Source organism: Mustela nigripes, chromosome 7, assembly GCF_022355385.1.
Source record: "Mustela nigripes isolate SB6536 chromosome 7, MUSNIG.SB6536, whole genome shotgun sequence".
Lineage (NCBI taxonomy): Eukaryota > Metazoa > Chordata > Mammalia > Carnivora > Mustelidae > Mustela > Mustela nigripes.
In genome coordinates this window covers 106,800-248,010 of record NC_081563.1, presented here as the reverse complement: position 1 = coordinate 248,010, position 141,211 = coordinate 106,800, and the positions used below count along the sequence as shown (strand labels likewise).

The window sequence follows — 141,211 nt, the reverse complement described above, 5'->3', positions numbered from 1 at the left end:
ACGGACTGAGGCAGATATGCAGCAGGCACGGCCTCTGGCTGGAGATGGGCACTGGACAGTTTGTGGCTTGGAAAACGTCCACGTTTTCTCTGCTCAGGCGTGACTGCCAAGGGCTCTTACCTCTGTCTCGATCCATGACTGAGGCCTGATGCTGCATGTCTACAGTTGCTTCTGGACGCAGGACAGTGCCTGCCCCGTGCAAGACCGGGTCCTGGATGCTGGGGTTCCTTCTTCCTTTCTCAAGACTCACACGCACAAATTCTAACCCATGTGTTTGCTAACGGTAAAGTCATTCTGGTCAAGACAGGCGACATGACCTGTGGAAGGTCAGACACTCAGCTGAGCCTGGGATCCAGAGGCCTCGGCAGCCTGCCTTCTCCCCACACCGTCCTCGCTGATGTCGGGGTCACCTCTTCTGTGACGAAGCCTCCAGGGCCTCTGGTTCACTGGGCTCATGGTTGTCATGGTGTCTTCGTGGCTTTGTCCCCCAACACTGGCTCGGGGACAACCTAGATCAGGCTGTCTGGCTTTGCCCCAGTTGCTGGCCAAGCCCCTGAACTAGGAGGACCCTCAGATCAAGGACCAGCTCTGCTAACCAAGCGTTTCTCCATGAACAGTAGCTCGCTCTAAGCTGCCAGGGCTCGGGGGTCTGCCTTTGGGCGCCTTCCAGCAGGTGGTGGCAGCACTTGAGAGGGGTCGAGAGGCGTCTCATTGGTCCTGCTACCACACTGCTGGGACTCTGGCTCAGGGTCGACTTTGGGGCTCTCCCCACCACACCGGGCTCCCGGGAAAGGCGGACTTCGGCAGAACCAGCGGGAGAAGCGCCCGTGCTTGGAGGCCTCACCAAGCCACTGGAAGAGTAGGGCGAGTGTCCAGAGGCAGGGCGTCTCCCCGCAGCACCCCCTTCCGGACCCAGGGAGGCTGGCTTGTCCCTGGAGCCCCTGCCGCCCCCCGCCCCCCGGGTGCCGCCCCAGGCTGCGATGGAGCTGCGGTGGGTCCAGAAGGCTCCCGAGGGGATGTGCTCGCATGTCCTCGTGTTTCGCTGGTTCCCCAAACTTGTTCTTTCCTCCCTCCAGACTCAAAACCAGCCGGGTGACACCCACACTTCTGATCCCCAGTCTGACCGGCACCGGTCAACCGCACTCTGGCCAGAGGCATGTTTCTCTCTCCTCCTCCTCTGGGCTGGGAGCTTCCCCCCTCGCGTTCGATGGAGGCTTACACGGCGCCCACGTCCAGGCCACAGATGCTCAGGAAGTGCCGACGGCCGTGAGGCCCTGCCCGGGCACGACCCTGCGGGGGGCACGCGCCGCTGTTGGGAAGGTGGAGGAAGGGCCCCCGGAAGGTGCAGCAGAGGCCTTGGGCTCCCCGCAATGCAGCGCTGGCCGCCCACCTCCACCACCCCCACGCTGTTCCCAGGCCCGGGACGGGCTCCCGGCGCGGCCTTCCTGCGGGGACAGCGGGGCGTTTCCCCCGTCCCCGCGTCCTCATGTCTGGAGCTCCGAGCGCATTGGCAGGACGACCCCTCCAAGCGCGGGCACCGGGGAACACCTACGTGCTCCCCCTCGGCCGGTCCCCGTGCCACGACCGCTCTCCGCTCACCTCCTGTGGTCCAGAGTGAGTCCCTTTGCCTGTCGGTCCCCCCATTCCACAGACTGAGGCCCAGAGGGTTGCAGAGTTTGCCCACAGCGGACCCGGCAGGCGGCGACGTGGTGGGAACAGGGTCCACAGCCCAGGAAACCACGGTTCGGTTGTTCACGGGAGAACCCACCTTCCTGGCTGCGGGGTTTGTGTGACCATCGCTAGTGACGGTGAAAACATCCCTGTGTCGCCGTCTGCGTGGCTTCCTTCGGAGCAGGGTCATGCGGGGCGGTGCCTACGACGAGGGCGTTTTCCACCCTCTCGACACCCTGCGGGCGGGTCTTGTCAGCCCCATCATGCGGGAAGAGACTGGATGGCGGAGCTCAGGGAACAGCCCTGGTCTCAGAGCCAGCGGGCGCAGAAGACCGAAGCCCAGCCGAGCTCCCAGGGACTCGCTCGCACCTTCCACTCGCCACGTAGACACACGGGTCAGAAACACGGGTTTGAAATCCGAGCACCATCTCTGCACGTGCGTATGCGTGTGCGTGCGTGTGTGATCTGTGGTCCCCCGTTCGCCTGTGGCGTCCCTGAGGCCCTGGCGCTGTGCTCAGTGCCGAGGGCACAGCTGGGCCGAGACGGCCGGTCCCTGGGCGACTCCCAGTGTCCAGAAGAGACTTTGTCCTCCCTCTGCTCTCACCTGGTGAGTCCCGGGGCCCAGGCTCCAGACCTCTGCAAGATGTAGGAATGGCAGGTGATGGCCGTGGAGCTGGGGACACGCAGGCACATCGGCAGGACCGCGAGGAGCTGAGCCGACCTGCAGGGTCCCAGGGGCTAACCCTCCTGTCCTCAGAGCCTCCCTCCTGGCAGGGTGCTGTCTGCGGCTCCTTCCAGGACAGAGCAAGCGGCTCTCCGGGCTTCTAGTCCCCAACGTTGTTTCACAGGAAGGCTCTCCCGTGTCTGCGCGCCCCGAAGGCCCAGTCTCCGGGCCGTGACGAGCGTCTCCTCCAAACCCCGCGCTTAGCTCAGCGCCTGGGACACTGTGTCACTCGAGTCCTATTTGTGGGATGAATCAATAAGGAATACACTCACCCCTTCCATTCGGCCTTTGGCCAACTGAAGGTATCATGGCTTGAGTGTGGAGTGCAAGTTTCGCTGGTCGCGCAGCAAACACCCGAACGCTGGGAGACACGGGCCGGCGGACGTCCAGGACACTCAGGAAGCTTGTCCCCCGCCCGTGTGTTCAACAGTGTCTGATTCACTGACTGAAGGGCAGTCCAAGGACACATGCTGTCACCTTGAATCAAGTGTAAATGTCTGAGCATAAAAATATCTGAGCAGAGCTGTGCGTTTTTTAAACATTTGGCAGAGCGATTTGTCTCTTTAATTGCACTACTTCCCCCCAAATTTAAAAAAACAAAAAGCAAACAAAAAAACCCAACTCATAGCAAAAGTCTGGCGTTACAGAAGTGAAGAAAGTATCTCTGGCTTTCTTTGTCACCCTGAGAAACCCCCTGCAATCTGAGTGCAGTGCCCGTCCCTCCCCCGCAGGACGAGCAGGAGGCCGGGCAGGGGCTGACCGCAGGGGCGCGCCGACTCTGCAGAGAACACACCAAGCCCATCGACTTACGACACTGCAGACCCCGATAGAGCTGGCTTCTCAGTTCGCTCTCGTGGATAACACGGAATCTAGCAGAGAAAGTCACTTGACCACAGAATTCCTTCCTCTGCCAAGGGAACAAGTCTGTCCCGAAATCAGTGACGAACCCTCCGCGTACCCTACTGACCAAGGAGCCCAGAAACACTCTAGAACGCCCCGTTTTTAAATGTTTATGCCATTCACATTGGAAACCTGTTTCTCATTTATTCCTTGAAACAAACCTTGTGATTCAGCGGTTACTCCCCATAGTTCGGGTCGGGAACAGACACGGCAGAGTGTCGGGATTCTCGCGGTCCTGACATCCAGGTCCTGCCCTCCTCCTCCTCGCTTCCGGCTGAGCTGAAGTGACAGGAAGGCCGTCATGCTGATTTATGTAGAATAAATCTGTGATTAAAATCGTATTTACTCCAGGGCACGTCATCAAAGAAGTTCCTGTCTTCACTGGCTCAGTGATGACCGTTGTCTCTACAGAACACAATGAGGGATTTGGAAATACTACAATTCCTTATAAATTCACAGATAAAATATACCTGTAGCAAAAGATTAAAGTGTAGGAATTACCTGAAATGAACCTCATCAGAAGAGAAAGAAGTGTGTGAGACGTAAGGCCTTCACAAGTCTTATCTGTATCCCAAGGCAATGTGACGGTCTGGGATGGTTTACACGGGTACGTTAATTCTTTTCCTCAGAGAGAAGGGGAGAGAAAAAGAACTAGACCCGAGCTGTGCCTGTCCGTCAGCTCTTTTCTCGTTCTCTCCATGAGGAGACCAGAGAGCCTGTGAGACACTGGGTACCGCGCGGGCCAGGGAAGGCCACCTCTTCCCCCAGGGCCAAGACGACTTCTGGGTCAGCGAGGGTTCCACAGGCCCAACGTTCTGCTGTGACAAATCTTTAGACAAGTTTTGCCAATATTTTTTCATCATTTAGCACAAAATTTGGAGTCTGTGACCTGCCATGGATGACGGGCCCTGCTAGATTCCCAGGCTGTCGAGAAGATGTGCACAATCTCCCCCAAAGATGGAGGTGATTGTTACGTGAAGGCCAACATTCCTGCGTGATAAGCAACAGACGGAGCAAGCACACCACGTGCTAAGGACGTCGTCAGGAGAGACGGAACATCACGAGCGCTCCTCCGGCCGCAAGGAGCGGGGAGCTCAAATGTCGGGACGCCCACGTCCTCTCAATGCCAGCGGCGTCCTGGAAATCCCAGGTAACTCAGAACGGGACTCAGATAGGATGATGGGACAGAAAACACACGTGGTCATTGTTTGAAGGAGACAGACTCCACGTGGGGATCCAAACAGGGTTTAGAACTCATGTTATTTCTATACTAACGTTAACACTTTAAAACTAATGTTACTTCTAGAAGGCAGAAACAAACAGAAAATAGAAAAACAAATCCCCAAATCCCACAAAATATTAAATGCCTGGAAGAAATCTACAAAATGTGTGCATGGCCACTCACCAGAAAATTAACAAAATCTTGTATTGAGTTAAGCGCTCGGTGGGGGCCGATCTGTCTGGTGGCACCTTGTGACCGTGGTGTCCCGGCCTGCCGAGCCCTGGCCTGTCCTCAGCCGCGGCTTGGGGTCTGAACCCCGCTCTGGGAAGCGCCGCGAAGCTGGTGAAGCCGGGGCCTTGGGGCGAGCCGGAGGGAAGACAGCCCAGCCTGTGCCCCACGTCAGCCCTGGCTCTGATGGGCCCAGGGACGCCAGCACCACCGTGTGTGACAGCGAGGGTGGCGGGGCCTGGCGTGGTGCTCCTTCAGCCAGGTGGACCCGACCCTCCAGCCACCACCAGGAGGCCATGGACCACCTGGCGGCTGACGACGACACCAACATCCGTGTGTGGCCTGTGGCCGAAGCCAGCTGGCCCATGGCCCCCAGTGAAGGCGGCTGCATCTGCCCCCCGGGAAATAATGCCAGACGGAGGGAGACTCAAGGCTGTGAGGGCGTCACACACACTGACCCTAGAGGAAGTGACTTCTTAGTCAAACTGTCTTGAAATTAAGAACTGTGTTCACGGAGACACAACAGCAAGCGGGAAAAGGATGCACACGAGCGTGGGAGAAGGTATCTGGAGCAGGTCGGACCGGCGAGGGGCTGCGCTCAGGAAGCACCAAGAGCTCCTGCCGGCTCCGGGCAGAAGCGCACAGCAGCTCCGGAAACCGCTTCGCACTCCCAACAACACGGGCGCCGCCGAGCAAGGACACACATGCAACTATTTGGACAGGAGGGTTCACAGCAGTGTAACTCATCCCAGCCTGAAACTGGAGATGATCCAAACGCCCAGCGGTGGCACAGCGGACAAACAAATTGCAGTAGAAGCACGCGACCCAGTATTGCGCAGGGATAAGAAGGAGCGGCTCGTGGCTACACGTGCCGGCAAAGATAACCCTCACAGGGGACGGAAGAGACGCCCAACGCAGCAGTGTGTCTTAGTGATCATTTGACACAAAGTTAAAAACCAACCTCGGTGCCAGGAAGCGAGAGAGGGGGAGCTTGGGGAGAGGCTGGGTGGCTGGGACAGGGAGGGGCACGAGGTCCCTGGGGACTGAGAAGCCCTGGTCCCCGCACTCGACCGGGGTGCTGGCGTGCACTGACTCTGAGATCCTCCCACGAGCTGTTCCCGGGGTTGATACGGTCGTATCTGTTCATCTTGTACTTCAACACCAAGTTGAAAGGGAGAGACAACGGCCGCTCTTACTGTGTGAGGATCGAGGTCAAAGTGCTCAGATCCCAGATGCACGGGCCTCAGCGAGGGGCTTCCTGCCCGGAGGCGGGCGTGGGGGAGAAGAACCCCCAGTCACAGCCAGCATCTGTCTTCAGCTCGCGAAAGCTGCAGGTGCCTTCAGCCAAGATGTGGTAAGTTCAGGTGAGCAGGTTTGTGGGGGGAGGGGAGGGACCTGCCACCTCGGAACTGCCCCTCAGTCAGTCAGGAGCCACTGCTGAGCGGACGCCTGCTGACGTGGCCCTGGGGACATCTGCCCGGACACGCACATACCGAGGCGCTTCAATAGGAAGGAGGCATCTGAAGCAGCAGCAGATGTGATTAATGCAGGAAAGCTTGTCCGAGGAACAGAGGCGGTGGGCAGCCTCCCTCGGAACCGGTACTCAGAGGCCAGGAAGAAAGGGAGCGCGGGGGGCGGCTGGAAGAGCAGACCCTGACGGAGGAGGCGTCCGAGAGTCGGTTCCGGACCTGCCCGTGTGCAAACTGAGGGCTGCGGCGAACTGGTCCTGGGACGAACCCGGCTTGGCGATGACAGCCACCGAGGTAGCATTGATCGGAGGTGAACATGGCAGAACATTCCAGGAACCGCTCTAGGGGGTGAATTAATTCACGGCCAGATTTCTTTCCTACTTTTCTCTATTTTCTTCTTCTTCTCTTTTAATACATTCTGAATTTTCCAAGTTTCACACAGTGAGATGAATTATTTCATAATTCAAAAGTTATGTTTAATCAAGAGTACTCACAACTGAAGTGTAACTTCTCCATAGAAAAGATACAGAACTAAGCAAATGGGACACACGTGCAAACGCACACCGCACACGCGTTTCCCAGAAGAGAAAGGTGCAGGGCAGAAAGCATGTGACGGACGACCCTCTACCTTGTTATCAAGAATGATCTGAAACACGCCGTTCATCTCTCTGTGTCAACCTAATGTCTGCACGGACGTAATTCAGTCAAGTGGGCTCTCCTTCAGCGGCCCGGAGCGAGGCTGTCCCAGCGGTGGCTCCGGCCCGGTGCCTGGGCTCCAGCGAGCAGGAAGCCGGCCGACTGTGAACGAGGAGATGTGGGCTCCCAGCCCCCGCCAGCCCGAGGAGCTTTGGGCAGGTCGCCGACTCTGCCGTCCTCAGTCTGTTCATGTAAAAAAGCAGAGACAAAATGATCTGCCTGTTTTACCCCAAACTCATGAAAGAATCAAGATAATCAAGTTCTGGTACTCTGTCTGCAAATGCCTTGTTACACGGAGTAAGTAACACACGTGTCGTTTTATGGAGATCATTTTAATTTTCGTTGTTACTCTTTTCATTCAGAATTTTAACGAGTAACTTTCCGAGTTATCTGTCACAGAGACGTCGGGCTGACAGAATCAAATTCTATAGACTGGGCAGCTTAAACAACTAGAAATTTTTCTCCCACATTCAGTTCTGGATGCTGGAAGTCTGCCGTCCAGTCCCGAAAGGCGGGCGTCCTTCTGAGGCTGCCCCTTTGCCGTGTGCTCCCAGACCGCTTCCTCGTTCAGGCAGAGGGGCGGCGCTCACTCGCAAGGACGCTGATCCCACCACAAGGGCCCCAGCCTCGAGACCCCAACATCATGACCAAATGCCACCAGTCTGGGGTTAGAGCCCCAGCTTATGGCCTGGGGGACACAAACGTTCAGTCCATACAGACGTGTCCACTAAAGGACAGAGTTCCCTTCCAGTCATTCCCTGGAAAGAAAAAAAGGTTTTTTGTGTTTTTTTTTAATAGTGAGAGGATAAAAATCTCTGTTGTCCCAACTGACCCAAGGTCTTCAAAAGAACAATTCTATTAAAACAAAGACTTAAAAGCTCAGTTTTAATTTTCCATAGTTCCTTACCAAACTCAGCTTCAACCCACGGGGCTCTGTGCTGGTGTTCACTCCTTTTTTAATTAGTTCTTTACTCTCTTAGGACAACTAAGATATTGGCATTAACACCTTTCAGACGCCGCTCACCGGCATCCAAAAATGCACAACTTGCAGAGTTACCTGATGGCAAGGCCAGAAGAACATGTCGTTAATGGCCCAAGGAAAAGAAAACACGTCAATTAAAGCAAGTTCTTTTATACAAAGACAAGAATTAACTGAATGCCTGCGTGTTGGCAGATACCATTATTTCACAGCAGATCTAATTTGGTGGCAACACAACTGGTCTTGGAAGCAAAGCTGCTCGCTGCTTCAGACAGACGCGGGACTGGAAATAGGTTCTCGGGTGTCGGAGGCTGCGACGCGCTGTTGACTAAAAACATTCGTTTCTGTAACCGGCAGCCCCGCAGGCGCTCTTCGCAGGGACCACCAGGGACGCCCGTCTCCACGGCAGCCCCGTCCGAGCGTCTGCTCCGTCAGATGCTGCGTGCTGCTCAGCTGAGAGGCGTAGCTCTGCCACCAGGACGGCCGCGACAGGCTCAATCCTCTGCTTGGCAGTCGGGCATCTAGAACGTAGCCGTGCAGACGAAGGGTTCTCCTAATGCAGCAGAGACCAGAGTAAGAGAAACGGCCCCTCGGCGCAGCTCACGGGGCCAGGAGTGGGGACCCCGGCACGACGCCGCAGAGACGGGCTCCCACGTGCCACGCGAGCGAGACGGGAAGTGCCGGCTGACGTGGGACAGAGCCGGTGAGGGCTCCGTGGGGAAGGCCTTGGAGGAACCGATGGAACAGTCCCGAGGAGGGCCGGGGGGCGGGCATGCAGCTGTGTCTGTTGAACGAGGGGCACGATCGTCTGAGGGAAGGAGAGAAACACAAGCTAAAAAGGCGGCTGGAACCCCGAGAACGACACTGGGGTCGGGTCACACTGATGTTCAAGAGGGAGCGGGAGTCAGTGACGTTCTGAGGAGGGACGACGTGATCGCGACCGTCCTGTGTGTCTTACCAGGTAAGCCCGAGAGCGCAGAGCCGTGGGAAGACGTGGTTGCCAGACGTGGGACAGTCCGGAGGGAGTCTGGGGCAGCAGCCACCCCTCGGAGCTTGACTTAACAGGACTCGGAGTGCCCCACACGGGGCTCCCGGGGGTAAGGGGCCCAGACCCACAGCCTGGCCGCAGCCAGACCAGCATCCGCACCAAGGACAGGAAAGGTCTGGAAGCCAGCTGAGCAGGCACGTAAGGACACGAACTGTCCGGCGGTCTCTTGACGACACTGGGCTTCGGAGACACGGTTCTCCCGCAGGGGAGGCCACATGCTGACCAGGAAGAGGCCCGGAGCCACCTGTCCACGCTGGGCGGGGGTCCAGCCCCTCGTGCTCTTCTGAGACAGGCCTTGGAGACCCCGGTTCAGCCCTTTCAGGGCAACGAGAAAGGCATCGGCCGAGCCCAGACTTCAGGACAAGAGAAGTGAGGGCAGGTGCACCTGTGCGGGCGGTCAGTGCGCGTGCTTGGAACGTGAGTGTGGCCGCGTGAGTCGCGAGTGGAAGGTCAGGCTGACACGCCCAGGGGCCCACGCCTGCCAGGTGCTACGTCCTCTCCGACCGTGCGGGGGTGAGCAGGAGAGGGACCGTGTGTGTGACGCAGGGGGATGTGAAGGGAGTGGAGATGGACACGGGCCACGGGGCTGGGCTGGAAGCCCGTTTCTGAAAGCTTTTTGAGGAACCGCAGAAACTCGCTTTATGTGGACACACGCATGGTTGGTGCCTGCAGCCAGGACGTTCCCAGACAGTCCCTGAGGCCCGAAGTCTTGGTCAATGAATTTCCTTCCAATGGAGCCTGGAAGGCTTGGGGTGTGTGATCTACGGACTTGCCCAGTCCACAGTGCTGACCGGAGTTCAGGCCTATGTGCGATCCCCAAGCCCCGACCCCTGAGCCCTGGACATCCACCCTCTGCACCCCCAGAGTTGGGGCTGGGTTGCCTGGAGCGCCCACCACAGACCCTGCCTCAGGGGCTCCTCCGCACGTGCCTGGTGTCGCGGGATAGTGGGCGGGTGGAGGCCCACGGCGGGTGGTCCGTGGCAGCCGGCAGTGGCCGCAGTCGGTGGAGAAAGCATGTGGGGCAGCGCGTGAGCGAGAGAGGGGAGCCCGGCCTTCACCTTCCAAGCCAGGTGTGGGCAGAGCTGAGTCCAGCATTTCCGAGCTGTGGGGCTCAGTGGAGGGAGCCGTGCACATAGGAGCCTTGGCAATACTGACTTAGTCCCCGTCCCCGCACATCTGCAGGACGCTCTGCCCCGAGGGTCACCCCACGCCCCTGCCCCACCGTCCGCGGAGAGTGCCCCAGCTATCGGCCGTTTTCCCCCTGGTGGAAGGGACCTGCCGACCGTCCTCTCCCTCCGTCTGTCCTCATGGGAAGAATCCACTGACTTCCGCCACCTGCTGCTGAAGACACCGGTCCATGGGGCCCCTCCCCCACAGAGGACAAGCCGCCGGAGACAGCTCGGCACCTGGCCCTGAGCCCCGGCGGGACAGTGACGGGGCAGCAGAGACTCTCCCGAAGCGGGGTTACAGGAAGCACCCCCCGCCCGCCCTGGCCATCACCAGTCATCGGGCAGATGTCGCCCTGAGCCTTGGGGACAGGGAGCTGCTGCAGCAGAGACAGAGTCATGAGATGCACGGTGTATAAGGTCAGGTAAATATGTAAGTGTGCGAGCGGGTGTGCACACACATACACACACGTACACACACGTGTGCACACACACAGACATGCACATATTGGTTTTCAGATCCCTCAAGTTTTTCTTAACTTACCAAAACGTGCGACCTGGCGGAGCTTCTGCATGCGAGGGGCTCAGGGTACAGCGAAGCAGCCGCACCGGCCAGGAGCGGCCTCGGAAGCAGGAGTCAAGGAGACCCCAGTGCGGGGTCAAAGGTCCTCCTTCCTCCTCCTGAGTCTGCAGCCTGGGCTCCCTGGGGTCCCGGTGGCCTGAGGGAGCCCAGCAGCGCAGTGGCCACCCCTCAGGGAGGCCCGGGGACACAGTCAGAGGCCCCTGATGTCTGGAGGTCCCCGGGGACGCATGCGGCCGAGCAGAGGCCTAGGAGGTGGAAGAGAGGCGGGGAGGGAGGCAGGCCCCGGAAGGCCTTCACAGGCGCCAGGACAGACCTGCACGGTGCCCGGGGGCGGGGGTGCCCAAGCATTAGCTGCCTCCCCCTGAGAGCCTGGGTGGGCCGGACGCTCAAGCTCCCTGAAGCCGTCCGGTGCTCCGTGCGGGTGTTGGTCCCCCCACGGCGCAGCAGGGGCGGGTGTGTAAAAGCAAAGCCAAATGCCCTTGTAGGGCAGACGAGGAGCTCTTCCTCCCGCCCTCAGCGAAGGGGCCCCGTGACGTGACGACACGCAGGCGAGCTTCCCGCGGAGCCCAGGAGCAGCCGCGCGCGCCCGACGCCCCCACGGCCGGTGGGACGCGAGACACGTGGCGCGGAGAGCAGTCGGAGACTTCGCACCCGGGCACCCGTGCGGCGCTGAGAAGGGCTGTGCTGCTCGAGGCGGCGTCTGTCTCCTCCCTGACACACTGGGCCGCGCTCGCAGGGCTCTGGCAGGAGGAAGGTCCGTCGTAGCAGTACACGCTCTGAGCTCGCATTTTCTCCCAGAGACCGGTTCTGTGCACTCACAGCTTGCTTCCCCTCCAGAAGTTCAAACCAGCTATCGGCCGTTTTCTCTCCTCACTCAGAAACATGCCCAGAGTGAGAGATTCAGAAATTCCGTTTCATTTCGGTATGTGGAGTAAGCCCTGTTTTACTATCATGACACGGTGTGTTTTTATTCAATTGTTGGTGATGATTTACCCAGAATTATGTCCTTTTTTATGTTTTACACTTTCCCAAACGCCTGAGGAACACGTAAGCAGTTACTTGGAGGTCAAGTAGGCGATGTACAAAACTAACAGCGAACTAAATCTTCTGGTTATAAATTCAAATACTAAATACTTGCAGGGATCTCCCGCTCCCGGGGCTGCGGCCCACGCACCTGTCAGGCCAAGTGTGGAGAAAGCCATCGTCAGATGTTCACATACAATGAAAACCCGGTTTCTCATAACTTTATAACTCCCTCCTCACTTTTTAAAGGACAGAAACCTCCGTATGAAGGAGGAATGTGCACGTGTTCCGCCGCCAGGTGTGGCACGAGGACGTGTTTCCTGACTTTGCTTCTCCGCTCAGGCTGGGGCAAGGGAGGGCTCTACGGGCCCCCACCGCGGGACGCTTACTCGCAGAGGAGTGTCGTTGAAACACATTCACAGGAATCGAGTGTGTGCGTCTTCGAGTGTTTGCCGTGCAGCCCCGCATGTCAGTCTTGCAATCAGTGTTTGTCAGAGGCTGAGGACTGTCCTGAGTGACCCTGAATGGCACAGAAGGACGTTGTCAGGAGAGAGGAAAATCAGGCTCAGGGTACAGAGCAAAGCCAAGATAAAGGCTGTCCTCTCTCTCCCCGAGAGCAGAACACCGAGGGGGATACTGGTAACCGGCGACCGCTCTCAGCGCGTTTCCAGGGCTGCGAGATACTGTCCAGTGCATGGGGACCGCCCAGGGCGGTGCGGGGCACATGGTGTCCCCCGGGCCCCGGAGACGTGAGTCAGCCCATCAGGTCGGGGCACCTTGGTCAGCGCTTCCCGGCTCACGACTTGACAGAGCAACAGGGTTCAGTCCTGTCCTCCGACCGCGCTCATGGCCGCACTAACGGACATTTCCTCCTGCATTTGGTGCACGTCTGACTTCAGGCTTTCTTAACTGCTCTCTCAGATGTGCTTTCCTGTGGCAGGGTGACGGGTGGGGTCTGTCCTCTGTCTCTGTCAGCTGCGGACGGGCCCTCCCGGAGTCCGCCTGCCCCACCTCGTCTCCTCACCCCCAGCCTGGTGAGCTCAGAGCCCTGGGACTCAGCGTGGCAGGACACAGTGTTTGGTGTTGAACAGACGTGTGGGCCAGACCCTGACAACGTCACCTGGCTTTCTTCTCCGCAGCATGAGGGGACCATAGTGTCTGAGGCCCAGGTCCGGGCTCACTTACCTTCTGCTCTGCGGGAGCAGTGAGGCCGTCTCCTGGGCATGAGAGTCTCGGAGGCACAGGACCGGAAAGTGGGCGCAGTGTCTTACCTACACCAGGAGGAGCTGCTTCCAGAAGGTTCCAGTGACAGAACTGTCCTTGGAGTCTGTCTGTGCGTGAATACGGCGGAGCTGAGGGCCACAGAGACATAAAGTTCATTTTTGCTTCTGTTCCCCTTGCCTTTATCAAAAGAAAACCAAATATCAAGAAGTGAATCCGTATATACAACGGAAACACACCATTTCGAAGAGTACACACGTCTGATAATGTCTCCAGAGCTTCAAGGGGCAAGATCGTTTTTAAGAAATGAGTGACAAGGGGTAGCGATGGGCGATGTTGCAACGACCAACATCTCTCCAGCCAACTGTGCACCTTTGGGTTTTGTTTGGGGTTTTCTTTTTTCTTTTCTTTCTTTCTTTTTTTTAATTTTTATTTATTTATTTATTTATTTTTGTAAAATACACGTAACGCAGAGCTTACTGTGCTACCGTTTCCGAGCGTGCGGCATGCGGTCCCAGATCCAGGCACGCGGGCTGCCGGCCGCCCCAGGAACGCTGTTCCGCACGTGAACCCTAACCTCTGGCCCCACGAAACTCTGCCCCTCCCCATCCTGGCACCTCCATCCCGCCTCCCATCTGTGCGATTCTGACTGCTCTCGTGCCTCCTTTATGTGGAATCACACGGGACTTAAATATTTGGTCCTTAGGAGAAGGAAAAAGAAGCATTCGTTACACAAGTTCTTCATTTTATCAGAGCCCAAACCAGACTGATTGTCACGATGACAATGAAATTTTTAAAATCTGATTTTGTATCACTATAAAACAGTACTAATAATTTTAAAAACCAAGCCTTCCCTTTATCTGTAGTTGTCTAAACATAGCCTTAGCCCTCTGGCTGATTTTCGTAAGCTTGAAAGGAAGCTAGTCTCCTTAGAAAGTCCTGGGGAGTTCATGGCTTGGGGGACGGGTAGTAGGAGACGGAGACATTGTGTGCACCGCGCTGAAGCCCTGAACAGACCCTCGTTTGGAACTTAGCAGAAACGTGTGGCGACCGGAACGCTGGGAGCTGGGGGCAGGCATGTGCTCTGGGCCCTGAAGCGCCGCTCCAGGACTGTTACCGATCGGCCCCGAGATGAGGTTTGTGGGAGGTCGGAGGAGCCTCCGACGACACCCTGAAGGCCAAGACCCTGAATGTCGTTTGTCCTCCGAGAAAACGTTCTGCAGAGGCTCAGCCGCAGGTGGGGGGGTGGATGCCGGACAGCGAAGCTGCGGCCACAGACGCCACCGCTGCCGCGGTCTCTTCCTCGGGCGGCGGCATAGGACGGGGCCGTGCGGACTCTCCTGCTGTAACCCACGCGAAAGCTCCGAGCACATCCTGAATTTCCGCTGTCCTCAGTCACATAGGAAACAAAAATATGCTTTCCTTTGAATCATACCGAGGGGGCGAGGGAATTTTAAGAAGGGAAAATAAAACAAAATTTCAGAGCCCCAAGATTTTAGGATATGAAATAAATTGGAGAGATTTCATAGATGTACCTAAAAATAGTTTGGCGTAATAAAGTTTGGTTGGTCTGAGATGACTGTGGAAACCTCACTTAACGAGCTCTCAGCCAAACAGCACGGACCAATCTAACCTCGTCTTTCAAAACTGCACTTTTGGACAACAGCGCAGCATAACGCTGGCTAGAATCCACAGGAAACAGATTCGGCTTCGGGCTTTAGTGAGTGTGTGGCCCTCCACCATGTGGAAAACACAACAGTTGGGTTTGTTAGGGTTTTATAACTAAAGCAAACCTCCAAGCACAGCGAGCAGAATAGTTATCTGTGCAAAGAAACGCTGGTGGCCGTGGATGTCAGGGAGGTGGCTGATCTCAGAGATGGCAGCACCGGCTCATCCCCGGGCGTCCGGACAGAGACGGGGCCTTTCCTCGTCCTGCAGCGACACTTTGCTTTGCAGAGTGACTGGTCTTGCAACCTGCCCCGATGCCCGCGTGTGGGGAGGCGCGGGGGGAGCCGACCCTGAGGGGAGCCAGCTGAGCCCGGGGACTTCTGACCGCCCAGATTGAGAACAGCGACACTTTAGAAGGAAAACTTTTCTGTTCTCCTGGCTCCGAAGCTTGTCACCGAAGTACGCATCTCGCTCAGAGCCCACGTCCTGGAGGAGAAAAGTCTGCAGCATAAAAGGCAGCTACGCTACCAGAAGCAGGAATTCCCAGGGAGTGACTGTGGGCAGCGACCCTTGAGAGAAAGGAATATTCGGGAACTCGGAATCCTGGGCAGCTCGGGCGTGAGGCTCAGAACAGCACGCAAGATGGGGTTAGGCATTTAAAGGACACTATTTCCCAGAGGGAGGGGAGGGTGGTTTCAGGTCACCAGCTGGAGGACAGCATCCCCAAGCTGGAGAGCATGTGGACAGAGGAAGTCTGATGAGGGCAGCTGGGGGCCGAGTGTGCACGGACAGGACGCTGCTTGTGCGCCGGCTAAGTGACCCTAGACAAGGACATATTGGGAGGTCGTGCATCAGGGTCTCACACCACATATTTCTTGGTGCTCTCCCAGGTGACTTGTCTCTGTCCTGCTTTTTCCTTGTTGAGGCCCAAGCCCTGTCTCCAGCTTCTCACCTCACGTTCACGTACGGTCGCGTCCAGAGATTCTGGAAAAGTGACAGGCCAGGAGCTCTAAGTGGCGTACCTTGTTTTGTTTGAGCATTTGGCTTGTCATCTGTGCCCAGGGGCCAGGCCGACCTTCTGTCCTTCCGGTTTTGGTGAGTACGTTGCCGAAGCAAGGACCTGTTTAATGAAGTCGGGCTGGTCTGGCTCTGGACTGTGCTGTGCTTGCGGGCTCTGACGGTGGCAGCTCTGGGCACAGGGGAGGAAAGCCCCTCCCAGGACCGCCACACTTCCGCCGCCCTCCGCCACCCGCACGTGTTGCACCTCTCTGGGCGCACCCTTAGCAGGGGGCACTGCCCTCTGACGACGCAGAGCAGCCTGGAGGCCACAACGTCCACCGTCATTCTGACCCAAAGTTCACTGAGAATTGAGGGCTGTCGTTGACGTTCCTGGTCTGCTGCGTGGTTGGAAGAAAAGGGCCTATTTGTCACTTGTCAGAACTGCAGACACGAGCGTGGCGGCCGTACTTACTGTCTAGCTTAGGAGAGCAGAGCTCGTTGCTGCTCTTCAGTACAGGAACAATAAAAACCCACCAAGCAAGTGTTGCTAGGATACCTACCTGGGCACCGGCTTCCGTGGGATCTCAGACAACATCGAGTGACTTTGCAGACAGCGCTTCCTGGCTAGCACAGAAGTTTTCCGAAGGAGGTAGAGCAAGATCCCCGAGACCCCAGCTTGGACACGTCCCGTCCAGCCCGCCCCGACCGCTCACGCGGGAGCTCAGGCCCTGTCCCTCGTCTCTGGATCCCCACTGCCCTTCTACTGATCCCCAGCTCCCCGCTTCCCAGGTGGGTGCCCCTTCCTTCCACCGAATCCATCACTGGCCGGTGTTCCACGAGACGCGCCGCACATCCTTCCCTTGCCCCCACTGTCCTCTCATGCCTGTTTCCTCAGTAACTTCCGGAAACAGACGCTACGTCCACGGCGTCCTCCGTCCCAACCGCATCCCCACGCTCAGCCAGAGGATTTTCAAGCATGAACCAGAGTGTGTTAACCTCCGGGGGGGGCTTTCTCGTTGCATTAATGAAGGCTCAGATCCTAGGTATGGATGACTCTGACGCGCAGGGGACCTCAGGCCTGGGGGCCCCGCCTGATGCCGCGTCCGCCGGCTTCTTTCCTGTCACCCTACTTGGGTCACAGGCTGGCCGGGGCTCTGCTCGCGCTGCCTTTGCTCAGAACGCAGAGGGGACATTGCTGCTTTGACGGGCTGGGAGCAGGAGACGGTGGGTCATGAGCTGACTCTTGATTCTGTTTAGAAGCCAAGAGGACAAGCCTGACACCCACAGAGCAGGAAGTCCAACGTCCCACAGGGAAAGGCCGGGTTGGCAGGAGGGCACGATCTCCCCATGTCCTAGCGACTGCGCTCCCAATCCGAGCTGCCCAACCAGGAGCAGAATGAAGGCTCCGTGCATGCAGTGCCTGTTGGAGACCCCAGCTGGCTCTTGGAAGGTGGCTTTGCTCAACGACGAGATGGGGGCCCTTGGTGCTCGCCACCGCACACTTCCTGCCCAGTTCCCTGGTCAAGAGTCTGAGGCGACTGTTACCCCCGAGCCCCCGGCTGTGGTCTGCATGAGGACAGAGACCCCAAGGGCGACAGCAAAAGTACCCAGGAGACGTTGAATCTACCAGACGGGTCCCCGCAGGGTTGGGGGGCACATCTGGAGGGACGCCTGGCGCACCCGTCGACCTCGGCCTGTGCTCGGCTCTTCGCACGTGCGGACGACGGGGGTCCCTGGCCGACCGCCAGCCGCAGCCAGGCCAACGCTGGGGCCAGAAGGAGCGGCGTGAGAGCGGACGGCGCGGAGACGAGCCATCTGGGAAGAACCTCAAAGACGTCCTTAACAATGTGCCATCTGCGAGTTCCGTGCTCATGTGTAAGCGTGGCCCGCAGGAGGAGTCCGTGAGTGCAGGGCTCCCACGGAAAACCCGCACCGCTCCAAACCCCCACTGCCCGTCCTGGTGATCCCCCTTCCAGAAGGACCCGCTTTCCACATTTTAGCTCTTTCTTGTTGTATTTCACCCGGTATTTTTAAGACATTTCAGGGTTGTTTCTCGCGGTCTTGCTGTGAAGAGGCCGGGTGTGGAGACGCGTCCGGTTCTTTACGGGAAAGCCCAGCAGATGCTCCACCGTGGAAGTCCTGCCTCCATGCTTCGTTTCTGTTTGCTATTTTTGAGCGTCTATTTGTCGGATGCTGCCACTTCGGAAAGAGCCTGTGTTCGTCCCCTGGGGCCACTGTAACTAATGACCGCCCCTGGAGGCCTGCACGACTGACATTCCCCCTGGCAGCTCTGGGGGCTCCAAGTCTGAGTCTGGGGGGCCCCGCGGGGTCCACAAGAACTCTCTGCTTTGCAGACCGGTGTCGGGTGTCTTCCTGTGGCGGAGGCCCAAACAGAGCACCCACACCGACCCTCTCCCCAGAACTGTCCCATCACGGGGACCCCCGTGCAGCAGGTCCCCAAAGTTACCTCCAAACACAGATGTGCCGGCATTCGGGTTCCAGTGTGAATTTCAAGGAGATGCAATGAGAGCATCTCAATATCGTGCTTGTTTTTACTGATTTTCTAAGTCCCTGTTCTTTTTTCCACTTTCTGGGAAATTTCTTCCATTTCCAATGCATCGCTTCTATATTACTCTTATTTCTGCCGACTTCTTTGTTTCGAGGCTCAGAGGTGTCCTCTGAGGAACTCCCTTATTACAGCCTCTTTTCCCTCTGAAGACAACGAATTCTCTTATCTCTCGGATGATGTTGTGCTCGAGGTTCTGCGTCCGAGAGACCACCAAGGAGCCAACTCCAATGCAGTCACACAAGGGTTTATTTGACAAGCTTAAGCCCAGGCCCAAGTGTACCCGACACAGCAGAGTAGGGACTTGGGCCCCGAACCAGATTACAGTCAGAGTTTTTAAAGGCAGCGTCGGGGTGCCCTGGGCGGTGGGTGAGGACAAAGGGGGTTATGGGTGATGTAAGTCTCCAAGGATCTTTGGAAGCGAGGTCTCCTGGACGTTGAGGGGCTAGCTGTTGTCTGGGGAAAAGGTTATTCATTACCAATAATAAAATCTTCTCATGAGACCCTTTAGATGTGTATCAGTGGGCCATATGCTTGGGAATGATTCTCAACCCTATCTTGGAGGTTTAGAGATAAAGGAATTGTTAAAGTAGCCTTACAGGATCCTGGTCAGACCTGTCGGGGTGGGGGTCGGTCAGGCTAGGGTTGTCCTTAGACAACCTATCTCAAGGTGAGGGCAGTTGAGTCCCCAGGGGAGAGCCACTCTGATTCAAGGGCTTGTCAGTAAGTGAGGAATTTTAATGATTTTCTTCTGCCTCTGTTTCCCACATCAGCTAAACTTGAAGTGGGATGGCCTGAATTTTCTCAGCCTCCACAATGATAGTGATTATAGTTTTATTTTGTTTGTTTTAAAGTTTCTTTTGACCTGAGGGTTCTGGGGAAATGCCTGCAATAGTGGCGGAGTCTTTGTGTCTCTCCAAGTCCAACATGAGAGCAGACAGCTGACCTGACAGCAGCACGGAGATCTGCGTTTCCAGCAACAGCAACGAGGTGTCATGCGAGCCTCGGACACAAGTCAGGGTCAGAGCCGCCAGCGCCCAGAGACGGAGCGGCCCGCAGCCGGCGAGCACAGCTTGCCTTCTGCCTTCTGCAGCTCAGTCTTCTCCATGTTCATTATCTTTCTTTCTCTGTGTGTGTTCTGTCTTTTACTCCATCTTTCTGTTTTGGGTGTCCCATCTCCTTTGGGAAACTGCTGTTATTTAAAAATCAAGCTTCTTGGGGCACCTGGGTGGCTCCATGGGTTAAAGCCTCTGCCTTCAGCTCAGGTCATGATCCCAGGGTCCTGGGATCGAGCCCCGCATCGGGCTCTCTGCTCCATGGGGAGCCTGCTTCCTCCTCCCCCCTCTCTCTCTGCCTACTTGTGATCTCTCTCTGTGTCAAATAAATAAATAAAACCTTTTGAAAAAAAATCAAGCTTCTTGAAAATTCTATGTGTCGCTTGTAAAATCGTAGTATAAAACGAAGAGTGACAAGGAGCCAGATGGTTAGGTAGACGACACCGACCATCTCAAGGTGCTTCGTTTTTGGAAAAGCCATCCTGGGACTTCCTGCCCAGATGGAAAACTGACAACACGCGTCCTCGGGGGACATGAGGAGGATCCATAGATCTTGCTTCTTCCGTTTCCTCCAAGGCATCCCTGCCCTTGTGTGTCCTGGGGGCTCCACGCCCATAAGACATTTGGCTGCCCCAGAGAGTGGCCTTGGGCTCCTTGGAGGAGGGTAGAAGGTTGTTTTTGGCCCCTTGGCTTGGGGCCCTGCAGGGCTCTGAGGATTATCTGCCAACGACCGAGACACTCAGCTCGCCTGTCCTCCCGGCTTCATAGGGACCCAATGCCCCCACCGCTGAGCCCCCACGACCCCACTGCCTTGACCCCTGCCTCGCTTCCCAGCCTGTGGTCACCTGTCTCTAGCCCTTCTCAGACACCACTGTCCCCACAAGCCGAAGCTTCTGTTAACACTCCCTGGGCCGTTGTCACCTCTGACGGTTTTGGTTTTAGGTTTATGCACTTCTTCCAAATCTGGTTTTCTTGGGTTCAGAAGCATCAGAGGCTCAACCACGTGCCTCATCTTCCACATGAAACATGTCTCTGCCTCTAGTCGATGTTTTAAGCACACACGTTTGCTCCTCTTATGTAAGTACGGTGTTTATTTTCTTTGTCAACACTTTAAAAAGAGGTAATCACTAAACCCAGAGTAACTGAAACCTGACTCAGTGAGGTTCGCGCTCTAAGAGGGTCTCTCCTGGGCCCTGACCCTCGATCCTGTCCTCAGCCCACTCCTGTCCGCACCTGAATTTCTCGTCTTCCGCGTCGGTGCTGGCTGTGGGCCTCTGGGGTTAATTCTGGAACTGCACCTGCTTCATTTAGCTGAGAGTGTCCCTAATGCACCAGGAACATAAGAATAATGAGCCCAGGTAAGAGGAGGCCTGGGTGGGGAGCCTTGGGTTTTGCAGACATCCGCACAATTCAGTGTTAGTCGCTGTGGGAAATGAGTAATAAAGCAAATCAGCTATTTGTTTAAAAAAAAAAAAAGTCAGACTTAATGCCGTGCACACACACACGCAAGCCGGCTAACGGGCTGGATGTGGACGTTGTCCACGCCCTGGTAACTGCTAGGCCAGATGCTCAACACTGACTCTGGAAAGTTCTCTCCACACTGCTCCAGGTCTCGCTGGGGGAAGACACTCTCCTGGTCACCCCCACCCCAGTTCCCCAGACTTCTCCGGGAGGAGACCAGCAAGAAGAAGTCAAGCAACTCATCCAACGTGATGAAGCCAGGAAGGGGCAAGGCCCGGACTTGAACCCACGTCTACGCAATGCCAAAGCCGCCTTCTTTCCACCGAGCTGGAACTGCACATTATTCTGTATTTAATGCGTACAACTTTTAAGAGAAGAGTCAAACCCAAACACAGATAGTCGACCCAGCTGGTGACTCTGAAAACGAATCGTGTCACCGCCAGCCATGCGGAGGTCTGAATTCGCAGGGAAGACACCTCGCATGGGGCCCTCCGACAGCAGTCGCCCGAGGACGCTGAGGGGAACAGTCGGGTTTGTGCCCAGAGTATTCTGAAGAAGCCGAAGCAGACAGGCTTCGAGTGCTGGCGACGCTCCCTGACGGATGGAAAACCTGAGGCTCTTGGGAAGCGCGTTCTCACGTGCAGTTTCCGTGGCCCTCGTTGAATCTGCAGTCGTGCGTGTGAGCCACGTTCATCCGCCAAGGGTTAACTGCATGCGTGAGAACAATCATTGCCCCACAGAGTTCATCCTGTGTGAAAAGCTCCACTTATCTCCTGGGGCCACTGGGTCATGTACGAACCCGGCATCGCCCGCTGGGAGCATGCACCCCAGACGCCGCCCTGACGGGCCCGGTAGCTCACCAGCCTCTGCAGACGGGCACGGCACGGGATACTCGGGCGCCCAGCAAGCCTGCTGGTGGGGCTTCCGGAGGACGCACACCTCGGGCAGCACAGACTCCTCTCCAGGCTGAGCCTAAAGGAAGTCAGAGCTGGAAAAGCTCCTCAGCATAGGAACGGGGGTAGACGTAGTGACAGAGAGGAAACGCAGAGGAACTTCTTCTGGCAAAAAGTAATAATAATAATATAACCTCCATGGTGGTGACCGCTCCCCGCCCGGCCTAGAACCGCCTGCCTCAGCCTTGTTAGAATCACCTGCGCTGTTGGGAATGCATCCCCAGCCTCCCTTGCATCCAAGACGGCGACCATGTCAGTCTCTGGTCAGTGAGGCCTCAGACAGAAGGATTTGGGAGGGAACACCAGCAAGGCTTCTTGAAAGAAGATGGGAAGCTAAATAAAGCCCAGTCACCAGCCCCCCCTTCTTCCTTCCTCCTGACTGGAGGCAGACGCAATGGCCAGGGTTAGCAGCCATCTTGTGACCTTGAGGATGGGTTCTTCAGGGAGAACGTGGAGCAGAGAGACTGAACACAGCGTGGGTCCCGGCTGGCGGCCTGTGACCGTCCTCTTCTGGCTCTCCTCTGTGAAGGAGTGACGCTTGGTTACAAGTCGCCGTTGGTTTGCTCTTGCAGGAGCGCCTGGACCCAAGTGACCTTTCTAATGGGAAGAAGGTATTTCGGTGCATCCTCACGTGAGGAGAGTCAGCCAGCATGAGGAATGGGGAAGTGTGAGTCTGGTGGACGCCACACTCAAGGTTCTCCAAGAGCCTCCACTGGCTGCAGAGCCTAGAGCCCATCCTGGTGCAGGGGATGGGGCACGGGGCCGGCCCAGAGGCAGGTGGACGTGCAGAGGGAAGCGGGAGCGGGTGGAGGGAACAGGTGCCGGAAGGGCCCCTTTGCCCTCTGTCCAGGGGCAACGCCAGAGGAAAGGACACACACGGGGTTGGACCACAGGGCACTGCGGATCACGGACCGTCTTGGATGCCCAAATTACGAATTCCAGAACGTTCAAGTCTGTGTTTTTGACATCACTTCAGCATTTTTATTGTTAAATAAATTCCTGTGAGTCTGTTTCTGTTTTCACATTTGATGTTGTTTATATGAATCACTAAATGTCTACTTTTCATTACTATCAATTCTTATTTTTATTTTTGAGAGTTATGTTAACACACTGATCTTTAAAGTAACTTGCTCCCTTGTGTCTTCAATCACGTGTCATGCTGCTTTTTCTCTAACCCAATGCTCCTTTGCCTTGTCGTGTCATCATCTTCATCCTGTGACTGACCTTGCGGACGGAACAGAGGAGTAGCCGTGCAGAGGGCCGGCGGTGGGGGCTGGGCTGCCCACACAACCACTCTTCCCACGTCCCCACAGTCATCACGGTCAACCCAGAAGAAAAATAAAATCTCAGCATGGGAAGGCACATGCATACGCATGCCGAACGCGTGCGTCCCCTCCACAGATGGGAGCTCTCTGGACGGCAGGGTCTGCACTGGTCGGCGGGCACACTGCAGTCCCGGTGGGAGAGTCGAGTGTCCTGGCTGACACAGGGTGCCCGCGGCTGCAGAGACACGACTGAGAGGCACCAGCTCTCGGGGCCGGCTCTTGGATGCCAGGGCCGCCGGAGGTCCAGCATGGCAAGACCTTCTTCTTGCAGAGCAAGCTGGTGACGGAGCTTTTTATGTAAACGTTACTGTTAGCTGAGTTTTTCATGCTGTGAGGGCCAAGCCAAATGTGTCCGCAAGCCAGATTGACCCCAAGGGCACAGCCGGGCTCTGTGAGAAATTACAGCGTTTGCACTCTGGAGTGTCTCTTCTGCCTTGTGGAGGCCTTGGACAGTGGCTGCGCTGGGGAAAGGGGCCCCAAGCCCTGGGCAGTGAGGCCACTAGAATGCTATGCACCGATTGGCTCACCTTTCTTCCTGTCGGGACTCAGGGCACTCACGAGACTACCGCTCCCAGCTCCCACCTGCAACAAAAGGCAGTGGCGACCAGCACCGACCAAGCAGGGAGAACAGGAAAGGGAAGGGAAGAGGTAACGAGCTGGCGTCTGCGCGTCTGCGCGTCTGTGCGTCTGTGCCTTCCGTCGGAGTAGTGCACACAAGGGGCACCGCCAAGCAGACGCACACTTGTTCCCTTGCGGGGACCAGACATCGGGCTGTTGAGATCCTTCCTCTTGTGAGCCGGACCAACCCCCAGTCAAGCCCTGACCCCTCGCCTAGTTTCGCGCGAATCGGGTTCATGGGAGCCGGTGTACGTCGCCCGTTTCCCGGGTTTTTCCCTCGGATGGAATGCTGTGGGCAGAAGTCTCCCAACTCAGAGCCCCTGAGACGGTGGCGGGCAGAGTGTGAGGGACTCCAGGAAGGATGTGCGTGTCCGTCCGCCGCCAGCTCTGTCCCCCCCCGCCCCCCGTGCTCCTGGCAGGCCAGACAAGTCCCGTCTTTAGAGCCTGCCTGGGCCTGTGGGCCGATCTGCTCTGGCAGATCTGCTCTTCTCGCAGGGGCCGGGTTCCTCGACTGTCTGTGGGGCCGGGTTCCTCGACAGCGTGTGGAGGACAGCGTGGCTGAGCGGACCCGGATTCTGAGGCCGCTGATGGCATCTTCTTAGACTCTCACTTTGACTCAGCTATTGGGGACAAATTATCTTTTTAGAACAAACACAGCATTTATTTGTTGAAAGGATTATAATGAGTCTCAGGGATGACTTGGGTCTGATAACTGTTCTCCATCCGGATCTAATGAGCCGGCACAGCGCACCCTTGTTTCCCTGACTCGGCTGCGTGGAACACCCGTGTCCGTCGCATCCTGAGCCCCTTCGTGCCCGTCCCCCGCTGCCCCTGCCCCCCCAGCGGCCTCGGCGGCTCCTGCAGCTCCGCGTCTCTCACGGCCCGTCTCCCTTCCCGATCACTGAGTGCAGGTGAGTGTCGCCTTGACTCCTGCGATCTGCATTTGCAGCCCCTCTGATAGGAGCACGAGCTCCGCTGCCGGGCCGTGTACTGACCCCTTTACACAGGGACACGCCGACTGAGTGTGAACATTCCTTCTTTCCTACATACCAGAAATTGTAAAAAGCAGGAAAATACAGTGAGCTCTGTGAGGGAGTGAGGGGCCCAGGTTCCGCCCAGCCCCCCAGCAGGCCCCTCTCTGCCTAGACGTCCTCGCCGCTGGCGTCTGGGGTCACCCCTCACCTCTGCTCGAGGACAAGCCCCGCACACTTCACGAGACCCCGGGCCCCTCTGGACTCCTCGGGGCTTCAGCACGCTGGGCGGTGACTAAGATGCTGCTGAAGACCCCGTAGGAGAATCTCATGTCGTCTCTCCCTGTAGACGCAGGGTCCTCGCTTCCTGTTTTTGTGCTGTCCCCAACGACTTAAGATCACAGTCTTATCGATCAGAGCTCAAACAAGCTTCGCGGCAATGTCCTCGCGGCGATGGCCCTTAGCCATGGGTCCCACAGCTGCGTTTGCACCTGCCACGAGCCGCCCGGGTGACCTTGGAGACGTCCTGACCCTGGCTTCGGGCCGTGGTTTTATCCAGTGGGCGCCACAAGCCCGGCTATCCTCGGAGCCACTTCAAAGCTCCAAATGTGAAAAGACCCACAGAACTGCCGTGAGCACACTGGCCACCAGGGCCTTCTCCACACGGCCACACAAGCCGTGGCATGGGAACCACGCTCCGTACTCAGGGCCGTTCAGTGAGTGACACCGTTGCACCGTCTGTCCGCTCTGAGGCGTTCCCTGACTTCATGGCGCCCCTCTGGGCCAGGCCCTCCCATCCCTGAGGCTCCAAGAGAGCTTCGGTGGCTCAGCCAGTTCCCGGGCCCATGGCCCCTGCCGGATGTGGCTCCCCCGTTGGGGGCAAGTGGGCCACCGGGTCCCTGTTCTGAGAAGCTGTTGCTTGTGTCCGCGCTCACAGCTGCAAGCCCGCAGGCGACCGCCCAGGTGAGCAGAGACTCAGCCCGGCTGCTGCAACGCCGGAGCCCTGCCCTGCGCTCCCGGCCACAGGGAAGCTTCCAGAACCGGGTCTGGATCCCGGCAGCACTGGCACCACAGACACGGACGTTCAACAGTGTGGTCGGGACAGAAGTTTCTCTCTTCGTTCCCTTAAGGGGAAAAACATGAAATCATAAAATAACCAACTAAGGTAGATTAGGAATTCATTCAGCAGACGACACTCTCAGCCAGGAACATCAATGAATTTTGTCCAACAAAAGCCATGATTGAGAAACTGAAGCAGAGTGTCCCCCCCCGATGGCGGCTATGCTGTCGGAAGGAGTCACCTGCCTCAGGGCCTCAGCTCCAACAGCTCGAGGGGACGCTTTGTGCTGGATCCCTGGAGCCTGGCGGGTGAGCCGTGCGCTACATTCGGATGATCGAGTCAGTGAAAAAGAAAGGGTCATGAATGAGCAGACGTCGACATCTGAATATGAAGGTGATAAAAAGTTAATATCCCCAAAGTTCATAAACAACAAGTCTCCAGCATGCCTGCGTGTCTCAGGCTCGGCAAATACACTCAGCTTTCGTGATCTCTGGTTCTCTCACACTTGGCAAAGTAGCACTGCCACACGACCATGAGAATTCAACAACACAGCCTGAACCGGCACCTGGTAGAGGTGAAACTGCTTCCCTCTGTCTTGACTCCCACTAGTGTATCCAATCGTCTGTGGTAAGAGGGTCTGAAGTTGATTCCTCCAAAGTGGCAGATTTTCTAATGCTTTGGATTATTTTATAGGAAAATGAATACAGGAGGCAACCATAAGGAAAAAGTTGCCGAAATGCCTGATGTCACAACCTCATGTTCCCATACCGGGAACATGCAAATCATATACATTATGCAATGTTGAAGGATCTTCAGAATTACTGATGGTGTCTGCCACAAGGTCATCATTTTTACTGTCCTTGCGCCGCCCAGAACTTTCTCATGTCCCCAAAGTGAAACTCTGGGCGTTAAACCGTGACCTCATGCTTCTCCCTCCCGGCTCCCATGGCTTTGTACCTTCTGTCTCTATGCATTGGACTCCTGGGCACCTCCGTTCAGTGGAATTGTGCAGTGTGTCCTCCTGGGACTGGGTACCGTCCTCGAGGTCTGCCCGTGTGGAAGCCGGAGTCAGCGCTAACCCACTGCACTTCCGTGTCACACTGCGTCACCCGTCCACGAGCTGATGAACGTTTGCGCCACTGCCACATTACCGCTGTGGAGCGACACTGCCGTGAGCACGGTGTGCAGGGGCTGAGTCTCCAACTCCGTTCCTTCAGGGGTGTGCCCAGAGTCACAAGGACTGGGTCTCAGGGTGATTCTGCATCTAATTTTCTGAGGAGACCCCATGCTGTTTTCCATTTTCCATCCCGGCCATAGCACAAGGGCTCTGATTTCTCTTCACCCTTGTCAGCAAGCGTTACTTTCTCTTTGTTTAGTGAGAGCCGTCCTAATGGGTGTGGGGGTACCTCACTGTGGCTTTGATTTAAATTTCCCTAACAGGGACGCCTGGGTGGCTCAGTGGGTTAAGCAGCTGCCTTCAGCTCAGGTCATGATCCCAGCATCCTGGGATCGAGTCCCACATCGGGCTCCTTGCTCGGCGGGGAGCTTGCTTCTCCCTCTGCCTCTGCCTGCAGCTCTGTAGGCCTGTGCTCACTCTCCCCCCCCCCTCTCTCTCTGACAAATAAATAAAATCTTAAAAAAAAAATTTCCCTAACAGTTATCATACTGAGAATATTTTCGTATGTTTATTGGCTATCTGCACAGTTTCTTTGGAGGAACATCTACTCAAGTCCTTTTTTTAATAGGTTGGTTTGGTTTTATGACTGTTTTTGAGCTGTAGGAATTCTCTCATCAGGTATATGATTTTCAAATATTTTCTCCCGTCGTATGGGTCGCCTTCTCATCCTGTTGGTAGTGCCCTTTGATGCACCAAAGTTTTTAATTTATCTATTTTCCTTTTTCTGCCTCTGCTTTTGGTATAATATCCAAGAAATCATTGAAAATACAATAGCATGAAGCTTCCCCTCTGTTTTATTCTGAGATTTATAGTTATTACACTTATGTCTCTTTAGTTAATTTTTGACTAAATTAATCTTTGACTAAATTTGATAGATTTCTGATCCATTTTGAGTTCATGTTTGTATATGGTGTGAGGTAAGGATCCAACATAATTCTTTTGCATGTGGATATCCAGTTTTCCCAACACAATTTGTTGAAGAGGTTGTCCAGAAAGTGCTCACTTAAAAAAAGAAAAGAAAAGAAAAGAATAGATCTTAAAAGGAAGCATTTTAAGCATTTTTTCTATTTAAACACTAATTTTTATATTAAAATATGAAAATGTTTGCCATTTTTGTGCGCTTACTCTATGCCAGATAGTATATTAACGTCTTTGCATGCTTTCTCTCTAAGATTCTGAAGAGGCCTGTGAGATTCATGCTTTTAATAAGTATCTGTTCTATGTCTGATATGTCACCTACTTTTCTAAGCACTGGCTTTAACAGTGAATTTTTTTTAAAAAAATGAAAACTCCTGGTTTCACAAAGGTTAATTCTAGTAGAAGAGACAAAGAAAATGTGTAGAATCACAGGTAATTGGTATGCTACAGAAAGTAAACTAAGGGAAGGGTAGAGGGTTTACTGGGGTAAGGAAGGGCTGCAGTTCAAAGTACAAGGGCTGAGCCTAGGGGAAGACGGCTTTGAGGGAAGATTGAAATTGGGGAGGAGCTGAGCCGGGGACATGAGGAGGATGGGCATTCCAACGTCTGGCATGGCTCACGCTAAGAGCCCAAGAGGACAATCACACCCATGGTCCCTCTGGTAACAAATCACAGACAGGCTTGGAGCCCAGGTCAGCTGACCCCAAATAAAACTGTTCCTTCTTATCGCTACACCACACTAATCAGCCCGCCCTGTGGGGAGACTGGGAGTGTTTCAGGAAGTTGGTTAAGTCAGTGTGTTCACTGATGGCAGCGTGAAGGAATACCTTCTACTTCCTAGCAGCAAATCCAGCAGACCCTACTATTCCTCCTGCCTGGAGTGGCCCTTGACCCACTCTCCCCTAATCCCCTAATCCCCTGTACTCACCCTTCGGGTGGCTTCCTCAGAAGGCCTCCTTGACCCCTCAGCCAACTGGTCAGCCGTGAGTGCCTCCACTAGCTCCTGGGATGTTTCCTGTCACTTTATCATGACCCGTCATTATATATTGACCTCTGCCTTCTTCTTCTTCAGTATCTTTGTCTACCATGAGTCGTCAATGCCTGAGGACCACACGCCAAACTCTGATGTCTTCCAAGTGTATGTACAGCACCTGCCACTGCCCAGGATACCCAGATAATCTAGAACAATCACAGAATTTGATAACATGTGCAGACACACGCAATCGTGAGATAAATCAATATAATGAAGGGCCATTGAAATACTCAGCATAGGTGTCCATGAGATGATGATTTTTACTCCGTGCATCACAGAACACCGAACTGTGAGCCCCACCAGGTCAGGAAAGTAACCTTCTTCCCTTCCTCCTCCTCCTCCTCCCCCTCCCCCCCCTTCTTCTTCTAAAGATTTTATTTATTTATTTCTCAGAGAGAAAGTAAAAGCACAAGCCAAGGGAGCAGCACGCAGAGGGAGAAGCAGGCTCCCCACAGAGTAGGGAGCCCAATGTCAGATTCGATCCCAGGACCCTAGAATCATGACCTGAGCCAAAAGCAGACCTTCAATCAAATCAGCGCCCCAGGCGCTACCTGGGAAAGTGCTTCTCGTCCCACAGTTGCTCCCTCGAGCACAGAGCCTGCTGAGTGTGACACTGGCTTCGGGCAACATCAGGGACAGGTTTAGGGACCTTACGTAAACCATCACAGTAGTGAGCCATGCTTCAAATTTTATTGCATCTGCTGGGACATTATATCTTCTCAACAGTCACTCTTTTATATTAATGCTGGAGATATTATGTAGAAAGATAATGTGTACCATTTTAGAAAGGGGTAGAAATGAGGCCGCTTCATTAAGTGTTTGTCCCACCAAACACTGAGCAGAGGAAATCACTCACTGTAGATGAAGGTGACCAGTTGGCCCAGGACCCAGGGAGATGGCTCTGCATCCAGGGGTTGGTAGGGCTCCCCTCCCTGGGACTCGGCTGTCACATCTAAAGTGTTGGAGACAGTCTGGTTGAACATCTCAAAATTTGGACGGTCCCTAAAACTCATTCCAGCTCAAAATTTCTATGATTCTAATTATACTATTCTTTAAGATTCTCGGGAATATTGTCATTTGAAATATGACACTGGTAATGTCCCAAGCCAGCAAGTGCTCATGAAAGAGCCTTCCCGTGTGCACCATATGGATTTAAAATCTCTTTCAAGTGCAGTATTTAGATTTTGGAACAAGTACAGCATTCTTTTTTGGAACAACTAAAGCACTTTTATTATATGTGCTTTGAGCATTTGTAGGCAAAAAATATACATATATATATATATATATATATATATATATATATGTACTTTAAAAAATGAAATGGTCTTCAGGCGTTCTGAAGCTTTTTAGCCATATGAAGGATGAATTCAAAGACATCAATTGTGCTGTGAAATGACAGACAACCGACATCGTCAAAGACAGGAAGAGCCACGTTGCACCTCCACAGCACGTGTCTCAGCTGCTGAGCCTGGCATGGCTGACATTTAGGACAAGCTAGTTCTTTACTGGGGGGCAGTCGTGTGCACTATGGGGTGTTGGTGGCAGCCGGCCCTCCACCTGCCAGATGACAGCACCCTCCCCGAGGTGTGACAGCCGGATTGTCAGCGCAAAGATCACCCATGGGTGGGAACCCCCAGTGTACACGGGACGTCCACAGGACCCAGAGCATTGGAAGGAAGCCCCCTGACCCTCCCGTGAACCCACAGAAGTGAGCGTGATATATCGCTGTCGGAACAGTAAAAAGACCATTCACCGTCCCAGACGGTCCGCGAACTTCTCCCGGATCTGACCCTGCCCAGAACTGAACGACACCCATGTGAATAAAGCAGCCTGTGTCTAAGATTTCAGTAAATGTCCAGAGATGTTGCTATATTTACCAACGGGCACACCGTTACAGTTATTTGCATAATCTATGGAAATTCACATGATCTTTCTGGGTTATTAAATAAACCCAAATTATAGACTTCTAAAATCAGAACAACGAAAGCACTTTGTGTACACTCCTAAAATTTTAGTGGAATGTAGCAAAAGTCTTTTTCATATCCTTTGGAAATTAAAAATGTCCCTGTTCTGACACACAAAAGTCTCTACGCACTAAAATATTTAAAGGGTTTAAGTTCAGTCACATACACTGAGACTTGGCAAGTCATCGCGGAGCAGCACACTGTGCTAAATAGAAACACAGTTTTGACAGAACGTCCTCCTCCCCCTCCTCCAAGTTGTCCTGCCCCTCAGCAAGTTAAGAGGGGTGTGCAGAGACACGGTGAGCAGAGGCAGGATGGGAAATTTCGGGGCGAATCTGAAGGCAGCTCCCACATCACCCCCTTCTCCCCACCAGGCCTGAAGAGAAGCAGCTGAAAACACACAGCCTCTGAGGCTGAGACAGACTTAACACATAACCCGGACCTGTGCAGAATCTTTTCCTCCTGTGCAGCAGAGGAAGCCCAAGGGAAAAGTGGCCCAGGCTTGGCTTTAAATGACTGAGGACTCCGTCCACTAGAGAAGACCTTTGGAAGCTCTTAGAAAATCTGCTCCCAGATCAGGAATGCAGATGCAGTCCTCTCCAGAAACTGCTGCCCGTCTGTCATTCTAGAACATTCACAGGGCCATCATGGTGGCCAGATGCTGCCGGCTGCCCTGTCCACACAGGTGTTCTTGGGCTATTCAGAAGCGGACATCTCAAGCAAAACTTGGCATTTTCAGGAAATTGGTTGTTAAAGCCATGAGGGTAGGACACAGTAGGTTACCCCAGGGAGGTTCAATTGTCACGGAAAAGCTCTGTAAAAGGGCAGAGAAGAGTCTTGGTAACAGAGCAGGGAACTGCTGGCAAGTGTTGAATAATCATTCATAAACACACTGAGGTGTGAAGGCAAAACTGGGAGCTGCTCTAGAATATGAAGTAGAAAAAGTCATGAGTGAAGGGGATATTTGTGGAGAACAGAAAATAGAAGAACTTTATAAAGATCTCTAGTGATACAAAGAAAGCTTGCAGGAATGTAAAAGCATAATAGAAAAAAAATTATATAAGACAACTTTCCTGAGCTGAAAAGCAGCAGATACAGCCATCCCAGACCAAAAAAAAAAAAAAAAAGAAAAGAAAAAAGAAAAAATCAACAACAGTGACAACAGATAAAACAAGAATAAGAATAAAAGAAGAACCTAAGTATATTAGCAATTATTGAGAGGGAATTTGCCTACTCAGCAACCAAAATCTAGTTTTCCTCTTCAACATTAAATGCCAAACATAATGGAATAAGACCTGTCAGTGTGTGAAAGAGAACACGTGACTACATGACATTTTTTTGAAATTTTTTCAATTTATTTATTTTCAGAAAAACAGTATTCATTATTTTTTCACCACACCCAGTGCTCCATGCAATCCGTGCCCTCTCTAATACCCACCACCTGGTTACATGACGTTTTAATCATCAAGGTGTGTTTGATCCAACAAACAGAAATAGCAGAGTTCGAAACAACCCCGCTGGTGAAGGCGTTCTGGAAAATCTCCCTAGAGAGAAATTCCGATCCAGCACGACAGAAATCCAAGCAAAGAACTCAAGAATGGGGAAATACCAGTAAGTAGTAAAACCAGTTAAACAGACATGTCTAAAGAAATCTCATTACAGAAACAGACTCAGATATTGAAGATATGTTTCAGTCAGAAAATACAGAATGTGAAGTATAGTGACGTATGTTGTGGGTGAAACTGTGCTCCCTCCAAATCCATAGGTTGATGCTCCAACCCCAGACATGACTGTAGCTGAAGAGGACCTTGTGGGCGTTCATGAAAGTCAGATGAGGTCACAGAGTGTGGTCCTACTCCCAGAGGACTGGTGTCCTTACGAGAACAAGAAGAGCCCAGGAAGCACTCTCAGGGGACAGACGCAGGAGGACACAACGACAACAGCTAATGAGCCTGCGAGGACCACAGAGCTCACCAGAAACCGGCCCGGCCCATGCCCTGATCTCAGGCCCCCAGCCTCAGGGACCAGAGAACACGCAAGTCTGTGTACGGGCCGTCAAGCCCGTGGTATTTCGTTAGGGCCACAGGACAGACCAGTACAATGTGCCATAAAGTGACTCCTGTTTTTAAACATAGGTTTTAAGAGTAGGAGGTTGTCAAATTGAATGTGGCAATTGGGGAACACAGGCTAAAATGATTATAATACAGATAGCCTGAAGTATAAAATTTCACGGTCAATAAATAGCATCTAAAATACTGGTCAGTAATGTTTTATTATTAGTTTTAGGAAGTGGAAATAAAGCAGGCAAGCAATTGACCAGTTCTGTGGAAAATAAGGACAGAAGTCTGAACAATAAAACAAAAACGAAGAATTAGAAGAAAAACAACGAATTATATAACTCAAATGTCAATTCTTTAAAAACAAGCAATAAAGTAATTATTTTCCAAATGTGTTAAGAAATAAAAGAAGAATATAAAATCACAGCATTAGAAATGCAGTTATGAAGAACTATATTTTCCATCCTAGAAACATAAACCCTAAATATTATGTACTGACTAATCTAAAACCAGGAATATTAATATAATTACACATTTTGACCAGGTAGCATTTATATAAAAAAATGCAAGGATAGTTTAATATTAATATATGCATTATCAAAATTCATCACGCCCCTTGGTCAAAGAAAAATATTATTTATAGGGATCATAAAACTATCTTAAAATAAAATCCAGCATGTGTTTACGAGGAAAAAAATCTTCTGTTTATACAAAAATTGGATTTAAAAAAATCAGTTGCAAACCATCATCAAAAACCTAAATGTCAGACTAATGCAAGGAATTCACTCTTAAAAATGAATGAGGAAGAATTCTTTTTCTTAAAATCAAGAAGAAACAAGTATGCCCAATATTATCAGAATTATTTAGCATAAACGATAACTGTGACGACATGTACATTTTGGCCTCTGACCCAAGTAATGACAAAAATAATATCCAACCCTCGCATTGGCCCATGAAGGCAATTTTCCTTCCCCAGTTTACTGAACACAGCACAGACACCTTCCAAGGGACAAGACGCCGGGAAAGTCCCTCAGACATGAACGGCAGACCTGGAACTGCAACTGGTCTGAGTCTGCTGCTCTCGACCACTCGTCACTGACTTCCTCGTCCTGGACATTCTACCTGATTAAGTAAGAGAAACAAAGCCTGCCGGAGAGTCTCCCTCCCAGTCCCTCTCCCTTCCCCAGTGCGCACTCTCATTTTCTCTCATAAACACATAAACTTTAAAAAAAAAAAAAAAAGACAAAACGAAGAAAAAAGATGCTGACATGGAAAACAGGAGACTAAACTATTCTTGTGGCTCACGAGACCATCCAGCTGTGAGGCCCAAGGGAGCCTCCTGGATATCAGTAATGAAGTGAGGGGCTTGGACACAAGCAAAAGTGAAAAATACCAGCTCTGGCATCCAAAATGTGATGGAAACGATTATTTTGACAACTGCCATAAAACCATGAAGTGCCAGGGAGGGAGGACCATAGTAGTAAACCTGCCACTTGCGGGCGGGGAAAATGCCAAAGTAAGTCCTGGCTAAGTAAGGAGACAGTCTCAAGTTCAAACAGGAGTCGGCGGGATGCTCCTACTTCCCATATGATCTGACAGAACAAACCTAAACTCATTGACAGAAACAAATAGAGAAAAATCAATTTTTAAAAACATATTTAAAGAACAAGTTGGGAGCCTGGGTGCTCAGTGCGTTCAGCGTCTGCCTTCGGCTCAGGTCATGGTCCCAGGGCCCTGGGCTCGAGCCGCGTGTGGGACCCCCTGCTCCAGAGATCCTGCTTCTCCCTCTTCCTCTCTCTCTCTCTGTCTCTCAAGAATAAATTTAAAAAAAATAAAGTACAATAAGTCAACATTTGTATAACTGACATTAAAACGCATTTTGAAGTTGTATTAATTGAGAACGCGTCACGATGATACAGCCACCGATGAACACATAAAAGAGATTGTGGCTACAGCTAGACTCGGATGCGCACAGAAGTTCCTCACACGGTGTGTCTCCCGGTAAGCAACGCGAACTCAAGCATGAGCCTAATGGAAAGACAAAGGCATCTCTAACGCGATGTATTTAGATGTGACTGACATGCAGCGTTGCCTGGGCTCCAGAAGGACAACGTAACTATCGGAGAGGCACGGGCGTTTGCAGAATGTCCCTGCGTAAGTGCGGGTGCCATCCACACCACCCAGGACAGGTCTTCTCCTGGAAGAGAACTTCTAAGATCTCCTCTCGTAGCGGCTTCAAAACATGTAATACAGTTATTGAACTGGCCACTCGACTGTACACTCCATCTCCAGGACTTCCGGCTTTTATAACTGGAAGTTGCCGCGTTTGGACCACCGAAGGGTAAGACTTTAAGGCGACGCGCTGCTGACACTGGGGTTTTAGACAGAACCCTGTCTCCTCGCGACATCAGCCAATGCTGCTGATAAAGCAAATTTCTCAAGCGCAGAACTCAGCCACCTTCACAGATGTTCATAACACCAGCCCCGAAACAAGGTGCCGAACTGTTTCTGAGTCACCAAGGCGAGATGGAATTATGTACTATAATTTGTGTTCCCTGTATTTTAATATACTTAAATTCTTTAGAAACTGACCAGTGACGGACACTAGCTGGGAACTTCGGCCACCGGCCTCCCTTTCCTCCCCCACGGTTCTGTTCGAGTTCAAATAAAATCTACTCTTCAAGAAGAATGATCATATTCCTGATTAATCAGATAATGTCTCTCCCTCAGCCAGACGTGGGACGCGATTCTTTCCTGCTTAGGTCCGAGTGACGGGATCTGCACCTGACAGAGGGAGGAAGCTGAGCCCTCAGAGACAGTGAGTGGAGGGGGTGGGGAGCAGCTCCACGCGTCTGACACCCGGTCACCCCCAGGTGTCAGGGCAACCTCGGACGCTGAGGTGTACACTCCCGGGGCTTCCCTTCCTAAGAAGCACCTTGAGGAAGCATAAGGAGGTTCCCCAAGCCCTAAGCAGCTAGCGACGGTCGAGTGCACCCCACACAGAGTCCTTGTGACTGAAGGAGACGTCCTGGACAAAATGGCCGTGACTCACTGGTAGAAAAGCTGCTGTGTCTGCGGGTGTCCATTCGACCCTAACTGCCCACATTCTTGGGCACAAGTTGCCTTACTGCCTTCTAACACCAAACCACTGGTTCTTCCATCGCCAGAACAAGTGCTAGTCCACCTGACGGGATGGAGCCAGAAATGCAGCATCACATTGTCTTCTGGAAACAAATGAGAACCATCGAAGTGCACCCATTATATTCTCAGTTATGCCATTTTTTTTTCTTTTTGCAAAATACTGTACAAGGAGGACATGAATACTGAGAAGAGGAAAGTATTTCAAACAGGATCAGGAATGACCTCCCGGGCACAGCCGAACTTTGAGAATTTGCAACTCCACTTAGCCCAGCAGACAGGTCCACTTCTGGGTATGGCCACACACATCGTTCGAATCACGCTCTCTAGAGGGGGAGAAATAAAGTCACTACTTAAGGCCATATGCTTTCGTATTCAACAAATGAGGCAGAAAGAAAGAAAAACAGGGGAAAAAGGAAGGAAGGAAAGGCTGAAGGAAGAAGAAGGAAAAACAGGAGAAATGAAGAATGACAAACCAAGAAAGAAAATAAGAAGCAAGAAGTGGCGAGAAGGAGCAGTGGAGGAGGCGACGAGCCGTGCCGACCCCGTGCTAGCCACGGCGCTAGCCACCACACGGAGACCACGCGGGTCAGCCCCGACCTGCGGAGCCCACGCTCTTGCAGAAGTGGCAGGAGCTATAATACTCTGTGCTAATGCTGAAAAGGGGAGTTAAGATAGACTTATATAAATAGAAACGTAATTTTAATTATTAAAACTATTCTAATAGCAAAAGTTGTATACTGTAATAAATCAATTTTTATTCATGTTTATCTAAAATAAAAGGATATTTAAAAGCCTTGGATTTTTATCTTTTAATGGAAGAGATGATTTTTTTAAATGTAAAATAAGAATTTTACCCTCGAATATCTTCAAAATCAAATGTGGAGAGAAGACATGAATTTTAAAAAAATGGATTGAATTTCATACGCATGTATCATGAGTTTTTAAAGAATGTCTTGGAAAAATATAACAGCTATCTCAAGAATTATATGTTTTATAAAAACCTTATATATTCTTGGCAAAAACATAACTACAGGAAATTATTACTTTTGTAGTTCAAATGAAAAATAAAAACTAACACCAAAAAGAAAATTAACTCAACAGCTGGGAGCAATAGTATAGAGAAAGTGCAGGAGTCAGTGGAGAGTCAATTAATTATTCCTTTGATACGCACCAAACAAAAACACAATAATCCTTAGGAAATATTTATCAAGAGAAAAATTTCAAAACTAAATTTGATTACAAGTCACTATTGGTAAAAAGAAAAAAGGAGATACTGATGTTGTATGAAATCAGATTTCATACATTCCTATCTTTTAAATGTGAAGTCAGATAACAATGACAAATGTTTTAATGAGCTTTGGACTCATTAAATTAAACACAAGCTAAGTGACTTAACAAAGGTGTGAACATTTTTTACCAAGTAGCATTACCTTTTAGCATGTGGAATCCAATAGCACATTAAAAGGATTATACATGATGCAAAGGTTATATGAGATAGGATTTATCCCAGCAATGCAAGGGCAGTTCATATAAGAAAATCAACGTGTAATATCACAATGATAAGATGAAAAAAACACACCCACACAATCATCTCAATAGATACAGAAAAAGCATTTGATGAAATTCAACACTCTTTCTTTATTAAAAAATACTTAGCAAACTAGGTATGGAGAAGAACATTTTTAACATGATAAAGGGCGATTGAAAAACCCACAGCTAGCATCACACTTGTTAGTGAAGGACCTAATCTTTCCCTCTAAAATCAGGAACACAGGATGCCCACTTTCACGCTGCTGTGCTGTGTGCTCAAGTGCTCGCCATGCAGTCAAGCAAGAGCAAGAGGTATAAGGCATTCAGATTGGGAAGAAAGAGGTGAAACCATGTCTGTCTGCAGATGACATGATTTTATATGTAGAAAATTCTGTAGAATCCACATCAAAAACAAACCAATTATTAGAGCAAATAAAGAGATCCAGCAAAGTTGCAGGGAACAAGATCAACACAGAAAATCAGTTGTGTTTTTATACACCAGCATTAAATAATCTGAAAGCAAATTAAGAAAGCAATTCTGGGGGTGCCTGGGTGGCTCAGTGGGTTAAGCTGCTGCCTTCGGCTCAGGTCATGATCTCAGGGTCCTGGGATTGAGTCCCGCATCCGGCTCTCTGCTCTGCAGGGAGCTTGCTTCCTCCTCTCTCTCTCTCTGCCTGCCTCTCTGTCTACTTGTGATCTTTCTCAAATAAATAAATAAAATCTTCCAAAAAATATTTGGAAAGAAATTGAACCAAGGAAATAAAATACTTGGACACTGAAACTACAAACATTGTGGAAAGAAACCAAAGAAGGCTTCAATGAACAGAAAGACGCCCCATGTTCATGGACTCGAAGACTCGATATTATGCGTATGGCAAGTGATCTACGGATTTGAGCAATCTCTTTCCAAATTCTAATGACTTTTTTTGCAGAAATGGAAAAGGTGATTCTGAAATTCATATGACATTTTAAGGAGCCCCAAAGTAGCCAAAACAATCTTGAAAAAGAAGAACAAGATAGGACGACTCACACTTTCTAATTCGTGAACTCACCCACTCGCCAGAATTTACCCGGACCCTGAAGTCTGCACATCAGCCCTCGTTATGGGGCTTCCTGAAGACACGCCCAGAGAGGCCCGTGTTCGATGCGGAGATCAGGGCTGCCTTCTGCCTTCTTGCTTCAGCTCCTGTCCTGGGACCGGGGACCGTTTCCAGCACGCGTAGTGTGAAATCTCTGCACTTTTTGTGTTTTCTTGGAGATTATGCTGTTTAAATGGCTCCTAAGGATAGTGCTGGAGTTCTGTCCAGCGTCCTGAGAGCAAGAACAGAAAGCTCGTGCTGAAATAGCCCTCCCGTGCAGATTCCAACCACTCGACCATAAGCACCTATGCTTTGTCTTCATTAATTGCAAGTTTTACTCTTTATTGTTATCAAGGTCATTGAGGCACAGAGAAAATGGTTTTTCCCTTTCAGCTCCCGCCGCTGTGCAGTGACTCCACATCTCTGTATCACAAGTCTGGATGTGCACGTCTGAAACTTCCAGATGAGGCATGTTCTGCTCCATCCCCACTACTGTGCCATTGGCACCGGCCCCGCCTCCCTCTCCAGACTCCACATGGACTCCCCGTCTTCCCCAAATACGTATCTTGTACTTCAGGCCGAATCAGCGTTTAGTAGTCTCCGTTTTGTGACTGCAAATTCGATTGGCATAAGACATACAATAGAATATGAATCTGTTTTTAAAGAAGATTTTGTTATTTCTGGAGTTAATAATTGCCTTCTTTTTATTTGGCTGTTACTCAAGTAACACAATACGAAATCTTCTCTCAAGGCTTTCAGACACACCGAGTTTTCTCCCACTCTTTCCTTCTTGGAGACAGAACTAGCTACACTGGATATCCAGTAAACGGGACACACAAATGCTCCTCTGGGATGGCCCGTCCACCCCAGGGAATGCCTTTTCCTTTCTCCTGCATCCTGTCCTCCCCGTTTGGCGAAAGGCATGCTCCAGTGGTTCCCTTAGAAAGGGCATTTAGGGGGCAAATACCTTTGTCTGAACAAGTTTGATAATACCTGAAGGTACCTCTGTTCTGCCCCAATTGTGATAGTTTGGGTATGGTATTTGCAGTTGGAAATCATTTCTCCTGGAAACTTGAGTTGTCTTATTTCTGATGCCAGTGCTGCTTGTGGAATGTAAATGGTTCTGGCCTTTTTGTGTTTTTTTCTTAGACTTTTCTGCTTTGCCACTGTTCTGGAATTTCCCAGCGCTGTGCTTTGGTTTGGCTAGATTTTCATGCTTTGTGCTGGGCCCTCAGTTTTTTTCTTTCAAACTGGGAAGTTATAACTTTTGGTTCTGGAAATTTGTCCTTTAACCAATTCAGTTATTTCCTCCTTCTAACTCCTCTGCCTTCTCATTCTAGAATTTTAATTTATAATACAATGAGCCTCTAGGGCCTGTGCGAATTTTGAGTTTCTCTGTCTTTTCCATCTTTGTCTTCTAACTCTAGCTTCCAAAGATGATTTCCACAACAATACTTTCCAGCTTTTTAACTGAGTTAACTTTTTGTGTTTTATACACACACACACACACACACATAATGTTATATATAATTATATGTTATGTTATATATATGTATACAAATAAGCTTACAAATACATACAAATTATATATGTTATATATATATATGTAATATCTAAGGGTTCATTGTCCTCTGAGTGATTCTGTGTAACACCGTCTTGTTCTCACTGGGGGGCTCTGATATCCTCTCTAACGTCCCTTAAGATGGTATTGATGATTTTATTTTCTTCTGTTTGCAAAGTCTTCAAATTCATACGTTGACTTGTTGTCTGTCTGTTCTCTGTCTCTCCTGGTAGTGCGCCTGGTGCTCACTGTAGTGCTTTCATAGAACACCCCGTTCCATGCACTCATTATCCCTGCGGTGGGCCCAACGTAACCCCAATCAGAGGTTGAGCTTGGATTTTGTTCCATTGCTAAAGGGCTCTGAGTTCTAGGAATGTCGTGTCTGTCCCGGCATCTCTAGGGCTAGCTCCGGGAGCTCACAGTGCTCGCTTCCATCCTCCTCAGGCGTGAAGATGCCTGGCGGACAGGCAGCCCATCGTGGACTCTGAAGCAATGACTTGCACCGAGGCCGCCTGTGCAGGTGAATCTGCACCCGAGTTCTTCCCAGTGTTATGTGACGTAGTCTGCAGCGTCTCTTACTAAAGAAGGACAGTTTGGAAGATTAACCTCTGTAAAGAGAACAGGTGTAGTGGGAAAGGGGTAGGAACATGATGGCTTCGCACACCCTAGAGAAGGTTGGCGACTTGGCCTCCCCTCCCAAGTCCTGGATGCTCACAGCAGCCCGTCCAGAGAGCCCGGGCAGCACCTGCGGGGAGACTTAGATGCTTGGCCTGCTGCAGAGGAAATAAAATAAGGAATGGCTTATCCCCCCCCCCCCCCCGCCCCACTATGCACGAGGAACACAAAGACATGAGGGGTTTGGAATCACGGCCCGAGGTGTACGTGCGGATCAGCCAGGAAGCCGAGTCGTGCGGTAGTCATTCAGCTCAGGACGGGCGGGAGCGAGCTGGCCCTTGGTTCAGTCCCAGTCAGCGGAGGGACGTCAGCTCTAGCACAGAGCGCTGGCACTGAGCAGAGGCAGCTGAGAGCCACAGATTGTGGATCCAAAGCAATTATATTTTTAAACATGTTCGAAGTTATTTTTAACCTTTTATAGTCCTTTCTGGTTTTCACTGTTCAGAGATTATTTTAAACCTTTTCTTAGTAAGTTTGGACATGTGGGCAAGGACAATCACTGCAAATTGTGAATGAAAGAGAAAGGGGCCGCCCCACAAGAAGAGAAGCCTGTGGGCTGACAAGAGGGAGGCCACACTGCGGGCAGGTTCCGGGGACAGACCCTCCCCACCCACGTGTCCCTAGACCGGTGGGACCCTCTCTCTGTGGCTGGATGTCTCACCTTGGCCGTGACTCCTTGCCGTCCTGTCTCCACACAGACACAGGCACAGGCAACCCCTTATTTTCACCCACAGTGACTGTCCCAGGGTGAAATGTGCCCAGCAGAGCTTTGGGTGTTGGGTGCTCATCTGTCTTTCTTGTCCCGCAAACTGCCTGCCCGTCAGCCGGTCCCCAGCGCCTTCTTTCTGTGCATCTTGGCCCTCTGTCTGGGCCCCGCTGTGTGGTTCTGTGCACCCCTCATCGGGGTTCCCGGCTGCCCTCGGTTCCTTCCAGCCGGCTCCCTGCGGCCTCCTCACCCCGAGCTGTGTGGAGTGTGCGCCCTGGGCCATGACAGGAAGAGCCGTCTCCTCCTGGACATTCTGAGCAGCGTCTGGTCCTGCCGCATCTCCTTCCCCTGCACTCTTCAGTCCGGCTCAAGCTCAGCCCACGCCCGCGCCCCTCCCTCCGACAGAAGCTGCCCATCCGCGGGCGCGCGGGTCTCCCATGACCTCGCTTTCTCTCTTGCTCTGCTCAGCCACCGTCCAGAGAGAGGCGTGGGGTCTAGACACCGTGGGGTGAAGGGGGGCGGTGAGCAGGTTCCGCAAGAGGGGACGAGGCCGGTCAGCCGTGTCCCTCCGGTGCATGGGGGGCCGAGGGTTTGCCAGTTAATGCAAAGTGGGATCAAAACCAGTAGCTCAGAGGAGTCTGGGAAAGGGACTAAATTAGAGGGACGATGTAGAGATTTGACAGGTTCTGTTGAGGACTTTTTACTTTAAAAAATAAGAATCACACACAAAATACACTTGAGTCTCCTCCAGAAGGGCACCTCCAACGTGAACTCTGCCTTGTGTGAGTATTGTCTGTCTGAGCATGGAATAGATTTGTTTTTCTTTTTTTTTGATTGCTGTTTTTGATTGCTTTTAATTGAGGTAAAATTTTCATGCTGTCACAATCACAGATCTCACGGATACGTTTTTAAAAGACTTTATCTTTTAGAGCTGTTGGAGGTTCATAGCACAGCTGGGAGGGAGGCCTCGCAGGTTCTCACGCCCCCCACGCCCCCATGCACAGCCTCCCCCCTAGTCACACCCCCGCCAGAAGCCACGCTCGTTACCGAGGATGAACCCCGCAGACACATCAACATCACCCAAGGCAGAGTCTCCGTGACGGTGCAGACGGGGTGCTGCTCCCTCCACGGTGCGCGTCCAACAGGACGGCTCCCTACGGAGCACGTTACTGCCCAGGAGCCCTCTGGGCTCCGCTGTTCATCGGCCTCACTGCCCCCGACCCCTGGCAGCCACTGACTGTGGTATCGCTCTCACAGCTTCGCTGGGGGTGCCTTTCGCTCTCTCGACGAACCCACCGTACAAACCACTGTGCCAGGGCACGACTTTCCGGATTCTGCTGCAATGACTCACCACGGACTTGGTGGCTGAACCAGCGCACGTTTATTTTCTCACAGACTGGCAGTCAGAAATCCAAAATGAGCTTCGCCGGGCCAGAGTCCAGGGGTTGGCAGGGCCTTTCTCCCCCCAGAGGCCCGGGGCCGTCTGTTTCCCTGCCGTTTCCAGCTCCCGGAGGCTGTCCCCATCGGGAGCTCCCGGCCCTGCCTCCCACCGCCCCCCGCCCCTGCTGGACCTCATCTGCTGCTCGTCTGTCTCCAGCCCTCCCTCTGCTCCCTCTCAGGACACACTGATCCAGAATGGTCTCCGTATTTCAAGTTCACCAGCTTGATCACATCTGCGAAGTCTCCCTTCCATATAAAATAACACACACAAGCCCGAGGACTGGGGCTTGGATGTCTTGGGGCCACCATTTCGACCCACCGCACCAGTCAAGATATAAAAGCATGTCTGTCGTGCAGAAAGTTGTGTTATTCCTCCCAGGGTGGACGCTGACCCCACAGGCAACCACTGGCTTCTGTCAGCACGGATTGTCCATTCTTACCCTCTCCTGGGAAGGGGGGAAGACGGCACACAATCTGGGCATGTGTCCTTCGGCCCCGTGGTGCTCTAGGACTCTCCCGGGCCGCGCTGCGAATCACCGTCAGGCCTTCTTTTATCGCTGAGTTGGAGCTGTAGTACGACTGCGCCGCGTTTTTAAACATCTTTACCGACGGGTCTTTGGATCCTTACAGCCCTGGGGTCGTGAGCGAAGTTACCGCACACATCCTTGAGAAGCTCTTATGGACAGACCTTTTCCATACGTCGTGGGTAGACACCAGAGTGGCACCCCTAAGTCGTACGGCAGGTGTATTGTGTCCTTATGAGAACCTGCCCAGGTTTCCAAAGTGGCCAAGCCGTTGCTCACTCCCGTGGCAACGTGGAGGTTTAGGTCGCTCCCCAACCGCACCTCCACGTTTGGTGTGTTTAGATCTTTGATTTTAGCAGCTTGTAATGTCACATTCTGATAGGAATTTGCACCCCCTGACATCTAACCTATTATACCACCTTGGCACGTTTCTTTTGTATCTTCTTTACCAGAACATCAGCAGGAGTCACTGAATCATTTTTATTCGGTTTCTATTCTTACTGATTTCTTTGGGTTGTTTATTTACTGTTTGTAAGTCTTCTGTCAGATTATGTATTATGAATATCTCCTCCCATTCTGTCACTTGACTTTGTATTTTCTTAACAATACGTCTTAAAGATTTTAAAATTTTGATGCGGTCTGATTTTCCAATTTGTTCTTTATGGGTCAGCGCTTGTATTTTTCTTTTAAGGAGATCTTTGCCTACATAAAGGCTGCAGAATATTCTCCCGTGTTTTCTTCAAGGAGCTTTATAAGCTTTGTTTTTATTTGGTATATGAACCGTAATTTATTTCTATGTGTAGTGAGAGGTAGGGATAGAATTGTTTGGTTTTGTCCATTTGTTTATTCTGCTGTTCCAACATTATTTTTAAGAAAACACACCTTTTACCGCTTATTTAAAGATGTGTCAAAAATCAATCTATCATCCACATGGCTGTGTATTTCTGAGCTCTCTATCTGTTGTTGCCCTGATGTGATTGTCTACACCACACTGCCCTTATTACTGTGGATTATTAGTAAGTTTGGCAATTAGGTGGGATGACTCCTCTTCTTTCTTCTTCATAATCAAAAGTATTTGGGCTATTCCAGGCCGTTTGCGTATCCATTAAAGTTCAGGATTACTTTAAATTTAAATTTAAAAAAGTATAAGATTACTTTAAAATTGAATTTTAAAAAGTACAGGATTACTTGTAAATTTTTATAAAAAAGGCCTGTTAGTATTTTGTTTGGAGTGTATTGAATCTAAATAAGAATTTGGGGGTATTTTAATTCTTAACAAAATGAATCTCTAAGTTAATGACAGTAGTATTTCCCTCCATTTATTTAAATATTTGTTAATGTCTTGAATAATCCTTTCCCACTTATAAAATACGCTTCTGAATATTTCATAGTCCATCGTAATTCTATTGTAATTAAATTCTATTTTATTTTCCTTTTACTTGATGCTAGTATATAGAAATACAAATACAATTAATTTTTATATTTATTTTGAATTTTATGGCCTTGCTATATTTCTAGTAGTTATTTTGTATATCTCTCAGAATTATCTACATAAGTAATTGTGCCACGTGTAAATAAAGATAGTTTTCTTTCTTCTTTTCTGATTCATGTGCTTTTTTATTTATTTATTTTTGTTTGATTGCACTGGCTAGCTACTCTGATGCAATGTTGAATTTAAGTGATCAGGAAGAACAGCCTTGCCTTGTTCATGATTCTAGTGGAAAAGCCTTCAATACTTTACCATTAAGTGAACTGTAGGTTTTTCATAGATACCCTTTGTCAGATTGAAGAAGTTCCCTTTTTATTTTTTTCTTTGCATTTGCTGAAAATTTGTTATCACAAATAAATGTTTAATTTTGTCAAATGTTTTTCTGCATTTATTAAAATTATCATATAGTTTTTTATTTATTTTGTTAATATATTGTTTTATATTGATGGATTTTTTCAAATGTTAAGTTAATTGTCAGAGCTGTGTGGGCTGTGTGAATAAAATCAGTGAGAAAGTATTCCTTCATTGCCAATTTTGGTAATTTTTGTAATATTACTTCTTCCATCATTCTAAAATTCACCATTTGGGCTCAAATTTTTCTTTGTGGTAAGGTTTTTTAATAATCTTCAATACAAAAGTTCAAATTTTAAATTAGACATAAGACTATTTAAATTTTCTATTTATTTTTGTGTCAATGTTGGTAAACTATGTGTCAAAGACTGTCCATTTCATCTAAGGAATCAAATTTATTGCAACAACTCTGCTTATAACATTCCCTTACACTTGTTCTCAATTACATAAAAACTGCAGTGATATTCCCTCTTCCATTCTAATATTTTCTGTTCTTTGTCTTTTTCTTGACTAGTCTCACTACAGATTTATCTATTTTATTATTCTTTACAAAGAACCGACTTACAGTATTTTGTTTTTATTGTTTGCCTTTTTCCACTTTACTTTTTTCAGTTCTTTATTAGTTTCTTTAATCCTGTTTATTTGACTTTAATTTACTTCCCATTTTCTAGTTTGTCATGTGGAAACACAGGGAGAGTTTAAACTATTTTCTTTTTCTACTATCATCATTAGAAGCATCATTAAATTTCCCTCTAAATGCTGTTGTTATTGTAGTTATTTTCATTAAGTTAAAATATTTTCCAACTTTCCTAGTTTTTTCCTCCCTTACCCCTGAATTATTTAGAAATTTATTAATTTTTAAGCATTTGAAGACTTTTCTTTTTTTTTGTAGTTGATTTTTTTCATTTGATTCTATTTTGATCAGAGAACAGAAACTGTAAGATTTCAGGCTTTCAAAGGGTATTGAGATTTATTTTATGATCTAGCATATGGTCTAACTTGGCAAATATTTCAGCTGAACTTGAAAAGCATGTCTACTCCCTAGCTGTGTGGAATGTTCTATAAAAGTAAATTGAAAAGAAAAAAGTGAATTGAATCAAGTTAGTTGATAGCATTGTTCAAATTTTCCATATCCTCACTGGATTTTTTCCTAGTTGTTCTATCAATTATGAAGAAAGGGGTGTGAAAATCAGCAACTGTGATTTTACAGTTGTCTATTTCTCTCTCTCATTCTATCAGGTTTCTTTTCATGCACTTTGAGGCTCTTTTGAGGTATTTGGATACCTGCACATAACAGGTATGTGAAAAAATGACCAATTTGCTATTGTGAAATGTCCCTCTGTATCTCTGGTAACAATCCCCGTTTTTAAGTCTACGTCGTCTGCTACTAAGTCGCCCACATCAAGTCTCCTACATTCATTGCACGGTACATCTTTTTCCATCGTTTTACTTTCTACCTATTTGTTATATTTAAAATCTCACGTAGCCTTATTTTCTATCTAGTCTATTTAGACAATCACTGCATTTTAATTGGAATATTTGGCCCATTTATATTTAACGCAATTACTGACAAGGCTGGATTCACATCTTGGAATCCTAAGTCTGTCATGCTAATGAGGCTAAGCTACACTGATAAATGAAAAACTAGATAGAGAAGAGCTAAAGAACTTCAGCTAATCATCAGCTAGCCCTTGGCCACCAGCAGACGTCATCTCTCCACAGATGAAAGATGGCCCTTCAGAGATAACTACCTCAGGCCAGAAGAACCACCCAGTAACCCACAGAATAGTGAGCTAAATAAAATGGCTATTGTTTTAACTACTAAGTTTTGAGGCCATTTGTTAACAGCCAAAACTAACTGATATACTATCTCACTGAGCACTGTTCACTTAATTAGCTGCTTGACGTGTACCTCCTCTTGTCTTTCCATTTCTAAATTAGTCCAATTGTCTCTTTGCTTGACAGTTTTCTCATGTTGTTAAACACACTTTGGGCAAAACAAAACAAAACAACAACGACAACAACAAAAACTTCTGCTAAATTTATTCACTGAATTATTTCATTTGACTATGTTTGACTTCTAAGATCTCTTCTCGCCGTCAAAAAGGGACGTGTTTTCTTAGGTCATCCCAGTTTGCTCACCTACATTTTCATTCTGATGAGGAGCCCTACTTTTTCAATATATTTACCCATTCTTGACTTAGCCCTTCTTTCAAAAATAAAGATCTCCAATAACCCATCAGTTATAGTTCCTTCTCCAAGCAGCCAAAAATATCTCCTATGTTTGTTTTTGAATGCTGTTATTGAATCAGCATATAGGTAGAAGTTATAATGTCCCTGTGAAAAAAATTAATGGTGCTAAAAATAAAAATATATAGAAATACATAAAATATATAAACTATATAAAATAAAAATATATAAAAATAAATATATCTGTATATTTAAATATGATGTCATGAGGTTGCTTTAGCAGAGAATAAAACTATATCTGGGAAAGAGTAAGACCTATCAAAAACACTATTGGTCATTAATCCAAAAACCTCTTAAATATAACAAGTTTTTTAATATATCTCATGGGTGCACCATCAATGTGTATCACTGAGGAAATAAGTAAATAAATAAATAAACCTGAAACTCACTCCCATCATACAGCTGAGTCAGGATATGAATCCAAACTCTGCCATAGCATGTGAGGGGGCACTATGTTGTGGTCATGCTTCTGATACCTGTGGGAGTTCCCATGCTCTTACTTATTACTGTAGGGAGCAAGATTTTACATATAAATATTTTAAGACTTCATGTATAAATGAAAAATTCAGTTGGTAACCTTTTGGAACCCTAAATTATTTTCTGGTATAAAAATCAGGGTTCCTAAGAAACAACCCAGGAGACTAGAATATTAGGTACTGCTTTTGGCTAAACTCTATCTGTTTTCATGCCCTCACATTCTCAAAGCACAATGTTTTATTTATGGGAACTCTATATAAAACTTGGAAAATTGAACAAAAACAAACAGATATGGTTTGTCTTTTGAGTCATGAGAATTCAAAACTTACCAGTTCAACAGTGTGTTCACAGGACCTTCTAGACAACATCAGGGTAGACAGAGCCAAGATGGGCAACTCACGCCATTGTCACTCCTCACCTGCGCCACAGAGTTGTTGTCACAGACCTGACGTTGTCAGGAACTCTGAGTCCAGTTTCAGCAGGAGGCATCCCAAGGGTGTGGAAAATAAGATTTCTGGCTTGTGGGTCCTGGATCCGTACACCATGAAACTCGGAACATCTGGACACATTGAGTCGTGTGTTGCAAGACCGCGGTGGAGGAGACGACGGGGCTCTGCGAGCCGCGAGCCAGCTCGGCTCAGCAAGGACTCGCGCCTTGTCCATCTCCGGCCCGTGAGAGCTGCCAGCGTCACCGCAGAACTCCAGGACTCAGGCCGGCGTTAGCAACGAAGAGTTGTTTTTCACACTCACCCCTGTAGACAGTGCTCTGCAGGGTCTGTGGACACGCACGCGAGGGCTGCGGGCACTGCGCGTCCCTCAGACAAGCACAGTCGCCCACACCATGTTTAGTGCTTGTGCTAGGAACGAAAGGCCAAGCCGCGGGACTCTCGCCAGGCATGAGAACTCGTGGTTAGGCAACAACTAATACCACAAACAAAACAAAGGCTTAATTTAAAGCAAAAGTGTTTCCCACGGCCACTGTCCTCCAAGCTGAGCTGCCGGGCTCCCGCGTGCAGCCTCCCACTCCCTCACGCTTGTGCTTCTCGGAACACCTGCCTCGTCCTCCGAGCCTGCGGGACATCTGAGGAACCAGAGGGGCAGTCACAGATCGACGCGGACTCGGGGACATGCAGAGGATGGAAACAAACACTCCGTCCTTCACAAGAATCCCCACGACGTTCTCAGGTCAGGGGCTTCCTCCTGGCCACGCCGCGCTCCTGCTTCGGGACTAGAAACAGCGGCTGCCCTGGTGCCAGAACCATGCCACGATGCCGGGGCTCTGAAGGTCAGGCCGGTCTGCTCCTACCCCCACCAAAAACTCTGAATATCCCTGGGACTCCAAAAAAAACCTAGTTCAAAGTGAATAGACTAGGGTTCTAAGGCTCCTTTACTGCCCTAAGGGTTTCTCCTCTCAAACTCTGTGGCTTCAACCCTGCCTTGGGGGCAGGGAGGAACCTGGGACAACCCAGAGCCTGGCATCCCACGGTGACACGAGGTCTGAATGCCTTTTCACTGCAGCTTCATCACTGAAAGAGCCATGAGATGCCTTCCCTGTCCCAGCCCGGACTCAGCACTGACCATTTGTTGAAAAGGACTTGGTAATTCTGGGGGAAGCTCATGGAATCAGTGCACAAAGCTGCTGTGCCGTGATCCGAAAAAGCAAAGGCTCACGCTGGCCAGCGACAAAGCCAGGGGTTCAGTAAACCGCAGCTTCGAAACCAACCCCCCCCACACCACTGCGGGCTGATGGGTCTGACTCCAACAGAAAGTCACGCAGTTGAGAAGTGAAAAATGCCCTTTACCTGAGTGAGTGGTGACTCATCAGAAGACACCGTCAACGGGGTCCCGAGAGATGTTCCAGTTTTACTTTCTGATTTCACGGTAGAGCATAGAGGCCAAAGAGGGAAAGCTGCTGGTCAGGGCCAGAAGCTAATTAGTGACTCTGGGACCCACACCTGGGCCTGCGTGTGGCGACCCCTGTCCCGCAGCCGCCCACACCTGAGACCAGCAGCTCAGAACACACGGACCTGGTGTCTGCCTTCTCACCCAGGCTCCGTCCCACAACAATGAAGAGCCGTGTTCGGCTGAACGTGCTCCGAGTCCACGGCTCCTTCAACACTCTCAGCCCCGAGATGCGTGGTTCGGAGAACATCCAGGGCTTGGGGCGGCTGGGCGGCTCCGTCGGCTATGTGTCCAGCTCTTGGTTCCGGCTTGGGTCATGATCGGAGGGTCCTGGGGTCGAGCCCAGTCTCGGGCTCCGCGCTGGGCGCAGAGTCTGCTTGAGACGCCGCCCGCCTCTGCCCTCCCCACCCTGCTCTCTCTCTCTCTCTCTCTCTGTCTGTCTCTCAGACAAACAAACTAAATCATCCAGCTTTCTCCTGCTGATCTGGATTGAAGTTTCCTACGATTCTCAGACTCGGGCGGGTGGTAAAGGGCCCGAACCCTTGAGCACGCGCCGTCCCTACTCTGTGCACATCTGCTCCATGATGAGCCCGAAATGCATCTGAACACGATGAGGTACTATTGAAAGGACAAGCCCTAACCTCGACGCTCGGCATTCCTTCCGTGTCGTGCAGAGCACCCAGTTTGGTCCCCCACGAGAAATACACAATAGGGGCCCACGGTACCTTTCGGGTCAGCTCCTGCCGCAGCCCCCGGCCCGGGAGAACCCTCGTCTTCAGACACTGACTGCGGCCGTGATTCATCTGGCCCGTCTGGATAATCTTTCTGCGAGATCCTCCGTGACTCTACGTGAACGGCCTCTTCTTAGATCAGGACAGCACTGCCCGTTTCCCCTGGGTAAGCTCTTGGGGTTTGAAATGAATTAAAAGTCTAAAAATGTCCACTCTTGGTGGTTGAACTGAGGGAAGATAGCGATTGACTCAGTCACTCAGAAACGTTTATGGGGCGTCTCCTCTGTCCAAACATTCAGCTGAACACGGAACGGCCCTCAGAGAACAGAGCTGCTCCTGCCCTGAGTCCGCTCACAGTCCGGAGAGAAGCGCGGGTGGGCGCCCCCCACCATTTTCAGCCAGCTGCGGGCTCGCATCTCGGGTGCACACAAGCACGGTGGGTCGGCAACACCCCGTCCTTCGTGACCCCACACACCCCTGCAGGTGAGGGGTGATGGGCCAGAAACACGTACAGACGGGCACTCTGAGTTTTCCGGCCGGTCCCCAGCACGCCCCAAGCGTGGCCCGCTCTGCGGGGATCATGGGCCCGGGGAAGTTGAGCAGGCCCCTTCCCAGCCCCACGGGAGCAGCCGCCCTCACTTCCCTGTGGTGGCTGCACCCCCACAAGCTTCTCGGGCAGAAGTTCATAACAAGGGTCACCACTGAGGCATCAGCTGACCTCAGGTTTACATGCAAAAGTTCATCCTTCCTTCTCCTCCCCTTCATTCAAAGACATCCTTTTTATAAAGCGCAAGGGGAGAAATCAAGCCGACGTTAAACAAACACACATGGAAGCAAAAGATGAAGAGGGAGACCCAGTGACATCCTGGGGGCCGTGGCCGTGACATCAGAGACGCCCCTGGGAGGGCCGGACGGGGCTGGGCTCGCGGATTGCAGATCCCAGCAGCAGACACCCGTCAGGAAGCTTGGCTTGCTGGTGGCCCTCTCCAAGCCAGGCCTCTGGGCACCCCTCAGGGCGAGCAGAGATGGGGAGAGAGAAGCGGGTTGCAGCCCTGCCACGGCAGAGAAGGCCCAGCTGGAAGCCTGGGCCCCGAGCCTGGCGACAGAGGAGGCGGGCAGGTGGGCACTCTGTGTCCTGCCCGCATGAACAGAAGCACCATGTCTTCCTCCTCCCGAGCCTGGGCCTCAGCAGCCCCTGCCATCTTTCTGTTTGCTCTGGACTCGTTTACGTGGAGGCTGCTAGCAATTTCGGAACAGCCCGAGAGGCCCCTTTCAGGAAGAGCTCTCCCAGGACCGGCACAGTCTCCAACAGCCAACTGCCTGGCCGACCCCTGCCCTGAAGATGGCCTACATGTAGGGTTTTTTTTCCATCTGAATTCAATTCCAGATGTTTTACAAGCACAGAAGTTCTGTGCTGTCCTCCCGTCAGAGGAGCGAGCCAGCAGATGGTGTGGGTGCCCGGCTCCGGCGCCCCTGAGTGGACCAAACGCAAACCATCCTCATGCACACGGCCTCCAGACGCGGGGGCGACGCAGCAGGACCATTGTCACAGCCTCTCTGTGACAAGTCACTGTCATGTGTCACTCGCCTTCTCAGGCCCTAACGCTCCCGCTAGACTCCCAGGGCCGGGTTTCCGTTCGGCTGCGGGTGGCCTAATGCACCAGGGGGCCATGAGGGAGGCCTCAGGCCCGGTTCCCGCGTCTCCACGTGGGGAGAATCAGAACACTGACCGCACGGAAGCCGAGGGAGAGCCCGTGACCCCGGCCGGCGGCACGCAGCCCTCTGTGTCTGGGCCCCCAGGATTCTGTCCCCCACGTGTCGTTTCCTCTTCTGTCCGTCACCGTTCCCCTCTCCCGCACGGACAGACCCCACCGAGTCACTGCCGTGGTTCCAGCCCCCGGAGCAGGGCGCTCCATAAAGGTCTGTCGGATGAAGACGTGTCAGTCTGCAGCTCAGAGCAGCTGCGGGCACGCGGGCCACCCCCATGAGAGTCCAGGGCCGCGGAACGATGATGGGGTTCAGCCCCTACCCGGGCCAGGGGACCAGAGGCTCTCGCGCCGGTTACCCCAGGCCTCCATGACCTGCATCCGACCTGCATCCCCCCCTGCTGCATTAAGCCGTCCTCTGCACCTCGGTTCACCTCTGCTGCTGCTGCGGAGCCGGCCGGCTTAGTGGAAGCCCAGGCTTCCCGGCCGCGGGCGGCTTTGTTCTCTGCTCACAGCCGTCAGCTGAAACCGTGGTCGACCTTCAAACTTGTCCTTGCTAGGAGAGCCCCCAGGCCATTCTGCGGGAGACCCCACATATGGCTGCACTCTGGGGGGGGGGGGGCAGAGAGGGTGAAGGGGACCATGTCTGCTGAGGCCGTCCGTCGGTCCCATGCCCGGCCAACGTCTCTGACACGAATGGTCTTCAGAGCACATTTTAGTAAATTCCAATATTCTGCACCAAAGGTATCCTATAAATACTTGTTAATTGTTTCACATTAAAAAATACCATTCTCTGTTTCTATTTACAAATGAAAGAATAGACTGTATTTAGTTGAAGCAGAAAAGTAAGTCATCAGAAGGTACAGACTGTGGAAGTGTCTGCAGGACAGCCGGCCAGCCTCTCAGCTGTGCGCCTGGAGAGCCCCTTCGAAGGCAAATGCTGCCCCCGGTCACCCGGCCTCCTGCCAGCAGGCGGGGTCTCAGCGGCCCTCCGGGGTGGGTCGTCCGGGTCTCACTGAGATGCAGGATGCAGAGGGCGGCGCTCCAAGATGCCCACAACAAGGAGCAGTGCAGATGTGCCGCAGGAATCTAGAATTGGTGCCGGTTAAATTGCCCACTCCGCAGAGATCGTGGGCCACTCCCTACTCTCTACACGCTTTCAAGGCCTCGGCCACTGCTTTCTTACAAGAAGCCTGGTTCTGCAGTAGAAGTTCATCCTTATTCACAGCCAGAAACGCATCTGAACAGCGAGCCTCCAGCCACAATGTTACACGTGTGCTAAGGAAAGCTAAGAAAAAAGTCAGCCCAATAAATTATAGTAACTATTCGTTACTAAGTTACAGCAAAAGGATATCTGTCTCCCAACAAGACTGGCCTTTCCATCAGGAGGAAAGAAGGGAATGAAGCTGAGCACTTTGGGTTAGAACTTTTAAAAGAATCACTTTTTGGAGGCATATTCCTTTCACGTTTGTAATAACATTAGGTCATTAATAACTATGGCATTGAATTACACAGGACAGAGGCTGAGCAACCATGTGGCCACGCAGCGCTGAGAGCACAGCAAGGCGGTCGCTCGAAGACACAGCATCTACCCGTCAGCGGTCATCATCTCTCCGTCCCGGGGCATGTGTTCCAGCACAGGCGCAAGATCTCTGTCCTTGAGCTGACCTTGATTCTGCTGATGTGTACCTAGAAGGTCACCCTTAAGACTAACTCTGGCCAATCCTGATCCACTAAGGAAAACATCCCACCCTGTCCTTTTGGGGAAGGAGGCTCACCTTTTTGTTGAGAACAAATTGCTCTCTGTAACTACTGACTGTCTTGCGTGGAACTGGGAGGCAGAGCAGCGCCTCACGCCGACAGCAGTGCCGCCGCGCTCCCGAGGGAACCGCTTCACGTCCTCAAACCCATGGAATCACGTCAAGGCAACTGTTAGCATGGGGTGATTCATGCACTTATCATTTTATTATTTTTGTATTTTTATGGAATAATTTAAGGGACATTATAGCCTCTAGTAGAGGAAAATGTACATTAAAGATATATTCTTCAATTAAATAGTCAACTTGTCAACGTGGATTTTCAATCAGACTCTGAGTGACGGCCAGCCAAGGAAAACTGCTGATCTCTGGATAAGCAAGAAGCTTTCAGTAGAAACATTTAGGCAAAATAAAGGAGCTGTGTTTTATTTTAAAATGTACAAAAGGTTGAAGAGTTTATATTAGAGGGAGCAACAGAGAGAGCCAGGGCCAGAGAGCAAGCGAGCTGCCCCTGTCTCTCAGTTCACACGAAACACGTCAAGACAAGGAGGGTTCTCCAAGCCAGGAGGCAAGCAGAGCAGGAAGGAGCACCTGGTTTATTCTGTATAAACACAAAGTGTGCTTTTCTTTAACAGTGAAAAGCAAAAAGAAATGCTATATCGTACTGTGCTTCTAGAGATACTATTAGTGAAAGTTAGCCATTCACATAGCACAATAACTGTTTAGCTGTTAAAAAAAAAAAAAAAAAAAAGGTTCAGGAAGGAAATGCTGAGCAGAGGAATGGTTGGCTCTGAACCCCGGACTCAAGCCTCCTGGCCAGCAGAAAGACGAAATTGAATGCTAATTAAAGCTCCATTTAACAGGGAGGATAAATTAACTGAGTGGTTACCATGGCAACGGAGGAAGTCTAAGGGATCAGAGTAACCTGCCTCAAAACCAGGTAGCATCATGTTGATGTTCTCCTTGAATAAATTTATCTTGACGATTCCTGCCCAGAGACTCCCCTGACCACGTGCTCTGTCTGGGTAGGACTGGGCCACACAGACCAAGGCATTTTTCATAAATTGCACTAAGAAATAAATCAACATAAAATACTAAGTATATGTAAGACGGTAATTTTTCTCGGCCACCAATGGGCACTGAGATTTCCCAGAAAACCTCGCTTGAAAATTCATTCATGTCACTGAATGTCAGTGACAAGGGACCTCCAGGGTCCACCAGGGCCTTGGGCGAGTGGGGTGGAGGGGCTGGGTCTCCGGACCCCGGTCAGGACAGCCCATGCGGCAAGGCTTGGGCTCTCACGTTCGCCTCACACTGCTTTGGTGGGGACACGGCCCCTCATCCGTCTTTCACGCAGCTGGTCCCCCAGGAACACTGTTAACCAGTCAGACACCCAGTTCCTATTCTTCTTATAAAATAAGCCTATTTGCATGAGTACCTTTAAAAATTAGCATAAGAAACTATGGAGCCTAGTGGAAGGGGCACATCCAAAGCCTTGAATCTTGGCCTTGATTCTGCTCCTTAAGAAGCTGTGTGATCGGGGCGCCTGGGTGGCTCTGTTGTTGAGCATCTGCCCTCCGCTCGGGTCATGATCCCAGAGTCCTGGGATTGAGACCCTCAGCGGGAAGCCTGCTTCTCCCTCTCCCACTCCTCCTGCTTGTGTTCCCTCTCTCACTGTGTCTCTCTGTCAGATAAATAAATAAAATCCTTAAAAAAGAGAGAGAGAGAGAAAGAGAGAGAATTAAAAAAAAAAAAAAAGAAGCTGTGTGATCGTAAGAAACTTAACCTCTCTGAATAAATCTCCAAAGGGAGAACATGAGAATAGATCTGTAACTTTCAACTCTTATGAAGGAGTGAAACTTCCAAAATTTTCTGTGAAGTGTAAAATTAAACAGAAACTCAATTTAAAAATGAAACTAAATTAAAGGAGGGTTGGGGACCTAACACCAGAAGGTGCAGACTTCCCCGTAAATCATGCAGCTCCTTGGAGCACTGGTTCCAAGACAGTATTCTACGACCGATCAAAATCAGGAGTAACAAACAGAGATTTTCATACAAAGACATGTCATCTGCGCGCGCGCGCGCACACACACACACACACACAGAGGCACGTCTGTAAAACGGAGATACCTCAGTTTCTGATGAAAGGCATAAAAGGCAAGAGTCAACTGTAATCTAGGTTCCTATTCACAGTACCAGCTCCAAGTCACCACCATTCATGCCTGGAGGGCAGGTTGGCTTACGGACCCATGAAAGTAATCTCTGACAGGGCTAGTTGTTGCATGGACCAGGGAGGCCAGCAGCTAAGTGGAGAAGTATTTCTGCGTAAACTAGGTCGGCCAGGGTTGCGCACCCACCCATCAAACGCAAGCTCCCAGCACCACCACGGTCCCACGGCTTTTCTGCTTCACACATCCTGGATTTCACTTTTGCTTTAATGGCTTCAACTTGGATTTTTCTTGGAGCATAAGAAATAACGTGTGTAGCCACTCTCAGATGGGTGTCAGCTAGCAAGAAGCACAGGAGACTGTCTGACCTTCTGGCCGGCTCTGCAAACTTTTCTCCCTGTGTCTGCTCCAGTGGACTCAACGTAACCCACCTCGTGACCCCTTCCTTCCAGCTTCCAGCGAGGTCCAGCCAGGGGGAAGCCCAACAGAACAGCAGAGGGAGGGAGGCAAGTTCGGGGTGCTTACCAGCCCTGTGAAGTCCTCTCAAGGTGATTTTTCCTCCCACCAAAGGTCATACTCACTGTTCCCACCTTCAGGCCTTTGGGTCTGGAGGAGGGAGAAGCTCCTGGTACTACACGAGGCCTGTGATTTCCCTGTAACTTGTCCATAACTTGGTAAATAATCACAGTATCAAACTCTTCCCTCCAGATTCTAATGGCAAGTGAGTGAGTCAGTAAAGAGCTCCCCCAGCATGGGGTCCCTCCTGACCACCAGGTACCCATACGCATCCCTCCTCAGGACCTTTACAAAATTCTCACCTGCACGTTGCTTTCAGTCCAAAGTCCTCCTGAGGACTGTAAGCCTCCCCCACTCCAGAAACCCATTTGCTTAACAGACAAAATGAGCTGCCCTCCACATTCCCAACATGCGTCAGCAGCGGAGGAAGAGAACCAGCACTAGAGTACACAGTGACCCCCAGTCGCACAGATGACCCTTTACCTGCTCCTGGGAGAAAAAACCCTCAGTCTGAGGCAGCCAACTTGTGACCCTGATGAAACGTCCACTGGACAGCGGTGCTGGACCTCACATCCCCGAGGCACTGGTGAGCCCCAGAAGCTACCGGCTACCTTCTTGGGTGTGTGTGGCTGGGCATGGAGATGTACACATACTGGGACATTATGTGTGTGTGTGTCGTTCGCATATACACTTTCAAGCTACTTTTGAGTTTTCTGTACCTTATTATGAAAATCATCACTGAATCATTCTTTCTCAACTAGGTCAGCGAGAGCCCGAACACGATATTCTCACCGGTGGTATGACTTGTCCACCGTGAAAACAAACAGCAGAGGCCCAGCGCTGGAAGTGACAGGCGAGGGAAGGGGGCCCACATGTGCAGGATGAGGAGTCGGTGATACGAGCCGTACTGAACCTGGGAGCGAGCTGTGTGTGCTCTGGACTTGGCAGTGGAGAAGAGAAAACAGAGAAATGCCACGTTCGCACTGGACAGAGTGGAGGGAGCTGCTGAGAATCTGCACCAGACCTGAAAGTCAATAGACATTATGTAACATCATCTAATGAAATTAAAATCAGGAACATCAGTGCTTCTAACCTTTCAGGGAACAAGGTCTTAGGAAAAAGCAGACGCGGAAACTCCAGGGGAGTGGAGCCGGGGGTCTGCATTTCCAACAGCTCCCAGAAGACATGGAGCTGGCCCATGACTTTGGGGAGTGAGGTCCCAGATGGCATCGGTGGCAGCTGGCAGCCCCCACCGCACAGTAGGAGCAGCTCCAAGAAGGGAGCAGCCCCTAGGTCCGCTGTGGGGTGTAAACAGCAGCAGGGTGTGTGTGTGGGCGCAGATTCCGTTTGACCCGACTGAGGCAAGTCAGCCCTTCTTGGGGAGAACGGTGTATGCATAGAGAATGTGTACGCAATGTAGGAGTAGTCTCTCCTTTCCAGAAGATTTCATAAAGCATGATGATGGTGATGGTGAGGGGAAAGATGCACCCTGCTTGAGTAACACTAGGGGTTACAGTAGACTCTTGCACGTTTTTCCAAAACCCCTTGCCCTTACTGCCCAAAGCCCTAGACCAAGCCTAGCTGGAGTCGGCTTGGTAGTGATGAGGCTTGGAAAAGCAGGGTTCTACAGCAGTAAATAACACATCGCTGTTTATCTGCAAACACAGATACAAAAGATACAATATACATACAACATTGTTCATACAGATATAAAAAAACAACGTTCTTATGCAGCTTATTATAACTTTAATATTAGTTTTAGGATAACTATTGTAAAATGAAAAGAAATAATCAAAATTATTCTAAAATAGCCACAAGTGTTTTAAAAATCCATCTCTACAGTGACATATATTTAAATTCACCAAAAAAAGAAGGAAAAAATGAATTTTCTTTATGAAGTGCTTATTTTCTTTAAAAATAAATTAACCACAGATTCTTTAAATAACAAACATCCTTAGCGTATTTAAGATTCAATCCGACTTAAATTTCACCCATATTCTCAGGGATATACATTAGTAATTACAAGCATATTCTCAGGGTCAGCTCTGCAAAAACACTTCATAAAAAATTGAGCCAGTCATTCGGGCAGAGTTTCTACAGATGCCAAACATTTGGAAGCATCTGAATGATTGATTCCATTTTTCATTTTTCATCTAAATGTTTTTGCATTTTGTGGAGTAGCTATTGCTAGAGTATACCTTAGTTTCTCAAAGTTCAATGTATTTTAAAGATGGAGGAACTTATAATTACCAAACCCTACATATGGGACTATACTTTCACAAACCTGCTAAATGTAAGGGTTCAAATAAAAGTCAAAAATGTAAAGAGCCTTTTACTTCTGTACATGCAAGTTATACTAGAAAACAGCTGCGCCCAGTGAAAGCTTTTGCATTGATTTAAATTTACATCCACTATATTCCATCAGTCCGTGATTTCAGCATGCTAACAATAAAAATGGACTTTCTTCCTATTGTGATGTGTGCCTCAAACCCCTCGTCAGAAGTGCTCTCAGGACTCGAGCGGCGGCGCGGTCGCAGGAAGCAAGAACTGCCGCCCACGTCAGCACCGTCAGCAGCTCTCTGTGAATTTCAGCAGAACAGATCTCTTGAAACCCTGTATTGCTAACTCTTCAACTAGAAATGCTTTTAAAATGACACCAGTCAATTCCAGAAATGACTATTTCAATCCAGACTATCATTCGATTGGTTATATTTTCATTAGCATCGTGGTTATTGATAACGTTTGATGACATTTAGTAAGGGCCCTGCCTGAAGAATGTCAGATGTCAAGGGTTCTGAATAACGAAAGCCATACTTACTTCCTGCTGGTAGATACATTTGGATTTTATTTTATAATATAAATACAGCATAATATCAATTATTGAAATGTGCAAGGCAGGGGGTGTCTGGGTGGCCCAGCTAACTGGGGGTCCGACTCTTGATTTCAGCTCAGGTCATGATCTCAGGGCTGTGGGATCGAACCCCACACTGGCCTCTGTGCCTGGCTTGGAGTCTGCTTAATCTGCTTAAGATTCTCTCTCCCTCTCTCCCTTTCTCTCTCCTTCTCTAAAAAAAAAAAAAAAAGAAAGAAAGGGAGGAAGAAAAAATAAAACGTTCAAGGCAGTTAAAATATATTTTGATCTTAGTAAAGTCATAGCAATTTAAGGACACACAAATGAAGTGCCCTTTTTAGAGACCGGCTCTCTTCTCAAACTCAAATGTTCCTACTCTGTGGGGAGAAAATAATCACCCGTTGCCATCTGCCAAAATCCTGCTGTACAAGATATTGTTTAATTTTTTCCTGAAACATCGTTACAATAGGTCCTTCTTATCCCTACTCGGATATCTCTTAATGCGTGCTTCTGTAAACATGAACTAATGGTTCCATGGGAGGTAGCAACAGTGAAACACAACGTATTAGATACATAATCACGGCAGCGGCTTCCCGTCAGCTCAAGCAAGCAGAGGTCAGGACCGCCAGTGGAGGCCCGCCAAGCCCCACTATGAGCCGGGTGTCCGCGGGGATGAGGGCGCAAAATATTGGCCTTAAGACGACTTCAGGTCTATAAACCATCTGAAAAGGATCCGTTACATGCACTGGAATTGCCGCCCGACTGGTCATTTGTCAACAGAGGGGAAGGTAGGCATCCAGCGCTCCTTCCATGTTGTGCCGCAGCACAGCAGGCGCAGACACTCCCAGGCCACTTGGTGGCATAATGTTCCAAATGTGCCAGGCTTGCACATGGATTCCCTCCCCGCCTCACCCCCTTCTCCACCCCTGCAGGCCTGCAGCTCCAGCTCCACACGCAGGCGAGCCCCGATCCCCTCGGCCCTGCGCTCACCGACGGGCAGCAGCACGGAGTCTCCGGGCAGAAAGCCTCCCCTGCCAGCCTGCATGCCAGGGATGAAAAACAGGAGCAGCCCAATGTGAGGGTGAGCGCAGGGCTATCCGCAGGAGCTCTCCCCTCCTCGGGGAGGATGGAAGGTTTCCCTTTGCTGCCCTTTGGAACTCCAAGTTCCATCAGAGCCGGGGTCCGCCTGCTTCGGGTCGGTGCTGAGCATCCCAAGTCCTCTCTATTGGGCTGCACGATAACAGCGGCAGGGGATCAGAAGCAGCATTATTGCCATAGTCAGATGTTTCCATGATTCTAAGCAAGCGTGAGGTGAGCCAACTTGAGCCAACTGCGGATCAGGCGGACGAATTCGTATCCCTTGGCAACCACACATACCTCTCACCTTCACCCCGAAGCAGGCCGTGTGCTGCCTCACGGTCCAGCTAGCCGCAGCCCGCCCTCACTGGGGTGAGTCCCCAGGCTGGTATGAACCCCCATTCACGGGCGGGGGTCCTCACTCACGGTCATGAACCTTCCCGCACTGGCGTGAACTCTCACACACCCCTCTGAGCCCTCACACTTGTGTGAACCCTCAGTCACTGGTGTGAGTCTTTGTTCACCGGCATGAGTCGTCCCTCACCGCCGTGAGCCTCTCCTACTGGTGTAAACCGGCACTCACGGGCGTAAGTTCTTACTCACGGGGTGAGCCCTCGCTCGGTGCCCTGAGATCTCACGACTCTGATTACTGGGTATGTGGATACTTAACAATCCAGAATATCTTAGTCCCCTTCCTAACTACAGATTCTCTGTGTAGCTTTGAATGAATTAAAATCATGCGGCCCCCGAAACTAGAGAATACAGGTAATGCTCTTTTTTTATGAATTACAGTAAGAAATTATGAAATACAGAAAAAGACTTAATGAGACTATACACTATGAATGATTTAGTAATAGTTAGAAATGTTCAATCCGTTTTTTTAAGGCACTGAACTAAAAGGTGGACATACATTATTGTATTTATTATTCACAAAGCCCCTGACGTGATACTACTAGGTCATTTCCCTTCTAGGCATAAAGAACCTGGGCTCAGAGACACTGTCTTGCCCAAGTTCACAGGCTGCTACGTGGGAATAAGAACTCGGGCCCATGTCCGTGACCCACAGCCGCATTCATGCTCACTCTGTATGCTGCTCTCCTGAAGGAAAGTGGACACCAGACACCAGGACACTGTCTCTTCTCATTGCAGTCTGCTCTTGCGCACAGAGAACAAAGTCAAGCCCATGCTCCTTTTAAGCCTCCCCATTAACAATCCTCCTCCTCTTGGCCATAGGGTAAGAAAACTGAGTGAGAGGAAACCAGTCATGTCACAGAGCATTCCAATCCTTCTTTTGTGACCTTTGTTTGGCTCCTGTCCCTGCTGGACTGGCACTGCAGTGTGGCTTTGCGGGTATAAAGCATGTATCGAGAAAGAAAAAAGAGGTGGAGGACCCCCACACCCTCGCCGAAGTGTGCTTCGTCTGCACAGGAGAGAGAGGACCGGGTAGAAGGTGTATTTCGTCCATCCAGAGTGCGCCGCGGGACAGCAGGCGCACGTTATTGCCATCAGAGACTGCGCTGACGACACTGACCCCAGGAAGACTCACGCTGTTAGAAACCGTGTCTTCCTAAATGCTTCATACACTTTCTAGTGCATTCACAACGTGCTAACAATGTATCGATAACAATAACAGAGCTGATGAAAGGTAAGTATTTAGTAACATTTCTTTATAGCAACATAAAGTTGTTCTTGATGAAAGGTAATATTTTCCTCTCCAATACCACCTTAGTTAGTTAAATGATTAGTTAGTTAACTTAGTTAGTTAAATGATCAGCATAATGGTTGGACAAATATAATAACTCATTGAAAAACATGTAGCTAATATCTATTTTATCAGTGTTTGAAGGTAGTTAGTCATCTCAAATGAAATTTATACCTTTACAGGAAGAGTGAAAAGTCATTGTAATTGAAGCACTGGAGCTTTATACTATTTATAAGTTGGAAAAAAATAACTTGCCCATCTTACAACATAGATCTACAATAAAAGTGGGTTAAACACAACTTTCCCCTCTCTTGTTAATTTTCTTTCTATGATCTAACACAGCTTTCTCAAAAAGGAAACAAAACTAAATCAAATCTAGCAGAAGCTACTTTTGCCAATAGAACTTAGGGCCGTGTCACTGTCTTGTCTCTTTTGAACCCTTCACAGTAGAAGGCTGTTCTGACTAAAGAAGGGAATTAAATTATCTAAGATGAATGTATCACCTCTTCTTGCATGAAAACAGATGACGAAACTCATAGTGACTATTTTAGTGAATAGCTTCAGGTCTTTGCAGGAGTACTGCTTTTTTTGTTTTCTGACTTTTCCGTAACAGAGTTACTCAGCTTTAGATTTCAGACACCATCCAACCCCACCTCTCCACGTTACAGGAAAGAAGTGCAGAGCCCAAGCCGCTTGTCAAACATAACTCGTATTTTCACGTAAGCCCGTTTACACTTATTTTGCTTTGCCTGAACCAGCACAGACCATTAATTTAGCCAGTCAGAGTGTGCTAACAGTGGATGCATAACCCGTATTTCCGGTGGCTGGAGAACTCCAAGTGGCTCTTCCTGACAACACCATAAACTGAACAGTCAGCTGAGATGACAATTCAGTGCACTTTTTTAATTTCGTTAAGAAAGTCTGTAAAAATGGTTTATACAAACTGAGTGGCTCCTGGAATCATTTCAGAACAGAGCTTTGCAAAAATGAATGAATTAAAACATGATGGTCTGATCCCTAAGTTCCAGATCTCATGCATCTTGTGAAACTAAACACCAAACAAGCACCATTTCTGTGCTTCTTGTTTACGCGCCTAAGTATCTGATGAGTTGGGCTACAGAACTGCATATACGATTGGGTGATAGAATGGAGTCATTAAAAAAAATCCATTTGTCTGTCCCATTAAAAACCACCAAAGATGGGGCACCTGGGTGGCTCAGTTGGTTAAGCATCTGCCTTCAGCTCAGGTCATGATCCTGGGGTCCTGGGATCCAGTCCACATCCGCTCCCTGCTCGGCAGGGTGTCTGCTTCTCCTGCTGACCTCTCTCCGCTCAAGCTCGCTCTCTCAAATAAATTATAAAATCTTTTTTAAAAACCACAAAGGAAAAAAGGACAGTATTAATTACTATTCTTCCTTGGTTGGTAGAATTTATGGTGCGGGGGGAGTAGTTCTAATTGGTATTTTTTAGAAAAACCTAAATTTTAAAAATTAATTCTTAAAATTAATTTGTTATTTCTAATTGAAGCATAGTTGACATATAGTACTAGTTTCAGGTGTACAACATAGTAATTTCACACGACATATACTAGAAAACGCTCACCATAAGCGTAGTGACCATCTGTCCACACACGATTACAGTATGACCGGCTGTACTTCCCATCCCTGAGGCGTATTTATTTTATAACAGGAACTTTGTGCCTCTTAATCCTCTTCATTGATTTCACCTGATTTTGTAAAATAGTATTTAAAAGGAAAGACTCTATGTAATTAATTAATATGTGATTTAACTTTAATTAATATGTGATTAGGCTTGTTTTCTTTTTTTACTATAGAAATATATATACGTACACACACACATATATGTATGTGTGTGTGTGTGTATTTATTTATTTATTTCCCAAAGACATTTTACACCAGAATGTTCTACAACAGAAGCTTCATGTGCCCCTTCTGCTGGGTGGGAAGGAGGCTTCCTGCACCAGCCACTGCAGGTCCCCACAGACGGGAGCTTTGTCACTAGGCGGCGCTTGGGCAACAGACGGGCATCCCTCCGTCAGGGGAAAGGGAAAAAGGAAAAAAAAATCCTACTTTATCTGAGCAAGAACTGTTTGATAAGAATCCCCCTCCCCTTGTTTTTGAGTATATCTTAGCAGAAACGTTCACATTTTAGTCATATGGCCTGCCAAAAGAAGGGCTCACTGAGAAATAAAACCATTTCCTTTTAAGGAGAGTGCAGTCTACACATCCCCCAAAGGTGTGGAGGGGATTTGGATGATCACATTTTAGTATCTTCTGTCTCTATTCTGTTTACCCCAGCTTCACTTTGACAAACACCTACAGAACTAGTGAGGGGAGACAGAGACAGAGAGGGAGACAGAGATAGAGCAGAGACAGAGAGACAGAGACAAAGAGACAGAGACTGGGCCAGAGAGACAGCAGAGACAGAGACAGAAACAGAGACAGAGACTGAGACAGGGAGCAGAGACAGAGAGACAGCAGAGACAGACAGGGACACAAAGAGACACAGACTGAGAGAGTTCCTTCCCTGGGGGTCCGCGCCCCTGCGATCCGAGAGCACCCGCTCAGGGGTCCGCAGCGCGGGCCGCCGCATCTCCGCCGCGGCCCTGGGTGCTGGTCGCGTTAAGGGTGAGGCTTTTAGTTCCTGCGCGCACCCTCCCTTCTGGCGTCCTTCTGAGAACACCTTTCCCACTCAGATCGCTGACTTGGAGGATGTCCAGCTCTTGCCCAGAAAGCGCCAATAAAATGGGAAAGCGCGCAGTTGATTGATAATACATTTTACAAGAAAAAAAAAAAAAAATGAAAGCAGATAAGCTGTGGAAGCCTCACAAATGTGCCTGCCTGTATCCAAAGAATCAAAACTTTCGGAAAGACAGGGCCGGAGGGAGGTGTCCCAAGGTCTGCCGCGGGCGTTTCCGAGGAAGGGGAGCGAGCGACTGGTCCCCAGAGCCCGGCGTGCGGGCCACTGTCCCCTGCGGGAGGGGCTTCGGCTCCTGCGTAGGTGTTGGTTGGGGGGGTCTGGGGGGGCTGCCACGTGTCCTGCCCGGTACCTGTGTGCATCCCCAAGTCATAGGGCCTTGCTCCTGTCCCGCCCTTAACCCAGCCCCCTGCCCTGGGGACTGCCTGACCTCGGGGACCTGGCCTCGGGCTCCAGACCCTGGGGCGGGGCCCACCTCCTGGGGTCTTGACAGTGGCCCCCAGCCGCGCCGGAAGATCCCTCCGAAAGGACAGACGCTAATTGAGTTATTAAATGTCGAGGCAATCAGGCAGCTCCTTTTTTAATAGCCCAAGATCTACATTTAGACAAAAACAGATCCGAGTTCCTGGTAAAGGCGTTTCTTCTCATCCTGTCACAAGTGACAGGAACGGAGGGAAACAGACTGAGGGAGCGCAGGGGGAGGGGAAGACCGAGGGGAGGGAGGCGCGCGGCGGGGGAGGGGAGAGGGGAGAGCCGGGGGGGGGAGGGAGGAGATGACGGAGGAGGTGGGGGGGGGGGGGGGGGGGGGGGGGGGGGGGGGGGACGGTCGGGGGTAGGGAGAGGAGGGGGGTGTCTGACGAAGATCCGCACCGGGGTACGGGCACTCGAGCGGCTTCTAATTAAAGCCCCGCGCGGAGCCCTCGGGGACCGGCCTGACGTCGGCGGGCGCGGGCATAAGAAGCGGCCGCGGCCGGAGCGCAGCCCAGGCAGCCGCGCGTCCAGCGCTCCGAGCGGCGGAGCCACCGCGTCTCCATCCCCGCGCGTCCTGTGCGCTCCGCACGCCGGGTCGCCGCGGGCCATGGAGTAGCGGGGCGCGCGGCGGCTCCGGGACGCGGGGACAGACGCCGGGACAGACGCCGAAGGACGCCCGCGGCGCCGGAACACGGGGACAGGTAAGCTGGCCGCGCTCCGTCGCGCAGGTGGCCCCGCGGGCGGCGCCGGGCAGGTGTGGGCCGGGGTCTGTCCCCTCCCCGAGGGCGGGGGGGTGGCTCTAAAATCTGGCCCAGCGCGCGGCTGGCGCGAGGGTCCCGGGGCGCGGGGGGCGTTTTGGGGGGACACCCGGCCGGGAGGAGGCGGCGACCACCACACAAAGGCAAACTTGAGCGCGGCCGCTCGGGCGGGGCGCGCGGCCCCCACTCCCCGGAGAGCGCAACGCCGGGGGTCGAGAGGAGAGAGGGGCCCGGGCAGGACCCTCCCCGCGTCCCCCGGCCGCCCGGGACCCGAGGGTGCGCGCCCGGCCCGCCGCGGAGTGGACGCGGCCGCGCCGCCGGGCTCGCGAGGTTGAGAAAGTTGTGGCGGTGGCGTGCGCCGCGGAGTGCGGGCGGGCGCGCGGCCCTCGGAAAGTTGGGAGGCCGGCGCGGAGGCGGGCCGGGCCGGGGGAGGCGCGCAGCGGGGCGGCGGCGCCCGAGGCCCGGCTCTCGGCTGCGCCGCGGCGGGGCCTGCGCGGGCCCCGGGGACACCGCGCCCCAGCCTCCGCCGCCGGCCCCTGGTCTGCGCGCGGGGGCGGGGGGCCGCGGGCTCCGCCGGAGGGGCCTCCCCCGCGCCCCGCCACCGCCCGCCGACTTTCTCCCCGGTCTCCCCCGCACGCAGCCCCTCCAGCGAGCCGAGCTCCCTCCGGCCGAGCGAGCGCACGATGCGCGGGCCCGGGCGCCCCCTCCTCCTGGGGCTGCTGCTGGTGCTGGGGGCGGCGGGGCCCGGGGTCGCCGAGCCCCGGGAGGCGGCCGACGGACAGACCGTGCTGCGGCTCATCGTGGAGATCCTCCAGGAGCTCAAGAAGTACCACTCGGGCGAGTCCAAGAGGCTGCAACTCCCGGGCCCGCACGACTACGCTCTGGGCCGCAGGGAGGTCCCGGACTACCCGGTTTATCCCGAGGAGCAGCGAGTGGGTGAGTGTCCTGGCGACGGGCTCGCGGACGGAGGGACCTGCGGGCGAGTGTGCGCTGGAGAGGGAACCCCCGCGCGTCTGCGTACCTGTCAGGTCTCAGCAGAACCTGAACTCGCGTTTGCTTGGAAACAGAACCGACTTTGAGAAAGCAGATGTGTTTTAATAAGATAAAACCGTTTCGAGTGCTTGGAAAAAACTAGGCTTTTTTTTTTTTTTTTTTTTTTTTTTGAAAAAAATAGGTGGTGGGTACAGGCTGATGCCTGGCGTGTAACTGTCCCTACCCCACTTGCAAGACACGTGAGCTGTTACCTAGGTCGGGAGCTTTGGCACAGAACTGTCATCTGGTATTTAGGAAATGGAAATATTTTCAGCAAAGCACTTTCAGCCCAGACAGAAATGTTTCGGAGCCACCCCCTCCCCTCACCCTCTCTGCCAATGGCAGAGCCTTCCCAGAGTGGGTGCCCCGTGGGAAATTTCCAGAGAAAGCGCGCAAGCTTTTAATGCTTTCCTGACACAATTAGGTCAAATGTGATAAGGTCAATTTCATACAGACTGACATTCGGGAGCGTCCTAGGAAATGTTGCCTCCTCAGATGAGCAGTGTTCGAGGTAGAACAAAGTGTGACCACACGCAGTCACCGCTCAAGTTACCACCCAGAACGAGTGTGTGAGAAATGCTTACAGGTGACTGCGAGGAAGAAAAACCACGCCCAGAAGCAGAAGGAATGAGAGCCTTGCTAGCTCCCAAGCAAAAACCGAGCGCTGTCTCTCTGGGCGGTCTACGGTAATCTCACAAGCCAGTTAAATGTCTCTTTCCATGCATTTACACCAGCCTTCGTAACAGGTGGTTTTGAAGGCATTTAGTCCTTTTTCTAAGTATATACCTAGAAAAAAAGTCTTATGACAATTTTGTTTGTTTGAAGCATTGGGAACTTTAAGAGCTTGTATTTGATTACCAAGCTGTTCAAAATGAAAGCACCTAAACGCGATTTATAAATCAGGAGCTAACTATCAACCACACACACCCCCCACACACCTCTTCACCCTGATCTAAATTCATGGTCACTGTCCTCATACTAGTGGCAGAGACAAGACAATATTGAAGCTTTGTGAATAGCTAATACTTTATCTGAAGAAATTGGGATCTGATTACAAGTCTTCACATTGGGTCATGTACAGCGATTGGAGGCTTCGAAGTGTTTTACACAGTGCGGTGTGACTGGTTAATGAGGTTTCTGAGAACCGTCTTCAACATGGAGAGCACATGAAAAAATGCTTGTTTCAAGCAATGCGGTAACTAGCCTCTTTCCCTCAAACAGAAATTGTTCCTCGAGACCTGAGGATGAAGGACAAGTTCCTCAAACATCTTACAGGTAAGCGTCATTCCTTCGCCTGTGCCCAGGTCCTGGCCTCCTCAAGGCCTCACACTCTGCTTCTTCTTCCACGTTCCAGGTCCTCTTTACTTCAGTCCAAAGTGCAGCAAACACTTTCACAGACTTTACCACAACACCAGAGACTGCACCATCCCTGCGTGTAAGTGACTGCTTGGGAAGACCAGCGCGGGTCCATGTGTCTCTCGTGTCCCCCGCCCCTCCTTCTAAATCTGCTCTTTGCCAATATATGTTCCCTTCTAACTATGGGGTTAAGGGGTAGGGGGACCAGCCTGTAGAGGAAGGTGGCTGCGTTCTGCTAGTGCCGAAGGGGAAATTATTCACATTCACTGGAACTGACCAACTCTTGGAGTGGGCTCAACTCTTCCATTCACATTCTCGTTTGGCTTATGAACCGGCATGATGTCTGTGTTTGTGTCTATGACAAGCAGACGTTAAGAATGAGCCACTGCCCAGGCTCCAGCGCAGGGGAAGGCTCTGCGGTAGCTGGGGCCGCCCCGCCCGGAGGACAGGCTGCTCTTCACCAGCCCCGGGGTGCAGGGCTCCGCTCTCTGTCCAGCACCCAGCTGTAGCTTTCTGGCTGTTGATCTGTAACAAAGTGTATTTTATTCCCCCAAAGAGGGTTGCTAGTGCTCCTCACAAAACACATAATGATGACAAGTGACTTACTGGCTACAGTGACACCACCTAGAGACCCGAGCCCGTTTCTCCTGGAGGGGCTACACCTTCCGTTTCGCGAGAGACTCCCGGAGGAAGGTGAGGCAGACACCCCAGATGTCTCACCAGCTGCTTTCAGAGACTACCCTGAGTGTCCAGACGAGACTTTCCTGCCCTGCCTTCAAAAAATGAGAAGTAAAAAAAATAAGGCACTTTCTATGAAGTGGAAGTTTTCTGCTCAGGCAGGAAGGTTGCCCCAAACTATTGGTGTTGCCGTGTGGTGCTCCTTGTCTGGGCGCACCGCCTTCCGCAGGGAGCTGGGGTGCTTGGCCTTCAAGCCCTCAGAGCTGCACAGGGTTCAGCCATGGCCAACAGCACGCACGTCCCACGGAGCTCGGATTAATTCCTCAGCACGGCCTCGGTCCCTCTCCTGTCTGTGCCCTGCCCTAACCCTAACCCCACTTCCTTCTGACATGGAATCATCTTCTGCCGGAGACTTCTTAACTATTTCAGGGGCCAAAAAACCTTCTCATTTTGATTGTTTAAATGTGTCTACACTTTTAAATACCATCTTACAATATAGGAGCAGAGATTCTAAATCTGAAAGTGGTCTCTGGGGGTCATTACTTCTAATCTTTTCATATATGGATGAGGAAACGGAAAACACGCTTCGGCTCCCTGTGCCCCAACACACAGACCCACACTCGACTCTGCCAACCCTCCCCCAGGACACCGTGCGTGCCCACACTCACTGCCTCCTTTTGCTCAGAGTGACTCACCCACACGCCACCCAGATCTCTGCTCACCCATTAGGAGAGGCGGCCACCAGGGCCCATCACAGCTCCCCTCAGGCCCCTCAGAAGCATGGAAGTCCGCAGGTGTGTGCACTGGGGGAGTGGATACTTACACTTTCCCATAGGGAGGTAGAGAGCCGAAGCTGGACCCCTTCTGTGTTGCTTTAGGCTGTATGGGAGAAAACTGGAATCCTGGGAGATCAGGACGGGAAGGAACCAGAGCCTTCTCACTGAAAGCATGGTTCCCAAAGGCAGCTCTTGGGAAGAGCAGAACTTTGAAGTCTCCCCGGGCTGCACCTGGACAAGATCCCGATTGTTAGAGCTGGAGATATGCCAGGTTGGGGTGGGATGGGGGGGCTTGGTGGTCACCTTCATGGTCTCTGGATGTGCTTTACCTTGAACTCACATGACACGGCCTCCGCTGTACTCTATCGAGGAAAGCCGCATTCTAAAACATTTGGTGCAACCACGGAGAGGGGAAAAATCCCAGGAATCCAGATGACCCCGTCTCCAGCTGTCAGGCCACTCCCCCTCTGAACACAAACCATCATGTTGTGTAAATATCAGGAGCTGCGTTTTTGGAAGTAGAGGCTTGTCCGACATACTGTGCGAATTCATTGCTATCAGTTTACATTTTCATTCAGAATTTCAGCTAAAAGCATGAATTCTTCCATTTTTAAGTAGGATTCTGAGACTCTTGAGAAGTAAACGTCCGTAATTTATCAATTGCTGTAGCTTTCCACAGAACTTCAAACCGAGGAAACTCCTTTGTGGCCGTGAGGAGCGCCTCTGGGGCGGTGGAACAGGAAATTAGGTGACATATCCAGGAAAACCCAGGTGTGCTCCGGAATGAGCACATTGTTTGCTCTCCCATCCAACCTGGGTCTTTCTGCTCTGTTACTTGTTGACCCACTTTCTTTACATTTTTATGCAGAGGGTTTTGTGTACGATCAACCCAAGCAGGGACCCAGCCTGCAGGAGCCCTGAAAGTTAAGTCCCATGGGGTGGGGGAGACGGTCTAGGGAGCAAAACCAGAGTCAACTGGATGAGCGTGAGGGGACACCGGGCAAGGAGACCCTGCACCTGCCCCTCCCCGCCCAGTGGCCAGTCCCATCACTGATCTCCTGCCAGGGCACCCGACAGGCCCTCAAGTAGCCTCAACGATTCAGTCAACAACTTAGAACCCATGATTTCAGATGACCGTCCGCGGCTCACTCCCAGGGAATTCAGAATATTTAAAGAAATCAATGTCTTTAGCAGTTGATATAAAAATACTTCAGGGGTTGTTGATGTCACTGACAAGGGTCCACAATTTATGTTCCCTACAGACTATAAAAGATGTGCCCGGCTTCTTACACGGCTGGCTGTCAGTCCAATGTGCATGGAGGGCTAAGGTAAGCTGACCGCAGCCTTGCGGGGACACACACCATGGACCCAAATCCCGTAAGGGACATGAAAAATTCATGGGAGTTCAGAAATACTCCTTTGGCTTAAGTAGGCTTCCTTGGAGTAAGGTCGACCTGACACGCACGTGGGCCGTCAGTAAAAGGCGCCCCGCCAGCCTCTGCGCGGTGCCCCCGGCGGCGGCTGCAAGCGACTCCCGGGAGCACTGGGCGGGCAGAGGGCGCTTGCTGGAAGCGCATCCCCTGCTCGACTAATTTCAGCACATGACTTCATGCATAACGAGGACACAGCTGAAATCCTGCTTGTTCACTTTTAGGCTTTCATTCACTCACACTCATAAGTGAGTACATGACTAACCACACCCGTGCAACCTTCCAGACAGATCTGGCAAATGCGTGAGTTGGAATCTATCGTTATGCCGGAAGCTCATAAGGAACAGCCAAGAATAGCTCTTCTCGCTCTGTTTCTATCAGTTACTTTCCCACAGCCTCCAGCGGTAAAATATAAAAACATATTGAGTTTAGGAACTAAATTTTCAGCCTCGGCTTCTTGAGCGCTGATGCGCACCAATGACCAGCCGCGCAGCCGGCTGGCCGCGCTGACACAAAGGCGTGGGCTTCAGGCACGAAACGGTCACTTCATAATCTCACACTGACGATGTGTCTGGTGTGCGCAGGGCACTGAGAGAGGCCACGTTTACCCCCACAGATAAGACCCGCTTCTGGTCCTTGGTGGCCATTCCCGGGAAACCTATAGGCTGTCCAGAAACGTGAGCAGAGGGGACGTGATACCATGCAGGCCGTGGCTACCCCGTCCGCCTCGTGTGCGTGGGCGCGGGAGTCGTGTTCTTTCCACACAGACACGCTCGCTGTGGGAAAACCTGTGCCCATAAAGGTCTGGACAGTGCCCAGGGGGCTGAGCCAAACCCCGGCCGCCGTCCGGGCGCGCAGGCACAGCCAGTGCCGTTGCCAGCACCGCCTTCTCCCCGTCCAAGTCCCACCGCTAAGGACAGAAACGTGTGGTTTAGTGCAGGACCGTGAGGCTGGATCCCTGCAGGTTCACAGAAGCGTCCACGGCCTTGTCACGTGGGGGAGGTGAAAGCATGGCTTTTCACGCCAGAGCTGAGAAGTGCCGGGCACTACCTTGACCTCCACCTTCACCTCCCATCCGAGTCCTGTGTGGATTCTCTCACTGCCTACAAGGCACACAGAAAACCTCTTTCTAGAGCAAGGGCCGGATTCTCTTAAGTGTCTGAAGGTGACATGCTAGGGGAGGTGGGAATGTTCTTTTTCCTAAGCCCGCCTTCCTAGTGAGAGCACGGTTTCCAGAGATGAACCAGGCATATCCTTGGAAAAGAACGTCCATTTGCTTACAGGAGGGAAGACCAATGTTCTGCGGTCCCTTCCAAAGTAACTCTTGTTAACTGTCTCCAGCCAAAGAAACACTAGATTCCCAGCTTCTCCCCCAGACACACACACTCGGGACCTCTCGCACGCACCGCTTCATTGCCTAGACCTGCAGCTCAGTTAAGTTCAAAGGCTCAGGTAAGTTAGAAATGGAATTCTGAGTAACAAGTAGCCAGTTCAGTCCACAAAATGCAGCTTAAGTCCAGTGACCCCGGAGCTCACCAGGGTTTCTAATATTAACGAACAGTGTACCAGTGGTTCGGGCGTACTGCATGCGGCGCTAGAGGAAAGGGTTCATTCTTGGTGTTTAGTTTTGCAAATGCTCGTGCAGATGGAGGCATAAGGGCCACTGAGTGGTTTCTCAGGACTGCCAGACTGTCCGTCGCTGTGGCCCGAATCAGAGGACCCGCCAACATAGGTCAGGACTGCGGGCTGCTCCTCAGACTTGAGGAGGAACCGAGTAGTGACCGTTCGGTTGCCCCAGTGATGGTTTTCATTCCTTCAGCACAGCAGGGGTGTCCCAATGGTAGAACTTGGTCATTCCCACAGTAAGACAGACGACACTTTGGAACAGAAATACACATGCAGACTGTGATCGCTTGTGTTTTCAGACACATTATGTTATATCCTTTGACGCACAGGTCTTCTAGAATCGATAAGAAAGTGTAGAGTTCTACGAGACCAAATGTGTTTTTCAGCAGTGAGCAGAGCTGCAGAGGACCGAGAGCCCACGGACCATGAGAAGTGCCTTGGAGACCAACAGGGAGCAGAACCTGCTGCCTTCACGAACATGACCCCTGTGAACAAGAGATTTATTTTTGCAGACAGACTCTTCCATAGTCCCTTTAACTTGAGTTTTATAAGTTGTCGACACGGTTGGCAGATGCGTACTCAGTAGATCAGCGTCCCTGACGGTAACACCTGCCGTCCGTGCTGCTGGGAGAAGCGAGGGCTCCGCATCCAATGCGTAGTGCCATATCCGACAGACAAAGCTATTTCATCCTCCTCAGTAGGTGAAATCTCAAAGAGTATTTCTTTAGAAACATAAACAGAATCTGAAACTATATTTTCATACAGCATTTGGTATGATTTAATATTTTTGTTACTTTTACAATTAAATTCCCAGAGTATTATTTGGAACTGCATGGAAAACAAAAACAAAAACAACCCACAAAAAAACTTGTTGCGTTTTGGAGACAGTGGAGTGTAAGTCTGTGAACATATCCAGGCTAATTTCATTTGTCCTTTGTATCATAAATGTGAGATAGTATCTGGATATCTGTGCAATATGTAAATGCTGTAAAGAAAACAATAAACCAAGTGTTTGTGATAACCAAGTCTTCCAAGTGACTCTACTTCTAACAAGCTTACCAGTGGGAATTCATGACTTAACGGCCTATAACGAGATCCTAACACCGGCAGAACGTCATGGGATAGAAGAGCATCAACCCCTTCCCAATGAAAGGGGAAGGCTATGAGTCCTCCGAAGGGACAACTAAATTGGTGTTTTTAAAAGGAGAGCTACTGTGTCATGGCCGCCATGTGGTAAGACAGAGGCCAATACGGGGGTGAATACTTAAATGAGGCTGCCTCTGTATCTTCCTGTGTGACTGCGTGATCAAGAAAAAGCTAAGAGGTAAGACTTCTAAGCAGCTGATTTTGACAGGTGATACATTTTGAACAAATATGACTGCGTTCCATTTACGACAGGTGAATTCAACACTGAGCTTCTCGGCCCACAGGACCTCTCGTCTGGACACAGCTGCACGGCGAAAGCCGACACAACTCCCAGGAGAGGTCTGAGGTCCGTATTTGAGATACAGATGCAAACCGTAAGGAAAACCGACTTCGGGGATTTGTTCATGATCCTGAAGGGACAGACTATGGGGTTATCTTGAGAAGGACTGGGGCAGAGCTAACTTGGCCGTGCTCTTAGTCCTATTTCCTAATTACTTGATCTTTTCCACTCCGTTCTTCACTTTTTAGAACACCGTCACCAATTTCTCAATCCATGTGGCCTCTCACGTTTCCCGCTCGGCTGCAGAGGTTTTCAGGTAGGCCTGTCTTTGGGAAATCCCACAGGGAGCCAGACACACGTCCTGGAGGGGTGCTGACAAAGTCATCACGATCACCCTCCAGGACTTAAAGCCCCCACCCCACCCCCCACCCGGGACCCCCAGGTTCTGAGGACAGGCAGCTCCACAACACCCAGAAGCAGCCATCCGGATGGGGCAGCCCTTCCTCCAAAGTCCTACTTCTGAGTAAGGATCCACTTGGGCTCTGGAGGACGGCGGCCCACACTCCTCCCTGGACTCTGGGCCAGCGGCTGGGAATGAAGAGGCAGACGGGGAGCACGGCAAGCTTTCGTTCACCTCCCAGGAAGGCCCAGCCTGGACAGCCAGCTCCGAGGAGGAGACTGCCGCACTCCCCAGATGGTGGGGTCAGCCAAGGACATGGGCATGGCCGCACGGGCCTCAAACTTCTTTCACAAAGCAGCAGAAGCAATGGACCTTTGTCCTTTGACTCCCTAACACTGAAGACAAACATACACACAGAAACTCACAGGTCATCGGAAACAGACAAGAGAGCCACTGTTTTCCAATTCTTCTTCACATATCAATAAGAAAGCAAGCAGACACCATACTTCGTAGTTGTATTTTTATAATATCCCCAGTTTATTTTTTCTGCCACAGTCTTTTCTGCCATATGGCCATATGAGTTTTAGATCAGTTATCTCAAAGTGCACAGAGATCACCTATTTGTCTGGACGCACTGATGAGAGAACACTTCCTGTCTCGATATTTAAGCATCCCAACATAAACTTTTCCCAACCTTTTAACTGTTTTTTCCCACTAAGCTAATCTCTATTTGGCATTTGAGTTCCACAGGCTTGAAAAGCAGACACGTTCCTCAAACTGACAGGAAGACCGACCAGCATACAGCTTCCTTCTTTCTGGCTGTACACTTCGAGGGGCAAAACGTCCGAATGCACTCAAGCTGGCGTCCTGATGAGCCGGACCGCGGGCAGGAAAGCTGCGCACCACCGCATGTAACCAGCGCACCGTGCGCACCGGCGAGTCTCGGCTGCGGGGCCGGCCGGTGCAGACAGCGGAGGCCACGGCCCCCATCGGTCGCGCACAACCTCAGGGAAGAGGTGGGGCTCGTGCGCCAGAGGGACGTGGGGTGTCCTCATGCCCTGGTGCCTGTGCTATTCTGTTTGCTCCACCGTTTCTGAAACTGGGACAAAGTGGGAGGCTCAACGGGTCTGAGAACACTTCACGTACCCCATACACCGTCTGCATGAAACATTTTTATTTATTTGTCTGTCAAACACAGTAACTGATTTCCATCTACAATGACTTAAGGTAAGCAACTGAGGGTCGAGTGGAGGAGGCATGCGGCCTTCCAGGAGCGCCTGCGGGGCCCAGCGGGGCAGGAGGGAAGCGCGGGCGGGGCCTTAGCGGGCCTTCTCCAGGAAGGCCTTGCAGCACCTCACACACTGCTGGTAGACAGTCTCAAAGTCGGACTCATTCCCCTAAAAGCACAGGGAAGAAGAAAGAACAAAACCCACATAAGCCCACGCCCCGAGGAGAACTGGATCTGTCGCTGCGGGACACACAGCAAGTCCCCACACTGCCGCTCGCATCGTGCCGGACCGGAGGGAGAGGCGTACTTACATAATAGGGGTCTTCGATAATGAGTTGGTTTTGTGGATCATAGCTCCCAAGTAGCTCAATTTTAGCTTTGCAGTTTTTAATTTGATTACTTTTTCTATTCAAGTCTCTGTAAAATTGAAACATGAACTTAGTTTTCTGATCGATGGTTTCAGGTTAAACAGGGACATCTGCTAGGGTTTTATGAAACAGCCGTATCAGAATCCGGCAAGAGTGACCTGATTTACAAAGGAAACCAAACCCCTGTGGACCTGCGTGACCCTCGCACCACAGGTTTCCGAGACCAGCGAGAGGGTCTGTAATGGTGGCATGTTCTCATGCTTTTACCCAAAACACGCATCCCTCAGTCAGAGCAGAACTCTCTACCCTCTGCGAAGTGTACACGGAGACGATGACATCACAAAGCTCCTCTTCCAGACATTAGACAGGCGGCAGCACGGGACTCCGAGAGCCACGTGCAGTGAGGCCCGGAGGGCTGCCCATCCCGTCCCCAGGCGTCCTGACACTGCATTTGGCGCCAGCCTCCCTGTGCCACGGCCGAGCGAGCTGCGGGCACAGCTCCTGCCCGCCACCCCTTCCCCCGCACGCGCTCAGCCGTGAGGAGAGCGCCAAACTCCTGGGCGGCCAAACCTCTGCGGAGCACCTCGGACACAGCAGACACTGCTGGTGCACGGGGAAGGCTGGCCAGGCCTCCGAGCTCCTGGACGCATCCCCCCGCCACCGGGGCAGACATGTGGACTCCAGCCGCTCTGCATGGAGACCCTGCTCGGGACGCCCTCCCACCCTGGAGACCCGGCTAAGAGAGGCCCCTGCTGACAATCCCCGCCTGTGAGAAAAGTGAGGATGAGGCAAACCAACAACTGAGAAACAAGAACAGAAATATAATAAATAAATAGAGAAAATGCATGTATTCGGTGACGTTCCTGATTCATAAAAGCAGAAGTGGAGCTAAACACGCCTACAAAGGCAGTTAAAAGCAGAAACAGTTTCTATTCATAAAACGCGTGGAGTCCTGTGAACTAGCACTGGTTCAGCGAGATCCCTGCAGTCACACCGGGGCACGTCCCGGGCCTCCTCTGCGCCGGCAGCGCGCGACCAGCCAGCGGGCAGGCAGCCGTCCTGCTTCCCCGCACGGCAGACCACACACGGCCGTGTGACAAAGGCACGCAGGGCCCCGGCCTTCCAACCGGAACCACTTCATACGATCTCTCGGGTCTCACCCGCAACAGCCCGACACCTGCCGCACACACCGCGTTCGCTGGCTCCTGGCACGACCACATGGTCTCACACCGTCAGGCAATTCTGGGCTAACGCGAGGAGACCACGCCAGCCTGCACACGTCAAGGGTGGGCAGAACAACAATTCCTCATCTGTGGGTCCCCACGTCTGCACTGTGCCAGGACACAAAGCTCACTCAAGAAATGCCACCAAGTTCCTTGTCACCCAAATGCACGTCCCCACGCAAGGTGACAGTGAGATGCACAGCAGGCTCTGCCTCACAAAGCCGAGGCTAAAATTCTGCCACACCAATCTGCTCCACGTGTAACGTGACCTCTCGTGCCTCTCTGATAAGATGCGGAACAAGGGTTAAGTGCTTTGGTGTGCAGAGCACCTAATACAGGCCAGGGCGCAGTCAGCCCGTCGCCGAAGAGTCGGGCCTGTTCGGGTCTGTTTTGTGTCCATGAAGGCGAGCGACAATCCGGAGCGCCAAAAGCTTCCCTTTTCGCCCATCCTCCTCTTGGGGGCTGGGGCAGCAGTACCAGGATCCCACGGGAGACAACAGAACACCACAGGCCCAGGAATCACGGCGTCGCTCTCCTGTACAACCAACCCCAGCTTCCATGAAGCTGCTCACAGCCCGGCCGGTCCCCGGGCCGCACCGGCTCACCGGGCTCCCCCTCCCCTGAAAGCGTGTCTACTGCTGGGAGACAGTGCTCAGCGCCTCGCTGGTTTCTTACTACTCGAAACACAGAATTCTGTATGTTGTGACCATCACTGCTTTTAAAACTCCAAGATAATAAAAAAGTCATTTCGACAACAAACAACTGGCCTACTACTGAACTGGAAGTACCCTTTAAAAATGTGATTACCTCAGATTGCTTTCATCCATACACAGTATATAATCGAATGTGGCAAAGTCTTCCTTGGTAACCTAAAATTAAATAGAAGTAAAAAACACAGAGTTTATAACAACCAAACCTAGAGGATCCAAAGCAGTAAACAAAAAATTTGCTATATTTGAACCTGTTAACTGACTTAAGTTAAATAATTAACGGCATTTTAAAGTTAAAATAGAGTTAACCTATTTTGTGACACTGTACTGCAAAGAACTTTAATTAAGTTCCTTGGAATAACCCTAACAGCATACTATGTAAACACCAAGTTTATAATCCCCTGCAATTTCTTAGTAACAAAGTTTGATTCACTTAACATACTAAACTGTCCCACGTTTAACCCCCTCACTGTTCTACCCCGTTTTTCATTCTGCAAGAAGGGAACACCCTAGCCCCAGTGACAAACACCCAAAGAGCCAGGTGACCGTCCCTGGGGGCCTCCCCCCAGCACAGGGCAGGCAACGCCGGCACGGCCGTGTGAAGAGCCCGGGGGAGACGGGAAACAAAAATGTGACCAGGGTGTCCCCAGGAGTCCCCGGGAAGGGGAGGCAAGGCCTGGACGCGTGCTCCTTCCCTCCCCTGAGCACGCACAGTCTCAACACGACACGGAAGGGAAGGCCACTCAGTATTTTTACTGATTGGGTCAATTTGTTGACGTCACAGTTCATCAACATAAACCCACTAAAATGTTAAGTACGGAAATTACTTGATGATTTCTGCCTTCATAAACACTGGCAGAATCAGAAAGAAAGGAACGCAGACACGCCACATAATGGACGTAGAAATAATTTCTAACAATGTAATTTTCAGTAATAACCTTCCCCACTTAAAAAATCATCTAAAATACAGGAGTGCTAGGAAACTACAAAGAAGATATTGAAACTTTTTTTTTTTTTTAAAGATTTTATTTATTTGTCTGACAGAGAGAGACGCAGCTAAAGAAGGAACACAAGCAGAAGGCCTGGGTGGCTCAGTGGGTTAAGCCTCTGCCTTCAGCTCAGGTCACCATCCCAGGGTCCTGGGATCAAGCCCCGCATCGGGCTCTCTGCTCGGCGGGGAGCCTGTTTCCCTTCCTCTCTCTCTGTCTGCTGCTCTGCCTACTTGTGATCTCTCTCTCTGTCAAATAAATAATAATTTAAAAATAAATTAAATATATAAAGAAAGAAGGAATAAAGAAGGAACACAAGCAGGGCGAGTGGAAGAGAGGGAAGCAGGCTTCCTGTCGAGCAGAGAGCCTGATGCGGGGCTGGATCCCGGGACCCGGAGATCATCACCTGAGCTGACGGCTCAGGCTTAACAGCTGAGCCCCCCAAGCGCCCCAGAACCCTTTTTCTTAAAATGAGTACTTTAAAAATTTTTTAATTTAACAGAGTACTGATACTATTTGTAATGATCAGTATAGCAAACGAATAATAACTATACTCATTGTTCTGTTAAAAATTTAACTGTGGCTCTTAACATACACTTGCAGGAGTTCTTAGTGAAGCACGTCCAAGTGCTGAGGACTGTATTTTGTTAACACTCTCAAGGCACTAGCTTATTTCAACATCTATTACAATACTATAAGCTATTTCCCCAGTTTATGAGAAACATGCTAGGATTAACACTGTTTTTAATTTTAGAATTACTGCAATTACGGATCAAAAGACAGCCTTAGAACTGATAGCTACCTATAAAAACCATACATGATCTTTAGATATTAAAATGATTGAGAGGGGCACCTGGGAGGCTCAGTGGGTCAAAGCCTCTGCCTTCGGCTCAGGTCATGATCCCAGAGTCCTGGGATCGAGCCCCGCATCGGGCTGTCAGCTCGGCGGGGAGCCTGCTTCCTCCTCTTTCTGCCTGCCTCTGCCTACGTGTGATCTCTCTCTGTCAAATAGATAAATAAAATCTTTAAAAAATATATTTAAAAAAAAAGGTTACTTGCAATACAGAGTAGGAAAAGAAAAATAGCTGTAAACTTTTATTACTCTGTTCCAGTCCACTGGTCAGCCTGACATTTTGAATGGATCCTTTACTCACGAATAATTTTGACCTCCTGGATACTTGGAGAATTTGAGGGCAGTGATTCTCAAAGTGGGGGCAGTTGGCAATGTCTGGAGACATCTCTGGTTGCTATGCTGGGGAGCAAAGGGGTGCTCCGCACCCAGCGGGAAGAGACAAGGGATGCTGCCAAACACTGCCCAGGGCCCAGGACAGCCCCACAACAGAGCACCACCAGACGCAGGGCTAGCGGTGCCGAGGCCAAGCGCCTGCTCCAGAAGCCCGGGCACAGGGCCGCTGCTGGAAAAGAGAAGCTCCAGGGACCAGGTAGCAACCCCAAAGGCCGGAGAAGCAGGACATAAAGGCTGGTAGGACAGAGAGCCCGGCACTCACAAGCTTTCTTCTCAAACCGTCTGCCAAGTTTGGGAACTACTCAGGGCAAAACGAAGAGGCCACGGGAGGCTGCAGCAAGCCCGTGAGGGAGGAGGAGCCCTGCCGGCGGCTCACGGGCTGCGGGGGATCCCCATGCAGGGGTCCTGGAAGACCCCGCCCAGGAGGGGGAACGGTCCAGCGCCACGGACACCCCCGAGCCAGGACCAGCAGGCGGAAAGGAGGGAAAATGGAGAAGACAGCATCAGAGGTTTATGTCCAGACTACAGCGAAGTTGATCTCTGAAGAGAGCGCGAAGGAAAATACAAAAAGAAAACAACACAGACTTTTCCAAAACCGATGGAAACTATCCGGGTGCAAATTCAGGATGCATACTTGGGCTTCCCACAGTAAAACTGCTGGGAAAAGACAAGAAAAAGAATCCAAAAGAAAAGTGTAAAAACAGCAGAGAAAGTAAGGGCAATTTCAAGGAACAGCAGCAACTGATTCAATGACCCCTGCACAGCCATTAAAGCAGAAATACTGTCAGCGATCAACCAACTTCTTAAGAGAACAGAGAAAGAGGGAAATTTCTGACTGGTTTAATGAGGCCAACGCCCGACAGGTGCGACACCGGGTGTGCGTCCAGCAGAGCTGCACACAGGTGTACCCGCCACGGCTCTCAGCCCAAACAAGCAGCAGCCCAGTGTCCACCGGGTGAGGCACGGTGCGCCCGCGGCGGCCGGACTGGAGCAAGGTACTGAGAGCGGCTTCAGAGCAGGAGCTCCAAGACAGGCCACGGAGACTCTCAGAGAAAAACCAACAGAAAGAGTCACACACAAGGATTCCAAGGCCACACACTAAAAAGGCAGAAAGAATGTGAGTAGTGACCTCTGGAGAGGAGGGAGCGTGACTGGTCCCAAGACCCCACTGATGACACGTGCAGGTGTCAAAGGTTTGTGGACAAGAAGGACAGGGTAACACAGTGAACGTCTCCACAGAACTAACTGGCTGCAATCAGACACCCAAAACCCCTGATGCACCCTAAACATATTTTGTTTATCAAACCCAGGCTCAAGTAGTATTAGGAAAATTAAAATTAGGAAATTTTAAGAAATGTAACAGAATAGTTCCCTTATAAATTCTGACAACTGCTAAAGAGAAAGCCTGCATGGCCCCCTGGGGGGGCTCGGTTAGTTAAGTGTCTGCCTTCAGCTCAGGTCATGCATGATCTCAGGGTCCTGGGATCGAGCCCCACATGGGGGGCTGGGGGGGGGGGTCCCTGCTCAGTGGGGAGCCTGCTTCCTCCTCTCTCTCTGCCTACCTGTGTGTGATCTCTCTGTTAAATAAATAAAATCTTTTAAGAAAATATGATACTAATTTACAAAACATACTACCAGTTTTTTTTTCTTTTTAAGATTTTATTTATTTATTTGACAGAGAGAGAGATCACAAGTCGGCAGAGGCAGGCAAAGAGACAGAGAGCGAAGAACGCTTCTGGCGAGCAGACAGCCCGATGCGGGGCTCGATCCCACCTGAGATCATGACCTGAGCTGAAGGCAGAGGCTTAACCCACTGAGCCACCCAGGCACCCCACCTTACCAGTGTTTTGAAAAGAAAAAAAAAAAAAAGAACAAGAAATTTTTCGTAAAAGGAACAGGGAAAAAGAAACAGATTGTGTGGGAATATTCTAAAACCAACAACTACAACTGATCTCTAAAAATGAGAAGTTTCTAGCTAAAGACATGTGTATTTAAAATATTTCATTTTTGCCCAAATTATGTACTTCTGTACAAAAAACAATCTGATCCTAAAAACAGAAAACATGGAGGTGTAACTGAAATCTGAAATCATGAACTCCTGAGAATGAGTTCGCGTTCTCTAAGACAGAGGAAGTAGAAACGGACAAGGTGTGCAGCTCCTGGAGACGAGGACACGTGACCTACAAAATGTGCATTATTCTGTCCAATGAAGATTCGATGCTGGAACAGGTCTGGCCTCAAGGCAGCTAACTTAGTGAACATACAGTCATCTGACAGCCAGAAATGAGAAGTTCACAGATTCCAGAGTAAATTTATCTAAGCCAAAATAGCATGCGTCACTAGCTTCTGAGACATTGTTAACGCATCAGAAGTGTTTCGGTGGCACTTTTGTGAACTTCCTGGCTCACAACTATATATGTTTTTATTAAAACAATCAAATAAGCCTATGGTCAAATCCCAGTTTTATGCCTCTGAAGCTGGGTGACGTTTGATAATTTATACCTTTTCCCTCCAGAACTGTTCCTCCATGTGCAGAACAGGGTCACCAACGACTCCCTTCCCTAGCAAGGCAATGGAGGACAGACGGAGACGATCAGAAACAGAAGCTCAACGCTCAGCGGCAGAGCAGTGGGAGACCTCGGTGAAGGTAACGGAGGTAACGACGGCCTGTCTCTGTCCCTCCTCCACAAAGTTCTCGTGCGAACACTAAAACTACACTGTAGCTCGCACGCCGCCAGCCGTACCTCCGACCAGGTACAAATCTGACAACTGACTTCCAAGGCAGCCGGCGGCGTCTCCGCGTAAAGGCCTCTCATCCCTGGACACAGCCTGTTGCTTCTGATACCGACCCGCAGCCTTGCTTGGTCCTCAGACCCGCATATTTTGTGAGGCTGGACACAAAAGAAGTTAAAAGACTCTAACTTCTAACTAACTCTTTTCAAATGTTTCTGGAAGATTTATTTGAGAGAGTGAGCAAGTGAGAGAAGAGGCAGAGGGCGAGCCTGCTCAGTGGAGAGTCTGACATGGGGCTCGAACTCATGGCCTTAAGATCACGACCTGAGCTGCAGTCAAGAGCTGGACGCTTCACTGGGCTACCGGGCGCCCCGGCCGGGATTTGTAAACATCCAGCTGAGTATCCACAAAGTCGTGAGAGTGATAAACGTAACCTTCCTCGCATGACGGCCCACGAAGCACCCTGTGTCAGAAATGAAGCCCATCTCTTCAGCAGCCGGTCCCCGCGGTGACGGAAGGGGCCAGCGGCACTAGCGGCACTGGCGGCACGCTCCGAGCAATGGCGCTCTGCGGGCCTGCCCTGAGCTCTGGTGTCCCACGGAGGCTGCGGTGGCACAACCCTCACGCTCCCCGCGGCCGCTGCGTGTGAATCTTGGAACCACGCCGCCCACTGGGCGCCCACCAGATCCAGGTGGCTACTCAGGTAAGTTAACATGTGAACTTCAGTCCCTCCGCCCCACGGGCCGCACTGCGAGTACAGTGGAGCCACTAGTGGCTTCCACACTGAACGGAGCAGACCCAGTACACCTGCCTCATCCCACAATGTTCCTCTGCACAACACGTCAGAATCCCACAGCCCAGAAGTCCCACTGCCGGCCTGCAGGACGTGCATCGCTAGTGGGACCAGGATACCCTGGGCTCCTACGTCACCTGACAGTTGAGACACACTTATTCTAGCAACAAACTTGCACCATAAGCAGACTAGTTACCAGGGCTTAAATGTTTCAGTCACAGACAGAAATGAAAAAAGAAGACTGTAACTCAGATCTCTAGGTCCTAGGCAGGGCTCTCACCAGGATCACTCATGTGACTATAAACGCATTTTAGCCTTTCTCTTTCCACCCTCTTGGGGCCTAGGGAGGCCTGCCAGGAGCCGCACTCCTAAAACGCCGAGTGTGTCTGGAAGGCTGTGGTCCGAGGCCATTTTTGCTGGCGGTAAGTGGGGTCTCCAAAACTAGAGGGAGCACACAACTCTTCTTAAAAACGGAAGGTGTTTATGCTCAAGATGAAACTGAATTCTAGACGGCAAGAGATGTGCTTCTGTGCACAAGGCAAACAACAGCACAGTGACTCCGGGCAGCAAGCCAAACAAAGCCACAGTAATCGGGGAAAAGTGACCGGAGCTCAAGGAAACAGTGGCTCCCATCAAACTGGCCCAGAATCCGTGTGAGGCTGAACCCCCAAGGATTTAAGCTTAATGAAAAGAAAATAAACAAAGGTGTCGATTTGTTCTCTTGTATTGTTTAAAAAATAAATAGATAAAATAAAAATAAGTCAATTCCCAGATCATGCCCACCTTTCAGAACTGTGAAACCAGCAATGAAACAAAATGGGGAACCCGTGGCTACGTCAACGGACCCAGAATAAACACTCGTTAGCCTGTCAGTGTAGTTAAGCTCACGAGTTCTCAAATTAGGGGACTCCAGGATTAGAAAGTAAATGAGATCTCTTCTACCTGTCTTGCCTTATGGGCCGTGTTAATGCCATGATTTCTGAGGCAGCTCAGAGTTCTTGGATCTGGTGACCGGCCCGCGTTCCAGTCAGAAACAGCGCCGCTGTCAATGACCCACTGCAACACAGAACACACACGGGTAGCTTCAAGTTCCCGCACGGTACCTGCCGGGCAGTGTGACTCATGGGGATGCCATGCTTCTTCATGCAACTCTGCCCTCGGTAATCGGGAGGGTTTCCTATTTCGTACGTGGACGTCGCTGCACTGTCTATCCTCCACTGCAGGAGAAAAGAAGAATTTTTTTCGCGATTTCCTGCCACAAAGGCAGTCGGCTTGGCCTCTTTAATATGGAGAATGGTACTTACATGATCTGAAAGCTTTTGGTCAGTGACAAGTTTTCTGAACACTGCTTCCGCAATGGGCGACCGACAGATGTTACCTTGAAAAGAGGGGAAGGCAGAGCGGGTGTCAGGGCTGACGCTAGGGCAGAATCCAGCAACCACGTCACCCACGCGACACACAGCAACTGCACCTCCCTTTGGGGAGCGGGTCAGCTTCCCACCAGTGCGTGCACAGCAGGACCTCCGGAAACCGCTGACCAAACCCCCGCCCCATGACTCGACACCCGCTGCCCATGCGTTCAAAGTACGAAAAACCAAGAGGTAAAAAAATCAATTACAACTGCAATCACTGTTTTTTAGGTTGCTCTCAGTGACCCAGAAGTAACTCATGAAATCAATGAAGTGGGTTGCAATAAGCCTATTTTAAAATGAAATACAACAGGGTTAAAATATGTATTTTCAAGTAAGTTACACGTAACGATTAGTAGTGTTTCATAAAATACACACACACACACACACACACTTCAGGATGCAGTCTGTTGGGTCGTCAGCCGGCTGTATTAAGGGTGCTGCCCTCCAGGTCACCAAGTCTGCCCAGAACTTTCGACATCAGCTACAAGTTCAGGGAATCCCCAGGACCACCCTCACTTCGGAGCAGCAAGCTACGGATCCGTGAGTCCCCACACATTCAATAATTCTCTAGAAGAACATATAAAACTCAGGAAAATGCTAGACTTAGGATTATAGTTTTATCATAACAAAGAGATTCAAAGCAGATAGGGCAGATTCTGGAAGCGTTTTGAACCTGAAGCTCTTTGGTCCTCAGACACATGTCACCCTCGTCATCCAACAGGGACAGTACTCAGGGTACTGTGATCCAGGAGGCTCCCCAGAGCCCCAGTGCCAAGGGTTCACCGAGCTTCCTTAGGTAGGCGTGAGTGAGGGAATTATGGGTCTGCAGCTGAACTAACTCTCCAGCTCCCCTGTCCCCAGCGTGGAGCTCACAGACCCCACCCTGCCTCACCCTCCACACATGAACACGTACAGACCTCCTGGAGTAATAAAACACTCCCATTACCCTAAGGAATCATGCTAAAATCAGAAACAAGTTAATGAGAAAGTTCCTCATCAGAAAAAAAGGGAGACTGGACCTGATCTCTTAGGGAGAGGATTCTGCTGGACATTTAAGTTAAGGGGTTGTAGGAACAAGCGACAAATGTGCGCTGGTGGGTCTGGGTTACAGGAACCGTAACTGGGCCCAGAACGGGCACTCAGAGGGCCGAGTGGGAAAGGAATGTCCAGCATTCGGCAGGACGGCGCAGAAGCCCAGCACCGGGCAAGGTCTACAGAGACCATAAGGTAGGGACACTGCAGGGCCGGAGAGCCTGGAATCACAGGCGGAGACAGCCTACACAGGCCTACACAAATAACGCCAGGAATAGACACGAGCTGAGTTAAGAAGACACGGGTCACTCTTGACTCACGCTCGAATCTTCAGGCTTGTGATACGCATGTGGAGCTGGATCTCCCGATGGGCTGTGAGACCCAACTGACGCGCTGTTACATGAACCCAACACTCACTCTACTGCTCAACTCTTCAGCTTCCACGTTAGTCTTGGGCCTTATAATGTATCTATAAAGGACTTGTCTTCCCCAGAGACTGTGGTTTCCACAGCAGGGAAGTCTATCAACCACTCAACCAGAAATGGACAGGAATTAATCCCAACGTCCTCTGTAAGCTCGTCTGTATTGTCAAGTTTCTTCCTACCACATTCTGAATTTCGGTTTAGTTTTTAAAATAAGTATTATCATCCCCGCTATGTTAATTACTGAAAGGCTCCAACAGATGTGTAACTCTTTTATCTGTCGCCATACACCCTGGGAATACTTTTATCTGCAACCACTCTGTTCAGTTTAAGACAACGGTTATTATTTTAAAACTCCAGAAAAGGGGCGCCTGGGTGGCTCAGGGGGTTAAGCCTCTGCCTTTGGCTCGGGTCATGATCTCAGGGTCCTGGGATCGAGCCCCACATTGGGCTCTCTCCTCGGCGGGGAGCCTGCTTCTCCCTCTCTCTCTGCCTGACTCTGCCTGCTTGTGATTTCTGTCAAAAAAAAAAAAAAAACTTAAAACTTCAGAATAAACACTTAAAATCTCATAAAACTAGTTCCATCCCTTTAAAAATAATTATTAACTGCAAAATAACAGCTTTCCCCACAAAACAAAAACTAGGTTTATTTACTGCCTTAAAGTCAAGGCATATTCATTCAGATAAATATTTTTTCCCAGATAGTTATATTTACAGCAAGATGCATGTTTAAGTAGAGATGGGAAGAAAAATTACTACTATAAAACTTAGAAGTGATACTACTTATGAAATTAGCAGAATCCTCCTTCCTTGTAACTTGATCTCTTGTTTTCAAAAGTTGGTATCACCAAATTAATGCAGTATTTAAAAACAGAGCTCATAGTAAAACACAGTAATCCAGTTTCCACCTTTGGAAAACTTAAAATGTCATCTTCAGATTTCTTTAGAAAAAAGCTCAATCTGTTAAGTCTCAGTTTGTTTCTTCCATATCAGGCAGCCTGATATGTACTCAGTACCTGAGCCTCACAAAGGGAAAAAACGAAATTCTCCAAGGGCTGGGGCTGTGTCTCTTACCCCACAAGGTGCAGCACATCTGAAGCACCGATGAGTACCGGTTAAGGAGTATCGGGTAACCTGGCAGCACTCACGGTTACCACGTCCTACCACACTGGCTGTGGCACAAACACCTGTGCCTTCAACAGGTCAGTGCATCTCTACGGCACAAAACCATGGGACGCTTCCAACGATCTTGCCAAAATGAGGAGAGCAGCTCTTTCCGGCCACTAGCCCTACCAAAGGAAAATATCAGAAACTCCTCTCTACACTTCAGTGTGAAAAGAGCCCAAATAAATGCTTTGAAGGACTATTTTTTTTTTCATTTCAAAAAATACACCATTCTTACTGCTCTCTGTGTCTATAGGGTATCATGAGAACAGCACTCATGGACCCCTCAAACCTGCCCAACATAGGACTATTCAGCACTTCCACCCGTGGTGCCCTCTCGGACCCAGCACACACTCCTCTGCACCCTGGCCTCAACCCTGGGGCCTCACTCCTGCTCAGTCTAATCTCAACATAGCAGCTGAACACGTCTTTCGAAGTGCTCCACCTCTGATCAGTGGCTTCATCCCCCAGTGGTTATCTCCTTCCGAGTAAGCCCAAGCCCTCATGGGGACTCACCAGACATGTCCTCGACGGGCCCTAGAACAGCATCTGAAAACCATGATCCACCTCACCACCTCTGTGTACGGCCCACAGAAGCAAAAATGATTCTTACCTTTCAAACAGTTGTAAAAACTTACAAGTAGAATAATATCTTGTGACATGAGAAAATCCCATGGAATTCAACCTGCAGTGTCCACACATGAAGTCTACCGGGACACAGTCACGCGTTATTGTTTATGTTTTGTCTAGGTCTGCTTTCGCAAAGCACCAAATATTTACTTTCTAGTTCTTTACATAAGGAGCTCACAGACTCCTGCCCCAGCGTGTTCATTTTTACGTAAGGAACGAGCTTCCCTATGCACCTGGAACACTTCTAGTTATGTATTTATGGCAGCATCGACAAAAGTCACTCAAACTACCTTTGAGTTCAGGTACGAAGAAAGATCTCGCTGAAAAAGCTATTGGGTCTCTAGGCCAGGCCATAGCGGTTTCTCTGCCAGTACGAACCGGATCAGCACTCTCATTTCAAAACCGTTCACCCGCTTTCTTCCGAGTCCTGGACACTTTTCCAAAGACCCGAGGCTTGCCTTCTCAACTCTCAAGTCTTTACCCAAATGTCACCTTGTAGGCAAGGCCATCCCTGACCGCTCTACTTACAAGTGCGTTCCACTCCCACTCCCTCCCCTGCTCTACTGTTCAAGACACAACACCAGCTTAGTGAGTAACCAAGGGCTTGGCTGTAGGTGACAGATCGTGAGCTGTGCAGAGGCAGAACTCCTGTTTTGCTCACTACCCATCCCTAGCACTCAGAAGAGTACCTGGTAATACAGCAGTTGCTTAAAAAGAAAAAAAAAACTGTACGGAAGATAAATACACATTATACACGGCACACATCCCTGCTAATAACCACCATGAGCATTATGTCCGCATGACGACAGCACTAAGTAAAATAAGGCAATGACCCCTTCAGACGCACAACATGAACTGAACACCCACTGAACCAATCTGTTGATCCCGTGAGTCAGTCTTCCATGGAGAGCTTAAAAATCAGTGGATGCCCACTACCAAAGTGAAGCGAGGTGGCCCTTTTCCTTTCTCCCCTGACAAAAATTCAATTCTGCAAATACCTACTTGTCGTCACAAATTGTCTTCAAGCTGGAAATGCAGAAAAATAAGCCACAGTTACTGCCCTCAAGAGGGCTAATCCAGGTGTGACCCCAAGAGGCTATCAAGTAACATGAGAAACTGATATAAAGAAAGGTGTCCACAAAGGGTTATAGGTAAACTACTTCCACTCAGACGATCTGGGAAAAGCGAGGAGCATATCCGGCTCTAACCTTACGGAAAGTCTTCCCAAGGAACGCGCAATATGGGTTCCCAGAAACAACCACACGAAGGTGCCTTACGCCCCTGAACCGCGGGGACACAGAAATCACAAGGCACGGGCAGGGAAGGGTAGTGGAGAGGAAGCGGAAACATGGGGCAGACTCGTGTCTCTTCTCCAAGGGGCGAGCCCAGAAAGGAAGGGACACTTGGGTGCTCGGGAAATGCAGCCTCATCAGAAGACATGGAGGAACTGGACAACTGATGACCCAGACCTTCCTCTCTGGGGGACAGGGCGCGGACCCTGAGAAATACAACCCCGCGGCGCCACGCAAAGGAAGAATCCCGAACCCGAAGGGAAAGTGAGTTCTAATTTGGAAGGCGGGCACGCGTCCCGTGACACAGACACTGGAGAACCGGGTCTCCCTGGAGGAGGTCCAGCTCCTCGCCGTCCCGGCCGCCGGAGCTCACGCGGTCTGCAGGCGGGGACCGAGAGAACCAGCCAGCGAGCCGGGGCTGCGATGGGTCTGGGGGCACGCGCCGGCCCCGCGGCCTTGGTCCACTCGAGGAAGGAGAAACAGGGTGCTCGGCGGCAGCAGTGCGAAGGACCCCGGCTTGCGGGGTCGGAGCCGCGGCTGAGGGCGGCGAGGTGAGCGGGCTGCGGTGACCGGGACCCCCGCGGGCTGCGGTGACCGGGACCCCCGCGGGCTGCGGTGACCGGGACCCCCCCGGGCTGCGGTGACGGGGACCCCCGCGGGCTGCGGTGACGGGGACCCCCCCGGGCTGCGGTGACGGGGACCCCCCCGGGCTGCGGTGACGGGGCCCCCCCGGGCTGCGGTGACGGGGACCCCCGCGGGCTGCGGTGACCGGGACCCGCCCGCACAGGACTGCGCCGGGGAGTGGCACCGGCCCGGACGGGGCCGAGCGGGTGAGAGGACCCCCGTCCGCAAACGGGCAGGGGAGGCAGAAGCTCGCCCGGCGCGGGGAGCCGCCGGCAGGGGCGCGGGGCGGGAGAGCCGGGGCGCTCCATCCCAGCCTCCGGTTTCCCCGTCCCAGGCCTCCTCCGATCACCGTCCGTGGCCCAGCGGCGCGGCCCAAGACCCATGGGACGCGGCGCGAGCGTCTGGGGAAGCCGGAGCGGGGCTGGGCCAGCGCGGTCTCACCCAGACACACGAACAGCACCGACTTGGGCACCGGCTCAGCCATCTTCCCGCGCGCACGCCCAGGCGCCCGCGGAGCGCGTCGGCACGTTCCCTGCGCGACGCATGCGCACGTCCAGCGACCCGTCCCGCGCGCCTGCGCAGTACGGCCTCCGCGCTTCCTCGGGGCGCGCGTCCGGGCCTTGCGCCTGCGCAGTACTGAGACTGGGGGGACCGAGGTCCTCAGGAGGACCCAAGGCGCGCCCCGGGAAAAGGGGCGGTGTAGGGGCGGGGCAAAGGGTCGGAGGTGGGAAGAGGGGCGGGAGTGGGGGTGGGAGAGGGAGGTTCTTCGAGGAGACGATCGGCCAGGGGGCGGGGCCGTGAGTTACCTGAAAGGGGGCGGGCCCAGTGGGGGTTGGACTCGGGTCGCCTGAGGGCGGGGGAGGGCGCCCGGAGCCCGCCGTGGGGGTGCGCGGGGCGGGTGACCCATCCCCGAGGGCGGGGTCCCGGGCGGGTGCCCGAGTGTCAGGACTGGCCCCCGTCGCCCCGCACCGCGAGCCGGGGGTGAGCGGAGCGCGCCCGCGCCCCGAGAGCCCCGCCGGCCCCCCTGCCCGCAGCGGTCCGCTCGGGGCGGCGTCGGCCCGGCTGGGCCCAGTTCCGGGACGCGCGCTCAGGGCGGGACGGCGTCGCCTCACCCGCCCCCTCACCTGCCCAGGTGCGCCCCGCCCGCGCCGCCCTGCCCCGGGGGGCGGGCCCAGCGCGCAGCCCTTCCTGTCGGCGGCGGTTGTGCGCGGTCGGGGCGCCGAGGGCACCTGCTCGGGGTTGCCAGTGAGTACGGGTGTGGGCGAGGCCGGCGGCCCCCCAGACTGGGGTGGCCCCTTCCCCCTGAGCCGGGCCGCGGGGTCCCCCCGGACTGGGGTCGCCCCTTCCCCCTGAGCCGGGCCGCGGGGTCTCCCCGGACTGGGGTCGCCCCTTCCCCGTGAGCCGGGCCGCTGGGTCTCCCCGGACTGGGGTCGCCCCTTCCCCGTGAGCCGAGCCGCGGGGCCGGCGGTCGGCGCGGGAGGGCGGGGGCCGGGGTGCGTCTGGGACGCGCGTCCGCTCGCCGGTCGCCCCGGACCGGAGTGACCGGCCCCCGCCCCGGACGCGGCCGCTGCGGCTCACGGACTTGAGACTCGCTCGTGACCGTCGAGGTCCGAGACCGTGTTTCCCCGTCGGTTTCGGGAAGGGACGCGGCGAGGCGGGCGCGCCGGACCGCGGGCGGGGACCGGCCAGGCTGGGGTGGGGCCCTGGGAGTGGACAGCCTCCGGGGGCACAAGGGGCGGGCGGGGTGGCCGCTCGGCGCCCGGGACGGCGGGGCTGTCGCGGCTGCGGCGGCTTCTCCGCGCTGGACCGCGCGACGGGCGCGCGGGGCCGGGGGTGGCGGCCAGGACAGGAGGCGCACCTGCGGCCGCGGGCGTTTCCCTTCGTTTCCACACGCGTGTCCGCGCCGTCCAGCCGCCGCCGGGCTGCGAGGGGAAGGAGGACCCGGCCCGGCCCCTGCGCCCGCGAGTCCGAGTCTGAGGGGCCCGGGACGATCTGGCGGGAGGGGACGGGGTTTCCGGGTTTTCTTCCGCCTCCGGGACACGCGTGTCCTGCGTTCTCGTCGTCGGGGCTGTGGTCGTGGCCCGGGGCCCCCGATGAGCGCGGAGGTCAGTTAGGTCAGCGCCCTCCAGACGAAGCCGGTGGCCTGGAGCCTCCGTCCCTGGGGAGCTGCGCGGGATGTGAGGGCAGCCGGGTGTCCGCGGCTCCCGTCGGGCCGCCTTGTTTACCCCGGGAACCGGCTGTGGGGTTCGCGAGTGTGAGCAGACTCCGTCCGAGAAAGCCCTCACCCTCACCCTCGTCTTGTGCGACACTCGGAAGCGCGTCGGTCCCTGCGGGTCCGGAGCCGTCCGGTGCCCACGTTCGCTGAAGACCGCGCGCCGGGGACGCTGGTGCGGTCCGGCGGCTCCGGTCTTAGACGTCCTCGACCCGCTGCCTTGTCGGCCAGTGTGTCAGGGTAGGACACGGTCCTGCGCGATTTAAAACCGAAGCACACGTTCTGTTTTTGGGAGAAGAGCCCATTGCTTGTACCTGCGGGTCAGACGTGCATGGGTTCCGGCCGTGAGCCAGGGTCGCTCCTCAGTTTGAGAAGATGAAGCGGGTGTAAATCGAGGGTCTCCACGCTGAAAGCTACGTCCTCTCCGCCCCATCTGCGCCTGGGGCCGGGGGGAGGACAGAATCGCAGGGCGCACTAATGTTTGGGGTTCAAACAGCCAAAAGTATGGACACACAAAAGTATGGACACTTTAAAGTAAGGACCAGGAAGGCTGCGGATGTGACCGGAGAGACTGGATTTGGTTTCTGGAACTGACCAGTCCCGTCCCCTAGAGTCAAAGGAAGTCGTTTAACCAAGGCCACAGAGAGCTCAGAATCGGCTTGAGAAACAGTGTCCCTCTGTCGGGCAGTGGCAGGGGCACTCAGGACGGTAATGTTGTAACAAGGCTTCTGAGCGAAGGGCCATACACCAGAGCCTTCTTGAAAATTTCGTACATGTATGAAGTTTCCTTTGACTAAAATTTAATCTAATTGTTCTCTCTATTTCCTTAGCAGCATTCTAGTTCCTTTGATTTTGGTTAGGGTTTTATCAATTCAGTGAATTAACCTTTATTTCATGTAAGTTATAAGGCTTAATATTTTGGTCAATAATTAATGGGCATTTGGAAAACCATTTCTAAACTTTGAACTTTTTTCTGTAGGTGCCTCTCTCATAGCATTGTTGGTACTTGTTGATATGAAGGAAAATCTGGGGAGCCCTGGCCTTGAGAAGTGGGTGCAGGGTGCATAACCGAGGTCAGTTTCTCTCCCTAGGTGGCAAGTTGGCCCCAGCAACCCAGCACCTAGTTTACTGCCTATGATTAATATGTAAATCATTTCCCTAGCTTAAGCTCCTTTCAAGCTTTTCAGGTTTCCAAAGTAAAAATTTTCTTCCCAGTATTTTAGAAACTTAATTTAAAATAAAATTGTCTTATTAAGGACATTTTCAGATGTTTTAATCAATTTTTTAAAAAGATTTTATTTATTTATTTGACAGAGATCACAAGTAGGCAGAGAGACAGGCAGAGAGAGAGGAGGAAGCAGGCTCCCTGCTGAGCAGAGAGCCCGATGCGGGGCTCCATCCCTGGACCCTGAGATCATGACCCGAGCTGAAGGCAGAGGCTTAACTCATTGAGCCACCCAGGCACCCTGTTTTAATCACTTTTTAAAGAAAATTTTAAGCTAACTTTCTTAGCTCAAGGTTTGGCAATCATTCACTCTCAGGAGGAAACTTGGATATTCTTAGAGAGTTGGCTTCACCTTGGGATTCCGAGACTCAAAACTTTTATGAATGTTCAGATGCTAACTATGATTTAAAAGTTAAAAGGCCTATTTAGTAATGACCTGTATTTTCATAACTTCAGGGTCAGAGTGATGCCTCTGGAGCAGACGGTGCTGTCTGTATCCCTTATGGTGCAGGAGAGAAGTGGGTGGGCCATGATTTGATGCTGAGGACAGGAAACGGAGGGCCATGTCTAAATTGTTATTGCTATTTGCTGACTCTGACAGAGAAATTCACTGTAGTAGCTACGACCAGGCAATTTAATAAAGTCTGTGCTAAAGCAAAGTATCTGGAGTCTCGTGTAGTCCAGCTGAACCTGAAGGCATCCTGGCCGTGACTGGGCTGCTGAACCCCCAGTGTACAGGGCTTAGAGACCCACTCTGTGGTGTGCAGGCCCTGCAGGCGAGATCTGAATTCCCAAGTCCCATAGCCCCCTTTCCATGTTTACAAAAAAGGCTTCGACCTTTCTCCACAGCAGGATGTTTGCAAGAGCAGCTCTCAGCTGTGGAATTTGCTTACTTGACTGGCTCAGTTCTGCTTGCTTGATAGGGTTCACAGCAGAAAGTCTTCGGGGATAAGATTTATGTACTATTTACCAAGTTTTAGTTGCTTGTGTCAGAAAATCTGATCCAAGTTGGCTTTAGCAGAAAGGGAAGCCGTGCTGGGCCAAGTGACTGGGCAGTTCCGCGCTGCAGTGGATTTAGCTGTTCCCTAGTCCTGGGCTCCAGCCGGGCCAGCAGAGCCCCACTCTCTCCGTAGCTCTGGGGCAGGGCCCTTCTGCATGGCTGTGCTCTCAGGCTCTCCCCTTGTGGTGACAAAGTCTTGGAGCAAGTCCAAAGGGACGTGCCTGGAAGAGAGGAATTCCAGCAGCTCTGCACAAGCCTTTGCTGAGATGCCGATGGTTCAGCTTTGGTTTGAAGCTCTGCTGTGGCCCAAGATTTATTCTGATTTGCACACTTGGGTCACCTGCTCCATTCCAGAGATGGCGTCCGTGAAAGAGGCGACCTGTGCTGGTTCTGAAATGAGACGGAGGCCTTCAGGAGGAGCAGGAACACATTTCTGCCCCAGTCTGCTAATCCGGTTCAGGACATTGTCGTGGGCGCCCAGACACATGCACAAGGCGCTGCAGGGCACAGATCAGTCAACCTCCTGCTTCTGGCCCGTGAGGCTTGTAGTTTAGTGGTACGAAAAGAAAAAGTTGGGAGCACAAGGGAAGTAGGAAGAGAAGCTAGTGGGGCGTGTGAGCTTCAAATCACAAACTCAAGTGCTGAAAATATGAAAACGTGTCTTGAGCCCTGGTTTTCTGTCCGGTTTGTGTGTCTGCCTTCTCCCTGGAGGAAGTCGTGTTTCAGGCCAACGCCAGGCCTGGGCTAGCACTGTCCACTCAGATTTGCTTTGGATCCTCAAGTGCTACTGACCCTGGGGACGCTGCCGAGCTGCCCCTTGCTGTATGCGCAAGGCTCTGACAGTCCTGGCCAAGAGGAGAGTGCAGTGTCCTCCTGCGGGCAGGACTGCTGGCTCTCCCATGCCTCCTGGGCGGCAGGAGCTTCATGGGGTGAGCCCTGTTGGCCCTGGGCATGCAGGGGCTACAGTCCTGGTCCCATGGCCATCAGACCCCCTTGGGTCTCCTTCCCCATTCTCTTCCTCCCTTTCTTTAGAGGATGTGGGAAGGGCTCCTTGAAGGCACTGCACATGGACCTGTCCCTTTCTTCCCTCTGGCCCTCCTCTCTCATGAGGTTGGGGAAATATAACATCTGAGAGACAGAGAAATGTTCTATTACTCAGCACATTTTTTTTTCTAAATCCATTGGATTTTGTATGTATGTGAACTCCATCTAGTCCTCACAGGGATTTGACCTCTAATTTCCAAAAGCTGCATGTGTCGGGTGTCGGTGTCCAGCCTCGGCAGGTCCAGGTGTCCCGAGGGAGGGGCAGTGTCGGCAAGAGGAACGAGAGGCCAGACAGTGAGTTCTGGTCAGTGGTCAGGCACCTCCGGCTTATTGCCGCTCAGTGAGCGTCTTATGTAGGCAGCTTACTTGGGGCAGGGGGTTACCTTCATGCAAAGGACATCAGAGGACTCAAGCACTCATCAGACAATTTCTCTTTGTTCAGCACATGTCATTAAGTTAAGCTATAGTGGGTACAGGCTGGCGTCAGGGATAGGAGACAGGGTCTTGCTTCTTGAGTAATCATGTCCCTCAGAAAGCCATGGGAGGTAGCACAAATATGTGCTTTTTGGTAACTTATTCTGGGGTCTCCAGGAAAACAGGGTATAGGTTAATGGCAAACGAGAAGCTATCTGGAGAAGCTAAGTATATAGGAGAGAAGAAGGGCGAAAAGGCTTTCCCTTTGCAGCAGGCAGGGGGTGTATCAGTGGCTCGGCTGTGAAGGCCTTGGACAGACATCAGCCCAGGGAGGAAACATCTATCACAGTGCGCACCTAAAGTTCTGCAGTGTCCGAGGTGCAGAATAATTCTTCTCAAGGCTGCTCCGGCCTGCAAGCCTGAGAGATGTTTGTGGTCGATCAGCAAGGGGCTCTTTGAGAGAGACCCCAGGATGAGAGGAAAAGGCCAGAGACTATCAGGCCGTGCTTATCTGCCAGGCGATCCAGCCCTGGGCAAGATTAGGCCTGCATCAGTTCAAACCCGAAGCTAGTGGGGCAATGCCCTCGACCAGGCCTTCTGGCTCCCAAGTCGGCCGCTTTACCGTGTGTCATGATGGCGTATGCTAGAGATGCCACAGGTAGTGAGATTGTCAGAGTACTTAACCCTCGTGCTTGCCTTGTGGCGGAAGAGACGTACAAGAAAGACTATGATAGGCAGACGGATGAGAGGGTGGACAGACAGATACGTAGATACAGACAGACAGGAGTCCCTGGTTGGCAGATGTGACAGATACAGGTGCAGACAGATGTGTGCGGTTGACCTACAGCGTAAGGATATAGGCTGTGGTGCAGACTAAAGATGATGGGAAAACTCGGAGGTAAGCAATGGGGTGCCATTCTCTGAGCTGTTACTTAAATGGAACATTTCTGTGGAGAAGTGACCATAGGGGTTCAGGACGAGGAACCAAGAAACCAGGCAGGAGGCTTGGGGTAGCCGCCCGAGAACTGGTCACCTTTGGGCCAGGCTGGTGGTGAAGAGGAGGAGAAGGGTGGAGGCCGGGGGCCGGGGGACCTGGCGAGACTGAGGAGGAGGCCCGGCCCCTGGCTCTTCACGCTTTCCTGCGGGTGCATCAAGGCTGTGCCAGCAGCCATGGTGGCTGCCGGGTCCTTGTGAGAACCCAGAAACCAGACCCAGGGGCAGGTTTGTCCCTGGGCTCCTCAGGTCCCTGCCTGGTTGGTGGGGGCCCCAGTGGAGAAGCTCTGCAGCCCCGGGAGGGACAGCCCCGGGGGCAGCCGGAGACGGAAGGCTGCCTCGTCGACCCACCGCCGCGTCCCTGCTCAGACGGCCCGTCGCCGCACTCAGCCCCGGCAGGAGCTCCGCGATCCCAGGGCTGTGCGGGATGGTTTCACTTAGAAGCAGCGTTTTAAGTTGGTCTTGACAAATGAGTTACATCTCAAGAGGCCAGAGGTTGCCCATGGTTTTCCTTAAAGGACCGGATAGTACGTATATTAGGGTAAGCAAAATTTGAGGTTATATGTAGACACTTCCACAACAAGACAGAAAACAATGACCAGTTTTTTTAGTTGATAAAAAGTGAAGTACAGTGATTGAGCAATTTTCTTTGTAATGCAAGTCTTGTGAGGAGTCAGATGTGATTATGTGGAGAACATGTTGCTACTTGAGGTTCAAAGTTAACGTTCCTTCTCATCAAAGTAAATCACGCATGTTCAGCCAGAACTGATCTCACCGGTTACATCCATGAGGATGTGTTTTCACACAAAATATTATTATCCTTTTGATTTAATTTGTTTAGCTGGTAAAATGTAAGAGTCTTCTTACCTCCCTGCCCACAGGTGAATAGATGGTAGCTGGACTTGGCCCAGGGCTACCGCTGGCCGACCTCGAGGGGGTCCCCTTTCCCACTTCCTGCCCCTCAGCTCCCAGGGTGCCCTTCAGTGTGGGCTCCGGGATCAGCAGCAGCAGCCCTTAGAGGATGACTCCTTTCAGGCAGGCACAGGGACGACCTTCCCCAGTCGTGGCCGTGGGAGGGACATCACCAGAGACGGAAAAGGTCAGCTGTGTGGCGAGAGGACGCCGGTAGAGCCACCCAGCCGCAGGCCCAGGAGAGGCCCCTGTACTCAGAAACCAGAACTCACAGCTCCTGCCGGCGCCCAGACACCAACCACAGGCCCGTGCCAGGGGCTGCGGACGGCCTGCCCCCCCCCGAAGGTGGCCCACCAGCCCCAGAGCAGGTCCAGTCTGGGAGAACGTGGCCGTCCTCCCCAAGGAGTGTGCACCTCCCCCAAACCCGTCCTGGCTGAGCGCTCCCTCAGCCCTGGGCGCATCCAGGGCGAGTCACTCTCACCGCCGACCGCCCTCGCAACCTGCTGCTCCCATTCTTCCTCCCGGCTCACCCCGGGCTGAGCTCTGGCTCTGGAGGGCAGGGGGGTTGCCGCGGAGCTCAGGCGCCCGAGGACAGCACGGAGTAGGGCCCTAGAGCTGCCCGTCGCTTTCGGGGCACACTGAGAGGCGTTGGTGTGGAGAAAGTGCATCTTGTTACGTTTTACGTTTAATAGGCAAAGCTGCTGCTTGGCTCCTCTTAGAAGGACGTGCACTAGTGTGTGAGGAAACCCCGTAACCGAGCACGTTAGCGGAGGCCGGATCGTGCTCGGTGTCGGTGGTCACGTTCCCGCCTCTCCAGACCAGTGAGCGGACAGCACGGATGCAGGACAAGCCAAATGAAGTCCAGAATGAAAGTCGCAGGTTCTTCCCCACCATCTTTCTTCTTCGGAGAGCACAAGTGATGTTGGAAACGTGGTGATCGGGGTGATATTAGCTGCGGTAAGAAGCCTCCAGATCTCAGTCACTTAGCCCAGCAAGAGCCTCTCCTTCAGGGACCGCCGTCCAGTGTGCGCATTGGGTCCGGGCTGCTCTCCCCAGGCACTGACCCGGGGACATTCTGTCCATCCCCCTTGGGGCTGTGACAGCGACAGGAGAGAGAGGGTGGAGAGAAGCGCCGCGGGGACACAAGGACCCACGTGGGCAGGCGGCCGGCCAGCCCAGCCACACAGCCTGCGACACGGAACCTCTGGGCGCCGCTGGCCCGTCCCGTGAAAGGTGCGCTGCGCTGCCCGGTCTCCGGCAGCACAGGAGTGAGGAACTCAGACACCCGTCTGTTATGCTGCGAGGGACAGTGGGGCGTGTAACTTAGGGGCAGGCGGCTCTGTGGTAGTTCTCCAGTTCCATCTCCCGACTCACACCCCGTCTCCTCCTCAGCCACCAAGAGGGAGACGAAGCCACTGCTGTCACTGTGCGTGCTCACCTCGTGGCTTTTAACTCCTATCCGCTGGCCCCTTCCTGTGCAGGAGATGTGGAAAACTGGAGGCTGGAAACGCCCCTTGCCGTATATGTATTTTCTAGGTCACGGGGAATACATGAAACAATTGTGTGTCATTCGTGTGCCAGCTGGAGTCAGGGCTAAAAACTACCTCCATAAAATGGACTTTAAAGGAATTTTTCTAGTTTGTATTTTTTCTGAGACCCTCTAAATCCAAACTGTATAATCAAAGCATTAATAATAGGACAGATTTAAAGATTGCTAGTAAGTTGACATAATTTTGACGGCTGTCTGAAGATTGCTTCCCTGTGCTTCTGAAGATTCTTCTGTGTTCATTTCTGTGCTTAGAAGGAGCCATTGCCAATAAAAGGAGCCGTCCCAAAAGACTATCAGCTTTCAGTATCTCAGTACCGTCCTGAAGATGGGATAGTTTTATTTCTAAATAAGTACATGACTGAGAAGATGAGGAGTAACTCTCTGTGAGCTCCTAAAAGTTCAGATTCCAGAACTGTCCGTGTCATCCAAATGCAAACCACAGCAAAGAAGTGTTTAGTGTACAGCTTCCCTCCCAGGCTCCCCTTAGAATTCTGCTCAGGCCTGTTGGCCTGTGTGTGCGGGGCCGGGGTGGGGTGGGGTCTCTGTGTGTGCACAGGAGTGTGTCAACGGGAAGCGCACAGTTTCTGCTTTTCCATGCCTCTTCATGCAACGAATGCTGTGGCCCTGCGAGGTCAGATTCGAAATGATAGACAACTTATGGGGTCATTACCTGTAATAGAAATGTTTACAGCAGGGTCATAAGGTGCCTCTAATATAGCAAATATTTAATTACATAATATTCCGCTTCTGCCGACCAGTCTTCATTATACAATATCTCAGACCCACAAGAGACTATCGAGGACAGCATAACCGACGTGCACGGCCCACTACACAGGGAAGGGAGGAAGATGCGAGCCCTCCAGACGCCTTCCCCAGGACCACCCACCCCCGGATCCAATAGCATTATACTTCGATTATACATATGTATATTGTATACATAAGTTTTACACACAAATATATGTATTTTGCTATAAATTCTGTATTTTGTACAAAACATATTTTTGCTCGTGCCTCAAAACGTTGCCGTGGACGTCACGATGCCCCGTGTGTCTTCGTGCAGCCGTTTTGCTTCTGTTGTTCCCATGTTCCCTCCGGCGTGTGTCTGCCAGTTGGTCGGTATCTATGGAGCATGGGCTTGAGGCCACACCGGACCGTGTTGATCAGCCTCTTCTTGAGGGAAATCGTCCTTCCTCGAATGTGTGTGTTTCTACGTGTTCTTCTTCGTTTGCTAGGGGAGCCCTGCCTCAGCGACCCCTCTGCACACGTGGTGCTGGTTCCGTGCGCTGCACACTGGCGGGAACTGATCTGCTCTGTGCAGGGCCAACCCCCTCCTAGGCCTGCGGGGCCCCTTCGCCTGGGCTCTCGGGCATGCGGGGCCCAGAGGTGCTCCACGGCCACTGTGCTCCCTCCTCTGTGCCCCACAAGAGATGTGTGTCCACATCTCTGATTCAGGTCCACCCACCCGGGTAGCCTAGGAGGAGCGCCCCTTGGGACCTTCGTTACATCTGCAAAGACCCTTTTTCCGCACAAGGTCCCATTCTCGGGGTTCAGGTGGACACGAATTTGGGGGCCAGCATTCAACTCACCACAGCCTCAGTGAGCACACCTGGGGACCTGTACTGGCGACTTCAGCGGGGAGCGAAGTACGCGGGTTGTAGGGACGGCCCCGCCTGCCGTCCTCCCTGGGGTCCTCCTACTCCTGTCACGACCACACACGCACCGGCAGACCGTCCCGCGCCTGCCGGCCCGGGGACTGAGCACTGGTGACTCACGATGGCCTTACGGGGCACGTCCAGCTTTTCAGGTGGTTGCTGGCCTCAGAGTTTCCCTCTTCTGTGAATCAGCTGATCGAATACTGTGCCCAGTTTTCCGTTGTACTATGTGTGTTTTTACTGAATTTTAAAGATCTCTGTGCATTCTGAACCCTAGATAGCTGCCCTTTATTCATATGACAGATATCTTCCGACCTCTCCCTTGTATTTTATTTTCAAATGTATGTTGACACACTTTTTCTTGACTTTACTGTAGCTGAATATATCTGTAGTTTCCTATTATAGTTGTGCATTGTTTAGGGCAACCCTTCATTGCACAGAAAATAAAGATATTTTCGGTTACTTTTATTCTAAAAGTATTAAACTTTGCCTTTAGTATTAAGGCAATCATGTATTGAATTTTTTTGTATGATGTGATATTATAATATAAATTTATTTTGTTTTTATTTGAATGACCATTTGTTCCAGAATAATTTATTAAACTACCACATCATCTCTGTCATATATTTTTAAGTATGTGAGTAAATATATGAATATATTTTCCTTGCTTTTGTCAAGAAGGTGACACTTTTAAGTGCTGTGGATTATTCAGTAAGTTGTGTTGTGTATGTAAAAAATATGAGGTTCTTCCTATCCTATGCCAATGAAAGTTTGAGATGGACCAAATATTTAATGTAAAATAGAAGCTTGGGTAGAGAACGTGGAATATTGGCTGTATCAGTTTTGGTTTTGTTTTTATTTTTAATCAAGGCCTTTAGTCACAGTAGTAGAAAGAAGAAAACAGTAGAAAACCCAGAGAAATATTGCCATATAAATTAAAAACAAATGCTGAAAACTCTAAATATTTTTTTTTTTTAAAAGCAAGTTGAGACATAGACTTACAACATGATTAAAATTATGGGCAAAAGGAGTATGGAACCAGAAAAAGTCACAGTATATGAACAGAAAATATGTGAAACAGGAAATATAATCAAACAAAAGGAAAATTTGCTAGTATTCAGGTAAATTCAAATAAAATTTGTCATCCTGTTTTTCTGATGTACAGACTTTGCCTTTCCCAGTGTCAGCCGTAACAGTGGAGTTTTTTATGGTGCTACTCAGTGGGGTGTCAGCCAGTTAAACTTGGGTAGTATTTTGGGGGGACAGTTCGGCAGTTTAATAAACAGCTAACGGATCTTGAGTCTCTCTGATTGCTCAGTTCCAGCATTTAGGGCCCTATCTGAAGACAGTCGCCAGCGAACGGCTCTATCTACAGAAGCTGGAAGTGGAAATAGGGCACACGTTCAGCAGCAGGGGTCAATGAGCGTCGGGCAGACAGTAGTGCGGTGGGTGCCCAGAGTCGGAGGGGCCGTTTCCCTCTGTGTTTGCATGTGTGTACGGTTCCCTTTTGGTTCACAGTATGCTTATGCCATAAGTTCTGATCATTTAAAAATATAGACTTTTTTTGGTCATACCTAGGCCTTTTGTACTATGAATTTGAAAAGTAATTCTCATGTAATTTCTGGTTCTTTCATGGTTTGATTTTGGGCATTTCAAGTCATTGATGAATTTGGAGTTTACAGCGGTCTGCTATATGAGGCAGTGGATGAATTTCCCCAGAGATCACCAGTTATTGTGTAATACAGCTTTTCTGCAATGATTTAAGGTGCTGTCTTTATTATGTAGTAAATTATTTTATATGTTCGAGTCAGTTTCTGAATTTTCTGTTTTGTAAAACTGGGTTTCCCGCCTCTTTTTGCCTCTACGGTACAATACGCAGGCATCACCGTACGTTGCAGCTTCTGGCAGAACTTGTCCCCCTCATTCTTCTTTTACATACTTTTTCTCTATATTCTCTTGCTTGTTTGTTTTTCCATATGAACTTGGGAATCATTTCGTTTAGTTAGAGACACTTGTAAAACTTAGAAGAGAAGGTGAACTTGATTTCATGAAGACAGAAGTAGAAAAACCATCATAAGGGGCAGCTGGGTGGCTCAGTCCGTTAAGCGTCTGAGTTTGACTCAGGTCGTGATCCCAGGGTCCTGGCCTCGAGCCCCACTCGGGCTTCCTGCTCGGCAGCAAGTCTGCTTCGCACTGTCCGCACCCCTGCTTATGCTCCCTCTGTCGAGTGAATGGATCTTTAAAAAAAAAAATCTTAAAAATCTTTTTTTTTTTTTTAAAGATTTATTTATTTATTTATTTGAGAGCGAGACAGAGAGCATGAGCCAGGAGAAGGTCAGAGAGAGAAGCAGACTCCCCGTGGAGCTGGGAGCTCGATGTGGGACTCGATCCCGGGACTCCAGGATCATGACCTGAGCCAAAGGCAGTCGTCCAACCAACTGAGCCACCCAGGCGTCCCAAAAATCTTAAAAACCTTAAAAAAAAAAAAAAAAAAAGAAGAAACATCATAAGAAAATTCAAAAGAGAAATGGCAAACAGCAAATCAATATTTGTGACTTATTGTCTAGAAAAAGATTAATTTCCTTACTTTACAAATGAATACGAAACAGAACAGCGTTAAGAGACTTGACGGGACGCAAAGAGACTTCCCGTTACTCGGCCAGTAAAAGCTGGGGGGTTCGTGGCAGAGAAACGCCCTGCCACTTTCTGTGAACCCTCGAAACTGGGCAAAAGAGAGCGGGTGTGTGCTTGCACCCGTGGGGTACCCGGTGAGCGTGCCTGGGACCTCGGAGGAGGCCGGAGCCAGGAGGCCGCCTCTTTTCCTGCCCGAAGGCACCTTCCCCGGCTGCTGGGCCAGGATGTGCTCTGGGGCCCGGGCTGCGCTGTGTGAGACACTCGCAGGCCCAGGGGGGCCAGGGCGAGGGCGAGCTCCAGCACTCTGCGAGGGGACCCCACAAATCCCTGTGAGTGCCGTGGAGCCAAGAGCCACCACCGAGGAGCCAGGATGTGACCAGTTTTCAGTTCGGCGCTGGAGGGGCCGCAGCTCCGGCACGGGGTGGCGGGGGTGAGCACGTGAAGCCCCAGGACACTGAGAGCCCGGAGGGCCGCACCTGGCTGCAGGGCTCCGTCCCCAGCACGCGACAGGCGCCCCGGCTCCCGCAAACGCAGGCCTTGGGAAGACTGAGCTGACGCAGGGCTCCTGGCCCTGCCTGCTGCCAAGGGCATCGGCCCCAGAGACGGCGACAGAGTCTGGACCCAACATGCAGCGTATTCACCGGGTCCAGCAACCATCTGGTTTTGCCAGAAGTGGGCAGAAACCGGAAAAGCTAACCCATAACGAGGAGAAAGATCTGTCAAAAGCAGACCCTGAAAAGCCAGAGATGATGCGATCATCAGGATAAAAACACCCTTTAAATGTGCTCGAGCATTTAAGGGACGACCAGCATCTATTGAGAACAGAAACGGAGAGAACCGAAGCAGGTGAACTTCGGAGCTGAAAACCTTGTCTTTGCAATAAAAAAGGCATTTGATGGCTTGAGCCACAGACTCGACATCTGCGCCTCGTGGGCTCCTTGGCTCTTCAGATCGCTTTTCCTGTGAGAAGGGCGATCTGTCCCACAGACTTCGGGTCTGGGAGGGTTGTCTGTGCATTTTTGGGGACAAACACTGCTTGCGTGACTTGAGGACACCCAGGCAGGCCTGAAAGCTGGGGCTGTGCAAACACAGGAGTGGTCGCTCACTTCCCAAGTCTCAGAATTTTATTCACAAGGAGAATCTATGCAGATAGTTCAGTATTCTGACAAAAACATCCAGATAAATATTGTATTTTTTATTACACACAGTTGTAAGTTACATCTTTTGTTAATTCTTCAGATTTTAATGTCTTTTAACTAGTATTGAGGTGAGCTAAGAATTACAGAGAGCAGACACGTAATTAGGAGATTGGACCAGACTTTGTTTAAGATCTTTTAGAATCCCAGGATTTTATAATTTCTGGGGTTTTGAGAATGTAGGGTTTCCCAATCTCAGAGTGAATTGATGTTATCAGGAAAACAGAGATGAGACAATAATTTGAGGGTCTTCAGGTCACTTATTTTGTCTAGAAGGATGGAATCGGTCAATGCTCAGAAAAACTGAAACCATAATACATATCTAACTCCGTTTACTAGATTTTTTCATTAAAATCTCCTTTTTTAATCTTTCAGTGAATAATCCTATACCTTCCAATTTGAAATCGGAAGCAAAAAAGGCTGCTAAAATTCTGAGAGAATTCACGGAAATAACCTCCAGAAACGGACCTGATAAGATCATTCCTGGTAAATAAAATATGTGCCTCTCGTTTCTCTGGGTTGCGTGCGTTAGTTGCTGGGTGCACTCAGATGGAGGCCCCAGGGGCAGCAGGCCCGCAGAGCACTGCTTTCCTCCTGGTGGTCTGCCGGCTGGGCTCCTGGGGCACCCCCGCTCCCCCGTAGAGACCCCTTCCGGCCTCCTCCTAGTTGTGTCCAGTTGGGCTTCCCCAAACTCCCCTGTCATCGTCGTTGGTTTCTGAAGCCTTTGCAAGCTTATCTTGCAGAATCACTAGCCAATCTCAGAAACCAATTTTAACTTTGGGTTTTCTTTTTTTGAGGTCAGGTATTTATGTTTTGTAGGGGTTGGGGAAGACATGAGTCAATCATTCCTAACCCAGCTGTGCATGAGATTCTTTGGATCATGAAAATAACAGCACCTCTACCAGCACCCCCCCCCCCCAAATCTGCCCCATACACCCTGGGAGCAGAGCGGCCTGGGCAGGACTGTGGCAGAAGCAGGAGGCCAGAGGCTAGGATGGGCTTTGGGGAACCAGCTGCTCCCAGTTACTCCTACTGTTCCTACGGCTGGTACCAGGAGCAAAGATTCCTACGCAAACTGGCTTGGGGACTGCTTCAGGCTGCTTTCGCTCTTCATTAATCATGGGCCTGGGAAACAGATCCTGCATCACAAAACGGATTTAACTTCTTTTTTTAAAACTAGTTTAATTTCTTACACCAGATTTTTTTAAAGTTGTTTAGCAGAACTTTAAATGTTAAAAAAGTTTAATTTGCTGTTGTAATAATATTATTATATTTAATATATAACACTATATAAATATTATTATTATCATTATTTGGGTCTGGACACTACTACTGCCATCGTGAAGACAGGCTCCGAGGAGCCTTGCTACCCCACGTGCAGACTGGACCAGCCGCTGGACATCCCCTGGGTTCTTGTTAAAAACGCAAGACCTCAAGGCACCACTGAGGCCTAAGGGGTCAGAATCTGCATTTTTCACAAGATGTCCAGTGATCTGTCCGCACATACCAGTTTGATAAGTACTGTGTTAGGGCCTGAATAAAATTCAGCCAGAGAAACGGAGTCTTCAGTGGCGATATTCTGGAACAGGAGACAGCAGACATTTCTGACATGTGTCAGCTGTTTCAGCAAACACAGCCTGCTCGCCCAGTTTATGGGCAAACTGTATTTCCCGGCATAGCAACATCTGAGTATGGATCATTTATCAAGCAGTTAGTACAGTAAAATTCCATCAGGGAATCTGTAGTCAGTGCATCTATATTATAAATGAAAAGCTAATTCACAAATTATTTAGGCATTATTGGTATTTTAGTGTCCCTGAATTTGGATAGAAAATCTCTAAAAACAAACCTGACATTGAAAATATGTCCATCTACTTTTGTTCTGTCTAAATAGAGGCAGTCCTGACCGTACGGGCAGAGAGTGGAGAGTGAGTTGTAGGAGCAGATGTTCTGCCAACATGTGGCTGTAGAAATAGCCCTCTGTGACAGACAGTAAGGTTCCAGCCTCATACGGTGCACTTGGAGCCTCGCAGAGTCCCGGAGGAAGGCAGGCGCAGCCTCGTTTGCTGTTCGTTGCTGGGCTCTGAGGCTCCACATGTCCACGTGCAGACGTCATGCTTGTGAGCATGTTATCTCTGAGACACTGCCGTTTTGAATTGGCGTGCATAGTTACACGAGAAACGTCGTGTTTTCCAGAGCCTCCTCAAGAGCATTTCCTTGTATTTGAGTACAGGTCCAATGTGGCTTTCTTGGTGGAATATTTGACCAAGGACAGTACATCAAGCCATCTCCCCTTGTTATTGGGAGATGCAGTATTGTGTGGGGGAATCCAGGGGGGGCAGTGTTTGGGGGGCGCGTGTGCTGATAACTCACTCTATGTGATGTAACCAAGTGTGTAATCTCTGTCCTCAGTGCGCTGGGACGCACGTGGTACTTAAATACTTGAACGAAAGCTAAAACTCTTCTAAAGTGGCGAATCACTTCGTTTTTCTGTGTTCACATGTAATTTTCGTGTTGGTAAAAGGTGAACCAGCTGTGCGGCTCTGAGGCCTAGGTTCTGCCATGTGCAGGTCACCCTTGCTGGCTTTCTCCTTCGTACTTGGTTCCATATGGATTGCATTTCCTTTAACATAGTAACCTGTTTTTTATGGGTTATATTCTCAATTAATTGAAATTTCCAAATCATTTGTCCTGCTAGTACACGTCAACTAAAAGAATCTCATCACGAATCCCATCTGTTGCCCGTATCTGGGCGTTGGTTCTGTGGGTGTTGGAAACAGCACAGGGAAGGATGGGGCGGTGGGGTGATCGGGCCCCCGTGTCGCTGGCGAGTTGTTCTTTGGCCCACCGGTGCCACTGAGACGGTCCTGAGAAGCCTGGGGTCCTGCCCGTCAGAACTTCTGTGCATCCGTCTGCTTAACGTCGTCTGTTCAGGCAAGTCCACTCCAGACCTCACCTGCCTGATGTCTTTAATTTTGCAGCCCACGTCATCGCTAAAGCGAAGGGCCTTGCCATTTTGTCGGTGATAAAAGCTGGATTTCTAGTAACTGCTAGAGGAGGCAGTGGGGTCGTGCTGGCTCGTCTTCCGGACGGAAGTAAGTTGACTGTCTTCATTTTGGACACCCCTGGCGGGGATCCTCCTACTGCTGTCACCCTGGAATGTGCACTCTGCACGTCCCGTCCACAAGGCGGGGGTTTCCCGTTCTCTTCTCTTAAAATGCTAGATGACACTTGCAGGCGTACATCTGCTTCGTCTTACGTACATTTTGTACTTCTTCCATGGAGCAAATACTGAATGTGACAATATCTGCATTTCTGGTGTTGAATATGAATCTTATTTTCAGCTTTATGGTACAACTTTTCTTTTGTTCTCTGGGAGTTGATAAGAAGATCAGAGCCATCTGGAAACTTCCTGCTATTCCTGTAGGAAACGATAAAACCTGAAAGTTTTGTTTAAAGCCTGTGCTTTAAAGGTGGAAGCAGGTCAGGACAATACGATTCAGCTTTACTTTCTGGGGTGGAATCTACCATCTGGCCTGTCAGAGGTGAGGTCACAACACACTTTACTTTCTGGGGTGGAGTCTACCATCTGGCCTGTCAGAGGTGAGGTCACAACACACTTTACTTAATTCCCGAAGATTTAGCCGGCGTCTACAGCGACATCTAGAATGTGCGCACATGCGCCATGACCGACTGAAATGCTTTTCATACTGATTTAACATTCTCATTTTGCTCATATAATTGAATATATTTCTCTCTTAATAGATTTTTTTGGTGTAGGTAAGTTAATTTTAATCTGGAAGAGAGTGTAGGACAATGACCGTAGATACATCTGGGAGTATGTGGGGCGTGTGGCCCCTGAACCTCGGTGGTCAGGTCCACTGTGTCCTATGATGTGTCCCCAGAGTAAGTTGGAATCTCTCCCCGAAGCTGTGGCCCAGCATTTCGTGGTTTAGTCCTTGCCGATGACCTGGAAACAACCAAGTTCCCTTCTTCTCGAGCACTGCACACACTTTCCTGAGAGACCTCCGGTCACACCAGACAAAGTGGAGGCCCACTCAGAGGGTCTTCAGTGTCTGTGAGCTGTTCCCCCCGGGGGGTGGACAGGGGCGCCATCTGCAGAGGGGGAGGCCTGACGACCTCCGGGGTCTCTCAGAACCTCAGGTGGCCTTTTAAAAAAAAATTATTTATTTATTTGTTTGTTTGTTTGTTTGTTTGTTTATTCATTTGACAGAGAGACACAGCGAGAGAGGGAACACAAGCAGGGGGAGTGGGAGAGGGAGAAGCAGGCTTCCTGCTGGGCAGGGAACCCGATGCAGGGCTGGATCCTGGGACGCTGGGATCATGACCTGAGCCTAAGGCAGATGCTTAACGACGGAGCCACCCAGGCCCCTTTCTCTCCATTCCCTCCCCGCCATCCTGAAGGCCAGCTGCTCCGTCTGTAATTGCCCGGATGAAACAGCAGATTCCCCAGATCCTGGCCAGATGGGCAGTCTTCAGACAGGGACTGTTCTTAGCATAGGAAATGGAAAACAACTTGGGATTATATGACACTAATTTCTGTAATCGAAACTCCCCTAAGCCTGGTGGATTAGTTCTGAATATATCCAAGCAATATCCTGTTATCTAGAAGACAAAATTAGGTTCGGAAGCCAAGAAGCCTTTCAGAAAGTCCAATCTCACACTCCCCCCATCAAATTAATTTTTTTCCCTAATTCAAGTGGAATTATTGTACTTAGTTTTCAAGTGTAAGGAAATTTATCTTGTTAAAATCTTAATAATCTTGAATTTGTAGGCTATTTCTTGTTCTACTAGGTACAAAAAGACCAGTTTTTGTCCTCAGAGATTTACAATAGAAACAGTTTATTATTGTGTTACCCTTAAAAGTGATTATAATAAACTTATCTTGACTCCTTTTGCTCTCTTATATCTATGATAAAGCCCTAACTAAAAAATAAAATTATACACCTCAATTATTTTGTAAAACTTATAAATATTGAAAGTTGCAGTGGTCAAATGCTATATGTGTTCAGTACGGGAGGGTTCCACAGTTGGATGAATTACACACGTTTATAAAGATTAAGGGACGTGGATTTGTGAGTCTGTCAGCCTCAATATCTAATACCTTTCAAACATTTTTTTAAAGATTTTTTAATGATTTATTTGACAGAGAGAGATCACAAGCAGGCAGAGACACAGGCAGAGAGAGAGGGAGAAGCAGACTCCCCAATGAGCAGAGAGCCGGATGCGGGGCTCGATCCCAGGACCCTGAGATCATGACCTGAGCTGATGGCAGAGACTTAACAGCTGAGCCACCCAGGTGCCCCAGCAATGTCACATTTCTTAAAGTTGTTTTGTCAACATTCTGTACATTGAATTTTGATGAAATAGATAATATCTTGTTCACAAATTTGTCTATGGTAATTGTCATAAAAATATACCTCTAGTTTCATAATTTATGTAGCAGTTGGTGAAGGAACTTTAAAAAGCTGCTTCATACCGCAGGAAACAATGACCCTTTGAACTTCACCCATGGTTTGTTCCTAGGTGCCGGGGGTCTGGAGGAGGGTGCTGTCTGTGTGCAACCTCTGAACAGAAACCCACCCGCAGAAATACGTTATTCTAATTCCGACCTTAGCACCTTTCAGTCAAAGCAAACGCAACTTGAATCAATTTTTTTCAGTAGTTTGACGACAGAAGGGTGAGTGTAGTAGATGAAAGCTCTTAGAAAGCTTTAAACCTGGGGGCATCTGGGTGGCTCAGTGGGTGAAGCCTCTGCCTTCGGCTCAGGTCATGATCTCAGGGTCCTGGGATGGAGTTCCACATCGGGCTCTCTGCTCAGCAGGGAGCCTGCTTCCCTTCCCCTCTCTCTGCCTGCCTCTCTGCCTACTTGTGATCTCTGTCTCTCTGTCAAATAAAGTCTTAAAAACAAAAAAGAAAGCTTTAAACCAAACTGTGGTCTTGTACCCTGATTTAATGGTGTTGTTGGCTCTTCCATGCATGTGGATCCTTCATTTGTAGACTTGCTCTGTGAAATGCTGCTATGAATTGATATTGTAATCAGTAAAATACTTTTAACCAGATATATATACTCTTATTAAGTAATATTAAAATTGCAGGGAGAAATGCCACAGTCTCATTATTTTTAAAAGAAACACTGTTCATTCTCACTGTAGCATTTTTCCTGCCCATATTTGTGTGCCAAGGGGCTTTAGTGTTAGAGTAACGTCCGTGTCTCTGTTTTTGTTAGAATGGTCTGCGCCTTCAGCCATTGGGATAGCGGGGCTCGGCGGAGGCTTCGAAGTGGGAATTGAGGTAAGTGTGGAAACACACAATTGCGGTTTTCTCTAAAACCAGCTGAAACTTACTGCACAGAACTGGCGAGAACCTCCTGTTCTCATTTCACCACCGATGCAATCCGTATTTCATTTTCCGGAGAGATGCCCTCTTAGGACTGCCCGGTGTCTCCCATGTTCTTCATGGGGAGTAGAGCTCGGCCTGTCCATCCTGTGCTCTGTGCCCACCTTCCGCGCATCTCTGGAACAGATACGCCTCACAGGGACCACATTGTCCTTGGCCGCCTGTGGCTTGGGCTCGCAGGGCTGCTGATGTCCATGTTGGGCTGTAGAGCTCCGGCCCCGGGTGCACCAGGCTTCACACAGTCTGCCTTCAGGTTCGGGAGCCCCACGGTTGTGCCCCGTCTGGCCTGCAGATTACTTCAAATGCCCACTTTGCATGGTTTCGTTTTGTGACTTGGCTCCTGGTGATGACGGCCTCTCGGGTGGGCTCCCGGCCACAGCACCCTGTTCCTGGGGGTCGTCTGGGGTTAGCATGCCTCCGCCAGCTTCTCCTGCAGGGGGATCGGGCTTGCTTCTTTCTTTAACGAAAGGGTTAAATTTAACAGCAGAGCTGGCATCTTACTCAGTGACACCTCACTGCAGACCTCCTAGGAAAGCTGACCCCGTTTCCGGGTGTCTGTCTTACACTGTCTACTTGCTCTCTTGCCAGTTTTCTTTCAGGGAATCTGTTTGCTTTTCCTCTAAGTTGTGGAAACGAACCTAGAGTCTGGCCCCTCTCCCACCTCTGTGGAGCTTTGACCTGGTTCCCTCATAAGCAACATCACCAAGGAACACAGGGTCATTTTACTCTTCTTCAGAGAGAACTGAATTGAGGTGACCCAGAAAATTAAAGGGTCATTTTTTTTTTTTCTTAAACTGACTTTTAGAGTTTTCCCTTAATTATACTGCGATGCCACAGGTGCAGAGGACAGTAACAGTCAGGTATTCACACGGTCGGGGCCAGAGCTGTGCGCTCTCTGCGTGTGTACACACCAAGCACTGTGCAAAACAATTTTATATGTATTACTTGAAAATGCACGTAAGAGATAGCTCACACAATCATGGGAAAAATTACTTAATTTTGCTTAAAAATGCTAGGTAATTCTGTATTATTTGACCCTGCAGTCTTTAGAAACTGTCCACATGTGCGCTGGAAATAACAGTTCATAGGACTCACGGTGAAGTATTTCCTAGAGGTCAGTTTGCTGGTGTACTTAGTTCGTGCTGTGGAACTCAACTGTATTTTTTTTAATAAAATGATCCAAATTAAGCATTTTTAAAAGAATCTACTTGTCTTGGGATCTCTATTAGGTCTTTTCAAGTGCGGTCTCTTTTGGTGGTATCTTCTGTAGGTCCCATGAAAAATTGATTTGAAAACATTAGAAAACATTAAGGAACTATATGAACTAAGTAATCTTTGAAACACCAGTTTGTTTGGCCTTTTCATGTTTTATTGAGTTGTGGTGAACACACCAGGCTTTACAGAGGATTTCAGCTAACCCTTTACACATCCGTACGCGTGTCTCTGCACGTGCCTGCGTGTATGCAGAGTCTACGTACGGACGTGGCTCCTGTTATCATACCCACCTTAAAACAGAGGAATGAGCTAAGGTTTCAAGATGCTCAATTGTTTGCCTAAGATCCCATGATGTGCAAGAGGCAGAAGTTGAATTCACACCCAAAGAGCTAGATTTTTAGCCCAAATTCTTAGCCTCAGTCAGTATGCCTTTCCTTTTCTAGGGTGTATGTGACACACACCCTCGGTCTTCAGAGGGTAAGTGAGTGTGCGCAGGAACAGGTGAGAGGTGCAGAGTGGTCAGAACGCCGCGGGTCAACCAGCTCTCCAGGAGGGGGCCGGACCGGGCTCGGGCCTCCAGCCCCGAGGGCTCTCCACACTTCTGGGCTCGCACTGGGCTCTGTGCAGTGGTGGGGAGCACCTCCTCCATGCTGGCTCGTCTGGGGCATTATTCCCACATTCTGACTTTTGCTTTTACTTAGAGAATTAAGTCAGTAGGGGCATGAACTAATAGTTAACTAGCTTCCTTCTGTTATTCTGAATTTCTGCCCTTAAAAGAAAGTGGACAACATGCTCTTTATCAGTGTAGACACGTGACCTTGCCAGGGACTTCAGTGTGGAAATGTCACTGAGGACCCTGGATCTTACGCCCTGAGTCCTAGCTGGTTGCCTTTCTTGGCATGTGTAGTCGAAGGGAGTACTTGTAATCTTCCTGACAACCTCTGTCGGATCTCTTCCGGCTCTCACCGTGACAGTCCAGTCACCTCACTAGACCTCTGTCACTGCCTACATCACAAGCCTGCCGAGGACCGGGAATGTGCATGGAGCCCCCCAGTATGGGTTTGGTGCATAGTGAATGCTCAGCGGTGTTTGCTGTGCTAACCCGTGGAAAGAGCCATGGCTTGCGTCCTCTGCTCAAAACAAAAATGATTCTTCTTTCTTTTTCTTTCACTGTCTACACTGAAATTCTTGCTACATCATATGGTATATATTTTGAGTTTTAATCAGCATATATTTTAAATGACATTTGTGCATAATTATTTTTAAAGAAATGGGTCTCTTCATTTTCAGGTATCAGATTTGGTAATAATTTTGAATTATGACAGAGCAGTAGAAGCTTTTGCAAAAGGTGGTAACCTGACCCTTGGAGGGAATTTTACTGTGGCAGTTGGGCCCCTGGGAAGGTGAGTACCATAAAGTACTTTCTGGACAGCTGTTGGATAGTAATGGTTTAAAGATTATACATGGTTTTGCCCTAAGAAGAAGCTTCAATTGAAACGAAACTGGTTTATGGTTTATATATGTCCTGGAGGGTTTGAGGTTGTTTGGAAATAAGAAATTTGTAAAGTACAGCCAGTGTGATAAAATGAGAAAATCTGAAACTGGAACAAACAAAAAAAACTGAATACTTCAGAAATGTAGGCCATTATATCGACCGGGATGGAACATAAAATTTACCTTTAAGCTCTGAAGGAGCCAAGTCCAATTTAATTAACTGGTAAAAGGCAGCATTGATCAAGAAAGAAAAAAGACTTTCTTCAGACTGAATTATGGAAAATTGGAAATAGAAGCTTTTCACTAGAGTAGTATGTATAGTACATAGAGTGCATTTTACCCCTCTGTTAATGGAGTTTGCTGGTGTACTTAGTTACAACTAAGTAGTTGCAACTAAGTAGTGTACAACTATTTTGGGGTCATTCAAGCAATATAGAAATGCTGAAACTCAGACCATGCAGTCTTCTAAAAAGGTTTCTAAATTCCATGAAAATACTCAGTGTAAGAAGAACCCACAGACCTTAGTACTCTTAAAAGGTACATTCCTGTTTCAAGAAAGGGAGACAAAGTCGGAAAGTATCCGCTTTCCATGTGTTCGGTACAATGCAGTCCTCGGAATCAGCACGGCCTTTTATAATGGTTTTACATACCGTGCCCTCCCCCATGCCCTGTCCCTGCTCTAGCCCACGCTAAGCACGAGTAGCCCAGGAGAGCAGGAAGGACAACAGAAAGGCACGTGACGGACAGACAGGACAAGATCTGTCCTTTGAGCGAAGTGACCTGCAGTGCAGTGCTGCGCATGCCATCTTAGGGCCCAGCCCGCCGGACTCCAGGACGCAAAACCTTCTCTTTTGCAGGAATTTAGAAGGAAACGTTGCCCTGAGAAGCTCTGCCGCTGTCTTTACGTACTGCAAATCAAGAGGGCTCTTTGCTGGCGTATCTTTAGAGGGCAGTTGTTTGATCGAAAGGAAAGACACTAATCGGAAGTAAGTCAGGCCAAGTAATTCTCACCGGTTTCAGGAAAGCGTGATGAGAAGAGTGACCCCTCCGAGGTCTGTGTCGTGGCTCAGAGTTTACAGAGTAACCTTGTGTGTTCGTTTTTAACACAGCATTCGACTCCAACTGTGCATTTATTTATTTAAAGATTCGATATGAAGTAACATGTACTTAAGAAAATATAGAAGAGACAAAAAATTATTTAAAAAAAAAGCCATTCTACTTCTTTAAGAGTAACATGACTCACTTTTAGCTTTATTGCCTTACAGTGTTTTCCTGAGCATCCGTTCCCCTTGTTTGGCCACATACGATTCTGGTCACAACAATTACGAGTCCTTTTCTTTCCCACTTAGCGGTAGAAGAATCTTAAATATGAGTCGGTGGCTCCATAATATTCACCAAGTTTGTTTCATGCACCTTGTAGGTCAGTCAGATGTTCCTAATAGGAGAGGCTGTCTGCTATGACGCTTTGTCTTTCTTGCATAAAACTGAGACGAATTCTGATTTTTACGAAGGGATTGAGAGCCTGTGGCGCGCACTGAGGGGTACCGGGGTGGCGCCTGAACAGGGACCCTTGGGACACTGAAAGGAAATGTAAAAAGGGGAGATTTAGACATTCTCTAACGGGTGAAGAACTTGTACTCTAAACTGGCTAGTTTTTCCCCGAACTGTGAGTCCGGCTGCCCCTACAGACCGAGCCACTTCCCCAGAGCCTGTCCGCGTCCGGGGCTGGGAGCCCGGGGTGGGGGGGCACAGCGAGCCCCGGACGGGAGCCTGCGCGGAGGCGACCGGGCCGTCCCTGCGAGCTCCCCAGTGCCCGATCCGTCCGTCTGTCCGTCCGTCCGCGCGGCCGCGGGAAGTCGGAGGAACCGGACCACCGGGGTTTGCGGAGGTTTTCCTTCTGGTTTGATGAGCCGGAGGAACGAGGAGGGGAATTCTGGTAGAAACTGGATTCTGGGCCTTTGGGCGGATTTCCCGTAATCCGGAGTAGACTAAAGCGAACGCACGTCTTCGGCCGCGGGGCGAGTCCCTGTCGTTCGGACCGAGGAAGCGCCGTAGGGACCGGCGGAGCCGCAGCTGCGGCGTCGTGCGGCGCTGAGATGTCGAAGCCTGTACAGAGTGTGGGCTTCGAGGTGCGTCGGCTTCAGGGGGGGCCCTTGCACACGCGTGTGTACGTGTGTGAGCGTGTGCACGCGATCGCGACGCGCGCCCGGGGACTTCCGGGACGGGCTCCGAGGGGCGCGCGGGGGCGCGCGGGGGCGCGACGAGTTCGCGGGAGCGCGAGCGGCGCCGACGGGCCTGTGCGCAGGGGCGGCCCGACCCGGACTGGGGAGAAGCCGCGGGTCCCTAAGCGCCGCCTCCGACCTGTTCCACCAGGTTTTACTGTCGCGATGTCCGAGCCTACGACCTGCTCTTCGGAGAAGCGCCGCGGCCGGCGCAAGCGGACGAGCTCTATGAGGTCCTGGACTCCTTCACCGCCAAGTACGAGCGCGACGGACAGCGAGCCAACGCCCGGAGAGCCGCGCGGGAGCGGAGGCGGGCTGCGGTGCGTGTCCCCGCGGTGCGTGTCCCCGCGGTGCGTGTCCCTGTGGTCCCGTGTCCCCGCGGCGCGTGTCCCTGCAGTGCGTGTCCCCGGGGTGCGTGTCCCCGCGGTCCCGTGTCCCCGCGGTCCCGTGTCCCCGCGGTCCCGTGTCCCTGTGGTCCCGTGTCCCCGCGGTCCCGTGTCCCTGTGGTCCCGGGTCCCCGCGGTGCGTGTTCCTGCGGTGCGTGTCCCTGTGGTCCCGGGTCCCCGCGGTGCGTGTCCCCGCTGTCCCGTGTCCCTGTGGTCCCGGGTCCCCGCGGTGCGTGTCCCCGCGGCGCGTGTCCCCGTGGTCCCGTGTCCCCGCGGCACGTGTCCCTGTGGTTCCGGGTCCCCGCGGTGCATGTCCTTGCGGTGCGTGTCCCCGCGGTCCCGGGACGGTGGCTTCGGAGCGCGGGCCGTCCCGGACCTCAGCCCCCCGGAACCCCCGACTTCGCGCTCACGTCCAGTCACATGATGTCCTCGGGGACACGTCGAACTCGGACGCGTCCTCGGTGGCAGCTTCAGGGCGCAGCGTCGCTCCTCTCCCGCAGTCGCCTGCCCCGGCGTGTGGCTGCGAGCGGGAGACAGCGACGCCCACGACGGCCACGCTGAGGCCGCGAAGGGCAGGGGCTTTGGGCGCGGAGCCCCAGCGCGGACCCCGTGGCGCAGCGTGCCCGGACGCGCGGAGCCTCCGCTGACCCTGCCCCACCCCCCGGACCGTGGCTGAGGCGAGCTTCCCGCGACAGGAGAGTCCCCCGCAGCCCCGTCGCGTGGCCCCGGGTCAGCCGAGTGTGGCCCCCAGGAGTGCGCGGGCCATGCGGGCGCTCTTCTCCGCAGGTGAACCGGGTTACTCTGCCCTTGGATGCGCCGACGTGAATTAGTGCTTCCATGTTTTCTCTTTGTGCTGCTGCAGGCGATAGACGTGCCTCCCACGCCGACGCCGGGACCGCAGCTAACCCCCGCACGAGGCCCCCGAAGTAAGTCCTTGGTCGCGACGCAGGCGCGTTCGTTACTGCGCGTGGTTGTCCCGAGGCTCTGTCGTTCCACTTTGGGTCCGAGGGGGGGACGGACGGGCTGAAGAGAAGAGGGACGGCGCGGCCTCCTCGCTGTCGGGGACAAGGCCCGTTGCCGGAAGCTTCTCCCGCAGAGTCTGCTCCCCCCAGAGGCCGACCCCCCTCGGGCGGGACGCGCCGGGTTGGAAGCAGCCGGTTTCCGGTGCGCGCCTGTCCTCGGGAGCTCCGGTGTCCCCCGGGCCGTCCACGTCGAGCCGACTTGCAGGACCGCAGGGTTCGGCCTCCGCCCCTCGTCCCTTGCAGGTCCGTAGGACGGTCACTCCCGGGGTCCTGCCTCCCTGGCGCAGAGGGTCGCATGCCCGGGGCCACAGCTGAAGGGGGCGACGCTTCCCGCGAGCCTCGGAGCGCGGAGGCCGGGCCCGACCCCGGCCGGCTCCGATCGACCGTCGGTCAGCCGCGGAGAGACCCGTGGGCGGACGTGGCGGCCCTCGCCGGGGGGAACCGGCAGGTCCGGGAGGAGGCGCCGAAGGACCCGAGCCCCCCGCTCCCTGCTCCGGCGCCGCGTCCCACCCCTTCACGGGGCCCTGGCGAGGCCGCGCACTGGCCTGAAGGGAGCCCCGGGGAGGTGCCCGGGACCAGCTGCTCTTCGCTCCCCCCTCGTAACCCGCCTCTAACCCCGCACCTCCTGTCCGCGGCCGCGCACTGGCCTGGGTCCGACTCCGGTGCTTACTCGTCCGCGTGGACTCGCCTCTGAGGAGGGAGACGCCCCCCGCGTCGACGTTTGTTCGGACCCTGGGCAGCCACACGCGGTCTGACCCGCACGAGGTCTGACCCGCACGCGGTCGGTAGAGCCCGTGGCGTTTCCCAAGTCCCGGAAGACGGACGAGCGCGGGGAGGTCTCCCGCCGCCGACGGCGCTCCCGCCCCGGCGCGGACTCCACAGGGCTCCGCGGCCTGCGGGGACAGGGGCCGGCACGGTTCTCTTCCTGCTGTGACGCCGTGACCCGGGGGCGAGGCGACCGCCCGGCTTCCGCAACTGCCGCTGAACTCGGCCCCGGAGGCCGTCTGCGGGTTTTAGGGTCCCGTTGAACCGGTTGGGTGTTACTTAAAAATGTGCGCGAACAGGAGCCGTTTGAAAATTAGTTTGAATTGAGCAGACGAGGATGTCGGAAAACCGCTGCCCTGGGGGCTGCACCCTCGGAAAACGCGCGGGTCGCTCGTGGTCGCTTTCGGGGAGAAGATGCGTGTGTGCCCCGCGACCCTGGAGCCCAGGTCAGCGCAGTGGTCCGGCGTTTCTGACCCTGCAGTAGCAGAGGGCGACCCCTGCCCGATGGCGGGGCTGCTTTCTGGGGTTAAACTGTGATAAAGTAATGTTTCCAGCGATCGTCGGGAGTGAAGATACGGCTCTTAGGTGCGATAGGCTAACCCGTCTTCCCGATGCCGCCCGGTGTCCCTGTTTTGCAGGTAACGGACACAAGTGCAAGCTCTACCCTGAGCTTCCCGGCCTTCCGCAGAGAGTTGGTAAGTACGACATGTGTGCGATAAAATGACTCACCCGCGTCCTACGGCCGCACGCTAAGGACTCGGCGGTGTCTAAGCTCTGGGACGGCAGCACCTCGGGCCACGCGCCTCTCCCTGCTTCGTAGGGAAGTGCTTTCGCTCTCCTGGTGGCACTCGTCCGCGGTGAGGAGGGCGACAGGACCGTGCGGGGCACCTGCGCAGGTCCTGCCGGCCGAGGGGCTGGCACCCCAGCTTGGGATGGAGCCCCTCTGACTCGCAGGGGCCGTGGGAGGACCAACCGCAGGATCTTCTACGATCTGGTCACCATAGAATGACAAGGTTTGTTCATTGTGAATTGCAACTTCATCATCATCACATCTTGTCCGGGTTTTAGCCCCGTGGATATTTTTGTATATTTTAAGGATTTTTTTTTTTTCATGTTCAGATATTTTGCCGTTATTGGCAACTACCTAAAACTTACTAGGATGTACTGTCTTACTTCAATATTCTTAACAAAACGTTCCTGGGGAATTAAGCAATTATTTAGAAATGTGAGTGGGACACAAAATGAGGGCAAAGGTGAACCAGTTGTCGCATAGCCTGTTTATTTTCTCCCGTCACCTTTTGTCACTGGAGTCACAGAACCCCATACTCCTGGGAAAGTAAACTACGGGGCATCACTGCTTTCATGGAAACGGACCTCAAGGTAGCTAAGTACACATTTTGGTTTTAATTTGTAAAGATATTTCAAAAATGTCTGGTAAGCACAGTTCCTTCCACGGAAGTGATGCTTTCCTGGTGCAGTCGCTTCTGACTTCCCACGTGCTTTCAGCCTGGCTCCCCTGGTGTGGAGCCCGCTTCCCGCCGGGCGGTGTCTGGGAAAGCTGAGGCCGCCCTGCGTCTGAGGGGCCGCCGCCGGGATTGACGGTCTGAGCACGCTGGGCCGTGGTCTCCCGCACAGTGGGAAAACACTAAGAGGCTTTTAAAATGTAGTTTGCTCTCTTGAATGTGATTTGCAACCGGCTGGAGACTATTGACCTTGCCAGTAATTTGACCGTGGGACTCACACACCCTTCAGAAGCAAAAGGGGCGAACATGTAAATGCTTATACCCAAGTAGCATAGACGACTAGAACTTTATGTCGCGGTCTTTCAGGAGACTCTGCTGGAATTAGACCTACACTTAGATAGCTTGCAGTTAAAGCGGTTCTTAAATTTGAGGTCAACAGACAAGCTGAGTTGCAGCGGGGACACCGAAGGACAAGGGACAGCGGAAGTAGAGGTGACCCCCTTTCCACAGGGTTCTCCAAGGGCCTGTGCCCGCAGGCTGGGTGCCTCAGGAATGTTAGAAACACCCCTCAAAGGCACTGAGGGCGGTGTGAAGTTAGAAGCAGCAAACCCTGAGTGGGCTCTGGAATCAGGCTCGGACGTTGAGCATTGGCCATGCGACCACAGACAGTTCTTGGCCGATCAGGTTTTGTTTATATATTTGAGTATAGGGTGAATTAATTTGTACAAACAGTGGGTACTGGGATAACTTTCTCCAAATATAAGGGATGTTGAAAAAAAATGGAAAGGAAGATTTAAAGTCTATTTTTAAAATAAAACTTACTTTACATGATTGTGGGTTTTTTTTTGTTTGTTTGTTTGTTTCGTTTTGTTTGTTTTGTTTTGTTTTGTTTTTTTAAAGCAGCTGTCAAACCAGTTCAGTTCTTAGCAAGGACTTTCTTACATCCTGGCCAAGCACTGCTGCAGAGAAAAAGCACAGGGCACAGGCCTGAACCTCAAGTTAAACACGACCTACCAGGACGTCCAGGCTGCCGCGGGCTTGCTCTCTGCCTGACCCATACACGCTGACCAGCTGCACTTCTGCATGGCTGTTGGGGAAAGCAGTGATTCTCCTAACTGCGTGTACTTTTGTTCTACCCTTTGGAAGCTCCAGCTATCTGGTGCTTGGGGGTCTCAGCGAGACAGCCTTGCAAGTGCACAGCCTGATTTACTGTACCTTGTCCCCGTGCCCTCCTGTGTCAGTCTTCACCATCCACCCCCCATTCACCCTGTAGTTGTCAGTGACAGTCTGGACACGTCCACCGTGGGGGCCATCCTGTGCTGCAGGGTGCCCTGGGCTGAGTCAGTCTGTGCCGATAGGACTCCTGCCCCAGTTGCGACAAGCACAATTGCCCCAGATGTTACCATCTGAGAGCGGCTGGTTCTGGTGGACTCACCTTGTGGCCTTGTCTGCCTCAGTCCCCAGGGACTGTCATCCTCTTCCAGAGGATGTGGTCCCCACAGTGATAGACCCCCACCCCCGACCTGGAGACTTAGGTCAGTCATGCAGCTCACTACTGTATTAAATGTACCCAAAACCGAGGACGTGTCTGTGCTCTTACTTCCGCTTGCCTTGAGACGCCCTCCCGAAGGCTGGGATTCCTTTCCTGAACCATGTCAGGGCCAGAGACGCTGCTTACCTATGGCTACATGACGCAGAGCACGGAGGAAGCAACAGGGAAGGACGCAGTGAGACCCAGTAGACGTGGCCTCTCTAATTAGAAGCCTCAGGGCAGCTGCCCGTCCCTGGGGCCTGTGATCTATTTCCTGTTGTGGGTCTGACCTGGGAGAGAAGAGTAACCTGTGTTTGAATTCAAGTTGGATATGATGAGGAAAATGGCTAATTGCTTCAAAGAGCCTCCATATTTCTTTCTGTCTTTTTTTTTTTTTTTTAATTTATTTGACAGATCACAAGGAGGCAGAGAGAGAGGGGGAAGCAGGCTCCCTGCTGAGCAGAGAGCCCGATGCCGGACTCGATCCCAGGACCCTGAGATCATGACCTGAGCTGAAGGCAGAGGCTTTACCCACGGAGCCCCCCAGGCGCCCCAGCCTCCGTATTTCTTGAGCACAGGAATAGGAAACTGGAAGGCCTGGGTCACTCAGAAGGGAAGGCATCTGTGAACGCCAGATACTTTCATCAGCAGTGGGGCCGGTTTCTGTGGTCCCTGGGGGGCTTTCCCTTTCTGAAAGGTCCAACCCCCCTCCCGGAAGAAAAAGGCCCACTTTTTTTTTTTTTTATAAGCTATTTTGTGGGCATTAAACTTTTCCTTGTGGGAAATATCCCGAATATTTACAGCAAAGGAGAGCTTTAAGTCATTTTGCTGCAAGAAGCAGCAGTAGGGCCTGGCCTGCGGGGCCTGCGGGCTGCGGCCTCCAGGGCCTTCATTCGGGCTGGGCTCCCTGCCTCGTGTTCTTGTGTGTGGATTTTCCCCGAAACGGCTTCAGCTTCTGAGTCTTCTGGGGCTCCCCCCGGCTGCCTGTCCTGCCCGTACTGCCCCTCGCTCTACCAGCCACGATCCCCACCCCTCTGCCTCATGTCTGCCCAGAGTTTGGGTCGGGGAAGCCCCGCCGTGCTGCCGCCTTCTCTCGAAACCGCTGGCTCTGCCCTCGCACCACGTTCCCATCAGCACTTTGTCCTTCGTGCATCTGGAAGGTACAGCTCAGAGGCAGCACCTGTCACCATTGCTCTCGTCCCTTCGGATGTCTTAATGTGCGACACGTGGCTGCTGAGATGGCGATGACTTCCAGAACACTCCCTGATGCTCACTGGGGCTCCTCCAGTTGTGCTTTGTGTTATCCGAGACGTCTGGAGACGGGAGAGGAGGAGTCTTGAGGGTGTCCGTTAACTGGGGTTGAAGAGGTTGAGCTTCGTGTGTGGGTGGTGAGTAAGCTGATGGGAAGATGCTGTTCAGAACGACGTTCCCTCTCACACCAGCTTGCATTCCTCCGGTTTAATGACAGAGAGGCCTGTTGTGAGGACTGGCTCGGTGTCCCACTGCGCTTGTCACATGCAGAGGAACGGAGGGCTCGTTAGTGTGTGTTGGCTGTCACTCCGCTGGTCTCGATGATACCCAGGCTGCATCAGGATTCTTCTTTTCGGTGACACACGTTTGTCCTTCTTCCTTAAAATGGACAGACTGCAAGTTCACATGGTATGAATTACAAAAACAGAGCATGTCTGTGGTAGAAAAAATAACGACCCCCGGAGTCTCTGTGATGTGACCCTGGGTTGCTGCTGGGGTTGTTTCCGCAGGACTCGGACAATCCCGGGGCACCGCTCTCACAGGAAGGACTGTCGCACGCTGTGTGTGGGTGACACACGGCGAATCTCGCTCAGTACGGTGTAACTCAAGTCTTGACTTTTTATTTCTTACCAACAAGCCAAATTTGGTTTATCTTTTATTATAGTATTATTGGGTTAAATAACTGAGTTTCAGAATTCGGTTATTTATGTTTTCAGTGTGCCTCTACTAAGACGCATTTAACAACCATCGAATTGCCTAAAATGCGCACGAGGATGAATGAACAGAAAGTATCTGTTTCTCTATATTTCTTTTGCTGGTGCACAGTTCGTAAAGTTACTGTATTTTACTCGTAATAACTCCTCAGTTCTCAAAGTATTTTCTTCCTAACACAATATAAAAAATTTTACAGATTATGTTGAAACTCTTATTAAGGGGCACCTGGGTGGCCCAGTGGGTTAAGCCTCTACCATCGGCTCAGGTCATGATCTCAGGGTCCTGGGATCGAGCCCTGCATCGGGCTCTCTGCTTGGCAGGGAGCCTGCTCGCCGCCCCAACCCCGCCTGCTGCTCTGCCTGCTTATGATCGCTGTCTGTCAAATAAATAAAATCCCAGAAAAGAGAGAGAGAGAAACTCTGATTAAGCATAGGCAGACCTTCTTCTTGCGCTGGTTTGAGTTTTGTCTCTGTTCCGACAGTGTAGAGCGAGCAGCCGTGAAGCCTGTGGGGAAAGCGCTCCTGAACCGGCAAAGTGCCTGGGAGTCGGAGCCCTCAAAACCAACGGCTCCTGAGCGCGGCTCCTGTTCTGTTCTCTTTAACATTTTGTGTTATTTTTCAGCACGATACGTGTTCTCTTCAATCCCTGTCCTACCCACTGCCCCTCGGGTAACCGTATTTCTCTAGAGTTTAGAGTCTGGGTCTGTTCCTCGGTTTCTGTGTGTTTCTCTCTCTTTTTCTTCCTTTGCACATTTGTTTCTTAAATTCCACATACAAGTGAGCTCATAGGATATTTGTCTTTCTCTGACTGACTTATTTCCCTTAGCGTAATAACATCTACTTCCATCCTGGAGCATGGTTTTTCAATTAAATCCTGTATGATACAATCGTGACCATAAATGTGTTTTTCTCTAACAGCTACAGTTCATGGAAGCCACAATGACCATTCGATTAAAAGGGGGAAAATGTAAATACAGTTGACCTTTGAACATATGGGGCGTGGCATTTGGGGGCACCAAACCCCAATCAGCTGAAAATCCACATATCACTTTTGATTCTATGTCCTGGCTCCTGGGATCGAGTCCCGCTCGGGGCTCCCTGCTCTGCGGGAAGTCTGCTTCTCCCTCTGCCAGTGCTCTCTTGTGCTGTCAAGTCAATAAATTAATTTTTTAAAAAAAAGGAAAGAAGGAGAAAATACATTTATATTATCATACTGTTAATCACAAAAACATCCCATGTGTAAGCGCCCACCGTGTTCAAGGGTTGGCTTGTGGTGGTATCCTGGAGATCATTCAGAAGTCCAACAATTACAACCACAGATATTTGCTAAATGCATAGTCAGGTATATAATAGTATGTAGTTTGACTTGTGTGGATTTAGGAAGTGTTATTACCAAACACTTGCTCTTTTTGAAGAAGAAAAACACGAGTTTAATAATAGGATGAAAATCTCACAGACCCCATGTGCGAAGGCATTAGAGTATCAAGTAGGGAAGTTAATTTATGTCTTAGCCCCACACCCTTCCCAGGCTTTCCCATCAGACGTGTGCGTAGTCTAAGTACCTCTGCTTGTTTGTTCTAGGCTATCTGGACGAGCCCGTGGAAGTGACGGCGTTGTATTCTTTCGAGGGACAACAGCCTGGGGACTTGAATTTTCAAGCTGGAGACAGAATCACAGTTATATCAAAAACAGACTCACAGTTCGATTGGTGGGAAGGAAAGCTTCGAGGTCAAACTGGCATTTTTCCAGCCAACTATGTTGCCATGAATTAAAGTTTATATTATTTTCTTCTTTGAGAATTATAAAACATTTATTTCTCCACGGACAGGATTTACTCTGCAGTTAGGCAGTGTTTAATATAAGTTTTAAAATACAGCTCTTTTTCTTAAACTTTTATCAAATATGTAAAGATTTTTTCTCTCTGTATAGCTGGTTAACTTACATACGTTTCAATACTTCATACTAATTTTATCACACATCCTATTTAATAGTTAATATACTCCAATTCATATGGTCACAGTCCTTCTGTGTTCCTTTTCAAGCATCGCTAAGCCCACAAGTGGCTCTGTATATGGTAATTGCTTATTCTAATTGAGGATCTTAGGGGCAGGCTGTGAATACCGACTCATGTATTTCTATTTGCAAAGTGCCTAGAGAAGAAGGAATCTGCTTAAGGAAGGTATTTAGTAATCCTAGTTGTAGGTGCAAGCTAGAGTGTGAATCCTTAAAGATGATCTTTATTTCCTAAAAACCACCTCTGTGTGTGTTGGTGGCAGAGACCTGCTGTTGCGAATTTCAGCCGCTCTGCATTGAACAAAGGTGACATTGACTTTTCTTCTGCATGAGGTTATGTTTATTCATTTCTAGTAGGAGAATCAACTTATGTTGACATGGCCTAGTTGTGCCTAAATAAATGTTCTTTAAATGATAAGTTAGGGACGCCTGGGTGGCTCAGTTGGTTAAGCAGCTGCCTTCGGCTCAGGTCATGATCCCAGCGTCCTGGGATCGAGTCCCACATCGGGCTCCTTGCTCCACAGGGAGCCTGCTTCTCCCTCTGACTCTGCCTTCCACTCTGTCTGCCTGTGCTTGCTCTCGCTCGCTCTCTCTCTGACAAATAAATAAATAAAATCTTTAAAAAAAAAAAAAAAAGATAAGTTAATGTCTTGTTTTTCGCATTTTCTCTGTGTAAAGTAAGAGGTCCTGTGGTTGGCCTGAAGGTTAAAATCCAGCACGGTGATTGGCTGCCCGACTTGTTTTCTTTTTGGGTTTACTAATACATGCTTGACAAATACACTGGTGTTTATTTAATAGTAGTAGCAGTAGTAGTAGTAGTATTTAAAGACCACAGTATGATGGTTTGATGTACAGATGCACTGCAGAAGGTCCCACCGAGTTAATTAACCCATCATCATTTCAAGTATTTTATGTATTTATTTATTTTTTGGTGAGAACAGTGATGTTCTCCTCTCTCAGCGGATCTCAGTTATCGAATACAATATTACCGAACTTAGTCACCATGCTGGACACTCGACCTGGAACTTGTTCCTCTTATGCCTGGAAATTTGTAGCCTTCGACCAGTATGTTAAGTTCCCCCATCTCCCAGCCTGCGGTGACCCCCACCCCACTGCTCTCTGCTTCTGTGAGCTTGGGCTTTTCTAGAGTCCCGTGTAATTGAGATCATACAGTGTTTGTCTTGTACTGACTTGTTTCACTTAGGGTAATGCCCTCAGGGTCATTCCATATTTCCTCAAACTCCAGGATTTCCATATATATCTCTCTCCTCACATTTTCTTTAGCCATTCATCTGTTAACGGACACGGGGCTTTCTATACACAATAGCTTGTCACCTGCCAGCGGAGGTTACTGTGCTTGTCCCTCCCCATGTGGCCTTGAGTCATTCCCCAACCAGAAGTCTGTGTCTTTCACTCGCGCTTTGTTTTCTTGCCTGAGTGTCCGCACGGGACTCCCAGCACCGAGTGGAACAGAAGGGCCAAGGGTGAGCACCCTGGTCCGTACCGATCCCGGGGACACACTTCCACATCTCCCTGTGGGGTGATGACGCCAGCGGACGGGTCCCGTGTGCTTCTCGTTTGATCTCTACATACGGACGGATTTGCCAGTTTGTTCTTGTACTGGATTTCTACGGCTGCACCACTGTGTTCAGAAAGGGTCTCTGGTGGGATTTCGGCCTTATCGAATGTATCAGGCCGTGGTTCGGGGGCTGATCTGTCCTGGAGAATGTGGCCTGTGAGTCCTGCCGCCGCAGCACAGAATGTTTGTGGGTTCGGCTGCTCTGACAGTAGCCCAAGTTCAAGTCCTCATGATTTTCTGTCTGGATGCTGCATTCTGTCGCACGTGGGGGTTGCCCCCTCCCCGCCGCTCCCCTCCCCCGGGCCCGCACTGCGGTCTCTTCCTCCTTCAGGTCCGCCAGCCTCGGCCGTGTGCAGTCAGGGCACTCTGGTGTCGGTGCGTCGTCACAGCTGTTCCCGGGCTCGGCCCGTCGACCCCGTTATCATTACGTAGGGACCCTCGTCTCGTTGCGGTCTTTGGCCTGAAGTCTATGCTGTGTGACAGAAGTATAGGGACCCAATCCCACACTCGTGGTCTGAGTGTGTCCTCACGTCTGAAGTGAGACTCACTCGAGTCTTTTCAAGTCCCCTCAGTCCCGGCAAGTCTCCTGATGGTGACTTCAGTCCGTTTACCTTTGCAGTGATTTTGGAATGTCGCGGACTTACTATTAACACTTTGTTCGTTGTTTCCTGGCTATTGTGTAGTTCTGTTTCGCTTCTCTTGCCTTCCCCTTTATGATGGTTTTCTGTCACGGTCAGTATGCTTTCATGCCGTTCTCTTTGTTTTTGTGCATTTTCTGCGGGTTTTTGCTTGTGGTTACCCTAAGACTTACACAAAACAGAGCGACAGCTGTGCACTTTACACTGATAACAACTTGGACGCACATAAAAGCTTTTCTAAACCCTCATTTTCTCCTTGATGTCACAATTTATATTTTTTACAGTTCATATCCATTGAAACTATTGTATAGGTACTAATACTTTTTAAAATTTTTTTAAATTATTTATTTGACAGAGAGAGACACAGAGAGAGAGAGCACAAGCAGGGAGAGGCAGAGGGAGAAGCAGGCTTCCCGCCGGGCAGGGAGCAGACGCGGGGCTCCGTCCCAGAACCCTGAGACCATGAGCTGAGCCGAAGCGGATGCTTATTGACTGAGTTCCCCAGGGGCCCCAATACTTTTCTTTTCCTCTTTATCCTAGAGTTTTGTGATTTTCCCATCCTCATTATAGTATCAGAATATTCTGAATTTAACTACATCGTGGCCTTCACCAGCTTTCCCGACAGCCGTATGTCACACACACATGCCAGCGTCTGTTCAGAGTCAACTCTGAAGACAGGAGGAAAAGCACAAAGACCCGCGTTTTTGTCACCCAGCAGGAAACAAAACCAAGTGTACCCCCCACCCTCCTGACCTCTCCTTCCTCAAAGGTCAGCGCCCCCGAGCTTGCTCATTCCCAGTCCCCCATGTGGCTTTATGGCTTTCTGTGTGTGCGTGTGTCCCCGGGCTCTGTGTGCTATGGTCTCACATACTTGTAAGCTTACAAAATTTAAACTTCTAAACTTACAAAGATGATACAGTGTTCCTTTTCCATTGAATTGTCATAAACAAGTGATGATGTATACATTCAAGGATGAAAAGGTGAAGTTACGGTATGTTCGTACAGTGGAGTATTACTCAGTCATAAAAAGAACAAAATCTTGGCACGTGCAACAACGTGGATGGGACTAGATGGTATGATTTAAACAAAATAAGTCCGTCAGAGAAAGACAGATACTACAGGGTCTCACTCATACGTAGAATGTAAGAAACAACCCAGATGAACATAGAGGGACAAAGAGAGGAAAAGCACAAGACAGACTTTACTACAGAGAACAAACTGCGGGTTGCTGGGAGAGGACTGGGGTGGGGGCGCTGGCTGGTGGGGACGAAGGGGCACTTGTGATGGCCCCCGGGGGCATGGATCAGCAGATTCTTCCTGAAACTCACACTGTGTGCCGACTGGCTGGGATTGAAAGAAAAATTTGAAACCACACACACACACGATAAAGCGTAAAATTTAACAGAAAGTTGATATAATAGGAGAAAACTAAATGGAAAACTTGGAATTGAAAAAAAAAAATAACCCAAGAAGATAAAGAATGGATTGAACAGTAACTTAGGGGCGCCTGGGTGGCTCTGCCTTCGGCTCAGTCGTGATCCCAGGATCCTGGGATCGAGCCCCGCATCGGGCTCTCTGCTCAGCAGGGAGCCTGCTTCCTCCTCTCTCTCCGCCTGCCTCTCTGCCTGCTTGTGATCTCTCTCTGTCAAATAAATACATAAAATCTTGAAAAAAAATTATCAAAACAGTAACTTAGACACAACAAAAATAGAATTGCTGTACTGAAGTTCAGAAACATATGTTTGTTTAAACTGCAGGAAAGGGGCTCCTGGGAGCTTGGTGGGTTCAGCTCAGATCTCTGTGCCAGGGTCTGGGGTTCAAGTCCTGCAAGGAGCCTGCTCAGCAGGGCGTCTGCGTCTGTCCCTCCCCCTGCTTGGGCTCTTTCTCTGTCAATAAACGGATGAAATCTTAAATAAAGTGCAGGAAAGTTGCGGCTGCTTACTCATTTCCCACCACAGGCTAACCAGGTGACAAGAGGTGATGTCCCGTGGTAGCCGTGACCAGCAACTCCTCTCACTGCTTTGCAGGTTTCCCAGCTCTTCCGCTTGTTTATTTCCACATGTGAACTTTACAATCAACTTGACTATCTCCAGAAAACAGACTTAGTATATTTTTTAGTGGAATTTTGTTAAATTCGTGTTTTGACGTAAGGAACACTGGTACCCTTATGATTGTCAGTTGCCCAAGCGAGGATAAAGGACATTTCTCCATTGGCTCAAGACTAATTTTGTTGTTTTTAGGGATGTTTTAACGTGCCCTCGTGTAACTTGCGTATTTCTTGTCACGTTTACGTTTTCACACATATTTTAATTTGCCGTCTACCTACTTTAATTACTGCCCCCACACCGCATACTGCCAAGTGCTTTGGTGGGGAGAGCTGGGCCCAGTGCTGGGCCCAGTGGTCTGTCTCCGAAGGGACATCTAGTTCCCAGCTGAGCAGAGGACAGAGAGAAGGCCTGAGAGATTTAGAGCGTGCCCAAGTTTCCCTGCTTTTACCAAGACCTGGACCCTAGAGCACTCTTCTTAGTCTATAGTCTGGACTGAAAAGAATTCAACCAAATCGTCCAACCATGAAGATGTTTTACATTTTAGACTTCACTAAAAGGCAACTTTGGAAAAAGGATAAACATTTTCCCATCCAAAATGCTCATGAGCATTTCTTCAATATTATCTACAATTGGGAAACTTTAACAAAGGTTTCAATTAGAATTAACAACATTAAAAAAAAAAAAAAGAAAGAAAGAAAGAAACCCTAACCCAGCAGCAAGAACCACTTTGAACTGGCCGTTGCCGTCTGTGGGGTAAAACACACATTTCCCATGTGCTCTCTCCTAGATTTCAGCGTTCTCGGCTTCCTGTTTACTCGATTACCTAAGTAGTCTAGGTTCCCACTCGGTTGGTTGGGGACTGGAGACAGCATCGCGCGCTGTCCGTCGGAGCTGCAGACACTTACACATCGCAACGAACGTTAGCAGCTCCTCGCTAAGTTCCGATGTCACCGCGCCAATCCTTTTTGCAGAATGGTCTTAATTTTGTTTAAATGTGGTTTACCTTACTGCTTCTAGGAGAGTTCAGATGAGGCCACAGGGTTTCCTGAAAACATCTCCAACAATGTAACACACTCTAACAAGTCCGTCAGGTGAGAGAGATGCCGGCTGGCCCCCCCTGTTCTCCGCAGTGAGGACGTTGTACCCAAGAGCTTTGGACATGATGGATTTTCCAACCAAAAGTCAGATCACTCTGCCTAAAACTGAGGCAAAAGTGAAATCTGACTGTCCTGTGAATTTATGAGATGGCTACCTCTTCCAGAACTTTGAAATGTGAATATTGGCCTTGGGCAGAACCCTCACGTCCTTTGACATGGTTTTGCAGGCCGACAGTGGACTTTGGACTTTGCGCCCACCGCACACTGTGGCTGGCAAATGACTCCCTGCGACAGGTTAGAATTCACTCGGCCTCTCCAGAACACACCTGCCCTGCAGGCCTGGGAGCAGGGACGCACGCACCGAGGCTCTGGGCCGGGCGTTTGTGTACTCCGCAAGCAGCCCCCCAAGCTTAGCTCCGATGATCGCAGTTACTAGTGTTTCTCTGCCACCGGAAGAATCCCAGATGCGCTGGCTTAACCTGCGCTTTCAACTCTTCTCTAGCACTGAGAGTTCGGATGAAGTACATTGGAAAGGGAAGAAGCAATTTTATTCTGCTCCCAGGTGTGATGCCGTATGTATACAGAAGACGGCCTGGCTCATGCAGAAGCCCGCGGGGCTCTTCTCTCTCCGTCTACACACAAGGCCTCCTTGGGATACCAGACTGCGAGCCTGAGTTCTTCTCAGGGTCCCTGCTTGCAGGTTCCTCGTCTCCTCGGTGGTCATCCCTGTAGGAATGAGGCTTCCAGCCCAAACTGACTCACGCCGGCCAGGCCCACCTGCACGGGAAGGAGTCCGCTGCCTGAGAACAGCGGCCCGTGGGGGAGACTTTCGGGGTCCCCGGGTGCGTGGTTTTTCTTTGCTCTTTGGCAACTCCCTCATCTCCAAGGCGGACTCAGGTGGTTTGTGGAAACACTTTTCTGAGGGCCTCTTCTGCTTGGTGTTATTGGCGTGCTGGGGATACGGGTGAACGGAGCGAGTCTGGAGGATGCACAGTTCCTAGGACATAGAACAAGAACCACCACAGTAATTTTAGAAAGTGAGAAATGCTAGAAAGAAGACATAACGAGTTCCTGGATGGGGTAAGAGAGCTCCTCAGGGGGTGCAGAGGTCTCTTGGAGGTGAAGATGCTCCCGTGGGAAACAGGAGGAGAGGGTGGTGCTGGGGGCTTTGCGGGAAAGGTCTCCCGAGCAGAAGTGCCTGTGGGCACCGAATTCCCTGAGAAGGGTGAGGTCGGGAAGCGGACGCCCTCTGTCACCGGGAGGGACTTGCCCAGGCTGAGGACAGTTTCAGGAAGGCTGCCGGTGGCGGGGTCGTCCCTCCCTCCTGGCTTCTTTTCTCGGCAGGAAGCCTGCCAGGGTCTCAAGCTAGGCGAAAAGGTGTGTGGCTGGGAAGAGGGTGGGCGTGAGCTGGTTTCAGTGGATCTCGGGCTGTGGGCAGGAGGAGGGTGGCTGCAGCATGTCCCCTGGGTTTAGCCTTGGCACCTGCCCAGAGACTTCCAGATGGAAGGCCTGGTGAGGGACAGAGGCCGAGCCAGGACCCCCCTGGTCTCTTGAAATCTGGGGTGTCTGGAGAGGGACCTGTAAAGAAGTGGGAAGAATTGGGGACTAGCGATAGTTGCTGTGCGGGGTGTGGTCGGCACAGCACCCTCGGGGGAGCTTACAGGGCCGGACGCCAAGACAAAGAGGGGGAGATGCGAGGAGAAGACACGTTTCCTGGGACGGTGCCGGGCGGGGTGAGTGGCACACAGGCTCCAAAGCCGTTCCCTGGCTGGAGAACAGGCGGGTTTGAGGATGGGGTGGGAAGCGGCGCCCGCGGGCAAACGCTGTGAGCACCCGGCCCGGAGCGCTGTCCTGGCCCAGCGTCCTACGGCCCCGCAGCTCTGGGGCGCGGCTTCCGTGTTTACTTCCCGACGGACCGTGTTGTGCTCTGCCCATCCTGTACCCAGCGGGCTCCCCAAGTCAGTTTTTTCCTCATTTTAATTTTGCTTTTTTTTTTTTTTTTGAGTCCTGCAGTTTCTTTATACATTTTGGATAAAACCAGATATCCCACGTGCAAGGATTTTCTCGCGGCCCGCGTTCCCATTCTCGTCACAACGCACTTTAGAGCGCAAGCGTTTTGTGAAGTCTCTGTCGATTTTTCTTCTGTGAACCTGAACAGTCTCCGCCAGACCCTCAGCCTCGAGGAGTCTCTCAGGGGTTTCCTTGCAGCATCACCGCTTGGGGTTTGTGTTTAGGTCTAGATCCATTGCAGCCGTTTTTGTCTGTCCTGAGAAGGGATGGAGCAAAACCCTTTGATCTTCAGTGGGTTTATTTTCAGTGTTGACCCTTTTCCTTAGGATGAGAGCTCCCTGGACCCAAGGGCTGCCTTTTCAACCATTCGGAAACGTTCTGAGCAAACGTCCTTAAAGTTTTGTCGTGTTCTCTCGTTCCCTCTTTTTCCCCGGAGCTCGCAGAAGGGCCAGCCTCCTCGCCGTGGCCACGCTTTTCACGCGTCTTCCCGTCCCCTGGTCTCATCAGACTGTGCTTCGGAGAATGTTTCCAGACGCGACCTTCTGTTCCCTAAACTCGCCTTCAGTTGTGGCCGCGGTTCAATGCACCATCAAGTTTTACGTTTCACTTCTCCCCACTTGGTACTCACTGGACTTTCTGCAGCCGGATTTCGAGATGTGCTGCTTCTCCTTGTCAGTCTCTTGTGCTCGCGTCTCTCCGCTGGCCTCTGCTGTGCTGGTGTGACCGCTGGGGCTCCACCTCTCACGTGCGAGAACTCCGGCGCTGAAAGTCCTTCGTGAGTCCTTTACTCTGCTCAGTTCTTGGCTGTTTCTTACCCGCCATGGCCTTGGCGATTTTTTGATAGGAAACAGATCAATTTCCTGGCAACTGTGTTTGTGTCTCGGCTTCCGGTTGCAGACCTGCAGAGAAAGTGTGTTTTTGCCGAGGGCCTGCCTGCTCTGACAGTCCAGAAGTACTTCCCGCTGAAAGGCCCAATCCAGGGGCCCCACGGGTGGTGTGAGCCTGGACGCCAGCCGGGCCGTGTGACCCAGGCGTCCTTCCCCTTCCGTGGGCAGAGCTCATTCCTCACCAACCCTTTTGGCCACGTGTGACCGTTTGGGGTTTCCGGTTATCTGGGGTCTCCTGCCGGCCTCAGCTGCAGACGTGGCTGCTTGTCCTGTGTTCCCTGCAGCTCCAGCTCCCACTGGAGTCCAGTGCGGGTCTGGCTGCTCGGGGGGTCCATCCCACAGGATCCCTCCATCTGTTTGCCTGCCGGACCCCTTCTTTGGGCCAGGCCCGCACTGCTTCCCCGGCCCTCCTGTTTCTCCTCGTTCTGACCCCATCACCACAAAGACTTTGAGGCCTGACTCACTGTTGGAAAGTCTTTCCAACCTTTCTTCACTTGCTTCCAGCTTTCAATTTTCTGCTTTCTATTGAGTTTCCTGAGGCAACTCCTCACCCAGATGCTGCTTCGGGGTTTGTCACCATGTCGGACGGGACCTTACTTCTCTGACTTCTACTCGCTCGGCTTCCTCTTCTGCGCTATCTCACCGTCTCGCCCTGAAGATTGTGCTTTTCTGCTTCTTGATCTTCTTTTACCACAGCACTGATTTTTGTGGTCGACGCACGTTCCGTCGCGGCTCTCACCCCCTGGAAGCCATGTGGCTGCTGCTTCGTTTCGCATGTTCCTTCCTGCCTGCCTGCCCCCTCCCCGCCCCCCACGCCCTCCTTCCTTCCTCCCTTTGTTAATGTTGTCCCTTTCCTTCTATGTCCGAATCACCGAAGGGGTGGGGGTTCATGTCCAGCATCTTCTAGAGTTTCCTGTGCGCTGAGAGGAGCTGTACTCTTCCCCACGTGGTTGGCACGATGCAGAAACTCACGTTCCTTCTGCTGCTTTCTGCCCACGGGGTTTGTCTCCGTTCCTTGGGACACCTGTCTTTTGTGAAGAGGGCTGGTGCGGGGTTGGGTTGGGTGTCCGGCGAACCTCCCCAGGGGCCTCCTGTCCGCTTCTGCTTCTCAGCACCCAGAAGTGTGTCTGCTTCTCCACACCTGCCTCCCGCCAGGTCCGCTCTGCACGCCGCCCGGCGTCCGCTCTCTTCGACATGCCTTAGAGTTCCCATGGGATCCGCAGATCACACCTGCTTGATGTGTTTTGTTAGAGATGGAGTTTTCATCATTTTGTAAAAATGCATTGCCCTTGTGGCTTTTTAGTGATTCCCCAGAGGACAAAGGGGGAATGTTCACTTATTCAGTTACCTTCAAACTGAGAGTCTGGACTGACGTGTGCAAATGTTAAGGTGTCAGTATTTTTGTGTGAGTTAGAAAAATAAATGAAGATATCACAGCAAACACATTGTTTCGTAAACTTAACTAGTTAGGGTAAGACAAAAGGTGGTATTTTAATAAAAATCTACATTGTGTAAATTATACAAAATATAGGCACGAGCACTTACAAATGTGGATAATACTTAAGGATTATACTTAGGGATTTCAGTAACTAAATCATCTGCTGCTCATGTTCTGATTTCTGGGTAGTATGAATAAAACCAAAGAAAAACTGTATTTTCTAAGCTTCATTTCCACTCACACCCTGAGATGTGTACCATGAAGCCGGCTGAAGATTTAAAATGACAGTGAAAATTGTTATGCTCAGAGCAGAGTACTACATCCTCACGCCACAGAAAGTCACCGAAAATATTTCAGATTGAAATAGTTTCCACATTGTCATTACGTCATAAATATTTCCTCAAACCAGGTGGCAGCAGAGGGAAAAATGGGTCTTTTTGTTTTCTTTGTGGACATTGCAGAACGGCCTAGCAAACAGAAGAACAACCCATCACTCCTGGTAACAGAGCTTTTGGAAACAGAAGGATTTTTAAAAATTTGTGCTTGATTTTGATTATAAATTAATGAGAATTTAATAATGAGAAGAGGAAAAATAATCGTGATTTTTCAAACACACAAGTTGGTTTTTGGAGATCGACTTGACATCAGAACTAAAAAATTGAATTCTTTTCTGAAATGATCGATGTTTGAGAAATAGTACTTAAGAGATCTCGACACCCACTTTCACCAAAACTGGGCGCCTCTCTGTGGTTCGTGGGAGTCTTAACGCGAGCGCTGTGGAAGGATGCGGCTGCTGCGGCGTGGGCGGCCCGGAGATCCCACAAAAGCGCGTGTGCAGCTCAGTCTGAGTCGGCCTCACGGTGCCCCACCTTCCCTAAGCCGCGAGACAGACCTGCCGCGTGCGAGCTGTGAACACTCTGCTGGCTTCCTTGCGCTCGGCTGCTCCTGGGGCTTGAGCAGGACCCTGATCTGAGAGGGCGCTGCTGGGCGCCAGCACAGAGCTGCGGAAAGCGTGAATGGTCGTCAGCCTTCCCAGGCCTGTTCCTACTCACAGTTTTCACTAGCACGTTGGGTTTCACTGTAAAAGTCTGGATTACCACATTCCTGATTAAGCGAATGTGTCAGGGAGCACAAGTACGTAAAATGATATTTCAGTCTCCAAATATCTTTACAGACTAGAGCCAAGGCCAAACCTGATAGGATATAACTCAAGCAGGGTGAAGATAACTCGGCCTCGTCTCCCTCCCCACACCCCTCCTTGGACCGAGTCAGTCGGGGTGCGGCAAGGGAGGAGGTCAACGAAGCAAACCCGGGGTCTGAGACGCTCCGTACCCGGAGCTCACAGTCAGTCTGCAGTGGAATATCTGTTTTAGGCAAAGGGAAGGAAACATTTTTGTCTTGGCCGGGGACAAGCAGAATGGCGGCGTAGAAGCTCAGGGTAACTCTCTTCAAAAAGCCATGAAAAAGCTCAAAGAAATTGTCAAAAACAACTATTCTGAACTCTGACAATTAAGCGTAAGATAAGCTGAGAAGCATTTATCCAAGGAAAACCACTGACCCTTGATAAAAACAGAGGGTGATGCCGCGAGCCCCACCTCCCACACTTTCCCTGAAGAGCCTCTGCCTGGGCGGGGGGAGCACCTCCTCACGGAGTCCGGCTCTGCCCTGAAAACCATCAGGGAAGGTCAGGCCCCAGCAGCTCCAGGCAGTGGGATGGTTGGAACGACAGACGAGCCATAAGCCCCACGGATTCCTGTAGGTCTGCACGTCTGCACACACCCGTCATCACAAACAAACTTCTCTCCTCATGGCAGCCCCTGGAGTTTCACCCTTTAATCTCTGCTGGACCTTGAAACTGCCCTTGTCCAATGTCCAGAGAAGCAAACCACATAGATGAAAGTGTCCCTGTGCGTGGGGAGCAGCCAGGAAAGGTGGATGTGTCTGGCTTGGATGACCTGCAGGTGGCCTTGTGCCTGTCTGGGGTCCCGTCTCTGCTCCGGGCACTTTCAGAGGTGTTTCTGCACCCCGCGGGAGCCCAGGGGGACACTGGCCACGGTGCCAAGATGCCCACGTTCTCCTCCAGGGCTGTCTTCCACCAACCTCACCAGACGTCTTTGGAACGTCACCATGTAAATAAAACTTCACTTTAAACAGAGCCAGAGATCAGGAAAGTGACCTAAAATGACTGGAAAACCACACGGTAAACTTGCTGTCTTACGAGGGATGGTGTGTGTCAGCCAGAGGGCCGGGAAGGGCGGGAACTTGCCGGTGTCTCTCTGACAGCATTCTGATCCCATAGTGTGAATGTAACAAAGAAATTAAAACTTGTACACAAGTACTGTACTCTAGTTGGTAAATTAGCTGTTTAATGGTATCGGATAAGCATGAAGAAAGACTCCATGTGTGTACCAGGGTCGGAGAAACAGGAAGATGCCCTGAACATATGAGAGCTGTGCCTATCTCAACCTTGGAGAAAGAAGAGGCAAGCACAGGCCAGGGTCAGGAGTAAACCCAAGTCTCAGATTAGAATTAGGGGCGCCCGATGTGGGCATCATGGGTCAGTCAACACACGTGATGACAAGGGAAGCATCAGAGAAACCCAGCAGAGGCTGCCACAGCCGAGGGGTCAGTGTTGGGGTCCTCGGTGGTAAGATATCGAGGGATGATCTCAGCACATCCCCTCATCTCACGAGCGGTGTGGAGAGACCGAGGGCCGCGGACGCCGTGAGGACCAGGGGGTTTTGGCAAGAGAGGCCGTGTGGGGCCTGAGCTGGGTCCCGGGGCAGTGAGGGCAGCGGTGAAGACTGACCTGTTATTCAGGCCGTAGTTCAGACACTTGCACTGAGGTCCCATCAGATACTAACTTGAGGGGAAGACGGGTATGTGGGAAACCTATGTATTATTTTTGTGAATTTCCCGCAAGTCTAAAATTATTTCAAAATTTAAAAAATACAGACTTGCATTTGAATTTTTTGCATAGAGTTTTGTTTTGTTTTGTTTTTAAGTTTACATATTTTTAAGTACTGTTTGAATAAACCTTTAAGGCCTGAGTCTGTCTTTGGCATTGTTAGGGGTCACGGCTAGACTGCTGGACTTGGCTGGGTCACTGTTGGGTTTGGCTTTTCTGTATGTTTTATATGCACATTTGCATTATTTCATAATTGTGTTTTTATTATCAAAACAGTGAAAGCAAATCTGTCTCTCTTCAGACACAGTTCCTGTGGGCCACGTCAGCGAGGGGGGGCGGGTAGAGACAGCGACGGCTTCGCGTGAGGTAAGGGACCCTTCTCACTGGGGTTTCCAAGCGCCACCTGAAGTCCGTCTGCAGCCCTTAGGCTGTTGGCTCATCAAATACTAAAATAATATTTCTGGGAAAGTTACTCAGACTTGGACATAAGTTTGAAAAAAAAAGAAGCTGGTTCTGAGTGATTTCTTTCTTTCCTCGGCCGGGTCAGAGCCGTGCTGAGAGCACGCAGCCCCGTGCTCCGCAGGTCCTGCTGGCCCGTCTGTCCAGACTTCCTCCGGCTCCCAGGTATGGGAGGCTGGCGTTCCTTGTGAGCTCAGACCCACACTCACTTAAGTTCGGTGGGGCCAGTGCAGATTCTGAACGGCTGATCTCTCCACCAGATGCCCCCCAAATTCCTGCTGGCCACAGCGTACATCAATACAACACGACTGGTGTCAAACGGAGAAGAAGTGATCAAAGAGTCTACGTAAAACATCAATAAAACACAAAGTTAGAACTTCTATAACTGCATTCGTTAAAAATGGTGAACAGTGTTTTTCTTTAAAAATGTCTACGCTGTCATCAGATCAAATGAAAGTGTTAACGTGTGTGTCTCAGGCTTCATGGCTTCACAGCTTACCATTTGTTTTTAAAACCTTTCTCTTGGGGCACCTGAGGGTCTCAGTCATTGAGCATCTGCCTTCAACTCTGGTCTTGATCCCGGGGGTCGTGGGATCGAGCCCCATGTCCGGTCCCTGCTCGGTGGAGAACCTGCTTCTCCTCTCCCTTGGCTGCTCCCCCTGCTTGAGCTCTTTCTCTCTCTCTCTCGCTGTCTCTATGTCAAATAACTAAATAAATAAAATCTGTAAAAAAATAAAAAAGAAAACCACTCTCCTGGGGCCCCACGGCTGAACGGGTGCAGGACTGTTGTGCGAATACTGGTGGTGAGGACTATCTGCAGCACTGTCTCGAAACCACGCAGGGACAGCGTGGGGACCCCGTGGGGACCAGCTCTTCTCCGCCGCGCTCTTGGCCACACCCCACCAGCGCTGTTCCCCGGTGTCCATCGAGGGGCCTGCTCTGTGAGTGGCTGCATCTGTGCACGTCCACTGGGAGCCCCTGCGCTGTGCTGTGTGGTTAGACGAGCCCCAGATCGCGAGCCCAAATGCCGGGTGGGACACTGGCCCTGGCGCCCACCAGCAACAAGGCCCATCTGAGTGACTTGCTGTCTTTGAATCCTGGTTTCTCATCTGCTAAGTAGGTACGAGACACAACAATGAATGCGAGGGCTGGGCACACAGGAGGTGCTCAGCAGCCTCACGGAAGCGCCACTCCTGTTGCCCCATGAAACCTCCCACTCGAGCGGTGGTCACCATCGACCGTAGACCAACAACAGGTCGTTCAGTTCCAGGCACGAGTGGAGACAGTGCTCTGCTCGGCTTCTGCCGCCATCCCACACGGTCACCGACAGACCTGCCTGCGTCCCTGAGCAAGCTGTAGGAGCCCGCGGAGCACCACCCAGGGTTGTGAACTCAGGAATCCCTGTGCCGAGTGTTCTGACTGGAGTTTCTGTCACACATTTACCGAGGATGGGCCATGAGCTCCGTGCCTGGAGGTCCTCACTCCGACTTAGCCGCCCTCTAGCTCACATGATTCTTTCTGCGTCAGCTTCCATGCCGTGTCTCCCACCGCACAGCAGTAGCTCCCTGGAGGGACATAAACCGTGCTGTCGTGCCCACTGGGCTCAGGAGGCTAACGGAGGTGCAGGAAATGCCCATAAATAAGTGGGTGTTGGGTAAGTTTTGTAGTTCCCATGTTCAGATTTTATACCATCTTGTCTACTAAAACCACTTCCTATAAGACTTTACTATGAGAATCTACTGTGTGACACGCCGGTTCTATCATCCATTGATTTGATCGACAAGTGTCTGTTGTCAGCTACGTTCCAGACGCCACTCCAGGCAGAGAACGAAAGGGACCAGTGTCCTGCCCTGTGCGGCGGTGGAGGGCTCCTGAGAAGTACCCCGAGGCTCTGTG

At 51.1% G+C, this 141,211-nt stretch overlaps 3 protein-coding genes across 13 annotated transcripts; 2 read left to right on the top strand and 1 right to left on the bottom strand.

Annotated features, from left to right (window-relative positions):
• Positions 1-65,969: 65,969 nt before the first annotated feature.
• Positions 65,970-75,034, top strand: ALKAL2 (ALK and LTK ligand 2). Of its 3 annotated transcripts, none has more exons than XM_059407524.1 (6): positions 65,970-66,278; positions 66,976-67,271; positions 68,589-68,642; positions 68,722-68,802; positions 71,440-71,505; positions 73,623-75,034. In XM_059407524.1, the coding sequence occupies exons 2-5, from the start codon at positions 67,019-67,021 to the stop codon at positions 71,502-71,504; spliced, it is 453 nt and encodes a 150-aa protein (XP_059263507.1). In that variant the 5' UTR covers positions 65,970-66,278; positions 66,976-67,018; the 3' UTR covers position 71,505; positions 73,623-75,034. The 3 variants fall into 3 exon arrangements, with proteins under 3 accessions (XP_059263507.1, XP_059263506.1, XP_059263505.1); XM_059407523.1 differs by having other exon boundaries at positions 73,620-75,034; XM_059407522.1 differs by having other exon boundaries at positions 73,563-75,034.
• Positions 75,035-75,564: 530 nt separating this feature from the next.
• Positions 75,565-91,484, bottom strand: ACP1 (acid phosphatase 1). 3 transcript variants are annotated; one of them, XM_059405053.1, is made up of 6 exons: positions 91,367-91,484; positions 85,654-85,727; positions 85,292-85,405; positions 78,686-78,747; positions 76,599-76,704; positions 75,565-76,456 (listed from the first exon to the last, which is right to left on the bottom strand). In XM_059405053.1, exons 1-6 carry the CDS (start codon positions 91,407-91,409, stop codon positions 76,379-76,381), a joined length of 477 nt encoding a protein of 158 aa, XP_059261036.1. In that variant the 5' UTR covers positions 91,410-91,484; the 3' UTR covers positions 75,565-76,378. The 3 variants fall into 3 exon arrangements, with proteins under 3 accessions (XP_059261036.1, XP_059261035.1, XP_059261037.1); XM_059405052.1 differs by lacking the exon at positions 85,292-85,405 and adding an exon at positions 85,453-85,566 and having other exon boundaries at positions 91,367-91,473; XM_059405054.1 differs by lacking the exons at positions 75,565-76,456; positions 76,599-76,704 and having other exon boundaries at positions 85,292-85,566; positions 91,367-91,475.
• A 593-nt stretch (positions 91,485-92,077) lies between these two features.
• SH3YL1 (SH3 and SYLF domain containing 1) lies at positions 92,078-126,059 on the top strand. Of its 7 annotated transcripts, XR_009405241.1 has the most exons (11): positions 92,078-92,170; positions 106,132-106,242; positions 108,738-108,851; positions 112,007-112,071; positions 114,682-114,794; positions 115,743-115,871; positions 117,259-117,457; positions 118,356-118,419; positions 119,919-119,975; positions 122,689-123,933; positions 125,820-125,903. XR_009405241.1 is itself a non-coding variant. In XM_059405049.1 (10 exons), coding segments are annotated over exons 1-10 (1,014 nt in total). In that variant the 5' UTR covers positions 92,078-92,169; the 3' UTR covers positions 126,011-126,059. The 7 variants fall into 7 exon arrangements, 6 of the variants coding, with proteins under 6 accessions (XP_059261032.1, XP_059261030.1, XP_059261029.1 ...); XM_059405049.1 differs by lacking the exon at positions 122,689-123,933 and having other exon boundaries at positions 117,259-117,427; positions 125,820-126,059; XM_059405047.1 differs by lacking the exon at positions 122,689-123,933 and having other exon boundaries at positions 117,259-117,442; positions 125,820-126,059.
• Positions 126,060-141,211: the final 15,152 nt, after the last annotated feature.

What these genes read in the sequence shown, in the direction of transcription:
- SH3YL1 (XM_059405046.1), top strand. An exon ending in GCAGTTGGGCCCCTGGGAAG is followed by an intron (nt 114,795 to 115,742) that starts GTGAGTACCATA and finishes TCTCTTTTGCAG; the next exon opens with GAATTTAGAAGGAAACGTTG. An exon ending in CGGCCTTCCGCAGAGAGTTG is followed by an intron (nt 119,976 to 125,819) that starts GTAAGTACGACA and finishes TGTTTGTTCTAG; the next exon opens with GCTATCTGGACGAGCCCGTG.
- ACP1 (XM_059405053.1), bottom strand. Translation starts at nt 91,409, where the DNA reads ATGGCTGAGCCGGTGCCCAAGTCGGTGCTGTTCGTGTGTCTGG. An exon ending in GGTGCTGTTCGTGTGTCTGG is followed by an intron (nt 85,728 to 91,366) that starts GTGAGACCGCGC and finishes CCTCTTTTCAAG; the next exon opens with GTAACATCTGTCGGTCGCCC. An exon ending in CGGCCCATAAGGCAAGACAG is followed by an intron (nt 78,748 to 85,291) that starts GTAGAAGAGATC and finishes ATTTAATTTTAG; the next exon opens with GTTACCAAGGAAGACTTTGC.
- ALKAL2 (XM_059407524.1), top strand. Translation starts at nt 67,019, where the DNA reads ATGCGCGGGCCCGGGCGCCCCCTCCTCCTGGGGCTGCTGCTGGTGCTG. An exon ending in TCCCGAGGAGCAGCGAGTGG is followed by an intron (nt 67,272 to 68,588) that starts GTGAGTGTCCTG and finishes TCCCTCAAACAG; the next exon opens with AAATTGTTCCTCGAGACCTG. An exon ending in AGACTGCACCATCCCTGCGT is followed by an intron (nt 68,803 to 71,439) that starts GTAAGTGACTGC and finishes TGTTCCCTACAG; the next exon opens with ACTATAAAAGATGTGCCCGG.